General features: G+C 33.3%; 13 protein-coding genes and 2 pseudogenes across 16 annotated transcripts; 7 read left to right on the forward strand and 8 right to left on the reverse strand.

Moving 5' to 3' along the window:
- Nucleotides 1-9,289: 9,289 nt before the first annotated feature.
- LOC142545858 (oxysterol-binding protein-related protein 1C) lies at nucleotides 9,290-20,629 on the reverse strand. The gene is made up of 10 exons (XM_075653270.1): nucleotides 19,938-20,629; nucleotides 19,026-19,382; nucleotides 18,756-18,837; nucleotides 11,546-11,991; nucleotides 11,101-11,256; nucleotides 10,736-10,903; nucleotides 10,523-10,663; nucleotides 10,086-10,316; nucleotides 9,687-9,800; nucleotides 9,290-9,613 (listed from the first exon to the last, which is right to left on the reverse strand). The coding sequence occupies exons 1-10, from the start codon at nucleotides 20,346-20,348 to the stop codon at nucleotides 9,443-9,445; spliced, it is 2,277 nt and encodes a 758-aa protein (XP_075509385.1). The 5' UTR covers nucleotides 20,349-20,629; the 3' UTR covers nucleotides 9,290-9,442.
- A 2,928-nt stretch (nucleotides 20,630-23,557) lies between these two features.
- On the forward strand, nucleotides 23,558-28,368 carry LOC142545859 (histone-lysine N-methyltransferase ASHR1). The gene is given in 15 exon segments (XM_075653271.1): nucleotides 23,558-23,742; nucleotides 23,828-23,979; nucleotides 24,166-24,246; nucleotides 24,248-24,301; nucleotides 25,053-25,107; nucleotides 25,204-25,328; nucleotides 25,784-25,872; nucleotides 25,942-26,023; nucleotides 26,119-26,223; nucleotides 26,331-26,421; nucleotides 26,524-26,643; nucleotides 26,892-26,998; nucleotides 27,084-27,153; nucleotides 27,712-27,775; nucleotides 28,030-28,368. Coding segments are annotated over 15 exon segments (1,461 nt in total). The 5' UTR covers nucleotides 23,558-23,642; the 3' UTR covers nucleotides 28,196-28,368.
- A 1,323-nt stretch (nucleotides 28,369-29,691) lies between these two features.
- On the reverse strand, nucleotides 29,692-30,165 carry LOC142547699 (protein SRC2-like). Its single transcript, XM_075656094.1, has one exon. The coding sequence runs from the start codon at nucleotides 30,163-30,165 to the stop codon at nucleotides 29,692-29,694; it is 474 nt and encodes a 157-aa protein (XP_075512209.1).
- A 1,938-nt stretch (nucleotides 30,166-32,103) lies between these two features.
- On the reverse strand, nucleotides 32,104-34,054 carry LOC142545860 (ubiquitin-fold modifier 1). Its single transcript, XM_075653272.1, has 4 exons — nucleotides 33,894-34,054; nucleotides 33,724-33,821; nucleotides 33,323-33,355; nucleotides 32,104-32,387 (listed from the first exon to the last, which is right to left on the reverse strand). Exons 1-4 carry the CDS (start codon nucleotides 33,974-33,976, stop codon nucleotides 32,305-32,307), a joined length of 297 nt encoding a protein of 98 aa, XP_075509387.1. The 5' UTR covers nucleotides 33,977-34,054; the 3' UTR covers nucleotides 32,104-32,304.
- A 420-nt stretch (nucleotides 34,055-34,474) lies between these two features.
- On the reverse strand, nucleotides 34,475-51,137 carry LOC142545862 (protein PIR). Of its 2 annotated transcripts, XM_075653273.1 has the most exons (31): nucleotides 51,049-51,137; nucleotides 50,904-50,964; nucleotides 50,758-50,830; nucleotides 49,811-49,875; nucleotides 49,636-49,713; nucleotides 49,258-49,377; nucleotides 49,103-49,173; nucleotides 48,424-48,516; nucleotides 46,341-46,410; nucleotides 46,133-46,197; nucleotides 45,673-45,868; nucleotides 45,396-45,547; nucleotides 45,116-45,209; nucleotides 44,005-44,220; nucleotides 43,572-43,783; nucleotides 43,071-43,218; nucleotides 42,240-42,408; nucleotides 41,539-41,615; nucleotides 40,898-41,068; nucleotides 40,658-40,734; nucleotides 40,457-40,559; nucleotides 39,773-39,892; nucleotides 39,553-39,696; nucleotides 38,831-38,980; nucleotides 38,077-38,220; nucleotides 36,852-36,939; nucleotides 36,152-36,282; nucleotides 35,675-35,882; nucleotides 35,349-35,521; nucleotides 35,008-35,214; nucleotides 34,475-34,874 (listed from the first exon to the last, which is right to left on the reverse strand). In XM_075653273.1, exons 2-31 carry the CDS (start codon nucleotides 50,955-50,957, stop codon nucleotides 34,680-34,682), a joined length of 3,864 nt encoding a protein of 1,287 aa, XP_075509388.1. In that variant the 5' UTR covers nucleotides 50,958-50,964; nucleotides 51,049-51,137; the 3' UTR covers nucleotides 34,475-34,679. The 2 variants fall into 2 exon arrangements, with proteins under 2 accessions (XP_075509388.1, XP_075509389.1); XM_075653274.1 differs by lacking the exons at nucleotides 50,758-50,830; nucleotides 50,904-50,964; nucleotides 51,049-51,137 and having other exon boundaries at nucleotides 49,258-49,370; nucleotides 49,811-49,881.
- A 1,146-nt stretch (nucleotides 51,138-52,283) lies between these two features.
- LOC142545863 (chaperone protein dnaJ A6, chloroplastic-like) lies at nucleotides 52,284-58,112 on the forward strand (annotated as a pseudogene).
- Nucleotides 58,113-58,127: 15 nt separating this feature from the next.
- Nucleotides 58,128-59,613, reverse strand: LOC142545864 (pathogenesis-related thaumatin-like protein 3.5). Its single transcript, XM_075653276.1, is given in 4 exon segments — nucleotides 58,128-58,343; nucleotides 58,443-58,681; nucleotides 58,683-59,107; nucleotides 59,460-59,613. Coding segments are annotated over 4 exon segments (861 nt in total). The 5' UTR covers nucleotides 59,524-59,613; the 3' UTR covers nucleotides 58,128-58,210.
- A 1,490-nt stretch (nucleotides 59,614-61,103) lies between these two features.
- On the forward strand, nucleotides 61,104-63,636 carry LOC142544644 (auxin transporter-like protein 3; annotated as a pseudogene).
- A 3,642-nt stretch (nucleotides 63,637-67,278) lies between these two features.
- Nucleotides 67,279-69,573, reverse strand: LOC142545865 (flavonol synthase/flavanone 3-hydroxylase-like). The gene is given in 4 exon segments (XM_075653277.1): nucleotides 67,279-67,534; nucleotides 67,680-68,007; nucleotides 68,968-69,374; nucleotides 69,376-69,573. Coding segments are annotated over 4 exon segments (1,014 nt in total). The 5' UTR covers nucleotides 69,445-69,573; the 3' UTR covers nucleotides 67,279-67,324.
- Nucleotides 69,574-74,154: 4,581 nt separating this feature from the next.
- LOC142545866 (uncharacterized) lies at nucleotides 74,155-76,554 on the reverse strand. Its single transcript, XM_075653278.1, has 4 exons — nucleotides 76,437-76,554; nucleotides 74,894-74,997; nucleotides 74,512-74,659; nucleotides 74,155-74,412 (listed from the first exon to the last, which is right to left on the reverse strand). The coding sequence occupies exons 1-4, from the start codon at nucleotides 76,453-76,455 to the stop codon at nucleotides 74,375-74,377; spliced, it is 309 nt and encodes a 102-aa protein (XP_075509393.1). The 5' UTR covers nucleotides 76,456-76,554; the 3' UTR covers nucleotides 74,155-74,374.
- A 226-nt stretch (nucleotides 76,555-76,780) lies between these two features.
- Nucleotides 76,781-79,705, forward strand: LOC142545867 (uncharacterized). 3 transcript variants are annotated; one of them, XM_075653281.1, is made up of 7 exons: nucleotides 76,781-76,967; nucleotides 77,077-77,218; nucleotides 77,723-77,824; nucleotides 78,179-78,268; nucleotides 78,752-79,049; nucleotides 79,132-79,225; nucleotides 79,315-79,705. In XM_075653281.1, the coding sequence occupies exons 2-7, from the start codon at nucleotides 77,176-77,178 to the stop codon at nucleotides 79,648-79,650; spliced, it is 963 nt and encodes a 320-aa protein (XP_075509396.1). In that variant the 5' UTR covers nucleotides 76,781-76,967; nucleotides 77,077-77,175; the 3' UTR covers nucleotides 79,651-79,705. The 3 variants fall into 3 exon arrangements, with proteins under 3 accessions (XP_075509396.1, XP_075509394.1, XP_075509395.1); XM_075653279.1 differs by having other exon boundaries at nucleotides 76,782-76,967; nucleotides 78,146-78,268; XM_075653280.1 differs by having other exon boundaries at nucleotides 76,782-76,967; nucleotides 78,146-78,268; nucleotides 79,141-79,225.
- Nucleotides 79,706-88,982: 9,277 nt separating this feature from the next.
- Nucleotides 88,983-90,495, forward strand: LOC142544646 (protein NODULATION SIGNALING PATHWAY 2-like). The gene has a single exon (XM_075651676.1). The coding sequence runs from the start codon at nucleotides 88,996-88,998 to the stop codon at nucleotides 90,448-90,450; it is 1,455 nt and encodes a 484-aa protein (XP_075507791.1). The 5' UTR covers nucleotides 88,983-88,995; the 3' UTR covers nucleotides 90,451-90,495.
- A 2,023-nt stretch (nucleotides 90,496-92,518) lies between these two features.
- On the forward strand, nucleotides 92,519-95,376 carry LOC142545868 (uncharacterized). The gene is made up of 2 exons (XM_075653282.1): nucleotides 92,519-92,808; nucleotides 94,019-95,376. The coding sequence occupies exons 1-2, from the start codon at nucleotides 92,647-92,649 to the stop codon at nucleotides 95,174-95,176; spliced, it is 1,320 nt and encodes a 439-aa protein (XP_075509397.1). The 5' UTR covers nucleotides 92,519-92,646; the 3' UTR covers nucleotides 95,177-95,376.
- A 2,033-nt stretch (nucleotides 95,377-97,409) lies between these two features.
- On the reverse strand, nucleotides 97,410-98,562 carry LOC142545869 (ethylene-responsive transcription factor ERF014-like). The gene has a single exon (XM_075653283.1). It carries the CDS (start codon nucleotides 98,383-98,385, stop codon nucleotides 97,708-97,710), a length of 678 nt encoding a protein of 225 aa, XP_075509398.1. The 5' UTR covers nucleotides 98,386-98,562; the 3' UTR covers nucleotides 97,410-97,707.
- Nucleotides 98,563-105,881: 7,319 nt separating this feature from the next.
- Nucleotides 105,882-107,676, forward strand: LOC142545871 (transmembrane emp24 domain-containing protein p24delta5-like). The gene is made up of 4 exons (XM_075653284.1): nucleotides 105,882-106,183; nucleotides 106,806-107,018; nucleotides 107,158-107,234; nucleotides 107,351-107,676. The coding sequence occupies exons 1-4, from the start codon at nucleotides 105,974-105,976 to the stop codon at nucleotides 107,493-107,495; spliced, it is 645 nt and encodes a 214-aa protein (XP_075509399.1). The 5' UTR covers nucleotides 105,882-105,973; the 3' UTR covers nucleotides 107,496-107,676.
- The last annotated feature ends 7,908 nt before the right edge of the window (nucleotides 107,677-115,584 follow it).

Genomic DNA, 115,584 nt, shown 5'->3' on the forward strand with positions numbered 1-115,584 from the left:
ACAGGTGGGATATAATTAGGGTCAAGAAGAGAACGAGGCTGGACTAGATAGCGTGGAGATCCGGGCTTCGAAGCAACTTAGGATTCAGCACTGATATATAGTTGAACCTAGTTGAATTCTTGTAGATAATACAAGATTTGTATAATTATGTTTAATATGTAATCTGAATTGAATTACATTACGTTTCCGCTTTGTATTTAAAAAAAAAAATTTAGACCCTGTTTATTATAATTGGTTGAATCATTCCTGAAGACGATTAAGGAATGAATTAGCGTCCGGGTCCCCACAACAGGTGGTATCAGAGCATTAGGTTCCAAAACAGTAGGCTCTAGAACTGTAGGTTCTTGAGATTGAGATAGAAGAGAGTGAGCGGGGTAGACTGAGGTTTTCTTTCCTGCTTTTGATTGCTAGCATGTGATTACTTATAATGTGGAATTACATTGTGTATGCTAGCATGATAGTATGTTTACTGCTTTTGAATACATGTTACCTGAATACCTGAGTTGATTTGGTAATGTATCTGATTTGAAAATAAATCAGAACCAATTCTTGATCAGAAGGTAAGCTGATCAGGAAGGGACTGAGATTGATTTATCTCATGTGGTACTAACATCTGTGATTATCAGATATTCCTCCTAGAAGAGTTCCAGAACGAGGTAGTACTTCGACTGATCTGATAGATGTGTCAGAAACTCAGATGGAAATAAAGTTGAAGGAGTTTCAGTTATTTCAGCCGCCGATTCTGAGTGGTATCGAAACGTCTGAAGATTGTGAGAACTGGTTTGATGACATAGAAATACTGTTTGATTTACTTGATTGTACAGATGAACAGAGAGTTAAAATGGTGCCTAACCAGTTACGAGAAGCCGCCAGGAGTTGGTGGATTACAAGTAAAAGAATGTTAGAACAGAGAGGTCCAGTGATTTCGTGGGAAACATTCAGAACAGAATTTTATCGAATATTTTTCTCAGTTTCGTACCGAGAGGACAAGAGAGCAGAGTTTGAGAATTTGAGACAGGGCCAACTGAATATTGAAGAATATGTTGCTAAATTCTCTACCTTACTGCGTTTTGTTCCTCAGATAGCTGGGAATGATAAAGCTGTAGCGGATCAGTTCATCAGAGGATTGAACTCAGAGATAGTTGCATTGATGAATATGCAGCGACCTTACCATTTTGCTGATGCCTTGAGTAGAGCGAAGAGAGCGGAGGCGAGTCTGATTAGACAATTAGGAAGGGTGTGTGCGATGCAACCACAGACACAACAATCCCCTCTCCGATTTGATCGCGGCAGCACGAGTGGAAAGCAAGATTTGCTGAAAGCTCGAAAGAAGCAGTTCAAGAAGTTAGGGAGCGGTTCATCTAGCTCCAGTGGTTCTAGCCCGAGTTATACTGGAGTTTATTGCAGGACTTGCGGAGGGAGACATCCCATGGAGCAGTGCCAGAGAGTGACTGGTAGGTGCAATATCTGTAAACAGCAGGGACACTTTGCTAGAGTCTGTCCACAGAGAGGTTCCCGAAGATTTCAGGGATCAGAATCATCTGGTGGTAGTGATCGAGGAACAGACCCAGGACACACGTGATGATATAGTGGCAGATAATAATCTTTTATGATTATGTTGCATATGTATTGATATATACTAATGCATTCCCTACGATTATCTTTGACGGAGTTGTATTGATATATATTGTACATGCTGGGTCTGTATTACTGTAGTATTGATCCTTGTACCTTTTGGGGAAAGGAATTGATATCAGTGAATTCTGTGATATATTGTGTACTGCAGTAAAAAGAGAATGAGATTGGATTAGATGGTATTGTACTTGTGTTATCTGATTCTGATTATATTATTGATATTAATATGCTAACAAGTACAGAACTATTATAGATTCTTGCCAGGAGATGGTAAGATTCGGACCTGAAATGGCCGATGAACGAATGAGATACGGTAAGGATTCTCGATTTTGAATTCCTTGATATCCGTATTATGTATGATTCGATGATTATCGAAAAGAATGGAATAATTCCTTATGTATTCAGTTGATTACTGAAGTTGAGCCTGTCTGGGAATGATTTGTCAGTAGCAGGAGAGTTGCTATAGTCGTTCCATATGAAATTCCGGATTTGTCTTATATCAGGGAGAGTGACTTCAGCCTTGATTTGATATCAGGTATGGATTTCATTTTAGACTTCTATACAGAATGATATTGATTAAATTGAAAGAACTGAAATGTCAGTTAGAAGATTTACTGCCTAAGAGTTAGAGTTACATCTGATTATGTGTTTCTCTGAGAAATACTTCAGTTCTGTATATGGGTTGATAAATCCTGCGTTCCGAACTGTTCTGATGACCTTATGCTCGTTTTATCTATGATATTTTGATATATTCGCAGCGTATAATTGATTGAATCGAACAGTTGAAATTTGTATTGAATATTCTGGAAACTAAGATTGTTGTATACAGAATTATTCGACTATGAATCTAGATTGCAACAGATTGTATTCAGAGTCTGTGATATCTGAAGATAGTATACTGATTGATTGTAGCACAGTTGAGACAGTGATTAGATTGTTCAAAACTTGATCTCGATAGTCAGAATAGTATGTCAATCAGAATACCAGGTAGGTAATACGTTATTTTATATAATTAGCTGATTTGTTTGTGCCAGATATTTCGAATTTGAAATGACAGGTATTGTCAGAGGCACACAGTAGTAGATTCCGTATTATTCTAGTAAAAAGAAATGTGTGATAATACGAACGGATAGTTTTGATGTAAATAACCGAGATCGGTTATGTCAGAGTTTGTATTGAAATGTCTAATTCGATGACAGATGAAGACAAGAAGATAGAAACCAGAAGATTGTTTATACAGATTATCGATTCCTGAATAGAAATAGGAGTACAATTCTATGGATCTGGTGATAGATTTACCGAAATCGTGCCAAGAATGTACCAGAATGTGGTTATGATTGAACGATTGTTCAAATTGGCATATGTATATCGTACTGGATGACGTACAGATATGACAAGACGACTGAGAGGTATGTCAGAAAAGGGGTCAGATGGTATTGAATGCCAGAGTTAATTATATCATACCGTGATTTTTGGTTGATTTAGTACTGTTGACAGAATGTATAGTATGATTTATATCTATGGTTTATAGATGGACGGATAGTTGGAGTGAACTATCTAGATACTGGAGGATATCCAGGAACTATAATGCTGGATTTTCGCACTAGTGACCTGATGTCTTGTCACTTTATGAATTATTGTACGATAATAGCTATTAGATGAGTATCGAGATAGCTCTAGTCGAGGTATTGTACAGTGAGTACTGCGAATTTTTCCTGAATGGGAATGATATTACGATGATATCTGAGATTGCATTTGATAACAGCTGATGATATTGATTTGGTATGAGCTGTTGATTGATATATACTAGTGTTGTATAGCCAGTATTTGCACTTAATTTTATCAGAATGGTTTGATAGAATGAATTTTCTGAAGTAACCTTGAGTATACATTCCTTCCTTATCTGAATTGATTGTCTGTGATTTCGAGGACGAAATCATATCTTAGAGGGGGAGAAATGTAAGGCCCGAGAATTTGATTACCGTAATCGGAAATGATTTGGGTATATTTACTGTAATCTGATATTAATATGAGATGATTTCTTGATTAATTGAAATGATTATAGACGGAACGTATTAGACCGAAAAAGGTGAGAAAAGACGCGAAATATATGTGTAAGGAGGTGTGCTCGCGCACATGCGCGACGTAATGCGCGAGCCATGCGCGAAGTGGACAGAAGACCCCGCGCATATGCGCGGCGTGAGGACGCGGATATGCGCGAGGTGTCCAGTAGCCTAATGGAGTGCTCGGCGCATATGCGCGACGTGAACGGCGCATATGCGCGAGCAGGGCAGAAAGGTTGGCGCACATGCGCGGCAGAAGGCGCGCATATGCACGAGTAAGGGGAGGCACGAGACAGTAGGTCTCGCGCATATGCGCGACTTATGTGCGCGCATATGCGCGAGTAGTCCAGTGGTTGGATAAGGCTTCCGGCGCATATGCGCGGACTTTGAGCGCGCATATGCGCGAGTCATATATGATGTTCTTGACATGTTAGACATCATAGAATCGAAGTCAGATTAAGAAATGGACTGATTTTGTGATTGTTATGATTTTTGGAATTGATTAATTGAGATTCGATATCAGATTTGTATTGTTATTGAAATTATGAGTTGCACCGATATCGATTATGAGTTCTGGTATTATATCTGTGATGTTGGGACTGACGGGGTTATCGAGACTGTATTGTTATGCCGTCAAAAGATCAGTTGATTGATATTGATCAGATTCGATATTGATTGAGATGGTATTGTGATATCATATGTCGATGGGCATTGATCAGATTATGTTTTGATTTGAGTATTAATCAGAACAGGTTTTGAACTGAGTTATGTACTGATATTGTATCTATTCGATTGTCATTATCAGATTGGGTATGGACAGAGTTGACTTCAATACTTCGTCTTCGTCGGACCGAGAAGATAAATGTATAAATTAATGTTGAGTTGAGATTGCACAACTCGAGTGAGGTTTGGCTCGAGTTTCCCTAAATCACATACTTTACCTTATTGTATTGATTTGATTGATGTACTTGTTCTCTTGATTTATAGACAGCAGGTATTAGACGAGTAATCTTGTGACAGAAGTGCCTGATAGTGGTGGGATCGCCACGGGCACATTGCACGATGTCACAAGATAATGTATTGGCGATTGTGCCAAAGTCTGTCACCGGATGTTTGGCTATCGATGTGGATAGAATCATAACTTCTTCTATTACTGATGATCGATATTATATCGATGTGGATAGAATTGGAACTTCTTCTTCTATTACTGGTGATCGGTACCGTATCGATGTGGATAGAATCATAACTTCTTCTATTACTGGTGATCGATATTATATCGATGTGGATAGAATTGGAGTTCTTTCTATTACTGGTGATCGATACTATACCGATGTGGATAGAATATGAGCTTCTTCTATTACTGGTGATCGATACCATATCGATGTGGATAGAATTGATATTTCTTCTATTACTGGTGATCGATACCCTATCGACGTGGATAGAACTGGAGTCTTTTCTATTACTGTTGGTCGATATGGGAATGCTGACTTCTGCAAACCGGGGATCCCTAGACTAGGATTGAGTATAGTCTTAAATGTGACATCATGAGTCTAATTGATAGTGTATATTGAGTTATGTTGATTATGTTCCTGAATATGGTACATGATGAGTATGTTCCTGATGATGGTACATGTTTAGAATATGATTTATTCTTGACATGGATTTATATTCTGATTTGAATACATGTTAGACATATCTGTTATATGCTTTTATATTGTTTTTATGATTGCATGTATACATGATTTATACAGAGAATGTAATTCTCACCGGAGTTATCCGGCTGTTGTCTTGTTTGTATGTGTGCATGACAACAGGTGGGATAGAATCAGGGTCAAGAAGAGAACGAGGCTGAACTAGATAGCGTGGAGATCCGGGTTTCGAAGCAACTTAGGATTCAGCACTGATATATAGTTGAACCTAGTTGAATTCTTGTAGATAATACAATATTTGTATAATTATGTTTAATATGTAATCTGAATTGAATTACATTACGTTTCCGCTTTGTATTTTAAAAAAAAAATTTAGACCCTGTTTATTATAATTGGTTGAATCATTCCTGATGACGATTAAGAAATGAATTAGCGTACGGGTCCCCACAACTATCATTCATATGGCTCCATCCATGTTTCATTACAAAAGTTGTTGGAATTGGCGTTTCCAAAACCGGGCTGGATCGATGGGTTCGACCGAAAACCGATAATATGTTTGGTTCTGACATTGACCAAAAAAACAATCTTACTGGTCAAATCGATTAAGAAAGGGACGGACAGCAGGTATTAATCGATCAAAGCTAGTAAAGAATCAATTGAATCAGTACACAATTTTATTTTTTTTAAATTTAATTTTTGATTATATATATGATTATTTGTATTTTGAACTTTGTTAAAAATATAATTATTGTAGTATTGGAGTTTATTTTAATTTTTAAACTTTGAAAATATATTTTTTATTATTTATATACACATTTAAGATGTTTTGAATTTAAAATATAATTTTTATTATATTGTATTATTATTTTATATGATATAATAGCATTATTATCTAACAGTATGATCAAAACTGCTATTTTGAAGTGATCGGATTGTTCACGAGATCGATGATCATGAAAACAATGAGTGGAATTATTTGACCCATTTTAAGTAATTTCGGTCGACAGATATGTCCAATTTCATATTACCCAATTTAATGACTCACATGCTATTGTATAATGTTTATTACATAACAACTAAATCATTAAAATTCATTTGAATGTCAACTTTCAACATCTAAAATTAGATTAAAGGGATGAATTTTTAAAACCTCTCTAACAAACAACAACAAAAATCCAAAATTGCCTTAGATTGCATTTGGATGAGAGAATATGATTCCAAATAAGAGATTTTGATGATGTATTTGAAATATACACAAGATGAGAGTCATTACAAATTCATTATAACTAACATTGCATCTATATGAAAAGATGAAATTCATCCAAACAATCAAATGAAGAGTAGGTCTCCTGTAAGATGGTCTCACGAATCTTTATCTGTGAGACGGCTTAACCCTATCGATATTCACAATAAAACGTAATACTCTTAGCATAAAAAGTAATATTTTTTCATAGATGACACAAATAAGATATCTGTCTCACAAAATACTTGTGTGAGACCGTCTGCCAATTTGATTGACTTCACTTAAGATGATTAGTCCCGTGTACATATTGTCGCAACTTACAAAGGATCGACTTCGACGTATGCATGCATGCATGCATGTATTTGCAGGATATAATACATCTGTATACATATGCATGCATGTATTTGTAGGATAATACATCTTTATATATATATATTTATAGATGGCTGAGATGTTTCTTATAATTAAATCTGGAACGAGTTTTAATTTGAAGTCTTGATGCCAGATATGTTATTTTTTATTTTATTTGCTCAAGGAACGAAAGGTTGATATGAAAAAATAATATACAAAAACTCATTTGAGACAATCTCACAGATCAATTTTATCGATGAATATTCGACCGAACCGATCCATAAAATTATTAGTTTTTATATTCACAGATTTTTTTTATTGCGAAAAAAAAATTACTTTTTTTGTTAGTTATGGTATGAAGATATATTAAGTAATATACGCTGATTTGAGATAAAATTATTATTTTTGTAAGTCAGATGTATATTATGTAATATATGATTATTTGAGTGAATAATAATTTTTTATGTCAAAAGTAGAATAAGATCAACTCGTCTCATATATATAGATTTGCGAGACCATCGCACATCAGATCTCTATGATTCATTTGTTTCGCAAAAAAAAAAAATCTAACTACCTTTGAAATTTTCGAATTTTTTAATAATGTTTTCGTAATATATTTAAAATTAAATGCCTCTACAACTTTCAAGACAAGATCCCCACATTTTCTATTTACTTAAAATGAGTTGCATAAATCTAAATTTATATTGAGGACATCATAATTATGAAAATTGGTGGAGGAAAATTTCCCAGGATTTAAATAACATAAGAACCATCAGACGACCTTGTACAGATTTGTCATATTAAATTTAAATTTAAATTTCATGGAAGAGGTGTGTGGATCATAAATTATAATTAAATCCCGCACAACCCCCTGTTCTATTCATTAATTCTAAATGGCCCCCATATTTATTAATAGGGGTCACACTTTTTTAATGTCCATAATAATGCAAGCCACGAGACATAATCATGTATTTCCAACCACACGAGTTTAGCACACAATATTATATGTGATCACGCATTATTTCAAGATCAAATAAATATGGCAAATAGTGACAATAATAATTCCTATTTAAAATTAAAGCCTCGACTGCGTAAATTTAATGTCCTCTCCTATTTTTATTCTGTTAACAACAAAACATTCTTAAATTAATTTTATGTATTATTTTGTTAAGAAAAATGGTTTAATTTTTACGACTGACGGCTGAGGGAGTCGGGATTGGACTGAATAGTGATTTTCACGATCTTTATGAAGTACTACTATACTCTGTGTGCCAAAGATATATATGAAAAATCTTTTGATCACGTGCTGCTATGTGTGTATATGTCAAATCCGAAGCGTTCTTACGTCCATCAGCTTGTACAAAAAAAGGGCAAAAATACAAGGCATGAAATCGATCGAGCTGCATGGGACGGACAATTGACCTATATATTAATCTCATTTGTTTAAATTAAATATTTTAACTGTAGGATAGATTAAATAAATAAATAAAGTAGTATTTTTAAAGGTTTATATATGGTGATTAACTTTTTTATACAAGTAAGAAATCTCTTGATTCAGACGAGTAAATAAATTGAAAAATATATACAAATAAGTAGAGATCGGAGAGAGAAGACAATAAACATCGACCGTCAAAATATATCTTAAAAAAAAATTTGTGTTTTTTATATCAGCAATTGGATGATCTATTATCTAGTAATAACATAAAACCATATATTAAGCTGAAGGATGATTCTCGGCATTGGATCCCAGCGAGTATGTTAGTTAGTATAGTCTCATATACTGTTTAAGTTTCATTTGCGGACAGTCAAAATTCTTTGTTGGAAGGAAATATGTCTATGAGAAGATTGCAAATTCCGTCATGTGTGTTTTTTTATTTGTGATTTTAATATTTCATATTTTCAAATTTCAATATCATCTTTTAATTTTTGTTAATTTTAATATGTTTCCATGAATGCTAACATAATACTGCATACATTAATATCATGTTGGTGTCATATCTATTCAGACATAGGAGCGCAATTCCCGAAATAAAAAAATTTCTCAAAATAAATCATATTATTTTTAAATTTTTTTAACCATTTTAAATTATTGATTATTTATTATAAGTAAAATGATTTTTCTAGTTTATTTAAAAAATTATTTTTTCCGTTCAATTTTTTTAAAGCAAACCCAAAAGTTATATTTTCTGATTACTGAATTTTGGCTTTTACTTTCCTTACTGGAAAAAAAAAAACATTTTTGATGGAAAATTTTCTATTAAAAAATATATTAATTGTGCATTTGAATTTGCTTCTCATTTCTCAAATACCTGATAGACGCAAAAGACATCTGTAAAACAATCAACAAATGGATCCGAAAAAAGATCTATTTATTTCATTGACAAACTAAACTACTACACCCAATCATTCATGTTAGTTAGTGTACATATTTGCAGCAGCTTCAATTGCCATTGACTCAATAAGAGAATCGAAACTAAATAAAACTCCTATTTTGTTGTTAATCAATCCTCTGAGATGTGATCACTTTGAATCTGGCTAAAGATATCAGGGCAAGATTCCCAGTTGCCTACATCCTTAGCTTCCCAGTAACCACCAAGATAATGGTAGGAACCGGTTTCTCTGTCTTTGGCAAACCATCGTGGCTTCCATCCGCTTTCTTGCATCTTCCGAGCCTGGTTTTTTATATAAACGGAAGATTTACAATAAGTATGAACGAAACAACGATTATGCAGTAAAAGTAGTAACCTGTCGCTGTCGCTGCTCTAGCCGTAATTTTTCAGCATCTGCCATTTCATACTCTCCATTTTCCAAGCACCTTTGATCAGGCCTCAGTCTCGAATCTGTTGGGGGGAACTTTTCCTGCAAAAGGACATACGTTCATACATTTAGTTTACCCAATCTAACATTCCAGGGCATAGCACAAAAATGGCAAAAATCTTGGCATGTAACATGATACTCCATCTATGAATGGCAAACTTGAAATATCCAGGAAGAGTTGAAAGCACATCAACATATTTACTACTACTTGGACAGATCATGTAAAAGGGGAAAATCCGCTTTTAAACTTGCTAGAGAAAACAATTTTGTGTACGTGCAGCATTTGTTCAAACACACAAAAGTACTGAGCCCCGATAAAAGTCACACCTTCATCCCTGGCATAATCTCATTCAGTGTGATGGCAAAGCGTGTCAAGTTATAACGCGTAGGAAATTTCAGAGGTCTGCTATGCTTCCAAAGCAAGTGAGATTCTGACATAGATTCGAGACCTTTTCCGCTGGAGGAACAGTCTCCATGGACATAATACATGCTCTCATCCCATTTTCCAAACAAGGATGCTACTATCTTTCCACTTTTGTCTTGGACTGTTCCCTGCACCTACAAAGGCAAACTCTCCGATGGTAAAGTCCAACACCAATGAACTGCAACCTTTTTAAGGATAACGTATGTCCATTTTCTTCTATCAGCCTAATTCTCTGTCTAAATCTTAGAAGATGAGCAAAAAGTCGTGATTCATAAAAACAAAAACAACAAAATTCATCTGGATCAGAGAGGCCTGAGTGATAAAACTGGACGGGAAGTACCTTATGAGGATTTCTATCTATTATAGACTGCTCTTTGAACTTCAGTTTACAAGAGTAATTGCGGTTTCCATGTATATGCATGGTACCATAGTGATCACAGTATAGTTTCCCCAAAATAAGATTGTGTATGGATGTCGTCACCTGTCATAAGGAATTGTGGGTTTTTAATAAAAGCGACCTAGAATAAAGCTCCGCAATATTATAAGAGAATACCTTACTCCATTGAAAGACTTCTCCATCATCAAATTCAATAGTCAAAATACCAACTGGATCAAGCTGAATCGAGCGACCCCAAAATTTACTTTTCAAGTTGCTATCACCGTAAAACCTCCAGCCTGTTCCCTCACAATGACATGCTACAGTCATGGGGTGGTGACTCACCTGAACAAAAAGAATCAGGAGCTTTCAATGTTTTGTTTTATCAGATGTATACAGAGAACGAACAATCCTTTTTCACTGGCCTTCATATGATAAAAATGGGTGGATAATCTTGGTTTGCTCAAAGCAACCAGTGTAGGGCATGAATAAGACATGTGGAGGAAAACAAAAAACGGCGGCTCAAGCTAAAGTATTTAAACCTTCTCAGAGAAGAACCTGAGGCCTTTATCTGGATAGTCAGCCTCATAAGTCTCCCCTAATAAAGGATTAAATGGTTTGCAATTTCTTCCCTCCGTAGAAGCATATCCAGACACAGCGAATGCAGCTAAATTGAGAATCCTCATAAGGTCATTACCCTATAAAATTATAATTCACTAATCAAACACCAAGATGGAAACAAATAATAAGAATCACGCATCCTAGAGCATTATCAAGTCAAAGTTCTCGTGATTGCTTTGCTCTATCTTTGCCCCACTTAAAAACACAAATATTTCATAAAATAAGAGTCGAATTATTCTATAGATAATGGTTTGTTGCGAGAAGTATAAGGTGGCCAAGTATTTATTTATTTATTTTGAAACAGGTCAAGTATTCATCAGCCAAGTACAATGAGAAGTTCAAGTGACATTTCGAACATGAACTTACCTTCTTTCCCCATTCATAAGCCCGATCAATAAGAAACGAATATTCCAAATCCTCAAAACATTTCTGCAGAGAAGAGAGAGGCTCATTGAAGTAGACTGGAAGGCATACTTTTGTAAGATCCTTCCCGATGTTATCTTTAATCATCGACCATAAACTCACTCCTTTTTCTTTCTCGACAGGGTCTGGCAGTTTCTTACGCCTCTTAACATGAGGAAAGTTTGTTCCGGCTGATTGAATGACAGAGTCAATATTGTCCAAAGCTTCAAAAGCAGAAGGTTCTTCTTCACCCGACGAAAATGACAATGACCTAAAGTCAGAACCATTGCTTTTAAACGAGCTAGATGAAAGAAAATCCGTAGTGTCGAAGAAAGTATCATCTTCATCATCAGTATCATCCCCTGCAGCATCTACTTTTTCATTTTCATCCTCAGACTCAGTTGTGCTTTCTAGTAGAAGAATCAAAGACAATAATGAGATGCGGCTGCAATCATATAAAGTACAAACAAGCTGTAAAAACTAGAGACATCCGCATTATCAGCATCTAATCATTCAACAAAATGATGGAAATAAAATATTTAAGTCAACAGAAAAACTTCAGTAAGTAGTATTGAAAATATTTATTGACGGCAAACTAAACAATCTTCCATAACCACGTTGTTTCGTATAACTAACTACTGTTGGATCAATTTATTTATATGGGCTTATATGTGAATAATTATGTACTGTGGGTTGTCTATTAAGTTAAGCCCAAAATAAAGTGATCAATTAATGTTTCGGGTTATTGGGCTTTAATGTATCTAATGGGTTGTGGGCATTTAATGTGCAGAGACATAAGTGTAATTTCTGTTTTTATGATGGACTAAAACAGAAATATCAGAAGATATTGATAAACATTATCTATAAATATGGGTTATGGTCCCCAGATCTCGCGTTATCACTTTCACTATTCTCTCCCCCATTAAGAAAATAATTCTGAAGAGAAACTAAAGGATTCTTTCAAGAAAAGAACGCGTAGATCTGGAAGATCAAGACACGTTTTAAAGAATTCAGGATTATGGCTTCAGGTACGCTTCCGCTTAAGATTTCAGTCAAATTCTTGATGATTTATCATGATGGATTCTGCGGTTTATGGGTTTTCCCCAACAAGTGGTATCAGAGCCATTCATGTTTGAATCATTGAGATTTGTTTAAAGTTTTTGGATACTATTTGGATCCAGATCTGAAAAATTAAATTTTGTTTAAATTTTTTTTTTGATATGGCTTCAGATCTGGAAAATATATTGATATGTTTTCAGATTTGAAAATATTTTGACACGGTTTCAGATCTGAAAATTATTTTGGTTTAGATCTGAAAATTTTTGATATGGTTTCAAATCTGAAAAATATTTTGGTTGAAGACCAAATCTTTTAAAGTTTCAGTTTTGGTAAAAAGATTTAGTTGTAAAATTTTAAAGATTTGGTATAAGATTTCGATTTTCCTTCCGGTTTTTGTTCATCAAAATATTTTAGAGGAAAATCGAAAAAATCGGATTCGGGTCGGGTCGTACGGACCTGGGTTGACCCGAACCGTACGGATCCGGGTCGGGTCGTACGGATCCGGGCCGACCCGACCCGTACGGAATTTCCGAAATTTTTTTTAAGAAAAAAAAATTTCAGTTCAGGTTTATTCGGTTGAGGTTAAATTTTCATTAATTCAAATAATGACAAGGTTGTATGTATTTTTAAAATTGATTAATTGAAATAAAATGTCGCCAAAGTGACCTCTTTTATGGAAATTAATTTTATTTTGAAATACAAAAGGATTTTGGGTATATGTGATTTATATGAATATTGATCGGCCCAAAGGAATGTTAATATTTAATATAATTACATATGCACTTGTGGTGGTAAACATGTGATAGTTGTTCGGTTTCATGTGTATAATAAATCGGCCCAAAGGAAGGTTGTTATTTGACATGATAGTTACTATCAGTGTTTGACTGCTGCGCCAGGATATCACTTACAAGTTAATCTTTTGTCCAAAGATGAAACATTAATGGAGTGCTCGATATTCTGTTTATGGGGGTTTACATTATTTGAATTTATTGATTATTTTATTTGGATATTTGGTTGAGCATGTATATTTGGTTTTTTGTTCTCTATTCAGATTTGACTCCTGCAAATATTCACTCCAACATAAATTCTATTCCTATGTTAAATGGCTCGAATTTTAAATCGTGGCAAGAGAATTTGTTGATAGTTCTTGAAGTCATGGATTTAGACCTTGCGATAAGGATTGACTCTCATCCCGCCATTACGGATAAGAGTACCTCTGATGAAAAGAGGGAGTTTGAAAGGTGGGAGAGATCGAATCGCATGTGTATGATGATCATGAAGAGGGCCATTCCAGAAACATTCAGGGGCACAATGTCTAACGACATTGCTACGGCTAAGGCTTTCCTTCAAGACCTCGAAAAGAGGTTTGCTAAAAGTGAAAAGTCTGAAATTGGTACACTTTTGGCAAGCCTCGTTTCAATGAGGTACATGGGTAAGGGCAACATCAGGGAGTACATTATGGAAATGTCTCATCTTGCTTCAAGGTTGAAAGCACTGAAGCTTGACCTCTCTGAGGACTTGCTGGTGCATCTGGTTTTGATATCTCTTCCTCCTTAGTTTAACCAGTTCAAGGTGAGCTATAACTGTCAGAAAGAGACTTGGTCTCTGAATGAGCTCATCTCGCACTGTGTCCAGGAAGAGGAAAGGTTGAAGCAAGACAAGACAGAAAGTGCTCATTATGCCTCTACCTCGAAGGATAAAGGAAAGAAACGAAAGTATAAGGAAGCTGCGGATACACAGCCTCCGAAGAAACAACAGAAGAATCCTAGCGATTCTCAAAGTTCTGGTTGTTTTTCTGTGGCAGTGATGGGCATATGAAGAAGCAATGCAGTAATTATCACGCTTGGCGTGCTAAGAAAGGTATGCTTCTGAATATGGTTTGTTCTGAGGTTAATTTAACTTCAGTGCCTAGACACACGTGGTGGATAGATTCTAGTGCAACAACTCACATCAGTGTGTCTATGTAGGGTTGCCTGGATTGCCGAAAACCAAGTGATGCTGAAAGATTCATCTATGTTGGTGACGGCAACAAAGTTGAAGTTGAGGCAATAGGAAAATTTAGATTATTGTTCAAGACTGGAATATATTTGGATCTTTATGAAACATTTGTTGTGCCGTCTTTTAGACGGAATTTGATTTCCATTTCTGCATTGGACAAATTTGGTTATTCTTGTTCTTTTGGAAATGGAATATTCAGTTTATTTCTCGATTCAAAATTGGTTGGTTCTGGTTCTTTATCAGGATATGATAATCTCTATTCTTTGGATGTTATTGCTTCATTTAATGAATCCCTGCAAACAAGTAGAGACACTAAAAGAAAATTAACCAGTGAGAATTCAGCTGCGTTATGGCACAAAAGATTGGGTCATATCTCTGGAAAGAGAATAAGGAGACTCGTGTCAGACGAAATTCTCGAACCTTTAGATTACACAGATTTTAATAATTGTGTTAATTGTATAAAGGGAAAACAAACCAACAAAAGGAGATTTGAAGCCAACAGGTGTTCAGGCGTCTTAGAACTTATACATACTGATATTTGTGGGCCATTCCCTTCGGCTTCTTGGAATGGTCAACAGTATTTTATAACGTTTACAGACGATTTTTCAAGATATTGCTTCATTTATCTCATTCATGAAAAGGCACAGCCATTGGATGTGTTCAATAAACTATAAAGCTGAAGTTGAAAATCAACTTGGCTTAAAGATTAAAAGCGTTAGATCTGACCGTGGTGGTGAATACTATGGTAGATATGACGGTTCAGGTGAACAACGTCCAGGACCTTTTGCTAGATTCCTGGAGGAATGCGGTATCGTCCCACAGTACACTATGCCGGATTCGCCCACTATGAATGGTGTTGCTGAAAGACGAAACAGAACGCTTAAGGACATGGTGAGGAGTATGATCAGTCATTCTACCTTACCAGAATCACTCTGGGGAGAAGCACTAAAGACCGCAGCATATATCCTTAACAGGGTTCCAACTAAGGCAGCGACCAAAACCCCTTATGAACTTTGGACGGGTAAAAAGCCCAGTCTTAAGCATCTGCACGTTTGGGGATGTCCAGCTGAGGCAAGGCCTTACAAGCCTAATGAAAAGAAACTGGACTCAAGGACGGTTAGTTGTTATTTTATTGGATACTCTGAAAGATCCAGAGGGTACAAGTTTTATGATCCCACGAGTAAGTCGATTTTTGAGTCAGGAAATGCCAGGTTCTTTGAGGATGTTGAGTTTGCGGGGGGAGATAAAGTAAGGGATATTGTCTTTGAAGAGGAATATGTAAATATTCCCACAGGTGTCTTGGACATTGGTCAGGATCATATTCCTCACTTTGACCAAGACACAATACAGGAAGACAATATTAGAGATCCTCTCATTCCAAATAAACAAACTCAAGCACCTCCTGAACATATGCCATTAAGGAGATCCACTAGAGAGCGGAGAAATGCAGTGCCAGATGATTACATTGTATTTCTTCAAGAACATGAGGCAGACATTGGATTGATGGAGGATGATCCTATTAACTTCCGTCAAGCCATGGAAAGTTCTAACTCTCAAAAGTTGAATGATGCCATGAATGAGGAGATAAAGTCCATGAAGGACAATGACGTATGGGATCTTGTCCCATTGCCTAAAGGTACGAAGCCCATTGGTTGCAAATGGATATTTAAAACCAAGAGGGATTCGAAAGGCGATGTGGAAAGATATAAGGCTCGTCTTGTCGCTAAAGGCTTTACACAGAAAGAAGGCATTGATTATAAAGAGACTTTCTCTCCGGTTTCTTCGAAAGACTCTTTAAGGATTATAATGGCTTTGGTGGCGCATTTCGATCTCGAGCTTCATCAGATGGATGTAAAGACTGCGTTTCTAAATGGTGACATTGATGAAATGATTTATATGGTGCAGCCAGAAAATTTTGTGTCCAAAGACACAAATAATATGGTTTGCAAATTAAAGAAATCCATCTATGGGCTCAAGCAAGCATCTCGACAATGGTATTTCAAATTTCATCAAGTGATCATCTCGTTTGGTTTTGAGATGAATTTGGTCGATGATTGTGTGTACCATAAGTTCAGTGGGAGTAAGCATATTTTTCTGGTTTTATATGTTGATGACATTCTGCTCGCTAGCAACGATATAGAGTTGTTGCATGAAACCAAGAGATTTCTAGCTAAGAATTTTGAGATGAAGGATCTTGGTGATGCATCTTTTGTACTGGGTATTCAGATACATCGGGATCGTTCTCGGGGTATTCTTGGATTATCTCAGAAAGGCTATATCGAGAAAGTTCTCAAGCGATACGGGATGCAAGATTGTAAACCAACAGATACCCATGTGGCTAAGGGAGACAAATTTAGTCTCAAACAATGCCCAAAGAATGATTTTGAGGAAAAAAGGAATGCAGAAGGTTCCCTATGCATCTGCAGTGGGGAGTCTGATGTATGCTCAGGTTTGTACACGTCCAGATATTGCGTACGTGACAGGAATGTTGGGACGATATTTAAGTAATCCAGGAGTGGAACATTGGAAAGCAGTCAAAAGAGTTTTACGGTACCTACAGAGAACAAAAGATTACATGCTCATATATCGGAGGTTGGATCAGCTTGAGATCATTGGGTATACTGACTCCGATTTTGCTGGATGCCAAGATAGTATGAAATCTACGTCGGGCTACATCTATCTCCTTGCTAGAGGTGCCATTTCCTGGAAGAGTGCTAAACAGTCTCTTATAGCTTCTTCCACCATGGCAGCTGAATTTGTAGCGTGTTATGAGGCATCCAATCATGGAATATGGCTGCAAAATTTTGTCACGGGACTGCGCATTGTTGATGGCATTGAAAGGTCACTAAGATTACATTGTGACAATAAATCAGCAGTTATGTATTCAAATAACAACAGGAGCTCGACGAAGTCAAAACACATTGACATCAAGTTTCTGGTTGTTAAAGAAAGAATTCAGAGTGGAAAGTTGTCTATTGAGCATATCGGTACAAACTCCATGGTTGCGGATCCGCTTACTAAGGGACTACCACCCAAACAGTTTCATGAGCATACTGCTAGTATGGGTGTTATGTCAATTGAGGAAAATCCAGTTTTAGTGGGAGTTTGTTATTTTAAATGCTTTTCAATTGTAGACATTTTTAGTTACAGTTATGTAAATTTATTTTCTGCAGAAATAAATTTCAAGTTAAGTCACACTCTAATTATGATTTAAAGTTTGATCTCGACAAGGTTAAAGGGAGGACCAGTTGGAAATAGGCATGTTACGGTCACATTGCATGAAATTTCCATGCTACACATCCACTTCATGATCCATGTCATTCAGTTGTGTTGGCATATGTGACCATTGATGGGTCTAGTTACCTTGAGTGTAGCGAAGACTGCTTTGATCCTATGTTGATGTGATTGATGGACCGGATTGGTTATAGATACATTTCGGAATGACAACAATTTTGAGCTCATAAGGTTATTTTCACAAACATAATTATAAAGTTGCACATATAGCCCAAGTGGGAGATTGTTGGATCAATTTATTTATATGGGCTTATATGTGAATAATTATGTATTGTGGGTTGTCTATTAAGTTAAGCCCAAAATAAAGTGATCAATTAATGTTTCGGGTTATTGGGCTTTAATGTATCTAATGGGTTGTGGGCCTTTAATGTCTAGAGACATAAGTGTAATTTCTGTTTTTATGATGGGCTAAAACAGAAATATCAGAATATATAGATAAACATTATCTATAAATATGGGTCATGGTCCCCAGATCTCGCGTTATCACTTTCACTATTCTCTCCCCCTATTAAGAAAATAGTTCTGAAGAGAAACTAAAGGATTCTCTCAAGAAAAGAGCGCGTAGATCTGAAAGATCAAGACACGTTTTAAAGAATTCAAGATTATGGCTTCAGGTACGCTTCCGCTTAAGATTTCAGTCAAATTCTTGATGATTTATCATGATGGATTCTGCGGTTTATGGGTTTTCCCCAACAACTACTACCCTAAAAAGATAACAACAAACATACAACTGGAAAACCTAAATAACTGAGATTAACCACCATAGACTCATTTACTCGCTCATGTAAGCAAAAAATTACTAAAGTTTGCTGGCGAAGCATACTTGATCTCGAGGATGCTCCAACTTCCTTTATCTGTCTTTGGCTCTCATCAACAACCGTGTTCTCCAGATCCACCTTTTCAGTCTACAGTGCAACCCAATTTCAACCAAGAAAGTAGAGAGTATCATTAAGAATAAAATAACAGATTAAAAGTCCCTGTCCCATTTATTCATTATGTACTCATGATGTCGTGAATTCTTAGCTTATATATTCTTTGGAGAAGATTTCTAAGCTGTCTCTGTAAGAGTTTTTCTTATAATCTTTTAATGTACCTCTAACTGCCGCAGTGTGTCCATGAGGAGCCAATGCTTCTGCTTCAATATCGTCAATTGATTCTGTAGCACCGCAAATTCGTTCTTTATTATCTGCTCGCTATCCTGAATAGCAGTCTCACTCACATTTGCCTTCAATAATCTCTGCCTTAATTTTTCTGTTAAGATAATTACATTGTCCGCAGGAGCCATTAACTCACCATTGGACATCCTTGGAAACATATCCTTCACAGCATGCAACGCCTCCATCCACACAATTCGGTCCTCTCTGCTCTCAGACCTCAAATGAAGCCTCTTTGTACCAGTAAAAATCGAGAATCTCTCGTCATCGGATCGGCTCTCTCTGACAGAGGAGACCTACAGAGAAAAATCTATTGTAAACACCATATAATAGAATTCTCAAATGTATCACAAAACATAGCCTAAATATCTGAATCATGCCAGTAGATATAGCTAGAAAGAAAAAACAAAACCACAGCAACCACAGATAACACAAACCATATTCTTCATAAACAAAAAAATGTCAAAGGAAATACCGAAAACTTTCAGAAAATACTTAAACAATAATGGAGACGAATTTGAACTGATGTTCGCAGACAAAATATAAAACATTTTCATTCTGATTTTAACTCGAAGTAGAATTTGAAACGTATTAAACAAGAACATAAAAGCTCAGGAAGCATATATAACGGCTCTATACCATAAATGAAGCCAAAGGTCAAGAATGGAACCCAAACATCGCTTATAAAGCAACATGCAAAGAATTCTTCACAAAGAAGGAGCAAATCATTATCTTACCATGAATCCTCGTCTAACCAGACTAATTTCCAATTTCAAATTATCACCATAGACAATGAAACGCGTTACATTTAGTATTCCGTAGTGCCAACACAATTTAGTTAAAGATGAAACCTTTAGATGAACTTCACCAACAGGTTTTCGTCCTTTAGTGGATGAACAACCGGTCACGTTCTTATTGTGAACATGATGATTATCCTGGCGCGAAATTCTCCTTAATGAATCTTCCCCAATTACTTTGGACCCTTTCTCGGTCTCGGGATTAAGCACAATCTTATCCGGCCCATGGATCTTATAGTAACTCAGCACTCCATCTTGCAAAACAAACCATCGAGGCCTCCACCCTTTCCCATAATTAACCCATTTATACAAAATCCCTGAAATCCCATTCCCAACTATGTCATTCATCTTCACTTCACGGATATTCTGACTCTGAATGTGATTGTGATTGTCTATGTTATTCAAAGCAGCACCACCGAACTTGGGACCCTGATCGGACCCAGAGATGATAGAAATCTGACTCATGGTCCGCGGATCGCACGGCGGAAACGGAGCCGGTGATACGTCGGCGGAGTTGCTTAATGACACTGGTGAGATGCAGCAAAATGGATGTGCATTTTAAGATTATTGGAACCGCATCAAATAATTCCAAAGCCTTGAGACAGAGGCAATGGTAAAATATATATACATGAACGAGTGTGGGTGCATAGATTGGAACGCAGGAATTCGTATGAATAAACAGAGAATATCTCGGGGACGGGTGGGAGAAGCAGTTGGAGAAACGTGGCAGCTTGATACGCATTTACACTTTACATGCCGTAACGAAAATTAATAATTTATTGCCATTGCAATCAATTAGTAATTTCAAAAAGAATATATAAAACCGAATTTATTTTGGATTAAAAATTTATAATCATTATTCAAAGATAAAAATAATAAGACAAAAATTTATGTGAGACGATCTCACGGATCGCATTTTGTGAGACGAATCTCTTATTTGGGTCATCCATGAAAAAATATTACTTTTTATGCTAATAGTATTACTTTTTATTGTGAATATCGGTAGGGTTGACCCGTCTCACAGATAAAGATTAATGAGACCGTCTCAAATGAGACCGTCTCACAAGAGACGACCTACTCAAATAATAATTCTTTTTATTAATAATTTCCTTCTTTATAAATTGTATTTGTAATTTTTTAGGGCCGACCATTCTATCAATAAATTTTTTTAGTTGAGAGATGAATTTGAATTATAATTTTATTGTTTACAATGAAATAACAAATGAAATCTTAAATTCATGTATTATTTATTTACGCATTAGTTACACAAAGTATAAAATATTTCAAATGTCTCTAACATTAGGGTAAACTAACATGAAACACTATATAATAAATATAAAAGTGCTGAATTTGAACTTTATGATATTGCTTATCTGAAAAATGCAAAAATATATTAGAAATTCATAAATTCAAATGCAACCAATATTTCATATAAGCTATAAATTATATTCAATAGATACTATTTATGCTTACTATTATATTGAATATAAACCAGCATTGACTAATTATTAGTACAAATTTTTTTTAATGTGAAAATCTCTATGATTAAAGTAAATTCTACCTCTCTATTATAAATAAAGAACATAACAATAAATTAGATGTATAATTTTTATATAACTTTTGTAACAAATTATCGGGCAACCTTTTTCATATTTGGTAAATGATACAAAATGGACTTCTTTTCCAAAAATTAGGCCATCCTGCATCGATTAGCATTTCGACACAGGCAACGTAAATTTAGAGAGGGACAATTCTCGTTCCATGGAACCGACCCCTATAATAATTTCAATCATGCCTAATTACATTTACCTCTATATGCAGTATTTCTTTCCAAGACCTATATGGAACAAAAGAGAGAGACAATTGCGGAAGAACAATCAGTCAAATCAATTATTACTGTAAAAATAAACCGAAAAATATTTATATATGGTTTACTTGAGGGAGAATTAATTAAAGGGGCTTAGAATCTATAGTTACATTTTTTTTTTTGGTCAAAGGGTCTCAATTTAAGAGTGATTTCAATAAAATATATGCGACGAACGACTGATGAAGCAGATCATATTCTCGCACGAAAATACATGTTTTCAAATTTCATTTTAGATTGCTCTAGTATCGATATTTTACCTCGTCGGTTGTTTGAGATTGTAGCTCATTATAATTTTACCACTAATATATGAATGTTCGCTGTTTAAGTTAAAAACAAATGTTGAGACCTATTTTTTAAGAAACAACTCAAGCGGGGAGCTACTTTCGCAATCAGCAGATAGTCTACCGAGTATCTACTCGAAGTAAATAGACGGTCTACTGAATGTCCACTGAAGATCAGACGACCGTCTATTGACCTATAGTAGATTTCTAGTGCAGATAATTCGATCGTCTACTTACCTTCAGGTTTATATACCCAAGGTTTGGTAATATTTTATCGTGGTAAACATAAGAAAAATACATTTCATCTATCTATGTAAAATAACGCAAGATTTTAAACACCGATGAAAAGTGGATGGAAATGGAAGGAAGCACACAAGAAACACTGGTTTTCTCTAACTCTCAAACCAAAAATCATATCATTTCTTTTCTCTCCCTTTCACATTTTTTTTGCCTTTTCCCTTCATTTTCCTTTAAACTTCCAAATGAAGCCTTATGCATGAAAAAAGTAAGACGGATAAGTTTTAACATGGGGAAGACGCTGGATTCGTGTTTATTAAGAAGCTTGTTGAAGCCCCCGAGATATAAAAACAATACTGTAGCCACATGGAGTAAATCAAATCACGTCAATCCAACCCAACCACTTTCATATGAAATGCAACATTCAATAAAAAAAACATAAATGCCGCCGTATCTACTTCAGGCAGAGGGACACATGAATTATTGCATGAGTTGGTCCTCTTGCGGTGGTAATCTGTCCATTCCTTAAATTCATACACAAGAAAGGAAATTTAAAAAGGGCACTAATCCAATCTACTTTTCTTTCTTTTTCTTTTTTAGAGTAAAATGGAAAGAGGAAGCTGTTTGTAGTCACTAAAGTAAAAGGGCACACAATCAAATACAGTAAGATAGGCCATGTAGCCATAGATTTTGTCGATGAACTCAAGCCCAAAGTGGAGCCATGCTTGTGCATTTTCTTAAATTATTTTATATGCGTATGTAAATGAAAAATCGGTAGAAATATAAAGATTACCAAATATACACTTCATTTCTATCCTACACTTTTAATTCGTCGAATTCTTTCTCATTGATATATAAAGATTTCGAAGTGTTAAAAATCAGCTCTTTTGAATGGTGCAACCATGTCAGTATGGCTCTAGAATCTAGTGCTCGAAAACCAGAGTGTCGAGCAACAAATAAGATCCCAAGTTAAAGAAATCAATGAAAATATTTCCCAAATAAACAACATTTAGCATAAATTATTGAAAAAAGAAGGGGACATCATGCGTGGAACCTAACGTGGGGGCCGGGTAAATGAGCAGCTTTTGAGAGAAGAAATCGTTTACGATTTTATCGGAGAACCACTGTAACTCCAATTCTGCACCAAAAAATATGGTATCTTCACATGGGGAGAGGACTGGACTGATACAGAAATGGCGTTAGGGGGCAAAGGGATGCGAGACAACCATGTTCTATTGGGCCGAACGACAGAAACTGGGCCGAGAATCAGCCCATTAATGTAATCCATTTCCAAGCGGGATATCGATCACCTACCCAGGAGAAAACACGGTGAAACTAGCGAGAAAGAAAACCAGAACTCTGAGTTCTGCATCAATGGAGGAATTACAGAAAGCATTGAATGATAAGAACTTATCGGTTTCAACAAATCCTGAAAAGGGTCGCTGCCTTTTCACCACTCGGGAGTTTGCACCAGGTTTTCGAGAAAATATTACCGCTATGTTTTTAAGAGCTTCTTGATTTTTTTAGTTCTTAAGAAATTGTGCTTTTGTGGATTGAAGGGGAAGTTATCATAAGCGAGAACCCATATGTTTGTGTCCCTAGCAAGAACAAGGAATCGGCTGGCTCGAAATGTGAATGGTGTTTTTCATCCAAAAACCTCAAGAAATGTTCTTCTTGCCATGTTGTTTGGTATTGTGGCAGCTCCTGCCAGGTAATTATGTTGCACTAAATTAACTGAAATACACTAGCAGAGTGATTCTGAACATGTAGATCGTATACCAAGTGATTATCTTGACTATCGAATTGGAGTTTAACTGCAGTGATTGAATAGCATTCAGTGGTGTTTTGGTTCATTATTCATGTTTAATGAAATTACAATACTTCTGATTGATTTCAGAGATTAGATTGGAAGATTCATCGCGTGGAATGCCAACACTTGCGTAAAATTGACGAGGAAAGAGTAAAATATCTCACACCAGTCCATACGTTTAATGGTGAAATTATATTTACGAAGACAACTGGAATACGAGAAGGTGAGAACCTTTTAAAAAAAATGACCATACTATCTGTATATTGCTCGTTGATATTTATTTTATAGGAAAAAAGAATTGCTTTTTGTTGTTGATCAGCGAAGAAACATTTTTCCGAGCCATACTAGTGGATAGAGGTGATGAATCAAATAGCTTTATGTATACGCTTAACTAACTTGCAAAAAAAGAAAATATGGGTGGATCACGTTTTGCTTGGATTTTCTTGGCTAATCATAATTCGGTCTCGAGATGTAGAGAATTACTTACTATATTTACATGTCGTTTTGTTTGACATGCTCAACTAAACTGAGTGAAGAGTTTATAAGTGGCTTTAACAAGATACAGGTTCAAGTTGTGCACATAGGAGTTTAAGCGAGACCATGTTATGCTCAAATCACGTATCAAAATGAAACACCTATTCCAAGGCGTTCTCAAAGAGCGTGAATGAGTGGTGGGAATATAACATATGTGCGTATTTCAGTACTAGAATAAACATATGTTATCAACCATGGACAGGAACTGGAGCAAGTACTTTCATCTTGAGCTAAGTTAGGATTTTGAAACAGGTTGATTGGTTCAAAGTTTCCTTGTTATTCTCATCATTAAATGATTGTACACAAAGGTTCTGCAGTTCACTTTTATTTTTCTCTGCCGAATTTCCACTTATTTTCTGTTGGTGGAATCTTATGTGCTTGTGCAGCTCTCGAAGCTAATGTTATCTACCTATAATGACGATGCTATTTATTGCTGCTAGATTCTCCTCACCAGTGCCGCAAACAATTACCAGCTGGTGGAGTCCTTGGTATCTCGTATCCTTTAGTATTACTTTGGGCTAGACTCTGTGCTTTCTTTGATATGATGAAACACGTTAAACTGTATTTCTTTTTACTAATTTATTCACTAAGATATGGCTGATGTCGACGAGAAACAATTGGTGTTGTACGCCCAGATGGCTAACCTTGTCAATTTGATACTCAAATGGCCAGATTCTGAGATCAATATCAAAGAGATTGCAGAAAATTTTTCCAAGGTATCACACCAAACTCGGGCCCTTTTTTCCTTATACATTCGTGCATGATAAAAACTTCATTGATGTTTCCCACTTTTAATATAAAGCTAGGCATAAATGTAGCATCGCTCACCACTAAACTATGCATTTTTTCATAATAATTTTCTTTGATGCGATTGATTTGACAGCCATTACTGCTCCCAAACATGAGTGTAACTTGGATGCTTCATTGTTCAATCTTCTACAGGGAAATGGAAGTGGATGATTAATTGTCCACATCAGTTTCTGGAGAAGAATTGAATGTTATTGAATTTGATGCATGTGTTTCTCTGTGTATGTGCTTGTTCTGGTTCATTTGTTACTTGTTAGTGAAGCATAATGACAGTATTGCCATGTTTGATGAATATTAATCTGCTGATACCATTTGATGGCTTTTGTTTTAATGATAGTCTGTGTTTCTTCTCAATGACCCTCAGCTAGCATGCAATGCACATAGCATTTGTGACAGTGAACTGATACCTCTGGGGACAGGACTTTACCCAGTAATTTCTATCATAAACCACAGGTAATAGTTATAGATACTTGTCATCCTTGCCCCCCAACATTGTAACTTATTATCGGTTTGGTGTTTTAGCTGTTTACCCAATTCTGTTCTAGTATTTGAGGGAAGACTGGCAGTGGTACGAGCTGTGCAGCACATACCAAAAGGCACCGAGGTAACATCTTTAAAATCTTTTCATTTGGTGTCTTCAAAATTTCCATCAAAATTTCATTTACTTAGGTGTTGACGGATAATTGACACTGTTGTTAGGTGTTGATCAGTTACGTAGAAACAGCTGGAAGCACCGTGACTCGGCAAAAGGCGCTTAAAGAACAATACTTTTTCTCTTGTACTTGTTCTCGCTGCGTAAAATTGGTACCATCAATGTCTTTCCCCACTTTTTTGGCGATATTTTCTTACGTTGTTGAAATTGCTCCATCTGTTTATTCTGCTTCTAAGCAAGGCGACTTATATGTTTTAAGGGTCAATTTGATGATATCCAAGAAAGTGCTATTCTGGAAGGTTATAGTTGCAAGAATGGTGATTGTAGTGGTTTTCTTCTGCGTAACTGTGGTACAATTTTTCTTTCCTTAATTGACGATATCTTCATCCTCCTTGAATTTTTCAATGTGCTTAGCTTCAAAGTCATTTAATTCATTCTCTTTGTACATGCAGATGGCACAGGATTCATATGCCAACAGTGTGGACTTCTTAGGGACAAAGATGAAATAAGAAACATCACTAATGAAGTCAAATTAATGTTGGAAAAGGCTTCCATGTCCCTTTCCTCAGGCCGTATCCTTTTAGATTTTGGATTTACAGAAAAATGCATCTGCAGAACTATGATAAAGTTGCTGTGATCATGATATGTAATTTTTAATGAACAACACTTATCTACGGAAAATCATATCCTGCAGTTGCATTTATTTAATACCTTTTCTGGATGGGCACCGAATTTCAATTGAGTCGAGAAGGTGAAAATTGTGTGCTAAAAAGTACGGAGTTTACTTGTGAAGAATATGATCATTCTTGACAAAATTCAGGTAATGCCGAGGCAAGTGCTGCTCATATGATGATCGAGAAACTCCAAATGAAGTTAGACCATCCATTTTCAATCAATCTTATGAGGACTAGAGAGACTCTTCTAAAGGCACATGCTTGGTTCTTTTGTTCCTCTCAAAGTTTACTCACTCGGATCGTTAAATACGGATACTAATGAAACTTTACCTGTTTAGGTATTCATGGAACTTCAAGATTGGAAAAAAGCATTATCATATTGCAGATTAACCATTCCAATATACGAGAGTACGCATTTATGGGCTTCACACTTCTCCACAAGATCGGGAAATTGCATACACTAACCCAATGAAATTCCGATATTGTTGAAAACACCCCATGACTATTAACTCTTTGTGTTTTCAAATCTTGAGCACACATATCTCTGAAAGCATGTACGTACAATGGTATTTGTGCTCAAAATTTAAAAACACGGGGAGTTAATAAATCATTTTTCACAAGAGTAGCATATGCATTTATCCCCCACAAGATAACTTGATATATATGATGGTCCATGGCTATACCGTAAACCAAATATTTGCTCACGTGCTGAAATTCCAGTTTTATGATCAATGTAGTGGACAAAAACTGGCTATATCGAAGAAAGATAGGCCAATCTTGTGTCCACTTACTAGCACCCAATTCATTCCTTTACATAGCCATTTGACATGTGCCATCGATATATTCTGCTTATTGGCTTATTTCTTAGTCGTTAAGAACTAAATATCTGTGGTTCTTGAATATACTGTTCGCTAGGTGTGTCATTTCTTTCCTTGTTTTGAATGCTGAATTCCTGCTTTAACACAGGTGTGTATCCAAGATTCCATCCATTGCTTGGATTGCAATATTATACATGTGGAAAACTTGAATGGTAAGAATGTTTGTTTCCTCTTTTCTTCTACTCGTGCAACTAGCTTTGTTAATGTTCTTTTCTTAGCTGTCTATACTGAAATCTGCTAAAGCCGATTCATTCATTACTAAAGGTGTTGTACTTGTCTGTAACAATCTTATTTTCTATTAATTTATTTAATTCCCACGCAATTCATTTTTCTTACAATTTTCTAGTTCCATTTCATTTGTTAACGCCCAGGACCTGCAGCATTGCTGATGCTATTGATTTTACAGGTTGCTTGGCGAGACAGAACAAGCAGTTAAGTCGCTTATTAGAGCTTGGGACGTATTGCGAATCACTCATGGAACAAAGACACCTTTCATGATGGAACTTGCGAGTAAGTTGGAAGAAGCTCGTGCAGAGGCTTCGTACAAGCTTCGGCCTTGGAACGACTACTGAGTATAAATGTTGGAATCTCTCATCACCTTTTGTCACCAATTCCTTGTTTCACTTAAATACTCTTTTAGTTTATTCGCATAAAACTATTTAAATTTATACTTTTAACAAATTAAATTCTATTCTTGTAAATTCAAGTATTTTTGGTCAGTTTCATGAGTACAAATTTGTACTAAGTATTAAATTAAATTTATATGGAACATCATACTTATGAGAAAAATATTATATACGGAATTTTTTTAAAAAATAAGCAGAGACAATAATAAATGGTTGCATAGTAATTGTTAATTACGTGTTAAATTAGTAAAAAATTAAAATATGTTGGGTCACGAAATTTTGATAAGTAAAAATTTTAGGTTTTGTTTATATTCGTCCTCATATTAAAATTAGTTATCCTACTTATTTCGTAGAAAATTTAAGTTAATTTTCTTCAATTTTATTTTTGGAAAAAATTATTAAAGCATCCACACTTTTTAAATGTACAACAATTTATCATTGTATTGATTCTTAAAAAAAAAGAATTATTTAACCTTTTTCTCATAAATGTGGTGGTTCATATAATTTTAATTTAATAACTATACAAGTTTGTAACCTTATAAAATTGATTAAAAAAAAAATACACGAGTCTGCAATAATAAATTTCATTTTATGAGACCAATAGAATTATAGAACACATGGTAATGTCACCTCAAAATGAATAATCTATTTTAGCTTCGAAATTATTATTATTTTTAGATAAATAGCTTCGATTTTAAACAGAGTATAATTTCATTTTTATATCATTTACTTCAAAATTTATCAACATAATTCTTTTATTTCATCAAATATTTATTTATAAAATTTTGATATATTTACATATTATTTTATGTTTAATCAATTTTATAATAATCCAAAATTCATAAATCATTATTTATTATATTATTTCATTAAAAAAAATATCGTAACCATTTTTTTTAATCATATGACAGAAAATATTTTAATTTCATATTAATATCAGATTATAATCGAAATAATTCAAATATAATAGAAATATTATATAATTTAATGTGGAAGTTTGTGAAGTCAACTGGCTCATCATCGATAGATGAAATCTAATGTAAAGCTTTTATCCAATTAATTGGATAAAAGAAATATTGATTGCAACATTTCCCAACTTATATTGTGTATTTTAGATATAGAGTTTACATCTGTCTTGCTCGACTTACAAGCTATGACTTGCATCGAGAACGATTTTCTTTGAATAATTCTGCCTTCATGACACAGGAACAAGAAATTGAACTCAATCATGAATTCCCGACTTCATGCCATATCCACATATATCTGAATTTATTCATATGTTTTCAACTCGCTGGCTTCAATATTAATTTGTGATGCACAGAAGCAAAAAATCCAACATGATCGTAATATATTTACAGGTTCCCACAAATTAATATATCTCTTGGGCGCGCGCACCATGTACTTCAGAATCTGACAAACGGAATGCAAAAACGAAGCTAAATTCATCCAAGACTCATACTCGCAGCAAGACTTTCAGCCAACAGCAACTCATCGAGAATCACTTTCTCTCCAAACCTGCAAGATAACCTAATCACACCCTGAGAATTCACGCAGCCCTTCTGCACAGGGAAGCTCAGGATACAGCTTCCACCCAAAGGCTTGGCGAATTCGAACAGCTCTTTCATGGGAGTATGCATTTCTCCAATGTATCTGTCTCCCAGCTTCCTCTTGCAATACAGCTTGATCACCAGCATGGTGTTGTAGTGCTGTATCATGGATTCACTTATGGTGTATTTCATGGTGAAGTTCCAGGCCGGGTTCGTCTCCCCATGCCGGTCCGTCTGGGTTCGTTTCTCCGCCTCCGGGTTGCCCGAACCGATCGAAACCCGGGCGTAGACCTTCATCTTGCCCAGTCTGCGCACGTTTTTCAGGTCCTGGGCTGATATTAAGGTTATCTCGAATTTCCTGCACTCCATGGGATTAATTAATGATCGACCAGAGTGACCTGTAAGATGTCTGTATATAGTTGGCAAGCGGAGAAGAAGAAGAAAGAAGAAGACTCAAAGGCGAGGGTGGTTTGTGAAGTATCAAATTTCATAGAAGCTGCCATAAACATTTAATTTGTAAAATTCAAGTTGCGTGACTTTTCCATGTAACATTCGTACATAATTCAGATTTTTAATTCTCTACATTATATGACTCATTAACTGGTTGTTAACAAATTTTTATGAATATGTAATTTAATATCATTCGAAAAATTTAAACTGAGATTTTAAAAATGAGTGAGTGGGAGAAAAAAACTAAAATAAACATTTCGATTGAAAGAAAGTGGCATGATATACCATTTAAATATGCTCTTCATCAAGTATGTTTATCTTTGTATCTATCGCTGAAATGATATCACCTATTAGATGTGATGAAGCATATCAAAATTGTATTTTAATTAGGTGAATGTCACCAAAATGATAAACATAACGATACATATGATTGATGAACAACATAACAAAACTGAGTAACGAGAGCAATAATGAAAGTTTGGTTTCCAACTTTTAATGAAATCATATGGTCCCAGTTTTATTTATTTAATGTTCATAAAATTTGCAATTAGTGTACCTCTTCATTAACGATAATTATGACAGTTTCTATGATGCAGTAATCTTAGACATATATGATGTTATGCAAACTACTTTGCTAATTTATTTTTTATTTAATCGTTGGTCAAAATTGGATCCCTATCTCGACCCCGATTGCTCCTGGCCATATCTGTAAACATAATTAATTATCTGGCCCTAGTCAATTTTAATTTTTAATAGACGACTTGACCATAAAATTAAATCATATAAAAAAAAATTTAACATATTTTTTCACCTCAAAGAAAGTGATATCATGCCTCTCTCTACTTACAAATCATAAGATGATGCGGTGCATATAATCTCTTGGGTTATGTTTGGTTGATTGGATGGAATTTTTTATTTTAATAATTAGATTTTATCAAATGTTTAATTTTATTGTAATTTTATGTATTGATTTCACATCGATTATATCATTAATTATTTATCTTAAATCAAATAATTTAATACGAAATTACAATATTATCATTAATATCTTTATTTTTTTTTATTGAAAATGATAAAAATATAATTTTACCATCTTATCCATGCTATTATTTATTGAATAATATGCTACATCATACACATATTTTAATAATCGAAATATTATTAATTTTTATTTATACAATCTCAGCAACTCAACCAAACAATCATAATACCAACTATTGCTATGTTTTTTGTATGAAATTTATTTCATATTGTTGCATCGTATTAAATCTATTCTATTTTATTAAAGTTGATGACATGATAAAAACTGTCAAAAACATCAATACATGTATATCTATTTTTGCCCCTCTATTATGAACAAAATTTACCAAAATTGTTTTATATCAAAATTGCAGTATATTTCCTCACTTTTTCTTATAATTACATTTTGATTCTCATTTAAATATAAATCAAATTAATTATAAAAATATTTTATAAACATACATCGCGTGCATCGATATACTAGTATTAATTATATCAGCTTAGCACAATCACTTGTCAAAGAAAACATGAGCACTCATGCAAGTGACCAATATATTATTCAGATTTCAATTTCATTCATGCAAGTGACCAATATATCATTCACATTTCAATTTTTCGTTTGTGTTTTTTATACAACATACTCTCCTAGACACATTGCATGTAATCTCTAACGTGCATTATACAATTTTTTTTTTTATATATAAAATGTAAATATGTTGGTAGAATTTTTTTAAATATTATTTTTGAAAGTGCGGTAAAACAATGACTTTTAGATAAACCTAATGAATGATCAAATTAGAAACAAAGGTTTGATAATCATAAAACAAAAAACGACGATGAAGTATGAAACCTGACAGAAATTTCTCTTCATTGAATCAAAATATATTTAACATTATTCTTGAAAAAAAGCCGCTCTCCCATGGTCTACAATTATTAATTTCAGCATAGGTACAAAAGTAAGATGGAACATAACTATCCAACATCATCCAAGGATTACATGGAAAATGTAAACGGAAGTCGACCATATGAAACTGGAGATTAATTAGCTGACAAAAAAGGAGCGCCAACCCTGTCGCGAGGAATCAAGCGCAATTCCGAGCCATGTTTCAGAAATACATTTCCTGGAAAATCGATCGAAATTATGTGAATTCCAGTGGAGCAAAATCTTCGGGATATATACACACAAATGCAGCATTCCTACTTCAAGAAGCAGCCAAATAGGAAAATACTAAATAAAATGACAAACCAGCATATCCGAAAAAAATTCTCAACACGGTTTTCATATGGTTAGTTTTGCAAGGAAGTGGAGTACGACCCCAATCTCAATTAGTTCTATTCATATCCAAAATCAGACAAACCGAGTTGAAGGAAGCCAGCTGGCAGAGATTAAGGTACAATTGCAGCTGTTAATTACGTCAAAAATCTGCTAACAGAGTAAGAGTTTGGACATTCTGTGTCCTAAGGAAGTTAAACCAGAGGTGAAGATGATCTCGCTAAGATACAGAACATAACAAGGTGAAGATAGCAACTCTGCTATTTGCATTTACTTCAATAAAAGCTACAAAAGGTTGTCAAAGTTATAGGCTATTCATTCTTTTTTTGTTAACCTATTCATTCTTAAATACTCATAATCCACAAAATCTTGTCCAAAATGAATTTTAAAAGTTTGAACATTTCAAGAGAGGACCACACAAATAACTTCTCCATTAGCCACAGTTATCATACAAACAAATCATGATGTCTTCAATCAATATGGGAAAAGGAGAGAAAGAGAACATGTCATAAAATTACAGGTTGTAACATCTATAATATACAAGCGAGCACCATGACCTCATCAACCAAGCCCAATATGTGGAGCAAACAAAAAAAGAAACCCCAGAAATTGTTTATCACCAACCATAAACTGACGCAGAAATCAATTGAAATTAAACCACAAATGTAAATATATAAGCAAGCAGCAGAGCATATCAAGTTTTTTTATCAATCCAATGCAGCTGCTCAATCTCAAAATAAAAGAATATTCAAATAAAATATAATTAAAACCTCAGATATATACCTGCACTTTGCTGAGGATTGATTCCCACTCCATCTGCAACACGCCCCAAAAAAAATCATGAAACACACACAAACAGATGAGTTTAGACTTTACGCACATTTGATTGATGGTAAGCAAAAAACACAAAAAGAGGCGAAATTTGACACTTAAATTCCTCATTTCCTCCAATGAGTAACCTTCGAAACAAACTAAAATCAAGATAAGTCCGAATCACTTTAAAAAGCTAAAATGCATAAAAAAACAACACGAAGATTCAAACTTCAAATCCACAACAAAAAACAGTGATACCAAAAGTAACCCATTTGCAATTTAACTCCAGAATTCATAAACATCGAAATCAAAACAATAAAAAAAAGGACAGACCAATAAAACTATATGTCTGCATAATTGAAGAACAATACCGTTCGTGATGATGGCACTTGTTTGAGGAGGCACCTTGAATTCCTCAGCAGCAAATTTCAGAACGGCGGTGAATGGGGCTGCCTCCGGTACGCTAAATCTATAATCAATTTTTTAAAAAAAATTAAAAATAAAAAGCATGAAATTACACGCACATAAAAACAGCACTTACACTTTGAAAGGAAGTTTGGGATCGGAAGTAAGAGTGACTTTGAACGAGACCTTTCCGCCGCCAATGGCGCCTCCGCTCGCCATGTTTTCCGATTTGTTTTTCTCTTATTATTTACTTTGTATTTTAAAAGGAAAAAATAAAATACAAGAAGCCATTCGTTCCATTCAATTGCTTAACACGTACGCGGAATTTGTTGTCAACCAATTAAAAACAACCACGTGGCATTGCTGACTCGTTTAGGACGGTAAATAATTTCTGCAAATTATTTTGAAGGTGGTGAATAATCAATAATTCATGGCGGGTGAAGATATTTTTCATCTTAAAATGATTCAATCTTTAAAATATTTTATATTTATTTTTAAGTTTAAGAACATAATATGTTTTACCAAAATATATAATAAATAGTAAAATTATTTTTTAATATTGATGAATAATTATAATATTGGAAAATGATGACATATAAATTATATATTATTTAATGTATAAGTAAATATAAATATAAATGCTATATAGCCAGAAACATACGAGACTCTTCCTTCACCAAATCAAGATTGGGTATATTTCGCCAAAAAAAAAAAAAAAAAAAAACGAGCCCATATATTAAATATTTTTAAACCATTTGTGAATGCAACATCAAGCCTTGAATTCGTACATAAAAAATGACTAATTTCTGTATTACATTTTCAAGGATTTTCATAGTACTGCTGCATCATATGAAAAAATGATAAGACATTGAGAAGAAAATAAATACATGGGACGAGGAACTAAAAATCCACAGAAACTATGTCAGGCACCCTTCTGTGGCAGTGTTTCGAATGCAGAAACTGTATTCTCAAACTTGATTCTGTGCAGAATGGCACCACTCTGTTTGATTGCACAAGCCTGCTTGTCCTCTAACGGGCATCGCGCTTTCAACATCGAAAATACGTGGTTATTCAACCTCCTCGCTCTCTTCATGTCTTCAATCAACATCTCCAAACCCTTCATCAATAAATATACATTACCCCGAAAGCAGACAAGAAGCAGATACACACACAAACATATATATAGTGCGCTCAGACAGAAGGGCTGAAATCTTTTGAATTCACCACCCAAAATACATTAATATTTATACCTGGACAAATTGAGGACTCTTCTGCGCCAATGTGCTTGATCCAGCCTCAACCTCGGCAATGTTGAGGACTTGATGCGAAAAGTCGAACAGTTCGAAATGCAACTGTTGCCCAAGCAAGTATATGATAGTGCAGCCACCCCAGGCAACTGAATCACCCAACATTCCATGATTGCTTGTTTGTGCTTGAACAGCTTCCTCCAGGTACTCCTGAACATTCGGAGAAGAAGACTTCATCAGATACCCGAAATAGACCGTGTCGTGGCCTTTAGAGACCAAGTTATGATTACTAGATTAGGAGTTCAGAGTAAAGAGAGAGGAACAAATCAAGAACTGTCTCGTACAATTTGGAGTCCACTGTATATGCGATAAAAGTCCTTTGAAGTCGTAATGTCAACAAACCCAGTCCTAGGAACTATGCTCCATTTACTACAGTATTTATCTAAAGCTGCACTTGTAAAAGCAAGTGCATATTCCAGCACACTTCCGGCATTATTGTTGGACTTATACAGCAGATCTGAAACAAAATTACACAGATAATTTGCAATGTCAGAGCAAAAATAAGTTTTGCAGGAATTTTCACGGGATTGAACTCTAAGAATATCAAGCCTTCAAGATCATTCTATCAATGCTCGCGAATAAGATGATTATATAGACTACAAATCCATACCAGCAGCTTCCGCCTGTCTAGCCAGGAGTCGGAAAGAAGATGGATTTGAGAAGCTAGGGTTAGAAACACTTGCTGCCGCTACAGATTTGAAGAGACTTATAATGGGACTATCTTCACCATCATGGGATTGCACGATTTGTCCATTTGGACCAGGAATCAGACCCAGCCAAGGAGCGGTTAGCATGAATTGGCTAGTGTCCACTTCTCTCTTTTGGTGAGGGAAAAGAAAAGAATAAGAAGCTATCAGCACAATACACACCATCAAATTAATGTTCGTACTTTATCCTTATCAAACACAAAACGGTATTAGAAAAATAGTGAATTTGAACAGGAACTTAATCCGCATTTACAGGCTCATAAATGAAAGGACAAAATAGAATGCCTTGTTGAGAGTTACATTTATATATCCACATAAACCGCAGCCGTTAATATTCCTTTAAGAATTTCACAATAAAGCAATGATAATAAGAAACGCACCAAAACAATATCAAGCAGACTTATCCAGTACAAGACACTTCCAATTTCCTTTATCCCGCGAATAGTCTCAATCTTGAGTTCTGGTTTCGACTGCCAGCAATTAAGATGCTCATGAACGTTCCTCATGCAACCTAAACAAAAGATCGGCATATTTAAAAACTAAGGAACATGAACTGACCAAAAATTCCAAATAGTGTGATAAGTTAAATCTTGTTTGGGAAAAATGTGAGTGAAAAAGTGCTGCGCAGGTAGAAAGTGCAAATTGTGAAATTCTACCACAACACAACTCCCTGTACCACAGGATGAGGAAAATCATTCAAGCTAAGGTACATAAATATTAAAATGAAGTGCTTTTTTTTCCTGTCCATTCCAGTATCTTTTTAGTAGTTTCTACTGCGTGAAGGAACACTTGACATCAAAACTATTATAACAAATCTGAAGCAAGTTTGAACATTGCTAAAGTTACAAGAAACGTCAAACAAACTCTTAATGTTTAAAAATATCAATTATGAAGTTAAAGAATGCAAGTTTAAACAGTGAACAAACTTTATATTTATATATACACACATAAAACACAATGCATAAAAATCATTGGTACAAAAACCAATAACAAAGATTGAGCAAACTCTCTCCCAGAATACTAAAGAGGAAACTCACATTTGTTAAGCATAACCAAAACAACACAAAAGACATTGCTTACCTGCTACACCGCCATCAAAAGGAAGTAATCCAATTGATTTAGGCAAAGCCTCTTGCAATCCAGTGATCACTGGTTCAAGGGTCGTTATCTGAAACAGTTATTGCAAAGGAGAATTAGTTTTCAAATCATAGCAGAAAAGCATGAAATCAGTAAAAAAAATATCACACAGAAAAGCCTACTAACTTGGGTTTGAGGTTACTAGCAGGTTGGGCCAAGAAAATGAAATACAAGACAACCCAAAGCCTTCTATATTGAAGGTTTACACTAGAAGGGCCCGGAAAGGGGAGAGAGAATAGGGAATAAGAGTAGTAGAAGGGAAAGGAATGAAAAGGCAGAGTCAGTTAATGTGGAGGCCTTGAGAATTTTAGGATAAAAAGCCGCTAGCATTGCTAGGGAAGGGGAGAGAATGCTTCTATTGGGAATTAACTTATTAATCTTGGGGCCATTTTCCTCTGAAGGAACTGGGTCATTTATTTTGTACAAGCATTTCTATTGTATTGGATTGGAATTCGTTGATTATTTTCCTCGTTGATTATTTTCCAGTGATATCATTTTGTTACTCTTCTTATTGTACTAAATGAAATGATATCCGTATCAAAAAGCCTTTCACACATTTCACATAGTTAAACAACTTTAAGAGAACACAATTTGTAATGAAACAAAGTAGTTAACAAGTTCTGATTTTTGAGCCATAGATATAATATACAAAAAATGTTGTTAGTTCCAGAAATATCGCTACCGGCATTTAAATTCACAGCTTTTTGTAATCAACTGCTGTACCCATCACTTGACATTCATTATACATACCCAAACTTAAGCTGCCACTAAAGTCCATTACAGCAAACACAAGGAAATGAAGGAAAAAGGACAAAAGACTTTCAAGAAGATATTTATTGTCAGTCAAATCTCTCACACTAGTACTGCTGCTATTGAACAACAAGCCATGCACATCATACAACCAAGCTCATCACCACCAGAAAACCCAACATTAGAAAGAAAAAAGGTTTCCACCATCACTACAGATGTTTCAAAAGGCAACCAATTTATAATCCTAGTTGATAGCTGTAAGCAGCATTTGCATTGTACTCATTCAGCAGACATACATTGAAATCAACAAGCAAACAATGAAAGATGACACGGCAACAGTGGTAAACTCATCAAGTAATAAATAAAAGTTTTACGAAACATGTCCATTGCGAATTCATGAAGGATCAGATAACAATACCTTATTTGACACATGGTCTAACAATGCACGGATGAGCCATGGTAATGATCTTGATCCCAGAAGTCTCACTATAGAATACATATGAGGCATTCCAAAAAAGGCACTATGTAATCTGGCAAAGCTTTGATATGCAGAATTCAGATCCTACCATCAACAGGAGGGAAAGTGAAAGGTCATGAATAAATAAACAAATCATAATATATATCGGTACTAAATGCATTCATTTTGAAAGCATAGATCACGTTGATAATATTCCAATCTCTCGAACCAATTCAGCACACACTCATAAAAAGTAAAACTAGCATCTTTATTTTGAGGGTATCCACATACATAACTTAATTCTCCCGGTATGTTTAGGGAAATTTAGGCTCAGGATGTTAGCTATTAAATGAATACTCCATTTTTCAAGAGGACTCTAATTTCCTTATGTTATTCTTAAAATTGCAAGCTTCATCCTGTTCTACAATTGACCAAGGCCACTGAGCTTAATAGATCAATCTTGTTTTCCCATGTTTAAATTACATTCTCCGGTTACTAATAAAGCAAATTGTAAACCCCTAATTTATCAGTACATGCCAATTGATTGTGGAGCATTAATTTGAACCAAACACATAAAAGGAATGAATTTGATGCCATGTATTTCTCAAAGGTCGTAATTCAGTATGTAGACTTCTTCAAATAAAGAAAAGGTAGTAGATACAAGTTTATGGGGTAACTAGAGAAAGCAGTACCATCAAATTCATATTTTTCTTACTTGATTACCACAGTAAAAAATTGGCTTTGCATAGGGTACTGATGGCTTCTGAGCAGGAACTGATGGCATTCTCGATGATCGGACAAAGCGCTGAGTAGTATTACATAATATGAAGTTCGGTAAAAAGTCATTTTGCATCTCCAACCAAATCTGAAAATTTTACAGATCATTCAAGCAACTGTCAGTAACAGAAACTCCTCTATGAACATTACAATGAGAAGAGTTTTATTTTGTTTTTAATATATTAGTTGTTTTTTTATTTATCTTCATATTGAAAGACTCGGACCGTGTTTGAAAATGAATAATCCCTTCCGAAAATAGATAAGCAAGAATGATGATCAAAATCCTTGCAATGCCGCATAAAAACAAGGTATCACAACCATATTTCCTAAGGTAAATAAAAACAAAGAATCCAAAGGGCTAGCACAAGGCAAACACAAGCAGTGGGACCATCAAAGAGCGACAGACAATTCCGTTTTGTGTTTTATTTTGAGCAAGGAACAAAAACGAAAGTAAAGGATATCTTCAAGCCTGGGAAAATGTTTGAACTTACAGTGTTCTCAATTAACGTGTAAAATTCTTGTTATGTTCTGTATTTAAATGCCAAAATCTCTTCGAACAAGTAAGATAGAAAGGACTGGCCACCATAAATGTGTCAGCGAGTACTTTGGCTATCCTTCTCTGAAAAATACCATGTCCAAGAGCACACAAAGTTTACATACCTGAGAAGCAAGTCTGCTAGAATATGAAACAAGGGATAAATTTTCTTGCATCTCGTTCAACATGAGACCAAATGAATCAAGAGTAAGATCTTTTGATAGTAATTCGTGAGCTAGTCTCAAGATGCAAATGAGCTTTTCTAGTTCCTGAAATTCAAGTGTTTATTGAGAAAATCCAACATAAAGATTTGAGAGAAGTCAAATTGTCAACATTATCACTCACCACAATTGCACATAGATCCTGAGACTCAAATCGATCGAACAAAAATTCAATGTTGTCCCTGCATATTTTGTTCATCCTCTCAGAGATCAAACTTCTCAAGTTAATAGTCCGTCCCAGCAACTATAAACCATAAGAATCTGTTTTAGTAAAATTTAGAGACAAAAGGAGGTGATTTAAAAATCAACAAGTAACACGGAAAGGGATATAAACCCATTATACAAGAATTATGTATCAAGTTATGTCATAATGATATTCATTCTTAACCTTTCCCTTGGTTTGCTAACCTACATCATCTCATCATTGCCATATCAGCAAAGCTTAGTTTACAATTTATTACAAGAAACTAAGCCACAACGAGGATTTTACATGCACACAGAGTAAAAGTGTAAAACATGCCAAAGGTTGAGAAATATCTGTGAAGGACTACATCAGCAGTGCACCGGTACTGTGGAACATAATAATTTTAACATTAAATTTTGGGTTGTAAACACAAAGAAAGAAATGGAATCTATATACAATTTATCCTATATTATTATTTACAATGCTTGATGACCATACAATGTACTTATTTGAAGCGAAAAAATGATGTCTTTAAGATAATTGGAATGGCAAGAACGAAAGAGCTGCCTTACAGCATTGATGTAAAGCGCCAGGCTACATTGAGAAAATAAAATATAAATGTACCTTCACTCTTGTCATCTTTAATATTGCAGTGAATCTCATTGGATGGATCGAAAACTTCTCACCAACATCTATTGCAAATAGGAATGACGGATCAAGCAGTTCACTGTGAGTTCAGAAACCAGAGCAGTGCAAAAGATTTAGTTTAACTGAATATTTTAAAAAGATATCGGTAGTGTATATAAAATAGGTCAACGCAGATACCTAGCTGCCCAACTCTTGTAGTATGTGAACACAGAGTCACATAATTTTGCTATAAATATGTCAAAGCAATTATCCACCTGAAAAGAAAAACAAAAACCCAAAGATCAGTTCATTAAAAAATATCATTAAAAAATTAGAAGAAATGATGGCAGAATCAAAGAGTTTGTGAAGTTCTGTCTCTGAACAGCTTGTTGCGCAAATTTAGAATCTAACTCTTCATAATGGTCTATGATTAGTCACCTCAGCTTCAATTTCATCATAAAGGAATCTTTGCTTGAGTACCACCAGTGCATGTTGAGCAGCATCATTATAGATGTCAAAGGGCATCAACACACTCTCTAGCAGACCAGCATCTTGAGACTCGATTACATGATCCACCAGCATCCAAGGAAGGGAACATTCAATGGGAAACTGCAGGAAAAGAAGGAGAATTTTTATTACATATAAGAGGATCAAAAGATGAAAGTGTAGTCAATTCATTTATGTTTCCGGAATAATTGACATATGAGGCAGCTTGAGACATAACAACCTAATTACCATACACTAAATATTTTGAAACTCAAAATATAAAAACATTGTCAGGAAAGATTAAAAACAATAGGCATAAACTAGAAAAGGAAGTTTCAAATGGCAGGTGCCAGAAAATGTGCAAGCAAAAACTGTCTATTAGGTCAGATATGCAGTTTAGAGGAGCATGGTCAAATATGGAGGAATGCAACAGATAAATTTGAGTGTCAGCAAGCATCCATTGATATGCTTTACACAATTCACGCTTCACAAGTTCAGCATCATGCAATTATCTGTTAGCACAAAATGCTAATTTGAAGCTCCAAACACTATTAGAAGTCATAATTAAAAGTTGTAAGATAAAACTCTTATACCTGGATAACTCGAGAAGATTCCAAATAAAATTCCCTGAACCATAGGAAACCAACATCTATCAGATCTGAAACCGAAGCTGCATAAAAGCATAACAGTGTCAGTTCACTTCCAACAAAGAAAGCTTCTCGATATTTCTGAAACAAAAAAGACAAATATAATTAGAAGAAAGCCGAAAATAATAGCAAAGATTGATTGGTCAGACACTTGTATTTCCATTACAATTTTATTTGTCTGCAGGTTCATCTGAATTCAGCATTTTCTAAATCCATGTAAAAACATTCCATGTGACAGGTCTATAATTTTATAATTTCGATGACCACTGTAAGAAAGGAAATAATTTCTACCCATAATGTCTCGAATAATCTGAAGTTGCTGAATTTTTCGGAAATATACAAGCAGCATATTCATATTTTCCTTGTCCTAGAGCAGAAAAAGAGCAGGGTTTCCAAAAGCCTAACAACATTCATAAGCTGTAGGAGCGTTTACATAATGACTCAACAACAAACCTCATTTCACTGAAAAACAGTCGAATGTGAAAAATATGATGGACATAATATTTCATAATTACTTACAATAAATAGAAGGAAGATGCCTCACTGCTAAATAAGCATGGATATAAAGCATCTATGATATAGCTAAACAATTTGATGGCCAAATTTGGAAACGACCATGAATAACTAACAGGATTTATTTCACAAACCTGTGTAGTCTAATACGTGCAAGAAAAACCCAAGCTTGTAGAAGAAGGTCTCCAGCTGTTTTAAATCATTGACCGGAATCTCAGAACCAGTATTACCAAAAAGGCCACCAGGTTTCCTCATGTTCCCTCCTGATACTACCTCGTATATCAAGAACTGCAAGCAATGGATCTGAAGAGATTGCATGTATGTGTACGAGAGAGAGGAAGGGATAGAGGGAGGAAGGAAAGAAGAGAGTTAGTTCAAAATTATAATACATCTGAAAAGCAAAATAAGCATGTACGTTCCTTATGTAATACAATTTACTTGAACATGTGAAAGGTTACCAATAAATTGTCAGTTTTCTTGTTTGGTCCCAATGTTTCAAAAATCAAAATAATATTAAAATATATATAAAAGCAATTTTCTTGGTCCAGCACATGGCAGGAAATCATCCCATGCCCATGATTGTTAATGTCAAGTGTCCAAACCATCCATGCTCACAAATTAAGCAATGGATGCAGCAATGGAGTAAAATTAAGGATATGAGAAACTCAATTGCTAAGAAGACAGACTTCAAAGAAAAAGAACAAAAAACCTTGACTCAAATACACTCCTGCATAAAATGTGATGTGACAAGCTAAGGGGAGTGAATACATATTAACTAAAACAAAAACAAAAACAAAAACAAAAAGATAGAACTAGAAGAAACAGTGAAACACGGAAGATAATGTTGCACTCATATCTTTTCCATAACTCAGAACTTTGTGCATGCTGTCAAGAAGACGCCATTAAAAGAAAATAGAAATATGCATCTCCTAACTAATACAGTAAGATCAATTTACTAGACCAACCTGTGCAGAAGTGGGTGCCACTGGTCTTGGATAAAAGAAGCTCACTCTACTTTCTTCTCCTCCGTGCTGGAATGTTTGCATATCAGGCTCAGGTCTGCTTGTATTTGCCATCCAATCGGCAGAAAGTGTGCGCATATCAGAAAGAATCCTATAAATGGAAAATCAGAAGCACATACAAGAGAAAGAAGTTACAGCTTTTCAATAAATATTTTACGACAGAGCATGGAAATGTCGTCCATCAACATTACATATAAGTGCATGCTCAGATTGGTCGTGTAAGCAGCAGGAATTTACTGGTAACATCTTACATGCAAGATGAGGTCAAGAAAACAGCAAGTAAAATGAATCTAGGTATTATAGACTTTAGTTAAAATTGCCATAATAAGACAATTCTCCAGAAAGAAAATTGTTTAAATTCAGATTCAAGATCAAGTATGCATAAAAATCTAATCGTGCTAGTTTAACATAATACATATTCAAAATAAATAACAATATTCCTACCTGGAAAGGTCTTTCTTCTTACGAAAAGTAGTTCGCAGCATCATGGCCAATGTATTTTGCACAAAATCTTGGACCTCTCCATGGATAGTTTCCCACAGGGCATCGGCAACCAATGTATCTGCCTTCTGCAACAATAACCCTATTCCCTTGATGTAGCTCACGAGTTCAACCATAGCTTTTCTTTCCTCAGCACTATAATTATATCGTACCACCTAGGAGCATTTAAAAAGGTTTAACATTATGTGATCGGAAGAATCCAACAGCCCAAATAGGATGTCGACAATAAAAATTAAATAGTTACCTAACCCTGCACCTCAAAATGATTCATTTATACATGTTGTGAGTTATGACTTGGATGGATGACAACGGACATTGACTAAATGTACAGAGTCCAGATAAAATGCAAAGATGAGATTTGAAATTTAATTTAGACCTTCTCATAGTCTGAATAAGATGATGCTATCTCATGTGAATCTGAAGAAATGGGATCTTTGCAAGGGCGTGAAAATTTCCATGCACACTGCTCCCATACACGCCCAGTCCATCTACTTAAGAGCTGAAAACCTTCAACAACCATATCATAGACGTTCCCTTTTACTTCCTTTGCCCACTCCAAGTCGGCACCATCCATTGACCTCAATAAAACAAGCTGCAAAATAGTAATAACATCTGTCACAACCAAAAACAAAACCATAAGAAGAGTTTACACACTGATGCAGTGGAGAAAAAACTGAGATTTCTGAAAGAAATCGGTTAAGGCATAGCCACTAAGTTGTTTCTATAATGCCAAAAATAAGCTAAGTAGCTAACATTATAAAAATCTTGGAGAATAATACATACCTGATTCCGTATGACTGTAGCTACGGTATCTTTTATTTTTATTTTTACCTTTAAGTTAATAGTATGAAAGTGTAGTTTATAATTTTGGGACATGGGTTATTAATTTAGAATATAATTAATGATTTAGATTATTTCATATATTTATAAAGTACTGAAAAATTGAATGTTTTATTTATTTAAAATAATTATATTTATATTTTAATTATTTAAATGATAAAATAAATATATTTGTTATTATCTCACGTAAAAATTGCTACAAATAAAAACATGAAATGAGCTAATTTACTTTCAAATAAATTTAGTATATATATAGTTTATAACAAAGAAAATTATTTAAACTATTTTTAAATTTTGGAATGAATTATTTAAAAAAATTATATAAATTTAATTTATATTATTTATTAAATTAAATAAATTGATTATCTAAATTAAATAATTAATTACACCAAAGTTTTATACACTAATATAATATATTTGTAAGGGTATTTTTTTTGTGAAAACAATATTTGAGGCTTATGAAAAAAAGGGAATATTTATTTTAGGTTTAGAGTAAAATTTGAAGTAGATGGGTTGGTTATGAGTTTTGTAAATTGCATAATTTTGGTGTAAAACTTCCACTAAAACAGTGCAACCTAAATCAACAAAGACAACAAAAACATAGAGACAAAGGAATGAGGGAGAGATTTTCAGTTAAGCAAGAATACCTGATTCAAAGAAGAAGCAAAGCGTACAGAGAAATCATCATGTTCAGCACGTATAGCCCCAACATGGTTGATGATCAAATAATGGCGCTGATAAGTTAGGTAAGTCAAGGAAACAAGAATTCATATATTTCAAAGATCTCTGTCACTTTCTCCGTATTGGGTAGAGAATAATTTTCATATTGATAGACAATAAATTTCATAGACAACCAGAAGATAATTACCAGTACAGAGATACTAAAATAAGACCATATAGGCTTGACTGTAAGTAATTAAAGGATATTCTTGTGCCTCCCGAGGTGGCAGCTCATGGGGCGAATGAAGAGTAAGCAGACGGGTTTGGGAAGAAAACTTTGGAAAGTATGTGGACAATTCCTTTAGTATCGATGTAGGAGAAAGATGAAGATCTGGAAATGCAGGGATGACTGGATCGTTCTACATAGCAAGAGAGTTACTTAAGACCATTGCTCGAATTATAAAAGAACAAGGTATAATGGGGGCAGGGAAAATCCATAAACTAGAACACTAGAAGACTCATTCAACACATTGAAGTTATGTACCTTAAATATATTGATCAGTCTGTTGACTTTCACTCTTTTGTACAGGGACTCACTATCTTTCTCTGATGACGATGCCAAGACAACAAGAACAGGCAAAACACGAAGTAGAATGTGGCGCTCCGGAAAGAGAAGCGCAAAATTTAACTCTAGAGACTCAACAGCGAACACTATGAGAACTTGGAGGATATCATCAACACTATTGCAAGTAAAGGAGTGCATATACCAAATCGGAGATAACCAGTAGCAAGAAAAAGACAGTTTATAAAAACTTGAAATTCTTAAATGAAAATTTCTTGGAACCTTTTGAGAACAATAAATTTCTGAAAGAGGTCCTCAATGGAAAACTCTAACGAGAGTTTTATCCTCTACAGAGATTAAAAAAATGAACAACGCTGAATTAATCTTTGTAATATTTTCAAGCTTGCAGCTTAAAAATACAAACAATTCACACAAAGGATACTTGTTGACCCGGAACATCTCAACATGCAAGTTCAACAGAATTGCCCACCTCGTGCTCAAAAAGATCTGCCAAAATGCATATTTATCATGGTCTCAGATGATAAAGTAACAAAGTTATCAAACACAATTCACAGGTACAAACACAAACACAAACACAAACACAAACACAAACCCGTATTTGTTTTTTAGAAAGATAAAAAAACTCTTACCTGTAAATCATCTAGTTCTTCCCTCACTGAATCAGTATCTTGCCACTGCACACTTACTTGAGTAAATGTCCTAATATATTGAAAACAATACATTTTGATCAGAAAAAAATTCAAGTAGAAAATTCACATGTGACCCCGAGAAAATGTATAAAAATGAAAGTCAATTTGAAGATAATAAAAAAGTTACGATGCTAAAACTGCACCGGAGCACACATGTAATGATGTGATAGACACTCTTCTATGGGGAGGACATGTACATAATCTTTCAAATTTAAAAGATCCCAAAGATCAAATAAGCAAGTGCATATTTATCTGACCACAACAGTAATGCTAAAAAACTCTAGGTGAAAATCAGTAGGGAAAATTCCAGGAAAATGCCTAAGGCATGAGGAATCAGGAATTTGAGCAGTAAAGATATATTACGCCCTGAAATTTCAAGTGTCAAAGCTGGGAAGAGGAGTGGGGGATTCGATATATGCATGGAATCTGGAATTTAGCGAAGGAGTCAGGTAGGGATGGCAATGGGCCGGGGCGGGGGCGGGTTTGCCATTACCATCCCCATCCCCGAATTCCATCCCCACCCCGATCCCCTCCCCGATCCCCGCTTTTTCGGGTTCGGGGATCAACTTCCCATCCCCGTCGCCATCCCCGTTTCAAAAATATTAATATGGCAAGACGATGACGAATTCGGAGATTTTCTCAAGCCAAAAAGTTATCATTATCTATTATTATTTGAGATAATATTAATATTAATATCAATATTAATATTAATAATAATAAGATTATTAATATTTTAAAAAATAATATTATTATTATATTATTAATGTTAATAATACTATTATTTTATTATTGATATTATTTTCGGGGCGGGTTCGGGGATGGGGATAGTAATCCCATACCCGTCCCGAAATACATCGGGGATTTAAAAAAAAATCCCTATCCCCGAACCCAAACCCGAAAAAATCGGGGATCCCCATCCCCGTTTCGGGTTTTCCCCGCGGGGCCCCAAACCCGTGGGGAAAGTTGCCATTCCTAGAGTCAGGAGGCCAATAATACTGAAGAAGTCTGAAAATCAACCATAATTGAGCAGACGGGACTCTAATATCTGTAAGTAATCGGGAGTAGAGGTACAAGCGAGTCAAGCTACTCGTGAGCGGCTCGGCACTTGAGTCGTGTTCGAGTAGCTCGACCCGTCACTCGAGTCGGGTTCAAGTTTTAATGGTTTTGACTCGATTAGCTCGCGAGCTACTCGAGTAGCTATATATTCTTTTATTATAATTATTTCTAGTTTAAGAGTATTTTTTTCTTATATAAAATTTAAACCCTGAAATTATGCTTCAAACACTATCGAGTTCGAGTAACACGATATTCACTAGTCAAGCTCGAATATCAAGGGCTCGAGTGGTGTGATACTCGAGCTCGACTCTCGCCTCATTTGCACCCCTATTCGGGAGCTTAACAAATTATGAGCAATCGGGAGATCGAGCCATCCAATGTATTATAAACTTTTCTATTTATTATCCAAAATACAGGAATCCCCTGCCATGGTTCTGTTGCCTATGTTGAGACCCAGCCACTTCTAAAAAAGTCCTTTCACCACAAAAATTGGTTTTTGAATAGTTTTGTATAAAAAAATATTTAAGAATCACAAGGAAACTATGGCTTACGTGTCTCTGTTTCAGCTCGTCTTTTAAAATAAGAAGCAGCTGCATTTTACTTTTCTATTAAAAAAATAAGACTACTACTACTTTTTCGGGAAAGAAGAAGAAGAATAAGAATGGTTTTTGAATAGTTTTGTATAAAAAAACATTTACAAAATCACAAGAAACTACGGCAAATGAGTCTCTGTTTCAGTTTGTCTTTTACAATAAGAAGCAGCTCTATTTAACTTTTCTATTAAAAAAATAAGATTGCTACTGCTTTTTGGGGGAAGAAGAAGAAGAGTTTCAGCTTGTCTTTTAAAATAAGAAGCAGCACTATTTTACTTTTCTAAAAAATAAGACTACTACTGCTTTTTGGGGGAAGGAGCAGGAACAAAATCAGTATTACAATGAAAGTAATCCACGTAAACAATCTAGCATACCTTTTGTACCAAGAGAAGTCATTGGGTATGCTAGCCTTCGCATTCTTTAAATGATCAAGTTGAACCAAAACATCAAGCAACTTAAGCATAGACCTGCAATGAATAACAAAATTACCTAAATAATTTTTTTCAAATTAAGGCAACACTAAAAAGCCTTGGAAGAAACAAGTTGTCCACAGTTGTAAAGGAAAAAGCAAGAGAAATCCAAGTGCACAATGGTAGATCACAGATGAACACCCTTTCCTAAATTGAGGTAACAGCACAGTGGTTGGCCTTTTATTTACTGGGTAGTTGGATTACTTTTAGGCTGGCAGATCACCACTCACCACCAATCTTTTAAGTTGAAACAATCATTTCAAATTCTTTGACGCGTGAATACCTATATTTAAGCACTACATGAACATATGAGATCATGCTGAATTTTATCATAGAACAATGTTATTTTAAGTTCTCATAGAGCAAGCACTCTTGGCTGGGGAAAAAAATCAAGACCAGAAAAGTGGGCATTGCGAAAAACAGATAAACCCGGAAAATGCAAGTTTTACAAGCATATATATTCAACACGTTAACTGAACCACCAATAACTTTATATGTATATGGAAAGTTACTTTTTAATTATGATTTGCATTAAATATCAGTGAACTTTATGATGCTGGATAAACTAGTGTGAACAACACACCAAAGATGAGTTATGGTGGGACCATTGATGCGTCGCTCAGGCCTTGAAAAACGTTGCATGTCAGCTGCTAGCTGTGTCATAAAAAGCATAAGCAGCTTAGCATATAGTTGAAAAACTGCACTAAAAATTGGAAACAAAAGGATAAGAAATCGGACTTTTGAAGCAGCTGATGCTTGCCAACGCTGAATTTCACGTAGCCGGCTCATCTCCAGGTCTAAAACTTGGTAAGTTTCTAGATACAAGTCAGCCTGATTTTGTTTCATAGAATCTGGTAGCTGCCAAATAATATGCATATGTTATGTATGTTATATGAGCAAAAACAATATTGAAGTATCACGTAGGAGAGGAGAGGTATGCATCAGGTTTTTAAATATCAGACCCAATGACCCATATGAGTTCATCGTAAAAAGGTTTCTATTTCCCCTACAGAAAATTTAGAGCTGGCTCAACTTAATTCAACTTGAGCTTCTTCTGCTCAGCCAGTGGTAGTATAAAATATGCTTAATCTGCCTATAAACACAAGAATGAAGCACCTGAGGAAGCGCTTTTACACAATTCCGATAAGTATAAAGCACCGAACTCATTTCCTTTCCCTCTCGTATCAGCAAATTCTGTAACCATTTCAATTTTTATAATCAGAAAAAAATTTACAACAGATATCCAATTGAAATCAATTCGAGAATTGAAGTAACTGAGGTTAGATCATACCAGCTGATTGATCGCTTTTGTGTCCTCGGATAATGATAATCGATAGGCAGAAACATCACTGTAATCTGTGAAGAAAAAAAACTTTCTAAGATTATGAGCACATCTTCACAGTTAAGCTTATATTGCGAGAAAAAAAGTGTGTGTGTGTGTGTGTGTGTGTGTGTATAAATATATATAACAGAGTACCAGCTCAGCAAAAGGTACCAAATCTCTACATGAAAGCAAAAAGCCTCAAGACCATCCAAAAAAGTGGCATTTGCATCATTGGTATGAATAAGTTCTACTAATACCATTTTATAGCAAAAGAGAATTTTAGAAGCCTTAAACCATCCAAGAAAGCTCGATTTGTATTTTCTAATCTCTATCAAAGAGAATGATTTTTGATTATTTTCATATATTCAAAGACCAGAATTAATTATCTAAAGAAGGCCATAATCATGATAGGAGAGAATCCAAATCAAACAGGAATTTTTTTTGAATCTAATTATAGTTACTGAACTAAATACTTGCATGAACTTTCATTGCATCATACATCAGATAAAGACAGTTTATAACAACAATAATCTTCAATTCTGGGTAATGGTTAAATCTAATAGATTCATCAAATAAAAATATAACTTTCCCTGGCACAACCAGAGAGAATATGCTCTCGTTTAAGCACAAAGAACCATAATCATGTACCAGTATTAAAATTTTATTGAGTCCGAAAACTACTTTGATGTGGTGAAAGGAAGTTAATATGACACTCATGTCTATACTTTCCAGGGCCACGTTGAACACAACTTACTACTATCCTTAGTTTTCCATGACAAATATTGACAATATCGACCATCAACTTTGGAACTTCAAACAATAGTAGAAACCCATGAAATAGCAAAGAACCCACAAAAAAAAAATCAAGAAACAGTAGAAAAAATAACAATCAAACAAAGCGACAAAAAACATACCAATGGGACTAGTAGTTGCACCTCTCTCAGTTGACACCCAAAACCCAGGTCCCTGAATTTCTGGTTGATCATCCTAAAACAATTTTACTAAAACTAATTAATGACAGAATGCAGAGATCGCACTAAATTTAGAAATGCACACTTACCTCCAGCGAGAAAGTGGACAGTGCCGCCATGGCTTCCTCTATTGGCACAGCCATGAGAGATCTGAAGAGGTAAAATGACCAAGAACTTTACAGGAGTCGGCCAGAGAGCACTGAAGTTCAACGGAAGAATGTGCTTAGAATTCACCTGATTTTGCCACTTTCTCCTACTTGAAAAATACAAAAATTCCTCTGAAAAAACACAGAAACCGAAATTTTCTGTGCGATGTACGGGTGAGAGGCAGCTACAAACAAGAGGCTATGAAGTCGCATTTGCCGTTGATAAAGTTGTTATGATTACGGTACGACTATTACGTTTCTTGTCTTTAATTCAAAGATACAATTATTTTAACAAAAAAATCAAAGAATTAATCAATATATTTTAGAAACATCTTTTTAGATCAGTGGAACTCCATCCGTTGTTATTTTTTTAATTTAAAATTGTATACATAAAATCAGATTATTTTTTTCATATTTAAATTGAATAATAATAATATATATAATGTATACTAAATGAAATAAAACTTTTATTTTAATAGTGTTTAAACATGCAACTACTATATTTCGATATATATTGAGTAAAATCTCGAGCTAACACAATAACTTGTAAATCATAATTGACAGATAACGTTCAATGTTCAAACGCTCCACAAATCGAACATCCCTAAAGCCATAAAAAAAACATTTAATATAATTGCTAATGATTATTATGATACCATTTAAAATATGATTTTAGTGATCCTTAAGATTATAAGTTCGATTGTGAGGCCCGGGACCGAAGAGAGCGGGGGGTGATCGTCGGTGCCATGAGGTTGCACGGACAATGAGCGGCTCCTGGCAGGGTTCTAAGTGGAGGGAACATGAATGAACCGATCCCACACCGGAATGAGAGGGATTCCGAGACTGTTCAATGTATTGGACTGTACAGTTGAAAAGGGCTTAAAAGATTTGATTTTTATTCGGTAGCTCATCACACAAGAACTTCAAAGTTAAACGTGCTTGACTTGGGACAATTTTGGGATGGGTGACCTTCTCGGAAGTTTCCTAAGGTGCGTGTGTGTGGGGACATAAACACGCTGAAAAGACTCGTGTGTATACAATGAGGACAGTCATCAAATCTGAAGCGTTACATCGATTCTGTGAATTATAAAGTATGCTGATAAGAACAGGTTTTATTGCACATAATAACAGTTTATGTTTTACAAATAGGAATAAACATATATGATAATAGTTTATATATATTTTCATAATTCATAATAGTAGAGCTTTATTTTATAATAAATAATAAAAAAATATAAGTTTTTTATTTATTAACTTTGGTATATAATATAAAGCAAAGGCGAAAGCGACTTTAACCCCTGGATTACCCAGTACCTCTTGGAAAAGTGAAACGAAAAAATTGCTTAAATTATGTGTATTTTTAAGACGAGTACAAGTTTTGTTAGGCATGTTAGTTTTTAGTTCATTTAGTGTGTTGTTCTGGAGTCTACTGGAAAGGGAGAAAGAAATTCAGGCAAAGTTTGAATCTTTTTCTGAAATAATTTGTTAGCTTCTCGTATGGTTTATCAGTATTTTGTTTGGTCTTCTAGTGATTGGTTTCTGAAGAGTCAAAAAGGAAATAGTGGAGGTGATTAAATGTTAAACCTTTTCCCCAGAAGAGTATTCTACTGTATTTGAAGTTGTATTTTAGTTGACGATTCTCTATTCTTGATTGGAACAATATGGCCTTTTTATTTCAGTTAGCTAGAGTGACTTGAGTTTTCTATAGCTACAGCTAATAAGTCTTAAATCATCTATTTTTGGGAATAGGATTATGTCTTCTATGTTAATGTGATTGGACCCTTTGTTAATTTGGCTAAGTTGTGCATTCCCGACCTTACTGTTTCGAATTTGCTTGTCGAGATGGCTATCATACCTTGCGGAAGCACACATGTGAACTGGTGGGGAGTTCAGTCTCAAGCGGTTCTAAGAAACTCGGTGACAAATAAATTATCGATGCCTTAAGATGTGTATGCTTTTTTCCTTTCAGTTTTCCTTACATCGACTTACTTGGTACCATCGACAGCTTTATCTGGTGCTGCATCTAAGAAGAATGTTATTCTATGTTGTGCTCCTGCATCTACAATTATCCTTATTTTGGTCAATGTGTAATGTGGCACAAAGTGATGGTCCGCTGTCTCACCATCCTCTTGTCACTCACTACTGATGTTGTTTTGTGCACATCAATTTTCTGGGATTGTCACTCACTACTGATGTTGTTTTGTGCACATGAATTTTCTGGGATTGTGATGGTCCTTTTTTAGATGTCAAATTTCCAAACGTTGGAAATGTATGGATTTATGCAATACAATTTCACTTGATTCACTAAGACTCTTCAAGATGCTATTTACATCTTAAGATACTAACTAGGGACACTCAATGTGATATTTTAATTATTTATATCAATACATGCAAAGTCTTCTAAATACTTGTGTATTTTTGCATTTCATGTTTCATGTATCTGTTGGATTTCTTTTTTCCGTTTTTCATATATGGGTTGGAGTAGGGTGGGTAGGCTTCTTTCCCATTGTTGCATTAACATTATCCGCTCTTTGTTTGTGATTCTTGTTTGATTTGGAAAAATCAATTATACGTAAGGCTCAGATTTACCTCTTATTGCTTAAAGGTTCTTTAATAGATTGCATACTCGTACATTTATGGTATTGCATTCTTATGTGCAGGAGGCTGGCATCTCAGATCTCCACATTATTTTCTCAAAAATCATTGAATACTCTTTTTGGTTCTGTGTCGTACAACAGTTCAGCTTTGAAAAGAGGAGCCCGTCTCATTGTGAGAGCTGATAAAGTAAGATATACGAACAATATTTTTTTGATTGTCGTTGATAACCTTGTTTCATATTTTCTGATAATTTAGTTACACAGTACACACATGACATGTGTGCTATAAACTGCTTGGTTTGAAAAATTATATGTTGTCAATCCGATCAAGATGTTCAAGATTGGGAAAATTTTCTCAATAAAATCAAATGAAATTTAGTATATATTAAATTCTAACTTCGTTTAAATAATGGACAGAGTTATTCTAATAATCCAAATGGTGATATATGCAAGAGATCAAAAGTCCCTTGTTGGTGACACAAAAAGAAAACCAAAAAACCCGATATGGGGGCTCTTGCTTGATATATGATGATATGAATATTTTAGTGTTAACATCGGATTGATAATTGAGAGTTTAGCATAGGACCATCCTGGAAGAGATTTTTATTGTGTGACTAGTGCAGCTAACCTTCTATGATAACTTCGCTCTATGATTTATTTTTGTTAAGAAGAGAATGGAGAACAACATTTTTTCCTTCCTTTTGTCCTTTTTTTGCATGCAGAAATGTTTATTTAAATAACATTATACACACAGGATTACTATTCGGTGCTTGGTGTGTCTAAAAACGCTAGCAAGTCAGAGATAAAAAATGGTGAGTGTTACTTTCACTCTTTTTTGTTATCATTTATCAACTAGTTCATGTCCCTGCTGGAGTGGCAAATCTTGTGAATTTCCTTTCTGCGACCCTTCACTTGAATATTTCACTTGTACATCAAATGTCTTTATCTAAATTTGTCAAGAGATTGCAGTACTTTGTCAACATATATGTAAGGAAAAGGGAGGATGGGTTCCTTTCTTGGCAATAAATATGATTTTTCCAGTGCGTTAAAATACCCTTGAACTGGAAGATGTGAAAGTATAGCCATGGCATTTGACCTCTATCTTGCTATTTACATCACGCATTGTTCAGTTTTCACTTTGATAATCGATTTTGAAATCTTTTCATTGACCAAATTTTTTATGCCATCTCCCTGATTACTCATTTTCGTTTTACTTTGATTTGTGCTACTTTATTTTTTAGTGCTATTTCGAAACAACCTCTAGAAAATCTGGGTTTAGAATCGTCAGTTTTGTGATTTTATTCCATGAAGGCTGCTTGTAAATTTTTAATGAGTTCCATGGACCATATCTGTTTTCCTGTTTACATTTGGATTATGTCCCTTCATGTGCTCGATAGTTCATTGGAATTGGGGACCTCTTTGGGTTTTTAAATATGTTCTGTTAGTTTCTTACTCTGTTGAAGGAAAATTTAGAATTAGGTTTGATTAGTTATTCTTTTCCTTGTCAGTGTATAGAAAGCTTGCAAGGAGCTATCATCCAGATGTGACCAAGTAAGCTGTTCTACTGTGATGTTTTATGGGTGTGCAACTATGATATTGGTATGTTCTTGTTACTTTGGTTCTTGGTAAACAGTTAAATGAATATTTAACATGAATTTGTAATAAAATTTCAGAAGAAGATTGTTAGGAATCGAGTTGTTCGACAGATACTTAATTAATAACAATATCAGAATAGTTTGTAAAATAGTAAATTTGTGTTTAATCAGAATTAGGTGTTGTGTCAAATGTTACAACATTTAAGACAACATGCAGCGAAATATTAAATTTTGTAGCACAAATTCACTTTAAATAAATAGATGGACGAGATTAAATATGCACAAGTATTAATACTTGTGCGATGCCTCAGGGCAAAAATTAATCACTAGAAAAACAAATCGTTTACAAAAACCAATCACTAGTGATTCTCACTAAAATCAATTTCCTCAACACGTTGAGAAAATAAATGATTTCTAAAACAAATAACCAGAATAAAACCAAAACAAGAAAACAAAACGTGTTGCTAAAAGGAGATCCACGAGAAACAGTTTTCGGCCAATTTCTTCACAGATGTTGTCCGCAGATGTTCTCAACATTCACGACAACACCCTATCACAACTCTTCAAAACACACCACGTCTCTTGAATAAGGTTTTCTCCGAAATTCTGAACGTGCACACGTGAGGTAATATCGACCAGGGGAAAAGAGAGTATCAATGATGTCCTTGGTCTCTTATTTATAGATGTAGAGTTTTACCTTCATAAGGAAACCTATAGCACAATGGAAAATAAGAGTTTTATTAGGAATAAACTCTTTTTAAACACCAATATCATATCTCATCAATAGATAACATATCTTTAAATATATTTGAATGATTATCTTATTATCTAAGAAAGGTAAAATCTTATTAAATATTAAACTCAATTAGATCAACAACGAAACATAATATTAGGGAAATAATTTAAATCAATAAGATATATCAATTAAAATCGGAAATAATATTTCCCTTCAAAGATGACTCGAAAGTCGTTTCTTTACGGTTTGAGACTTGTACCTTGTGTAATCATAAGGCCAAAATAATCAATCACCTTTCTCGTCGAGACCATCATATTTAATGAAACTATGGTTAAACCATTATAATTTTTTATCTCATAACCCTGCAATCTTAGCATATGCTAGGGAGTATCACAGAACATTAGAAGCAGGTGTTTGTAGTCCTTAAACAAGTTGTCATGTCGACGGAAGAAGCTTGCCCTCAGATATTGTTGCATACAATTTTGTGGACCCTGTCAATATCAATGCACAGAACTTATCATTTGGGACGATAAGTGTATTGGTTTCTACATTAGCTTCATCATCATTCTGTTGTTCCCCTTGTGATAATTGTCTTTGATTGATACGAGAGAGGTACAATTTTGTTTATTAAAATGTTGTATTCAACTGCAGAGAGCCGGGAGCTGAACAGAAATTCAAGGAGATTAGTAATGCCTACGAGGTAGCATAATCCATCCTCGTTGTTCGTATTTGACAGTTGTGATATACGCTATGCTATGGTGACTTGTAGAATCTGAAAAAAATATTGGGTAAATTTGTTTTACAGGTTTTATCAGATGACGAGAAACGTTCCATTTATGACAGATATGGGGAAGCTGGGCTTAAAGGCCCTGGCACAGGAATGGGTGTAAGTCTTTTGTTCGTTTGTTTTTTGCCGGATAGGAAAGTGAAAATCATAGAATAGGAGCCAAAAATTGCTTGTTTAAATGGCTAAATACCTTGAGTTCAATTCAACGAGAAGAATAGCTCCTAAATATAATTTTGTTCTGTATATAAATACTTCAATGTATATTCCTTTTAATCAGGGGCGGAGCTACGTGGGCTTCTGCCCGGGCTTTAGCCCGGGTGGCCCAAATTTTTGAAAAAATTTATAGGTAATTTTGTATAATTTTAAAATAATATGATATTAGCCCGGGTATATCAATTTAAAATATTAAAAAATTCTAGCCCGGACGGAGCCATATTTCTGGCTCCGCCCCTGCTTTTAATGACAGGATTTCAGCAACCCGTTTGATCTATTCGAGTCACTATTTGGAGGAATGGGGGGCATGGGAATGGGAGGAAGAGGTTCTCGGAACCGAGCAACAGAAGGTGAAGACCAGATATATAATCTGGTTTTGAATTTCAAAGAAGCTGTATTTGGTGTGGAGAAAGAGATTGACATTACGCGTCTCGATAGCTGCAGCACCTGTGATGGATCAGGGGCCAAACCGGGAACGAAGGCAACCAAGTGCACCACATGTGGTGGCCAAGGCCAAGTCATATCATCAGCAAGGACCCCGCTGGGCGTCTTCCAACAAGTCATGACTTGTTCGGCATGTGGTGGAACCGGAGAAATCACTACTCCATGCAACACATGCAATGGTGATGGTCGAGTGAGGAAGTCGAAGCGTATCAGCTTGAAAGTTCCAGCAGGGGTGGATTCTGGAAGTCGTTTGAGGGTTCGCTCAGAAGGAAATGCCGGACAGAGCCTCCCGGAGATCTTTTCGTGATCATAGATGTTCTTGCTGACCCAGTTCTGAAACGGGAAGATATCAACATCCTTTACACTTGCAAGGTTTCATATGTCGATGCCATTTTAGGAACAGTAGTGAAGGTACCTACGGTAGATGGGATGGTTGACCTTAAAATTCCATCTGGTACTCAACCGGGAACGACACTTGTTATGGCAAAGAAAGGCGTACCCCTTCTCAACAGAAATAATACGAGGGGTGACCAGTTGGTGAAAGTTCAAGTTGAGATTCCGAAACGTGTAAGCGGTGAAGAAAGGAAGCTAATCGAAGAACTTGCTGAGTTGAGCAAGGCCAAGGCTCCAAACTGTAGGAGATAAGTTGCGGTTTTCTCTACACATTCTTAACCCATAGTCGGGGCTAGTAATTTAGTTAATGAAGGCAGATGAGCAAATCTACTCGATATACTTGTAAGAACTTCAGGATTCTTACTCAGACGTACACTCTCGGTCGCACCTACGAATTCATAATCGACAAGTCACTATAAATCAAAAACTCAGCCACAAGGTGAATACATCAAATTAAGTTCCAAAAACTTAATGTAATTAAGTAATCAGAACATATGCCAAATTGCACTTGTGATTATTGATGCAAGAATTGTGACCCCCCATCTATATCGGGGACTCGATCCCACTGATCCACTGCATACCAATCTCTGGTTGTGGTATGTGCACAGAGTTTGTCCCCTGCAAAAATTACCCCCATAACCACGGAAATTCAGGGTGAAGTTCGATTTCAAAAGACAAATGGATGTGGCGACACATAAATTGTGGCTAAATATGTACCTTGATGAGCAGAATGCAACAACGTAGTCGGTCCGAGAACAAGTAAAAATACTGGTCGGGTCATCATAAGCATAACTATATGCCTTTGGGCAAGCTTGTTTAAATATCCTCGAATAATACGTGGGCTGGCATGTAACCGGATTCCCATATACCCCTCGGCAGCAATACTCATCTGTGTTGAGCACGTCACAGGCACTTCTGCAAGCCACAGTCCTTCCGCCCCCTTTCACGGCCAGTTCAAGCCGGGCAATTCAGCCTCAAGTCTGAAAAGCAGCCTGCAACGCTGCAGTTCTTCCCCCCATTTATCGGTGTCACAGTCATAGGCAGGTTGAAGCCGTCGACAAGACTAACATCGTAGAAATCTGTGCCAGCCAGCGTGAATTCTGCTAATGTGGCTGGCGGTTTTCCTGATGCGGTGCATTTCAGAGAAGTGCCGCAGCTACCAGTTTGGCAGGGGCCGTTTCCGTTCCTGTCGAAGTTGCAGCCAGTTCGGCCCCATATGCGGCCTGACCAACCTACCGGGGCGACAAGTACTTCTGTCTGGCCAGGCTTGAGGGAGAATCCACCACCCCCAAAGTTCCCGCCGGGTGTGATGGCTGGCCAGATTGTTTCCTTGCAGTAGTTTACTATGGTGAAGATTCTCGCGCATTCCGAAAATGGTAGTCCTGTTCGTGCATGCATGTACAAGTCAATCCACAATTTATAATTGCTAATATTAAACATTATTGATCAATCTTGCAACAAGTCACCATTAAATTATAACAACTCCTCAACAAATTTTATTTAAAAATGGTTCTGACAAGATTCATTGATCTCTATGAATACAGAACATTTAGAAAAACCCGAAGATTGAAAGTAAGCAAAAATATAAACACCATTTATGATTGTTACAACCCTGTCCCAAAAATTTCGTTAAGTTTTATATTTTGTGCCAACTATTCATGCAGAATAGAGGGAAAAAAATAAATAATAAAAACACACAATAGCGAAAGAGAGTAAATTATAAGTACGTATTACCCGTTATCAGAAATAGTAAAGCGGAGAGAACTGTTGGTGCATGAAAAAATATAGAGGCCGCCATAATTTCTGATCTGGAGCTCTAAAATTAAACTGGAAATCAATAGTGATAGCAGAAGACATATACAGCATTAAATGGCAACTAAATATTGCATATATGCATGGACATAGGAATGATATGGAGATCAAGAATACGTGCATATTTAAATAAAAGGTGATGGTTTATTCTTTTCGTTAACTTTTCCCGCAAGTTAGAAGTGGATTCTATATTCCATTTCGTCTTCATGGATAATTTTTTGAAAAATGCAGGTTTTATTACACACAGTCTGTCTAAATTCTGTGTCCATCATATATTTCACAAAAATTAATATGTACGACCGCAAAATAGTTTACGTATCCAATGTGGAGCCAATAACTCTGACCGAACTAGAATTTTAAACTCTAAAATCCTTTAATATTTTAAATTGATATATCCGAATTAATATTAAATTAATCCAAAAATTATACAAAATTCATATAAATTTTTTTTAAAAAAATTAAGTCACCTGGCCTAAAACGTGGCTATGTCCGTGTAGATTGAACGTTACCTGTCAAGACTAAATTAAACTAAAATGGCTAATGGTGTATTTGGATTCATCCCATTGAACTCATGAATACATGAATTTGAAGTGTTATCTTATCTGTCTTTACGTTTTTAACTTGTTTACTAATAACTCATTACTTATGCAAAGGATTTAAAATTTCTACAAAATGAACAACTCTCATATTCGATGGACTCAATCGTGAGAGAATAATGTTTATTAAAAACTTGGTATCGAAAGCACCAATTTTTAACAAAAGAAAAATTTTTTCAATGAAAGATCGAATGAAAGTAATTGTTAAAAAAAAGGTAATGCAAATTATTTCAGGATAGGTACCTCTTTTGGGAACCCAGTGGCACACGTGTGGAATTAATGATGTTTAGCACTTGGGTCATGCTCTCCATATTCCATTAATTTGATTTTTTCTCCCCAAATTTAAAAATAATATTAGTTGACAATTTTTTTTTCCCTTTTTTTTCCCTCATAGATACTAGTGCATCCAGTTTAAAATTGAAAAATCAAATATCAAGCATTGAAGCTCAACTATTTAATAACTTCAACATTTATTTTTTTTTAAAAAAAGAAAATATTTAGATTCCCATCATATCAGGAGGGTTCACTCATTTTCTCACTCTATCGTAAAATTAAATATTTGGTTACACGGCTTACATATTTTTCGTTTTTTTTATCATGTCGTCGGATAATCTATGATTTTATGCAATTTTTTTTTAATTTTAATCATTTTTTTTACTAGATTGTTGATATGTGATATCAGAAAGTGATGATTTAGTATCGAAAATTGTTGACGTAGTGCCGGACATTGTTGACTTGTATGATACTAAGTTAATAACTAAGTGAAAATAATTAAAATTTAAAAAATTAATAGACTAAATTGTGAATTGTTCAAAACATAGCCAAAAATAGATAACGTATAGGTACATGACCAAAATAGGAGCGAAAAAATGCCAAGACACGACAATATCATCACACAAAGAAGTATAGAAAAGAAGAAATACTTCACTAATCATCTCCTATCACACAAAGTGACCATAGTTCAACAGCCATGACTTCGGAGAAAGTGGAAATTTAGTTGCCGGAAACTACGTCGAAATGGAGAAGGAAGAATGAAACCAAATCCAGCTCTACGAAGAGCAAGTTATCGAAGCTGTTTTGGCATGGTGGTTCAGTTTATGATGCATGGTTCAGTTGCGCTTCTAATCAGGCACATTTTAAGCTTAGTTTTGCAGCCGTTTATGTAGATTTATTACTGTACTTTGGATACTGGTTTCTTGCAACAATTGTATGAAATTAATGAGTTTGATATTTGATGATGATAATTTAAGTATTTACTTGTGCAGGTTGCACAAGTACTGCTGACGTTGCAACTTGCCTTACTCATTTTCACAACTTGGGATGGTTTCTGGGATTATTTTCCAACTGTTCTATCATCTATGGTTTAATGGGAAGCTAGACAGCGTACCTTATCAGTGTTCTCTATGTAGAATACAGAACTAGGAAGGAGAGGGAGAAGGTTGATTTTAGAAACCATGTATTTCAGGTATTAATCAAATTAGTCATTAATTATATATGTATATATTTTACAATTTTGACCTTTTAGCTTCTCCCTTTTTTCCCCGAGATCTGATGCGATTTTAGTGTCTTGAAATTGATGAAAATGTGATTGGCGACTTTGCAGTGGTTTGAAGTTCTGGATGGGTTACTTGGAAAGCATTGGAGAAACATAGGCCTCTTTTTCAACTGCACTTTTCTTCTATTCGGATCTGTCATTCAGCTCATAGCATGTGCAAGGTACTTTAATTTCACGCATGGATCGATCGAGTTATACATACACATCTTTTGTATAAATTCCAATCTTAAATATTTTGGGTCTACACCTGCTGCTCTGAGAGATTATTTAAACTGGTATCAACACACCATATATAATTCATAAAGGATCATCTCATGTGTTTCTTTATCTGTTGTGAATGGTTGTGATATATAATTCAATGTTGATATTCTTGATTTTATTTTTGGATTTGCAGTAACATATATTACATAAATGACAATCTTGATAAGTGAACTTGGACATACGTGTTTGGAGCATGTTGTGCCACCACTGTTTTTATCCCTTCATTCCACAATGACAGAATTTGGTCATTTTTAGGCCTAATCATGACAACTTACACTGCCGGGTACCTGACTATAGCTTCCCTTCTCCACGGACAGGTGAATTTTATTTTTTCTGATCAATATTTGTCAATCAGATTATTGTATGTATATATATATATTTATAAGTTAAATTTGGATTGATCAATTTGATTCTGTTTAAATTGATCGACATGTACATCAGTATGAATATTTTTTGTGAATGAAGTTCAGCACTCAGGACCGGCCAAGATGGTTCTGTAGTTTACTGGGGCTACAAATATTCTTTATACATTTGGAGGCCATGCTGTGACAGCTTAAGTTCCCTGCCAAGTTTTTATATACAATATTTTGTATAATATACTATGATTCTGATGGTTATAAATTCATCTATTGATCATAAAGCTTGATAAGTAGTATCAGAGCGGGTTTCTATTATAGCAAAAAGATTGACGAACTATCTATAATTTTAGAAGTCCTTGCTAGAGATTGTGTATAAAAGCTGAACTTTGGAACTTATTGTTTCTTTTTAACTATTAATATGGGGAAATAATGCATGCAATGTGGAAGCCACAGAGGTTCAAGCTGGTATACTTGATTGCAACAATTTATGTCTCGACTCTAACCCTGCCATCAACCAGTGCTGTTTACTGGGCTTTCGGAGATATGCTCCTCAACCGATCCAATGCCTTTGCTTTGCTACCAAGAACTCGATTTCGAGACACCGCTGTCATCCTTATGCTCATTCATCAGGCAAAATTCGAGCATAATCAAGAGTAGATCTTGCGGAACAAACATGATTTCTCCACACCTTCGAATATATATAGACACACACACACACACACACAGGTGACATCTATGCTCGTATCATTTGGGCAAATATTAAATTTAATAATGTCGTAACTGAATAAGATTTTATATATATATTTTGTGCAGTTTGTTACGTTTGGATTCGCTTGCACCCCTCTGTACTTCGTGTGGGAGAAGTTCATTGGTGTACACGAAACGAAAAGCTTGTTGAAGCGTGCCATAGCGAGATTACCAGTGGTTATTCCGATATGGTTTATAGCCATTATATTTCCATTTTCGGACCAATTAACTCAACTGTTGGATCTTTGCTTGTTAGCTTCACTGTGTACATAATCTCTGCGTTGGCTGATCACTTTTGCTTTTGCTTCTGCCTTCTGCCTCTGCCCCTGCCTCTGCCAGAGAGGTATGTCTATGTTTAACTTTTTATCCAAGACATTGAGAAAGTATCGATTTTTGTATAAAAATCTTGCAACTTCTTGATTTAGCTTTATCATCAGTTTGTGATTAATGCTAGGCAGATAATCAAATAGACGAACACATTTCCTCCACCCCCATAAACAAACAAAAAGTCGAGGAAAAGATAAAAGAAAGTTGGGTTTGAAAACACTTTCAAGAAATTCCTTCTATATATAGTACTTAAAGTCCACATCTGGTGCGGCCCTTGATTCCCTTCTATATATAGTACTTAAAGCTTGAATATTGCTGTTAAGATTAGTATAATATAATATGATCAAGAAATAATGGTATTAGATATAATTAAGACCAAAATCTTTATACATGTGAGATTTATAAGTGTAGAAGACTGTCATTTGTAGCATCTGTTTTCTTCCTCACTCTTTCTTGTAATGATTTCCTTTAAAGTGCATGTGTGTTCATTTATGCGGTGTTGTGTAATTCTCTTTGTTTTTTTGTAAGAGTATAGAAAAATAAATAAATAAATAAATAAATGAATATATATATATATATATATATATATATATATTGTATACATAATCCTAACCAGACACTTGCTCGATTATGCTCCTGCGGAAGTATCTGCTCGTTACGAAGTCATAGAATTTTTCAATTTTGATACAAGTTGTAACGTCCCAAATTCGACGACTGTACTCACTGTACCAAGACAAGTCTTTCCAGCGTGCTTATATCATCACTCACACGCACCCTAGGAAACTTCCCAGAGTGTCACCCACGTTTAACTTTGGAGTTCTTATGTGATGAGCTACCGAAAAGAGGATGCAACTTTTTGATATGAGTAGTACAAATGAAATCTTTTAAGACATCTTCAACTATACAGTCCGATATCTGAAATGTATCGGAATCCCTCTCCTTCCGGTATAAGATCAGTTCATTCATACTTCCTCCGTCTAGAAGCTTGTCAGGAGCCGCTCATTGTCCGTGCAACCTCATAACACCGGCGATCACACCTCGTCTTCTTCGGTCCCGGGCCTCACACAAGTACTGTAAAAGTATGATAAAAACGTAAAGAACGTACGTGCGTATCGAAATTCAATGCCTCTATTGTTTAATTAAATGGATTGCTTTACTTTGAATCAAAGTTTGAAGTATTTCGTTCATAATTATTAAGTAGTTTGACCTGTTATGTATGTTAATGTGGATAGCATATATAATATAATAATTTAGCGAGAGAATTTATGGGATACCGTATAATATATATAAATTTGGTGAGAATGGGATCTTGCAACAATTGATTTTTTTTCTTTTTAAAGAAAAGATCTTTTGAGTAGGGGCTGTCAAAATGTTTACTTAGAGGCCAGAACCCCACGTGTGATGTCGAGTCAATGCGAAATGAATTCTTTCCTAATATTTCAAATCTTTGTTAGGCGATTTCTTCGGTGGGATCTGTCCATTGACAACGATCAGTTGCTACTATCACTTTTTTGAAAGATTTAAATAAATATAGACAATAATTATTAAAGTGGAACCAAATCAGTCAAGCACCATTAAGAATGAACCCCAAGTTAAATAATTGAAACTGAAGCGAATTAACACATCAATCTTTTTTTTAAAAAAAATTATTCTGGTAATAAAAATAGAAAAAGAATTGGTATTGCGTTGTTGAAAATTGATTATCATTAAGTATCATCATAGATAAATAATCGGACACACAATAAATTGAGAAGTGCTTAGATACGAGTTCTCGCTGGCCTAATTCTAATATTTTTATACACTCCTTTTGCAATTATAATGCTTATTTTTCTCCTAAACCCTTAATTTTATAATGTCTCTAAAATAATTTCAAAGAAGGAAAATAATATTTTTAATATATATAAAAGAAACGAACGGAATCTCAGTCGTATATACTATATGTTAAGGGTTGAAAAAACTCTCGTGAGATTGTTTAAAGGGACATATATCTTATCCAACCGACTCATGAAAAAAATTTTAATTTTTTACGTAAAAATATTAATTTTTACTGTAAATATGGATCGAATCGATCTAATCACTGATATAAATTCGTGAGACTGTTTCGTATTGAGACATAATTTTCTATATTTTTAAGATTTTCAAAATATCTCCTATATATGTTTTTTAGCATGATTTTTTTTAAAAAAAAACCTTATTAATAATCAGAAGTATCTCTATCTCCATCTATATTAAAGTTGTGCCACCATTGATACGGGCCACGGCGATATGGCTTTTTTGTTTTATTTTATTTTTTTCCACTTTATTATCATATTCATAACTGCCACCTTTTCAATTTACAAAATTTATTATATTACCTCAATTTATTGACAAAAACTTGTGTGAGACGGTTCACAAGTCGTATTTTGTAAGACAGATCTCTTTTTTGGGTCATCCATAAAAAAAATATTACTTTTTATGCTAAAATTATTATTTTTTATTGTGAATATCGGTAGGGATTGATCCGTCTCACAGATAAAGTTTCGTGAGACCGTCTCACAAGAGACCTACTCCAATTTATTATACAGATCAATCTAATAATTACAAAAACACAACTCCGACATCGAACACTAAGCATATATATATTAAGGTATTGACAAGTGATGGATTAAAGCAACCCTGGTTTTCAAAAGAAATGATTCAATCAATTATCCAATCAAAGTTTATACACTAAATTCGCTAAACTCAACCAAATAAAGAAATGAAAATGACCCACCTCCCACACACACACGAGTCCCTATCCAAATTTTGGCAAGGCATACATAACAAGAACAAACAAGCTAATCGAACCTGGTTGCCATAAATAAATTAGCCAAATTCCTAAAATCCATTGGATTTACAGACATTTAAACCAAAATCTTTTATCATCAATTCAGGCCTGCAAAACACTCAGCGAGGATAAGGGCACATGGCATTGGGCCCTCGCCACGTCTTTTTATTTTGCACTTTTGAATACATCAAAGTCGACTCACAAATCTTTCTAGTGATCGTGTTTAATGATCAAGATGAAGAAAAACTAGCTCTCATACTTACATAATCGGTATTGCATATGTTGGGATGGTTTGGACATGCACAAATTGCGCATATACACGTATAATAGTTGTGATTTTGACTGGATTTCCAATCTCCTATTGTTGCCGGACGCCAAGCTTTTCGGTATTCCATCTAATATTTTCAAATGACTATATGTCCTTTATGTCTGAATCAAGATTACTTTAAAAAGTTTGTGTTTACTTGGTGCCCTTGATTTTATTTTTCTGGTTGAAAAATCTGATTTTTTAATATATAAATATGAGCCCCGCTTATTTTAATATCGTGTTAAATAAGAGTAATTATCGGAGAAAGAGTAATGTTGCTAGCTTATTTCTTTATTCGGTAAACTACCTAACTATTTAAAGAAAAACTATCTAACTATTTCATGCTCGATTTAAAGATATTGATTTTGCATCATAAAGAAACTACACCACATGTCTAGTCAATTATGCTGAGAAAATTATGCTCAATTCCTATTATTGATTGCAAGTTCGAAGCATGTCTTGTCCTTTTATATATGGTGGCAGCTGTTGCTTGAATGATGGTTTTATCAGGGTTTTTTTTTTTTAATACATAATTATACATTTTTATATTAAAAAAAAAACTAACTTTTTTCTCATTTATGAGTCTTTTCTGTAAGATGTGGTGATATATGGTCTTACACAGAAATACATGTCAGTTAGTATCATTTTTGTACTATTCAATTAGTTTGATGGAAGGATTCATAAAATAAACTAATTAAAATGTTCATGGAAGAAATTTGATAATTGGAGAGAATGTTTAATAGGACAAATAACGTTCGAGACAACATAAATAGCTTTCAAAAAAATTAATTTATTTTAAACTGTTATTAAAGAGTACATAATAATTGGTTCACTGAGGGATCTTGTTAAGCTTACAATAAACGTAGTCTTTATATTTCTTGGTCTTATATTTTGATGGCTCATCGCCAGAAAGCTTAGTGATAGGCTCAACTTCGAAATCTGCAGGCGGCTCTATGAAAACAGGCCAAGACATCCTGGTTTGGTCCTTGTTCACAGTGGACCTGTGGAGCACTGCCTTGTATTTTCCATTGCTCAATATCTGTCCATCCAAATATACAAACTAACATCATTACGAGGTTTCCAGAGCACTTTAAATATTTATTTTTACGTACCTCTAGTTTTATTTCTTGACTATTGTCCCACTTTGGGGAAAATGTCCATTCAAACATGTTATGCACACATACCTCAATTTGGTCCCCAATATGTATGATGAGAGCGTTGGGAATGTAGTTGACATCGTACCAATGCCCGTCTCTAAAGACTTGTAGTCCTTGCACTTCATTAGGCACGAGAATGGTGATAGCGCTCATGTCGGTGTGCGCCACCACTCCCAAGGCCAGGTCCGGCCTCGGGCACGGCGGGTAGTAATTTATTTTCATTAAAAAAATGGCATCGTCCCCGCCTATGCCGGCCTTCAGTTCATGCCCTTCCAACCCTAAGCCTAGTGATAGCCAATTTAACAACTTGTCCGTGACCTCCCGCAGTCTCTCTCCATACTCCTCGTTTGCTTCTCTGCCACAAAAAGAATTTGTTCAAACAATTAAATGCATGGCCTTCATACCATAACGCACGTACTTTGTTTGTCAATTCTCACTTATCCAAATTCATTTATTGGTGTGAAAGCTTCTTATAACTGATATATTATGAACGTTAAATATTATAATATAAATTGTATTTTGTTAGGCACGACGCAACAAGTGTGTGGGAAAAATCAAAATTGATATTTCAAGTACGTTAGATAATAAACTAATTAACATATGAGCTGTAAATAAATTAAATTAAAATCCATCAAAAGAGATTGAAAAAAATAATTAAAAAAACATATTGATATTAGGTACACCGTACACCAAACCCTATGTACTCTTGTTATATCTAAAGTTCGAGAGAATTCTTGTGGATGTTAGTTATTTGAAATTATTGCTAGTAGCTAGACTTTAATTAAATAACGAGGCGAAAATTTTGAATAAATTTTCCAATATTTTTTATTTTTTTAAAAAATAAAATCTTGTAACCTTCATGTAATAAAACCTAAAAAAAGGATCTTGTTCATATTATCTGTGGGCAAAATATGCATTCTAATATAAATTACAACATATTTCAAAATATCAACCCATATATATTCCACGGAGTTACTCAAAAAATTATCTTGAGTGACAAATTAATACATATAATTTTTTGTTTATCTTGAGTGACAAATTATATACATATATATTTTTAAAATTTATTTTGTTACAAAATGTGTCATTTGAATTATTGAAAGAAATTTTATATATTCTTAGCATGGGATTCAATTTTTTTTAGTCAGAAGATTTTGTACATTTTGAATAATAAAAATTCTCTTTGAAATTTTATTTTTATACAAGATAAAATTTTCAGAAACATTTTTCACCTCCTTGAAATCATTGTATTAATTTACATAGGTTTTGACAAATATGTTTCAAAAAAAAAATAATAATAATAATAAAATCTTACCTGTACTCCGGCGGATTCTTGGGCCAAAACTTATAGTTAACCTCCGGCGGAGGCCATATCTTATGAAACAAGTGATCCACCCATCCCTTCTTCCCCTCGATCTCCTTCTGCAAACTTGACCCATACCCTTCAATCCCAGATTCACCGGTCTTCGCGACCAACTCCTTTTCTTCTTTCGGAAGCTCGAAAAATTCCCGGCCGACCCTCTGCAATTTGGCGATGACTTCATCCGGGATTCCATGATTCACCACTTGGAAAATTCCCCATTCTTTGCTGGCTTCAGCCACGAGTTTGATATGGTTTTCTTCATCGTTCGAATGATATTTCTGATCAAGATCGATGACCGGGACCTGCAGCACCACCCCGCGCAGGGTGGTGGCTGCCGGCTGCTCGTTCTCCGATCGGACTGAACTCCGGTGGAATGGTGTTCATGTGGTTGGAGAATGAAGCTATGGATTGCACTCTTTCCGCCTCCATATTTCGGTGAAGTTAGGTGCTGCTTGATTCACGAACTTCTTGTTCCCCCTTTCACAGGTATGCATGTGTGCATATATAGATCCTATGAAACCGAGTAGTTGGGGAGTTTTGCGTGACATCTTGTGAGTAACTGCACATTGTATTATAGGGAGGGAAAATACGTTACGTAGTCAAGTGCCTATGCACGAATATTTTTTTATATTTTATTGGATAATATGTTCAATATTGTCAAATTTTAAATACATACTTGGATAAAAATAAAATTCGATGCGTACTTCAAAAGATAAATATGGGCTATTTTAATAAATAGCACGCTCTCATTAATAACGAAAACACAAGTTGAACTAAGCATGCACTGTTGGCAAATGTCATCTAATAATGGGGTTGACAAATTAGAAAAATCGGGTAGACTTGTAAATAGAAGTAAATAAATAGAACTCACTCTCTCCATCATGAAATCTATCATTTTTTCGAGTTTTCTCTCATCTTATAGCATTTAAGTGCTTAGTTCTATGATTTTCGTGAGATGTAATGTTTTGATGTATTAAGAAAGTGTGTGTTCTCTTTAGAAACACAGTGAGTGACTTGTACACCATAAAATATTATAGTAGAATTCTTTTCATTTTGCTCATAGTTTTTACACTAACAATTTTTTAAGATTTTTCATGTAAATCTCGATGTCCAATTTATTCTTTATTTTCATATTTATTAACCGAAATTGTCACACCTAAGACCCACGTGCACGACATATGAACATATAAGCTCTCAAGTTGTTAACGCTATTAAAAAAAAAAAAAAAGAAAAGAAAAAAAGTTGTTAACGCTATAATGTATATGTGGTTGACTAGTTGACAAGCAAAAGAGGGATACAAGATTTTTGATGGGCAAGTTTATGGGTTCATCGTCAAAGACAAAAAGAATCCGATTGATCTCTCACGTGATATGTAACACCACATGCCTCTTCTTGGACTCGTGGACTATTCATGTCCACCCGTTTCTTCGTATTGGTTATTACAATGTTACAAATATAAATAAATATAAGTTGTGTTTTCGTTAATAACGATAAGTTTTGTTTTAGTGATAAACGCTAGACTCTAATAATACGATGCCTGTTTACTGTGGTCCATGACTGTACGTTGAATTATAACTTAATTTTGTTGAAAATAAAAATTAAAAATTCTTAATATATATACCTAAATGTTTCATTTGACTGCAATATATAACATGAATTAACAAAAAGAATATAGCGTCCCTCGCCTAACCACAGATAAAGAATATTACTTATTTGGTTAAAAATTATTACTTTTTATGCTAATATTATTATTTTTTATTGTGAATATTGGTAGGGTTGACCCATCTAACAGATAAATATTCGTGAGACCATCTCATAAAAGATTTACTCAAAATTTAAATAGCTTCTTAAAATATACATTTCAACTAAATCGTAGCAAGTTGAATTTAATGTATATTTACGGGAGAAAAACTTAATATCTTTAAAAAATAATTTCCCTTCAGAAGATTCATGATTCGATTCAGCTTGCAGAATATATAAATATTGCTATTTTTTCTAGTAGCTAATTAATTGGCTATCTATTTTTTTAAAAGGGAAAATCCAATAAAAAAAATAAATATATTCTGTAAAAATACGATAGACATACAGGAGTCACAAAACTAAAACTCAAAAAATAATAAACGAGACGGACACACTCTAAAAACATTGTATCACATGTGCTACCATAAATAAAACAAAAATTAAAGAACCTCTTCGTATTTGAAAACATAGTGGAGTGAAGATCATTGATTTTCTTTACTATTTCTTGTATTGGTATTTTTACTGACAAAAACTTGTGTGAAACGATTCTACGGGTCGTATTTTATGAGACATGTCTCTTATTTGGGTCATCCATGAAAAATTATTACTTTTTATACTAAAAGTATTACTTTTTATTGTGAATATCTGTAGGGTTAACCCGTCTCACAAATAAAGATTCGTAAGATCGTCTCACAAGCGACTTCCTCTTTTTATGTTTGGTTAGAAGCATAGGTGGCTGCCGTTAATTAATAAGCGGCTCCTTTTTTATTTTTATTTCACTCACTTCTTCTCAAAAGCATGCAGAAATTTAAATATAATTAAAATAATATGAAAAGCATAATCAATATTAATAATGTTGGTCGATCTTGAATATCATCCCTTTAACGATAGTGGTAAAACTCTTTATATAAGCAAAAGAAGTTTCTTGACTCAAATGAAAAAATAAATCGAATGATGTGTACAAGTAAATAGTGATACAAGCGAGAAGACAACAAACACCGACTCTCAGAACATATCTCATAATATTTAAATAAATATATGTTTCACACAATAATCAATCATGCGACGTCGGAGAATGTCAATTCATGTCATCTTAAGCAGTATCAACTCGTCTATAATTAGTCGAGGATCACCATGAGGCCAAGGGGGCACGGTCCCCCAATTTTTTTTTTTTTTTTAACTCTATATATACTATTTTAGAAAAAAAATAATATAACTAAATGGCCCGCCAAATAAATGAAAAGAACATGTATCTTAGTAATAGACATGACTCTAAGGATTTGTTATATCCGAGTTCGAATATCATTATCCCCAAAAAATTTCCCCTTCAACTTTTTTTTTTAATATCAAATTTATCCTATAAAATCGAAATGACAAATAAATAAAAAAATAAAAAATAAAATGAAAGTTGACTTGATTCTTGGTCAATTGCAATTCATCGTGAACTCTTTCTCTTTCAAAAAGCATATTAAGCAAATAAATAAATAAATAAAAATCGAGTTAGCATACTCCTTTAAATTTTACTCATAACATTTATTAAGTTATTTTTTGGTCGTTCGTTTCAGACTTATTTTTATTAGAAATATTTGACTGTGTTGCAATTTTTTGGAATAAACTTTGGCTTTTGAATGTCTTGTTTGTTTGATCTAATGAAATGAATAAGATATCTCGGATACTCAGATTAATTGTATTAATAAATCACTTCTACTTTACAGATGTATCATGTTATGCAATTTGCATCTGGATTTATTTATCATGTAGCATGATGAATATTGTTATTTATCACAAATTTTTGTTTGTGCTTACTCTTCCAATTTCAACAGCTAGGACAAGGTACAAAACAATCATTCTCAGCTATGAATATCGTCAAAAGTAGACTATAAAGTAAAATGTGTTACGGTTTTCTCTCTGGTGCATTAACAATTTTTACTGAAAAAAGAAATTATTAAAGATATTTGTATTGATGATATCATTGAAGACTTTGAAAATTTTAAGAAACGTCGAATTTTTTTTAAAAAAAACATACATATGATGCTTGGTTGAATAAAACCGATGAAACATTTGTTTTTTTTTTCTTATAATAGTTTGCCTGTCTTTTCTATTCGGCCTCTCATAACCTAAATCTTACATATGCCCCTGCCCATACTGCATATTAGATGTCAAATATATATGCAGTATAGGCAGGGGCGTATATGTGTGTGTTTATATATATATATATATATATATATATATATATATATATAGGCACACATACTCATGATCAATTTCCTGATAGAAGTCTAGGAGTTCATATCATTTATTTAATTTAACGAACTAAGGGAGCGAAGGCTATGAGGAGAAATCTATAAAAAAAAAAAATTAGAGGTTGTAAACGCTCTCTAAACTACATTCAAGATGTAAAGAAAAACATGAGGCAACAATCGAGGTTTGTAAAATTGCGATTGTACCCTTTAAAAGTTAATCGCATTTTAAAAAAAATGTAAATAACATGTTTTTTATGGTAATCTAGTTTAACTCAACAAGTGTCGATGTAATTTATCCAATACAGTGTCGATATTATAATTAAACTAGAGAGTCCGAGATCCAGCTGCTTTGAAAAATACGCGTCTACTCTAGAAAATAAAATAAAATAAAATTAATGGCATTCAATTTTGCTCAGCTGTGTCACCACCACGTGCCGATGCACTAACTAGCGCGCTTATCATAGGATGGACCTCAAGTTTAATTTAAATTATTTAGTAAATTATTAATAGTTTGTAAAATTATAATCATAATTTATATAATTTTTTAAATATTTGATTTTATGTTAATGTGATGTCATAATACAATTTAAGAAAGATAATATTATAAATAAGTTGCAATGACAATTTTAAGAAAAAATGTTGTTGTAAATTTTGTTAATTTTATTAAATGCTTAATTTCATGTTTAATTTACTGCTACATAATTTACATAATAAAAACCGACTCGGCTAAACCGGCGTGGTTGAACTGGTACCGGCCAATTCAGGCCACATTTGAGATTGCTTGTTCACAATGTCATAGTAATCATGCTCTTGTATCTTCGGTTGTTCAATACCTACCATCAAAATTTGCTTTTATCAAGTATAATTATGTCTTTACAGATGCATTCATGAGCCACCAAACTACTCATTCAATCAATCGTGGATATTAAAATGCATGGATCAAATCAATGTATCAATTCATCATGAATTATTGACGATACAAGTTGGATCAATTTGCATGCGACTGATTTATGGCAAAATTAATAGATATACTTATTTAAGAAGATGGATGATTGGTTCTGGATTCTGATTTGGCAATGTTATAACACCCAAATATAACATATAATTTATGCTGAGTTAGCTATGCCTGATCGAAGCATTAATGCCAAAACTAAGATCTCTCAAGTAGACTTGACAATTTCAATCACAAATGCAAAATATCCCAATAACGAGTAAACGTTTTAAACAAATAAAGTTGGTACGTATTTCAACCGAGATATGAAGTTCTAAACATAGTTGATTCCAAGATAACAAGTCTATTCAACAATCCACGAAGTTTGTGGTTACAGAAATGCACCCGAGGAGACGGTGATATGTCTAGATCTTTGTAGGCTGCTTCAACCTCCGCAGCAAGAACCACATGCAGGAAGGGAGCCTGGGGATTGGAACAATAGTTGGAGAAGTCAGAATTTGAAAACAAGAGGTATAGGGAAGATAATTTCAAAGGAGGAACAGTTAAGATGAAAAAACTTGCTGTGATCAATCCCTCGAACATTATCCATCCCACGAGGTGGACCGCGTGGGCCACCACCATATGGACCACTTCCAGGCCCACCAGGACCACCACCATCCCATTTCTTGCTAGCACCAGATCCTTTTCTATAAGCATCAGATTTTTCCATCTGCAGAAAAAGTACGGAAAATGATGAAATTAAATAATTAAGACACTGTTTGGTGTGAACGATGAAACATCCGATAATTTGTTAAATTCAATGTTTAACTCAAGTTTTACGAAGGATTTTCTATACATAATAATTTATCATCTCTATATCGTACATCATGTATCATTTCATCTTACGAGTTAAACGGTACCTAACAAGGAATATTAGAGTTGGAGACTTGGAGCTAGAGATTACCGAAAGCATCGTCGTGAAAAACACCCCAATGAAATTAATAATAGACCAAAAGAAATCTGTTATTGTTTTTAATCGCCAGAAAGATCTCTTAGATTTAACAACACCTGAAAAACAAAATTCATTTAGCCAGAAAAACTTGTTAACAATATGGATAGATGAATGGATTACATGGATATAATGGATATCTTTGAAATCAAATTGATTGAATATATGGTCACTCCAGTGAATGAAATTGTATTTCACTGCTATTATTGACAGATACCTAAATTCCAATCTCTATTTTCCCCCATGTTTCAGGAGTTACCAGCGTTATAATAACTGATATACGATCTTTACACTTGCTAAGACTCCAATCCAATCTAAAATCCAATTCAAAGTAAGTAAATATGGATGACCACTGAATTATACCCACATAGTAAATAATCTGTTTTCATTTCCTATGGCCAACCGAAATTATAAAACCAATCAAAAGCAACCATTTTTTCAAATTTCTCACCCTTCATTGCTAACAATAAAGAATAAAAATTTAGGCATTAACACCCTACAAAACACACAAAAGAATTTGTTCAAGCAAAGTCAGGGTCAGAGAAATTAGCAAACAAGGACATGAAGCCATCAAACCCTTGTCCTAAAATTCAAATAATCACATAAAAGTGAATATTACCAACAAATGTGCGAATTCAAGCAAGAAATGAGGAACTTCAGAGACAGATGATATGCGTGATAACAGACAAGCACCTAATTATACGCAAGAAAAAACACAAGAACAGTCTTAGGAGATCATGGTTCGCCAAAAGTTTCCTGAGTTGATTAAATTAGCCTTCAAAATTGAAACTTTCCATCTAAAAAGAGCTAAATCCTTCAAAGATTACATCCTTTTGCCGGACAAAAAACAAACAATTTGAGTTCTATATTTAAGTGACATAGCATTGAATTATTTAAAATTCAAGATACTTTATGAATAATTGAAACATTTTACCAGTTTAAAAATATAAGCTGAATCTTGAAAATACTACTGGTACAGAACATATTAGACCTTTTCTTATAACTACCGCACTCTCCATCCCATAGATTCAATGTCCTCCAATTAAAATCTAGCTGGACTCTTCACTGGTTAGCAAAATTTACAAACTATTACACATAACCAACAGAAATAAAACTTGGGATGCCATAGTTTTGGTCTTACAGCCAGTAACCCCCACGTCCAAAAAAGCCCCTAAGACAAATAATTCCAAAATTGAAACAAACACGCAACAAAGCACGAGCAATTGAAATCATTGAGTCATCAATTATTTATTCAGTTGATTATCAACAAATTAAGCCGACAAAAATACATATTCACACACTACAGAGCCTATGATCGTGATACGATGAGTATTTGGGAGAATTACAATCAACGAACAGATAAATAAAGAGAAAAAGTTCGTGATACTAACAAATATAGGAACCTAAATTGCTAAAAAAAATAATGAAATTAACTAAATGATCGGAAGATTACAAATGAAAATAACATAAATTAATTGATAATACGAGAAAAAATTACCTCTCTCGACGTAAGCCATTGTAGCGACGACTCCCTTGCAGCGACTCTCCCTTGGTTTTATCTGTTTCAAAACAAAAAAATAAAATAAAACTGCGGGAATAATTGTGTGCGGGGTAGTACAAATATGGTTATTCGTGCTCCTTCCAATTACTAGTCGCCACGTGGTACACCAGGTTCGGGTTTCTAACCTAACCTGGTGTGATTTCTGTTGAACAATATAAATATAAGTATTCATTTATAAAGCTAGATCTTTTTTACAAATCTTTCTTAAATGGGAAAAAAAAAATCTCATCGCAAAATAAGTTTTATTAAGTCTCTTATCTTATATTTTTTAATAAAGCTCGCGATTCCCGATTTTTTTTATATGGACGCGAAAAGACAAAAGTTCATTCTAAGTTGGGAGCAGAAACAGAAAAATGGCTGCGACAATCGGATGGTACGGACCATTGATTGATCTACGCAAAGCTTCATCTCACAGTAGGAGATTACGTACAACTCCTGGTCTTCATTCACAAATCCACTCCTATCCAGGTTGTTGGCCGATTTCTTCTGTTTATTTTTCGCGATATTAGTGATAACAGATTCTAAATTTACTGTATAATTTATTAATGTTGCATCTGTTTGTACGTTTATTGGGCAGTACAAAATTTCCAGAAATGGAGGAGAGGTGGTGAGGCTGGATATTTTGGTGGGGGATGAAACAAGGACGTATTTTCCTGTAACCATCTGGCAACAACAAATGGCGTCCAAAGTTGTTGCTGGAAATGTTTGTTTACTTCAAAGTACGCTGTCTGTTGTTTAAATCATTTTGATTAATTTTGTTGCGGGTGTGTTCTGTTCTCATGTCTGTTGTAACAATATTGGTCTAAGAAATAGTCCGATGATCTTCTCATTGCATTTCAGACTTGGGGTAGTTCTATTTGATCTTCTCATCCAGCTGCCCATTTCGACTGTTGAACGAACAATTGAAACATTTTCCACGAGGGATTCCTTAGGTTCTTGAGCCATGGCAAAAAAAATTCAAAACTTGATTGCTTATTTCACACAATTTTTCTAAAGCAACAATTTTCTCCCACCAATATAGGCCTCCTTCACTCTTATTTGGTACTGTTACCAAATCTTGCCCGACATGATTTGGTGGATATGTTGGGATTGGATTACTTTGTATGGACCATTTCTTTCCTTCAGTTCCTTTCTCTGCTGGCTTTCTTACAAATTTTAGGTTGTCCACATTTTAGAGTTCGTTGATTCCAAATTTTATAAGTAATGTCTTCAATTGTTAACAGATGTCAAAATCACCAAATATGGAGATTCTTTGGAGGCCAGAACCCTCCATTGTTCATCTTTGCAGTGTCTTATCCATTCGGAAGATTTCCTTGCACCAAAAGGTACTTCCCACATACCTTCTGTGTATATTACTCCAGATTGTGTACTCGTTCTTCAGGTTTTGAGAGTTTTGGTTATTTCTGAGATTTGCAAGAATTTGGCTTGGGAGTATGGCGTTTGTTATTATTTCTTTTGGAACTTCTAAAAATGCATCTTAATTTGATGTGGTATTTGCCAGGCAAGAAAAATAATTGAGTTCACGGATATAAAGCTGAATTTAAGTCAGTGGACGCTGCTTGTTACAAATTACCTACATATTGGTTTTGCTTGTTTGAAAATTTCCCATACCTATGACACTTCGTTAATCAATTATGCACAAACAGGCGTCATCGAGTTGATAGGGGAATGTCGTGTAGGGATAACAGCAAGAGACAAACTTAAGAAAGTTGTTGGTTGGCTACAGCAAGTCAGGCTTGCTCGTTGTGGGAGTGAAATAAACTACTATGAAGTAAGCCTTTCAATATTGAACTAATTTTCGTTGACTTTTCTCAGACATTGGCTTTGGGGAAAACTATTGGCATTGTTTTGAATAATTTATGGCTTAATACTATTCTCAACAACCAAGGTTAATGTAAATTATCACCATGCTCTCACATGAATTATGCCTTTTATTTTGTAAGCTATCACGACCATTTTTAGGTATCTTCCAAGTATACTCAGCTCTGTCAGCCATCATCTTTTTGTTATCCAGTTTTTGTTCTTACTTTGGTTTAGTTCGAGTGTTTTGATGTAGTTTTTTCACTGATTGCATATGTTTTTGTGTTGATCAACTATGCTTGGACATGCCGTGTTTTCTCTGTGCAGGATAGCTATCAAAGCGAGGAAGACGTCATAATTATATTTATATGATTCATTACCCAGTCTAGATAGTTTTCCTATTCCTTATTGATGGTTTTTATTCTCGAAAAATAATATACTTTATGATTTCCAACACCAGAGGCAGGTAAAAGTAAATTGGAAAGTGCAGGAAGAGACACTATCTAAGAATTGTTTATCCCTCTCAGAGTTGAGTGATTTAAACAAGTACTATAAGGCAACTTTTAATGCATGTGTTGGTGAGATATTTCTTCCAATTACCTGGATCAATCTTCGTGAGACTAATGCTGAAAGGATGTTTATAAGTACAAGACTACATGCGCTAGCTGATGATGGATTGGTTGATGATCTCGTCACTACTGGCTGCCACCTATGTGGCACTCCTCTGAATACCGGACTTGGATATGAAAAGTGATCAAATATATTTTGTTGTTGCGCTTTATGTAACACATGATTGAAAAACTCGTTTTCTGACACACAATTTCTGTTTCAGCGGGGCGAGCATGCAGCAAAACAGGTTGCCTTTATATTGTCAGAGAAGTTCGGACCGTAATCATGCTGTAGGCACCATATACAGACCTTTCTGGGTACTGTTTGTTTCTTTTCACATCATCTGTTTTCTTCACCTTGCTCTCTAATTTGCCAAGGAAATTTAGATTCAACTGATTATTTGCAGTTATATGTTTGGGACGACTCTAAACATGCCCCGATTCTTGTCACGAACAAGGCTGCTGAGCTTCTATTCGGGAACATCCAGGCTGAGAAAGTTGAATCTTGCTATAAAATCCATATGAAAAAACAACTCCATCATAAAAAAGGTACTGAATGCAATATCAGGATCGAAAAGAAACCGAATTTGTACATGATTTGGTTGATTTTATTGAAAATGTTGCTTCAACGAGGAAATAATAGTCCACTGAAATTTAAGGTAACAGTCGATGTAAATAAAGACTGGGAAAGTGGGAGGCTTGAGATGGAATCTGTTTCAATCCCAGCTTTAGTGAGGTTATGATATTGTTGCTACTCATTTAGATTTTGCAATGGTATCAATATTGAAATTAATATAACGAGGATAAAAAAATATATAATGATTTAGTCTAATTTAGTTGTAAGGTGGTCATGCCTCATTTGGAACATAGCTCTATAACCAATTTTCAATTGTGGTCCTAATTCTAATAATTGTAATTAGCATAACCGATTATTTATTTATTTTGGAAAATGACTAATTTGTTAGAGACATAAAAACCAAATATAAAAAGTCTAGGAGATGTTGATACTGTAAAAAACGATGGCAACATGTATTTCTAATATATGATTTCTACTCATAAACATTAATTAGTCTACAATCAAGTAAAATATTCACTCGCTTTCTGTCAAATGTTAATTGCTATTTTTTTTTCAAATTATAATATCCCATGCATTAATTCATTATGAAACTCCAAATTTAAAATCAATTATTCAAATTAGAACAAACCGAACAAAACTGAAATTATAGTTTGAGTATAAAAATTTCATGATTTGGTTTTATTTGAAAATTTGTAAAATCAATAAAATATGGTTTAATTTGAATTTTTATTTAAAACTAAACCACAATTGCCAAAATACTTTCCAAAAGGAACGATTTGCCCAGTTCGGAATCTTGACATCACCAGTGCTTTCAATATATAATTAAATTAATCGTCGTCGTTTAGGAATTTAAATAATTGTTACATGTGAAATCAGTCCATTGAAAAAAACAAGGCCACTAAGAGTTCCCAATATCTTAACTTTTCCTTAACAAGAAATCCTTCACCAAAAACAAACTTAAACAAAATTTTCTTCGTTTCATCTATTATTAAATATATTTTAAAAATTCATTTATTTAAAAAAAAGTTTAAGTTTTTCTCGAAAAATTCATTCTCTTGTGTATGAAAAACAAATTCGAACACAAAACCGGAGCGAAAATATGGGCTGTTGATTGTGCAAATGTCTAATGGCTGTTCAATTTGGTGCCGAAGACTTTTCAAAAATTTGATCTTATTATGGGGAAAGCTCTGAAGGTATGAGAATGTGAAGCTATGAGACGGGGCTTCTCAATCAGCTGCGGTCACAGTTTCTTTACCTAAAGAGTTCCTGGCACAGTGGACTACTGCTCCCTGGGTGCCTACGAATCTGACTGCTAATCATGTCCAACATCATTACTACCAGCACCAGCAACGGCCACCCATGTCTGCTCTAAAGTGCAATATAGATGCGTCGATCTTTGCCAGCAATAATGCCACGGGATCTGTGTTGTCATTCGGGTATCACTGTGCGACCTGAGATTTGTTAGCAGTCAAGAGGCCGAGGCATTGGCATTACTGGAGTCACTGATTTGGACTACTGATCTTGAGATAAAAGATGTGATTTTTGAGACAGATTCAAAGCTCGTGGTGGATACATATCTTACTGAATTTGGGGTTTTACTATGACATCGTCGTGTCCTCTTGACGGTAGAATCATCATTTAAAATTTGTTTTCTTTGCGAACAAGCGATTATGGCGTAATATAGAATATAGAATATCAGCAGTACATTTGTATCTCTACCTACTGGCGTGCTAGCTGACTGCTTCACTCCTACAAATCACGACGGTCGTTAAAATTTTAAATATTTTATAAATAAATCAATTATAAAATCGGGCACGTAATTTTCAATAATTTATTGTCAACTGCTTTGACGGCGCCAAAAAGCCTACCTCTTATTTTAACCCCACAAACATTGAAAATTCATCTTATAAAAATGTGTTTTAACATTTAAAGGACGACGATTAACTAAGTAAAAATTAATATTAATTTACAATTTATTCAATTCTACATGTTTCTACGCTCATTCGAAACTCGAGTTCAAGTAGTATGATATTTGAACTCGATTAAACTCATTTGCATCCCTACACATACATACGGAGGGTCAATTATATTTGAACAGCTTGCTCGGTAACTTATTTAATTAGCTAAAATATATTCTTGATTTCGGGAGGTAATTTAATTTATATCTAATTATGGCAAAAAAATTTGAAAGATAACGTATTCTACCAAGTAATTTCTTTCATACAGCTTCTGTCCATGTGTTGTAATAGGCTAAAATTTTATGGTTGACTACTAATTAACGAGTTAAACGTTGGTAATTAGTCAAATGCACAATCTCCTGCATTGATTTTTGATTTTTGTTTTCGGTTTTAAAGAAAAGAGTAAATTAGAGATTTTTAATTTGTTAGTGAATCAAGTTCACAATTACATTGTGTGCATGTAATATAATTCTTAAACGTGGTTAAACTATATAGTGGGTAAAAATAAAATTTATAGAAAATTTACTCAAATGTATTTATGTATTCCATTAACGTCTTTTCTTTTTTTGTGGGAATTGAGTTTAATGACGATGATAACATGCATATATATATACTAGAAATAATGTACGTGTGTTGCACGTGGGAAACATATGTTGAAGTAATTAGAATTTGAAATAAAATTATTTAACTCAACAAAAAATAATAATAATAGTATTGTAAATTTTGACAATTCGTGTTAATTAGCATATGTAACTAATTACGAAAAAAACATATATTTTTAATTTTAAAAAAATATTTGGACTACTAAAATTTTTCTCATATATTTTTTGTCATATTTTTTTTCTGTTATTTGTCATATTCTCTCAATAATACATATATTTTATTACAATATTCAATTATTACAATCTTTTTTGACAATCAATTATATGCAATTTTTTATTTACAATTATTTGATCATTATTCTCTTTCATGTAAATTGACAACAATTTCTACCGGATGCTTTTACTTTCCTAGTTACCTTTAATTTATTAGACACTTATACTTGATAACATATAAACTACACATTATTATAACAATCTATCATCACAAAAAAAGTACTGATCGACTGATTTAAAAAATATTGATTAAATATTGTCATTTATTTGTAATTTATAATAATAATATTTTTGACAATAAATCATCTTTTTATTGACTCTTATTATACTTATTTTAATATTTCATATTAACTCATAAGTATAATTAGCACAATTAAATTACTAATGTCATATTGGTATTACCTCTAGAAAAATAATATATTTAATTTTTCTAATTGTTTAAATATCTTCACGATATCATTTTCGTACTCTTATCTTGATAAAAATTCATTGCATTTATAAAGTTTGAATAGTAAATATAACTTTATAGTATACATTTAACGTGGAAAATGAATTCATTGTATGACAGACACTTCTTTCATTTCTATTTTTTGTGTAACCCAAAAGAGTTAAAAAAAATTTCTCTTTTATCTTCTCCAACTCACTGTAAAAAGTTATTAAAAAAATATTTATATCTAGAAAAGTATTTATATTTATTGTTTTTCTTTTCTATATATTTTGTTATATGTGAACATCTATTATACTTCATTGTCTTAATTACCATATATATTTACTATATAATTTGTGTACATTGAAGATGAATAAGTTCATTTTGTAGTTTTTTATTATCTGGACTTATGTTGATATATTAATATGTGATATACATAAATATAAGAATTTTCAAATTCAATTTATTCACAATGATTTTTCATAACAAAGGACCAACTCAAAATAATAAAAATTAAGATTCATTATTATTTTAAATATGATATAAAAATAATATGTGGAAATTTTTTTTGATATTTTAGTTGCAAAATACAGTGATAAATGCATGTAGATGCACTATTTCATTGTGTCAATTATAACTTTCTTTAAATATTTTATTTCTCACTCAAGGATCAATTATAATTCAATCTATAATAATATTTGAAAACTGTAGAATGCTTATAAATTTAAAAATCGAGTAGCATGTAAGGGACCGATTCAAAACTAAAAGTTGATGCAACATGTTTCTTCTAGCTTTACAATCGAATAATGTAGGATCGAGCGTGTGTCGCTTTACCAAAAGCTATAACTGATACTAACGATGCAAGTCAAATCTTTAAATCGTATAACAGCTCAAGCGCCTATCCATCGTGGACAATTATTGTACCCAACAATCTATCTTCTAATAATTGCACCAATTGTAATAAATGAAAATCAAAGTCGCGATCTTGGCTCTCATATCAATTGTAGGCTCAAGTGTTTACTGTTTTATCAAAATCTATAGATTATGGTAACAGTGCAAATCAAATAATTTAAATAGTACAACAGCTCAAGCACAACATTTCAATTACTCTACCCAACATGATCAATTATTGTACCCAACAAATAAGTTTATGCAAATAACATTTTACTAAATCATATGAATTTATAAGACATTTGAGTAGAATATATACTTGATATTCTACATAAGTAATAGAGAAAAAAAAATCATTTTTCATCTATTTGAAAATTTATATTTTAAAATAAAAGAAAAATCAGGGAAAAAAAAAACATGTTGACAAAATTCTGAAACCCAAATTGAAAGTTGAATTAATTCATTCATATTCATCATTAAATTCTACTATTGAATTTTAATAAATTTAACATGTTTATCCACTAAAAATAACGAAATAATTGTTTATACAATTTAATTTAAAAGTCAAAGTACATCAGTTTCTGATTCCGAATAACGACCACATTATGATTACGTTACAATGATAAATAAATTATTATTTTTATTTTATCATCATAGTCTTTACCTCAATAAACACATTTTCGAATGTATGATGTTAAATTTAATATTGATATTAGATAATTATAGTATTAATTCTAACATTTTTTTTTTATTTTTCTCAATACATTACTTTTTCTATCTTCAAATATATTAATCTATTTATCATTGTATACAAAGTATAATAATTATTTGTTTAATTGATCACATTTAAGATTAGATGTTTAGAAAAAATTCTAATATATCATTAAAGATCAATGGATGATGAAATTAAATTTGAAATCAAGAGAAAAATTAAGAAAATGTAGAACACTACAGTGCATGAAATTTCTCTTTGTACAGTGACAAAACATAAGGCGAGACCAAGTGGGATACTTATATATATGAGCATCATTCAACTTAGCCCGTTATAATATTTTTATTAACACATTTTGTCCTTCGTTTTTACTTCACTAACTTTGCAGTATGACTCATTCAAGCATTAGTTTTTTTATTTTTTTAGTACATAATGGCCTCCACTCTCACCGACTTCAATCTTTAGAAGTCGGTATTAGTAGTTTATATTAGTTTTTAATTTCTATCTTTTGATTAATTGTGTAATTTTTTATGTTTTACATAATTCATTTTTAGAATTTTTATTGAAATTTTATAATCATGATTAGAAGTGTTGCACACATACAATAAAATTAATATATTTTAAATGTTAATATTGAAGTGTCGAATAACTTTATTAAATCATTATTTAAGAACTTTTAGAAAAACTATATACATCATAATTCAGATTTAAAGATTAACATACAAATAAATAATTATGATGAATATCTTATGAAATAAATTATGTTAGTCCAAAAGGATTAAATATGATTATTATAAATGAATTTTTCTTAATTAATTATAAAATTTTCAGCACATGCGCTGAATTAATTAGAATATTTTCAATATAGTATGTAGATAAATGTTTTTCCATATGAGTTAGTGGTTGAGTCCTTATGAACATTTAAAAAAAATGTGTCTTTATATAGTAACGGTGTCTTATAATTTAAAATATTAAATGAAACAAATTATCAAGATAAAAAATTAATTTGGAAATTCAAGAATATATGGTTACTCAATTAGTTTAATTGACACGCTCTTTAGTTTGCTGATTTAATATATGTTAGATCCACAATCACTGAGTTTGACAAGAATTATTGTATAATAAAATACAATTATAATAAATTAATTGATTGTATATGTAATGAAATTTTGTATATTTCATATATGTTTGATTTATTTCATTTATAAGGTTGAAAATTTATATATTATGATATAAGATTTGTTATTAATTGTAACATCGATAAATTCACAAAAAATTTATATATTAGTTCCTGCTACCATATAATTCTGGTTTCGCCCCAGATTTTTGTGTATTCTTTTGCTTGAATTTATTGTTCCTCATTTTACCAAGACCCATAACATGTCAAACATGAAAGTGAATATTAATTTAAAGAGATGATAATATTTATATATTGTAATAAACAAATTTACCCATCACGATACTGATAAAACTAACTTAAAAATAATATTTTGACGAACATATTGTCAGGAATCCAAAAATACAACTCAAATGTCAACTTTGGCACTCAATTTTGAGTGACTGCCAAAATATCTGAACAACCCTTAATTTTTGGACAAGACAGTAACATCACAATTTTAAAATCAAAATGATATTTTCCATTTTATATCAATATTCATGATTGAAAATAGATAATATTAGATATATAGATATTAATATAAACTCGTGCGAGCTCATTTAGGCTCACCTTTAAATGAGTCAACAAAATTTCAATCCAACTCATTTAAACTGTTTGGCGGTGCAGGTCAAACCGACAGACCCAACCCAAATCGACGGCTCAAATCACAACGATCTTTTACCGTGTTTTATTTAAATAATTTATAAATGTAAACCGCAAAAAAATTTCGGTTGCAAAAAACTTTAATTTAAACACATAAATTCTAGCAAACGGTCACAAGTAAATAGATTTAAAATTTTAAAATATTTTTGTAAAAAAATTATATCACAATAAATTTTTTGATCATATTTTATTAAAGTATTTTTTAATATAAACCTTTGCAAAAAATATTTTTTTAAACGCATGAGTTATATATAGTACACGTCACAAAGACAAATTAACGAGGACATGCAAAAAAAATTAATAAGACACTAAAAAAAATTCACAATTCGATAATGGGTTATTTCTAAACTTTAATTAATTTAATTTACATAATGAAAAGATAAATAAAAAATCTAAATCATTGGATTAAAAATAACATATTATAATGTGGGTAGACACAAAAAAACCAAATACTAATTTACATAATGAAAAGATAACATTGGATAAAAAATAACATATTATAATGTGTGTAGACATAAAAAATTAAATACTAATAATCACACATATTTAAAATATGAATAAATAGGAAAAAAAGACACATTTAAATAAAAAATTAATTAATGTAAAACAAGTAATTAATAAGGAGATAAAAAAGACACATTTAATTAAAAAAAGACACATTTAAATTAATGTAAAACAAGTAATTAATAAGGAGATAAAAAAATACACATTTAATTTAAAAAATACACATTTAAATTAAGAAATTAATGTAAAACAAGTAATTAATAAGGAGATAAAAAAATACACATTTAATTAAAAAAAGACACATTTAAATCAAGAAAATTAATGTAAAACAAATAATTAATAAGGACATAAATGTAAATTCACATTTAAAGTCACATATTTATATATATAATATTTAATGTAAAACAAGTAATTAGTAAGGAGATAAAAAAAATACACATTTAATTAAAAAAAGACACATTTAAATCAAGAAATTAATGTAAAACAAATAATTAATAAGGACATAAGTGGACATTCACATTTAAAGTCACATATTTATATTTATATATATATATATATATATATATATATTTGCTAAATACTAGTTACTTTATTTTTTAGTTTATAAAAAAAATTTATTTATATTTAACCAACATTATAAATTGGTGATTGATTGAATGGAACCAGATAAAAAAAGACAAAAACTTGTGTGAGACGGTCTCACGAGTCGTATTTTGTGAGACGGTCTCACGGACCGTATTTTGTGAGATCGTCTCACAGATAAAGATTCGTGAGACCGTCTCACAAGAGATCTTCTCAAAAAAAAATTGAAATGACCGCTTTTTATTATAGAAACATGTTTGACTAATAATGGAGTCTTTGAATAATTTTTCTCCAATCAACTTTAATTATTTTGACTTGTCACATTTCCCTTTCAATTCAATAATATCAATTCATGACACCGTTTCTATTATTTTTCAACAGGTTCTTGTTGGTTTTCCAAAGGCATTTCCTTCATTGGTACCCAAGATGTTATTGGATTTTCCATTAATCACCTTGGATTTGCCATTAATCACACCTCAAATAAAATTATTTCCTGTCCACGGCCGGAGGACAAATCCGGTCTTTTGACGGAAAATTCAATACTTGGGCATCCATCGTCAGTGTTTTGCCGCATCCACATCGGCCTGATCAGCCACGCATAGCGACACATGGGCTTTCGGAAGTAGCAATGCTGGCATGCATGAACGGATATACAGGAGATTAGGCATGTCATCACATTTATGCTAATTCCACAATTTCGTATGGACACCCGGTCTGTATTTGTCTATATACTTCAAACATAACAAACATTATCTGTATACACATGCAAGTACATATATGTTTTACCTTCTGCCTGCCATCAAGGTAAGAACTAAAACTAAAGTAAACCGATGTGTTCACTTGTTCTTTCTAGAATTTAGCCCCGAATTATTTTTGTCATCTTTACGACCCATTTTTCAGATTAGTGATGCACACAACGAAGTGATTTGTCAACAAGTAAGTTCTTCTTAAAATACCAACCCTTATTTTAAAGTTATTCTGCTTGTGAACTTAATTAGAAGTGCTTGTTTATTACTTTTCTCAAAACATGGGAACAAGAGTTTTAATTTTTCGCTATCACCTGAAATCGAAGTTAAACTTCATTTCTATAACTAAGAGGGATTTTTGCCACCCCAACATATGTGGGGTGACAGAAATACTTGTTTATCAATTGATAGCGTTCGTAGCACAATCAAATATATAACCTGAAAAATCTCAATATCTAGTGGCACTAATTGATATATATATACATGTATGTCTAGTTGAGCCGGATTTATGAGCCGGCATGGCTGATGCTACATAACTAGTTAGTCAAAGTATGTATACAAAATTGTTAAAGTAACTGGTTCGTTAAGGACATCAGGGTTGCCGATCAAATATATTATCTATATCAAGTAACCAAGCCTAGTAGTTTTCACTTTGATGATTACTAAGTTAATAGGATCCCAGCCATTTTTTACATATTTAACTTGGTGTTTTGAACTTTATGTGCAATTTCGGCGTTTTATGTTTTAGAAGGTAATTAATTTTTTTTGTAACTTACGTTGTGATTCTTGGATGAAACAATGATGTTACGGCTTCAGAAGTTAAATAAAACTATTAAAATATAAGTAGTATTGACATTATTGGATTAACCAATGATTAGACAAATTATTATTTAAATCAAAGTAGTAGTGCTAATCCATCTCTTTATATTAATTCCTCCGTTGTAATCATTCCATCTCCCAGTTCAATTCAGTAAACAGCCAAGCACTTCTCTTAGCCATGGCAATGGTTATGGATCTTGATTTTCCAAATTATAGTCATTATATTGACATGGCCACCACGAACACCGCCGGTGAGGGTGGCTATTGGAACGACTGGTCACCGGTGGTCGACTGGGAGGAATTTTCCGGCGGAAAGGACGACTTCCACAACCTCATTGACTCCATGATGGATGATCAAAATATTGTGATACATCACGATCAATCAATTAGTCCTGACATGAGTGAAGAGTATTATAATACTTTATCATCTCCGGAGTGCCACACACTGATGAGCACAGATGAAGAATCTTGCGGTGGCGGCACGGAGGATTTCAAGGGGTTGAGGCTCGTCCACCTCCTCATGGCGGCGGCTGAGGCCCTGGCGGGGGCTAACAAATGCTGCGAGTTGGCTAGGGTGATATTGATTCGGCTCAAGGAGTTGGTGTCGCCAAATGCGGGCACCAACATGGAGAGGCTGGCATCCTATTTCACCGACGCCTTACGAGGTCTGCTCGACGGCGGGAAGGGCGGCGGCCACCAGTACAAGGACGAGCACCGCCAGACGGATGTTTTGGCAGCGTTTCATTTGTTGCAAGACATGTCGCCTTATTTGAAATTCGGACATTTCACCGCAAATCAGGCTATTTTTGAAGCTGTGACTCGTGATAGAAGGGTTCATATTGTTGACTATGATATAATGGAAGGTATCCAATGGGCCTCACTGATGCAGGCCTTGGTGTCTAGAAAAGATGGGACCCCGCCTCCCCATCTTCGGATCACAGCCATATCCAGGGGAGGTGGGGGGCGGCGTTCGTTCGGCACCGTCCAAGAAACCGGCCGACGCCTAACATCGTTTGCGGCGTCCATAGGTCAACCATTCTCATTCCACCAATGTAGGCTGGATGCGGCCGAGACATTCAAACCGTCGTCCTTAAAGTTGGTGAGGGGAGAAGCTCTAATAATAAACTGCATGTTACAGCTACCACATTTTAATCATCGATCCCCAGATTCAATCGCTTCATTCTTATCCGGGTCCAAGACCCTAAACCCACGACTAATCACTCTGGTAGAAGAAGAAATGGGGCCCACTGGAGACGAAGGGTTCGTGGGCCAGTTCATGGACTCATTGCAACATTACTCGGCTATCTGTGACTCACTGGAGGCCGGGTTTCCAATGCAGGGCCGATCACGTGAGTTGGTGGAGCGGGTTTTCTTGGGGCCCCGGATAGCGGGGTCGTTGGATCGTGCCCATGGGGGTGGCGACTGGTGTTCCTGGGGGCAGTGGCTGGCCGGGATCGGGTCATACCCGATGAACATTAGTTTTTGGAATCATTGTCAAGCTAAGTTGCTGATAGGATTATACAATGATGGGTATCGGGTTGAGGAATTGGCAACCAATAAACTAGTTCTAGGATGGAAGTCACGACGCCTACTTTCGGCTTCTATTTGGTGCTTTCAAGATAATGATATGTAATTGGTAATCTCGTCTTTTATCTTTCAATCTTGCGCTGAATTTTCTAACTTTTGATCCGTACTTATTTGTTGTGATGTAAGTCCATATTGTGGCATTTCTACTTCATTAATTGTGTCAAAGCCAGTCCTTTAATTTGATCTTCTTGTCCGTTTTACTTATAAATATTTCTAACATATTTCCTCTCTTTTGCCCAAAACAATGTTTTATTTCTCAGACGAGAGTATGCGGTAAAAAATTAACTCACAACTATCAAAAGGAACCACAAATTTTTATACAATTCCAACTTCTAAGAGATATATCTAATTAATGGTCATTTACTACAAATTTACATGATTTAGATCATCTGCAGTGGTTGAAAACACAACATTATGCAATTTTTACACGAGATGATCATCTCATGGACCTCACATAGTATCAGATAAATTTGACAAATTGTCGGACGTAACGAGATGATCTCGTGTAAAAAGAGAACAGCACAGACTCAGCCAAAGTAGAGGATACAAATCCAAATTTCCACCGCAAGAGGTGAAGTAACGTTTTTACCCTTGGACCCCATGGGGTAGCTGCTGAAATATCCATCTCTCACGCGTGGTTAACAAAATTAATAACATTATTTTGAAAAGGGTATCACTGGAACAGGGGAAGATTCCTGGGAATGTTCCCTCATGTAACATACATATCCCAATTTTGATGACATCAACCATCTAAATTAACAACATAAATATCGCACATTAAATAATCCTCTGACCTCACACAAATTAAAATATATATTGGCCGCAGCTTTCTTAATAATTTTATATATCTTTATTGGCAAATAATAATCTGTCCAAAGCATTTCCAATCATCTTTTAAACCCTTCTTACCTATTCTTATTTTTCTAGGTAACAACTTTAATTGTTAATTCGTTCAATACTTTTAAATACAGATGTTATTTATGTTTAGAAATTTAGCACTGATTGGCTCGTGAATCGGAATAAGATGATGAGATATGCGTTGATATATATATATATATATCATAATAATTCATAACTTTAACCAAATATATATAAATCAATTAATATCTTATCGTTTTGAAACTATCAATGTAAAATTTGATAATTAAAAGATGGATACGAAATCAATCAGATTTTTTTCGATCAAAAGTGTTATGCTAAATAAAACAATACATTTTGAAACTAAATACTTGCGTGTAATCAAATGAATCGGTTAGACTTATCGATCATAATTAAATAGAAGATTAGTAAAATTAAGTGGACCGAGAGAACTTGGTCCTGTGAGTAGCTTACTTATATACATAATTAGACGATTTTTTTTTTATTTTCGAAATGTTTCATTGAAAAAAGAACGATATGTTTATACTTATTTAGTTTGATAATATTAATGTCTACCAAATACCAAATGAGACAGTAAGGGCATCAACTTTTTGCCTTAGGTCACGGCCATCAATTTGCATTATGATATAGCAAATTTTATGAATTGTTAATTCAGATAATAATTAAATGTTCTGATGATTTTATTATTGTTGTTGTTTACATGCTTCCATTCTATATTTTTTTCTTGACTTAAAATTCATGGAGGGCTCCATTTTCTTTAAAATTTTATCGCACGTGACATCATGATAAGTGCACAATAATTACATTTTGTATTATAAATTTCACTAAATCGCAAAAAAACTATTCATTTGCCTCACACACAGAAAATTGAGACGTAAGTGTGATAATTGGGTAGAATCAAATACTCATGGGCCTTAATGGGCCTGTAGTTGTTCTTGATTACTTCATCCAACTCATTTGAACGGCCCAAGATATGTTCGATTAAGTTTATTCAAATTAGTCCACGGATATTTATATCCATAGGTTTCTAATAGCACGATATTACTTTTAAAGATTAAATATTTTCATTTAAATGGCGCTTTTAAAGTTTAAACTAGGACGAGGAGGAAACTTTAAGACATTGTGATTGTATTTGCTCTTTGCTTTCCCAATAAATTTATTATTATTATTATTATTATTATTATTATTATTATTATATATATATATATATATATATATATATATAAAGAATGATCGACTCAAATTTCAAACGAAAAAGTGAATCAAGATTCCTTCCACAACAGGTTCGATCCTGTAAGGATAGCTTCACCCCTGCTCTGTACATCGTGGTTCAATTCATTGTACCTGGACATCGTCCCACCAAATGCTTATACTCTACACCCTCAAGCCCTTCAAAATCTCTAGCATTGGCTGCAGCACAGGGCTTCCGGCTTTTATGGCTTCCACAGTATCCACTTGCGTTCCGACTGAGCAAGAACCCGTTACAACTCTGGATGGATCAATACAGAAACCACCTCCTCTCCAGGTTATGCCCATTTATTGGTTTACTTTTTCTTTGCTTTGTTGGATGGGCATCTTTTGATATGGGTTTTTGGTGGACCCTTTTGATTGGTTTTGTGCAAGATTCAATTTCGCGTTGATTGTTGTTTCTGAACCCTAATTGTTGGCATGTTGAGTTTGATTTGATTGTTGGGAGTTAAATTTATGGTGGGAGATTGTACGGAGTTCGATTTGGGGAAACGTGTGGTAATTGGAATATGTGACTTTTAGTTGGAATTTGGAAGTCTCTTGATTATCATCAAAGTCTCCCAATAGTTTTCAGCATCCTGAGTTTTGCAGTGGAACAGAATTGCATGGAAAACGGGAAAATGGGAGGCCAAGACCTATAAGGAGGAAAGTTTGTAAGCAAGCATTCCTTCTTTAATGAGAAAACGAGATTAATTTCTTCGTTCTCGGCTCTCATTACCCGATTCCTGGAGAAACTTGTCCATGATTTGAATTCTATAAATAAGAGATTTGCCGTCTGATTTTTTTTTTTTTTTTGTTTTTGTTCACACCAGTTATTGATTATGTTGTGGTGCCAAAATCTTCAATTATATGGCCTTGTGCATTTTAAATTTGGCCATCAGTAAACTCACATTTCTAGTACTTTTTGATTGTCGTGTTGGCATGATTACAAAAAATATCCATTTTATTGGAGATGTTGAACATTCGAATTAAAAAAAGGTTCTGTTTCAATGTTGGAGACTTGGAGTGATGAATTATCATAAGTCTCTTGCTTTCAGGTCGGATCACTTGTTTGTTTCAACATTTACTACACATTATTTTCCTCATTTTAAAGTTTTTGTTTTCTACTTTGGCCTCATTCTCCATGGTTGAAAGAGTCGTCTTTTACTCGAGGAGGATGGTCCCATCATTATCTTTGTAGCATTCCTGTAAATGCGTGATTGTTTTCATCAATTTGCAGGAACCATATTTTTATTTTCTTCAATTTGTAGACTATTGATGGTGGAAGCATGTTGTTTTACTTTCTAATTTTAGCTGGCTTTTTATGTGTTGTGATCTTCACTACATGCTCAGAAGTTTCAGTTTCCTGTCTGTATTGGGCTATAGTGACTTCTATCGCCACAAAATACTGCTGCAGCCTGTGAATTAATTGATCATAAAACGATTTTCTGCTAATTAACCTCGATGATATTGGATTGTGTATTTCATATGGCTACCACCCTTTTCAGGTTGCCAAGCGCTTGGAGAAGTTCAAAACCACAATTTTCACACAAATGAGCAGTCTTGCCATCAAGCATGGAGCTATCAACCTTGGACAAGGCTTTCCCAATTTCGATGGTCCAGAGTTCGTCAAAGAAGCAGCTATTCAAGCCATTAGGGATGGTAAAAATCAATATGCTCGTGGATATGGAGTTCCCAATCTGAATTCAGCTGTGGCCGAGCGTTTCAAGAAAGATACCGGCCTTGTGGTTGATCCTGAAAAGGAGGTCACTGTCACATCCGGATGCACAGAAGCAATTGCTGCAACAATTTTAGGTTTAATAAATCCCGGTGACGAAGTTATCCTCTTTGCTCCGTTCTACGATTCCTATGAAGCTACATTATCCATGGCAGGTGCTAAAATGAAGTGCGTCACATTACGCCCCCCAGAATTTTCTGTCCCAATTGACGAACTCAGAAAAATTATTTCGAAAGACACACGAGCCATCCTGATGAACACTCCACATAACCCCACGGGGAAAATGTTCACTAGAGAAGAGCTTGATGCTATTGCCTCCCTTTGTATCGAGCATGACGTACTGATATTCTCTGACGAAGTTTATGACAAGTTAGCTTTCGAAATGGACCACATTTCCATTGCATCGCTTCCGGGTATGTACAACCGGACCATAACCTTAAATTCTTTGGGGAAGACATTCTCACTGACGGGCTGGAAAATTGGTTGGGCCATAGCTCCCCCACACTTGACCTGGGGAGTGAGGCAGGCACATTCTTTCCTCACTTTCGCAACGTCCACCCCAATGCAAAATGCCGCTGCAACGGCTCTTAGGGCTCCAGAATCTTACTACGAAGAGCTGAGAAGGGATTACATTGTGAAGAAAACTATCCTGGTAGAGGGTTTAAAGTCGGTGGGCTTCACAGTTTTTCCATCAAGTGGAACCTACTTCGTGGTGGTGGATCACACCCCTTTTGGCCTTGAGAACGACATTGCCTTTTGCGAGTATCTGATCAAGGAAGTTGGGGTGGTTGCGATCCCGACGAGTGTGTTTTATCTGAATCCGGAAGATGGAAAGAATCTTGTGAGGTTTACTTTCTGCAAAGATGAAGGGACTCTGAAAAGCGCCGTGGAGAGGATGAAGGAAAAACTGGTGAAGAAGAAACCATGATTGTGATTCAAAGACCGAATTCTAAGTTATTTGTTTGGCGAATGAAATTTTATAATAGTCGACATAAACTATAAGCCATATCATCAACTTCATAGACATATTGTGTTTGTTGAATACTTCTGTCAGGATCGACATATCCATATGGATTATGGAACGGAGATGAAAGGATATCACTTGAATATTAGATATATTTTTGCTCACTAGCAACTTTAAGCAAATGTCAATGTTGAGTTTCGTCGGAGGCCTGCAAAAAATAAATAGATATGGGGTTTTTTTAAAAAAAAAATAGAAATGGTTAGTAAACTTAGTTCCAACACGAATGCTCGAATAATATTTTATATAAATTTTTTAAAAGTTTTGTTATCTCCAAATTTATTAACTTACTAGATAGAACGTTACTTACAAATTTTAACACAAGAAATCAGCTCAAACGAGAAGTCCATAAACTAACTTCATGTGTGTGTAGTTTCTTGGCAAAATTTCAATCTGATCCAGTTATACAACTTGAGTGTCACTACCAATTTTAGTCTTCTATATATATTTTATCATATTTTGGGTCATTTTCATCAAAATACTTGGTATTTTCGCCTATAGTTATCGATTCAGATATGTAAATAAGAATAATTAGAATTGATTCCCGTGTGATATAACTTAAAGCTATCTTAAATTGAAAAATTTTTGTGGCAAAGTCAATAATTTCTAGTAGACAATATAATTGATTGCTGAATAATTGTTATAGTATCACTCAAACTAATAATTATCTATTAATTGATTAGAAACATCGCGTTACAAAGGCGTGAGACTAAAAACGTATTGTTTCCAATAATCTAAAACCAAATTTCAATCATCAATTAAAATTGTGGATACTAACTCACTTCTAATTACTTTGGTGAAGTCTTAATTAAAAATAAATTTATGCCTACTTTTTTAACTTTATCGATGAAACTTTTTTTATTTTCATAAAATATCCTCGATCTCTTTTTAAGTCTTCAACCATAATTTTTTTATCTATATTTTAAAATCAAATCCTATCTTTTTTTATATTTTAAAAATTTTAAATCATTACATCACTACAGATAAAAAAAAATAGAAAAATAATTAATTTTAAAAGTAATAAAAATTATCATGTTTAAAGAATTATTTAATTTGTAATCAATCCTATTTTATAAAATTATCGTGTGAAAATCTTGATTTTAGACACCAGTACATCAGATGTTTTTCACGTGATGCCCAGAAGCCAAGTCCACAAAATCGCGACACCAAAGAAATAAGAGTTTTTTTTTTTTTTTTTTGATTGATTGACGGTTTAAGACCACATGATATGCTAATAAAATAAACTTTGAAATTAATATCAAATGGTGGCGTGTCATATGTTCAATGCATATTTATGTAGGTCATAAGATTAAATAATTCACTGGAAAAGACCAAGTACAATGTAAGAAAAACATACAGAAATGGGACTCTGCGAATCTAACAAAAGAAGAACAACTCCATGTTGAAAATTGGATAAAAATCAAAAATTTTCAATTACTAGTTTCAAAATTTGCCCCTTTCAATTTAATTTGTTTTATCACGAATAAATATTTTGTGCTTTGTTCTTGTTTTTACTTTTTTAAATAAAGAAGGAGTTGAGCTTGAATTTTTATTGTCCAAAGCACATGAAAACGCGTTCGGCAACACAAATTTATGCGTACAGTACTTTCAATTGGATGTAAATGTATAAATATAATGTTTTATTTCATAATCTAATCAAATTGATTCATAAATAAAATTTCAGACTTAGTATTATTTTTCTGAATTAACGGATTTGTCTCAAACTCGAAACTTTAATGACAGATGAAGTATAAGTTGTTGGCAATTTCATGACTTCTTAGAATGACAGTGCTAATATTTATTTATTTTTACAGAATGATAATTTTCTTGAAGGGAATGAATTAAAAAGAAGTTTGGATTGGATCATTAAAAAATTATTGTTAAGTGAATTAATTGAGGAAAAATATTGGCAAAATTTATTTTTTAAAAATGACAATATCTAAATGTATTTGAGTGTTTTTAAATATACATTGAGAATATCATTTTTTTAAATGTTTGACCAATATTATTTTAATAACTATTCATCATTAATGTATCATAGTAATTAATTTAAATTTAAAAAATCAAATTACACTTAAAATTAATGGAAGTTAAAAAATTATATGCTTTAATTTCAAGATACTTCAACATAAAAAATGACGTATACTGTAAAATAAAAAACATACTCCTATTCCAGATAATTGGCGTGTCTAATTAATACATAATACACAGGAATTCACATGGGGGAGGCAATGAATATGTCCCTCCTGTGAAATCCTTTAAACTTAATCAATGAACACTAAAAATAAAATAAAATACAGAGTGCGTAATATATGAAAATTTTCCTTTCCTGTCAATGTCAGTACAAGATTAATGCCTTCAAGAAATAAACAGAAGATCATCAAATAAATAAATAAATAATATAAACTCCAGTTCTTGATAATATATATTTATGATCATCAGCAGAAGCTCCATAATCTGATATCGTTATCTTCGTACGAATCCTCCACCATCAATGGATCAAAGGACACCCCATTGAATATGTCATTGTACTTGGGAGAATCGAAGTTGTACCAGCTGGAAGCCATAGCCATGTAATCGTGATGTTCAGATGCAGATGATGCAGCTAAGGAGATGGGGTCATATTCAATTTGCAGAATATTGGAATCGTAGTTATTCGAAGAAGATGAAGAAAGTGACGGCGAGGAATTCGAAGCATTAGTTGTCGACGATGAATATGAAGCGCCGGGGTAAAAAGAAGAAGAAAACGGAGATTGTGGGTTCGGGTTTTGCGAGTTTTCAAGAAACGTGGTGTTGGCCGCTGCCGCCGCGACTCGTTGGATGGACTTAGGAGACATGTCTGCATTTTCAGGGTTAAGCTTTTGCTGCAAAGCTTTTGAAAGTGGGAAATTTAGGTTTGCAGAAGAGCCTTTGAGGCACAAAAGTGCAGCATCGTAAGCCCTCGCCGCAGCTTCTGGTGTGGAATAAGAGCCCAACCAGATTCTTGTCTTCTGATTTGGTGCCCTTATTTCCGAAACAAATGATCCCCAACTCCTCATTCTCACTCCCTTGTACTTCTTTTTCGTCTGAGCTTTCGAGTTCTTCGTTAATGGGATATTGCTTTCTGCCTTCAACATTCTTGAAAAAGATTGCAACTTAGAAAATAAGCAATGAAATGCTTTTTATCAACTTATTGTTTTCGATTTTATTGCAGCAGCTGTTTCAATTCTTTGGTGTGTTTTGAGAAGGGGAAATGCAAATGGTAAGTGATTGTGAAGGGGGAGGGCTGAGTTGATATTTATAGCTGCAGAGTTTTGGAAAATAGAAAGATCCCTTCGGTCAAAGAATAGTATAATGCATAAATTATATAATATAATATGTACACTTTATTAAAAAAATATAAATGTACAATAAATATTTATACTACAATATTGGCTGACAGATAGTATCCAGTAATGGGCTGATGAAAGAATCGGATTTCACTTGGTTCACATGAAAACAACTGCTCTAGCTAACCGCGTTGATAATTAATTAAGAACTTTTCAGTTTCAGTCCAACGTTTAAGTTTTATATTTTTCTGATGATCTTTCTGATATCCCGCTCAAAAATGAACAAAATTTCAAAATTGTATATGTATAAGATTGTAAAATTGACGATGACTTAAAAGGATTTGATATGTATCAATCATATTATCAAGTTGTATCAGAAGCTCATCACTTAAAAACTCTAGGCATAGTTTGGTACAAATGATAGGATAAACATGTGATATATAATATAAAATAACTTAAAGATAAATAAGATCTATGATATTATATTTAATGTTTGGTATGATTTTAATAAGAGTGATTAAATTTATATATTAGATTGTAATGACAAAATTAACCTTATCATAATAAATTTATAATTTCAAAGTTGTTGCTATAATATGATAATTGAGCCCTTGATTTTGTGAGTCAAGTCAAATATAAATTTTTAAAGTTACTCGAATGATACTAATAATTTTATTGATATTTATAAAAATTATTTATATAATTATCTCGAATTCATTTATATAATTATCATATTATATAATATATAAAAATAAATAAAAATATTTATTTGATTTTAATTTCTACCTACTAGCATAGATTTATAAATTGAGAACAATTAAGTCATTTGTAGTGTATTTTATCATTAAATTAAAATTATCACACCTAATAGAAGAGACATTTTATCCTTCTAAAAAATTATTTATCAAGGATCATGGGCTTTTTAAAAAGGTACCAAACATGGGATAAGGATGATTATTTATCAATCCTTCCCTTATCCCATGTACCAAACTATGCCTAAAGTTAAAGATTTTTTAATTAACTTAGGTTAATTATGAGATTGGTAACCCTTTGAGAAGTTTCTCAAGGTGCGTATGAGTGAAGATCTAAGAACACGAAAAAAACATGTGTTTGTACAGCGGGGACAATAGTCGAATTTGGGCGTGACATAGTGGTATTAGAGACGGTCGTTGGTCGGAATACCGGGAAATAAGTGCTATGCTGCGAAAAGTGCTACGTGACATGGAAGATATCTCTTGAACATGCGTTACAAGTGTCACGTACGGGATCCACCTCTTGAACTCGTTGGAACCACTTCTAAATTCCCAATGTTGGTAGATCGATGAGATAGCCGCGACGAAGACGTCATGTTCTGAAGAAAGAGTGATTGTGATACACGTCCAAGAATGAACGAGATTCCAAAACTGTGTAAGTATGAGACATAATGAGAACTAAAAAAGATTTGATATGTATTACTCATATCATCAATGTGCATATTCTTTCGGGAGCTCATCACTTAAAAAATCCAAAGTTAAGCTTACTTGACTTAGGGTAATTTTGGTATGAGTGACTCATTTGAAGTTTCTGCGTGTGAGTGATAATATAAGCACGTTGGAAAAATATGTGTTGGTACAGTGGGGTTGGAACATTTGTTCAGTAAAATTTCATTATTATGAATAAATAATTCTAGTCTACCTCTTGAATTACCTATCCTTATATTTCCTTATAGATTTCAATCAAATTCATTTCCTTAGGAAAAAGTAAATAGACACGACCCATTGAATTATGAATATATATACTATTCTGATATTCAAATTCGAGGGACAACTTGTCAAATATGGGCATGACAATGTTGATATCCTTAATAATATTTATAGTGCTTGAAAAAAAAATATAGTTTTTTCTTCATAAATAATATATACAACTTTTTATATAACACTTTTAACATAATGTGAGATGTACATTATAAACAACAATGGAACCAATTATCATTATATACAAAAGACATGTCTTTAATCAATTTGGTTCGTTAGATCCTCACAAAGCATATCCTTAACAAGACCGAAATCATTGTTGGCATTGATTCAATATATAATCACTCACGTATATATTGCCCTAATTGTAGCTTACGTTGTTTTTTATTTTTGGAATATCGACATTATAATTGACAAACTTTATTTTCACACAAATCCATTACTGAATATAAATATTAATCTCGAGGTTGATATAATTTTAAAATGCGATCTTGAACCAGTACAAATTTTTGAAATATATTATTTGTAAATATAGTCTCTAACTTTAGTTTATAGTCAATAGACAGTCTAAAAAGATGGATATCGACTTATCCTTGTAGTTGCCAGTATTCAAATTTCTTGTTATTGTGCTTAGTCGATACTAATAGATATCTCCACATGAATAGGTATAAATTTGCTTTTATTCTTAATCTTTGAGTAGTTCTTGTTAGTCGATCGATTAGATAATTTGAGTCATGCACGGTTATGCATTAAGTCTCATAATCTTAAATTTCAGTGTATTTCTAATGAGTATTGAATTATGATTTGTTCTTTGATTTGACGAGGGTGATCATCATAATTTGGATTGTTGTAATTAGTTTACATGAAAACAATTTTTAGTGCTATTTCGCCGAAATGTTGTCGTGACACAAGAAAATTTCGGCCTGGTTCTAAAAATGTTGATATGATATCAGAAATTGTTGATACAATAACAAAAAATGCTGATATGTTCAGCGCGAGACGCTAGCAATCGGAAAAAAAATAATCAAAATTAATAGAGTTTGGGGAAGTGGAAAACTCGATCGAAACAATGATACAAATTCAATTTGCTTCCTCTAAAGATGATGTATTAATTAATAATGCGGAAATTGGACTGAGTCTTCCTCAGAAAATGGGAAAATAATTGACCAAATTTAAATGAGAAAATCTCATAAATATTTAATTCCCTCCGTTTGGCGAGTAACATGCTGTGTATATGTGCATATGAGAGATGCCAATTTTTCAAAAGGCCAACAAAATATTCCTCGTAGAATTAAAAGGGAAGACTTGTAAATTTTAGTTGTCAGTCTGGAATCCATATTTTACCATCAATAAACACAAATTTAAGTATAAAATAATCCACATTTCTTGTAGCCATGCACAAGTTATCCCCGAAAATGACTTGACAAGGAAACAATCAAAATAAATTTCTGAATTTAATTACACCTAGCTCGTAGTAACAAGTCATTTGGCCACATGGGGTGCCTTAATATTATTAATTAATATATACAAATCAATATATATATATATATATATATATCTTGGACTAAAACTTAAAAAAAAAAATTGATGTCCTATTACAATAGGGGAGTACTGCTGCTAGAATGATAAAATAGGATTCCGTAATTAGCAGCTTCCTCGAGTGTTCTTTGTGTTTGAAAATTTGATTAAAAAAAGAGAGTGTGTATGTGTGCACGCGCGTATATACTCGTACGAATACAATCGAGGCTCGAAGGTTATTTATGTAAAACAATTCAATTTCACTAATTTTTCAAAATAAATTAAAATTTTAAACTCCATTTATTTGTGTTTGATATAAAAATAAAATACTTGTTAAGAAACAAACTATATAAATGACCTACCATGCACCAAGATCGACGCTGAAGTCTATAAAAATTGATTAAAGAATGAAACCTGGTATATAATAGAAATTTTAAATGAATTTATGAATAATCGATGTCCACGTAACTATATTATATATATATAAATTTAAGCATAACGTAGTGGGATTCAAGAATTGAACTATTAACCCTTTGGATAAGAAAACAGCTCGTGCTTCTCTGTCATGCATGACAAAACAAAAAAACGCGTTTCCGGGTCCTTATCTTTCTTTATTAATTATCTGAATCTCTCTCTTTTTTCTTTTTATTTATTATTATTCGTTCTCAGAAATCAAGGTGCAGTGGAAAATGAGATCAATTAATAATTCATATAATAATGATGGATTTCTGAGTAAAAATGTAACTGTATGATGGGCCAATAAGTTTACGTATGCATGGATTGACTTTTTGGGTTTCAAAGTTGTCACTTTTTATTTTTATATGTAGGATTTGGATTCGCGATTCTCTCTTGTGGTATGCACTATGCACGGTTCAACCACTTAAAAAGAAAAGACGTCTTTTGCTTTGAAAATGCGATTACACGCGTTATAACGTGGTGATGATAAAATAGCCTTTAAAATTCCATGTCCACATTTAAGGAATTAGGTCGAGAAAGAAGTTACCAACTGACGGATAGTTTAATGACATTCTGAATGAATGAGATGTAAGTATAATTTTCACCGTAAATCTGACGATTATAATTATGTATTAAATAAATTTTTGGTAAAAACTTGCGTGAGACGGTCTTACGAGTCGTGTTTTGTGAGACGAAAAATAACTTATTTGGGTCATCCATGAAAAAATATTACTTTTTAGGCTGAAATTATTACTTTTTATCGTGAATATCGGTAGGGTTGACCCGTCTCACAGATAAAGATTCGTGAGACCGTCTCACAAGAGACATACTCTAAATTTTTTAATGTAATGGTGACAGTTTAATTTAATATCATCAATGTAGGCAGTGGTGGAGCAACATGAAGCCCGGGTGGTCCAATTTTTTTTAAAAAAAATTATATGTAAATTTTGTATGATTTTGGAATAATATGATATTAGCCCGGGTATATCAATTTAAATTATTAAAAGATTCTAGAGTTTAAAATTCTAGCTCGGGCAGAGCCATATTTCTGGCTCCGCCACTGAATATAGGTTAAACTAAATCGGATTGTGAAGATATGAATGATGTATAAATTATTATAATCATATTCTATACTTATTTTGTTTTTTTAATATAGGCTATGTTTGTTTTGTTATATTTTTCAATTTTAGTTTTGATGTCGCCTTGACGAGTAAAGCCAGCATGGTGTTCATGTGTATGGTGATACATTAGTTCCCTATGGAAAATTGAGTAAAATTGAAAAATACAAAGCTAAAACCGAAATTCGATGATATTGACAACCGAAACATAAAAACGAATATAAAACACAAAAATTACAATTTTGTCTGTCAATGTTGTTATCTTACATTTTAAAAGACATGGTCATGATGGAAGACAATCAAATGTAAGAAGAAAAAGAGATTTTATAATCTTGTCACGCTCGTGTATGTATCTGTGTGTGTATACACATATATACAACATCCTTATCGTCCTAGTTATGTATCCTAGGTAATTATTTAACATTGCCATCTCCGTTCTTAGTTATGTCATATATATCCATATTCTTTGTAAAGTGGATAACTGCCATGAAATTACGACGAATCTGTCACATATATTATTCACATTTATGTATGTATGTATGTATGTATAAAATGTTAGTTGTACCACGTCGGTTGGATAAGATACTTTAAAGTTGTGTATATGGTCTTGTACAATCCTCCCCCTTGAACTAGCTTTTGGGATTTAATTAGATCCAAGTTTCAATCTTTAACATAAACATTAAATATTTGAGATACACCAATTAATGACATTATGGCCTATAAGAAATTACAAACTTCACTATTTGAAGCCGCGTTGATTGAAAATTTTCAAACAAGTTGTCTGAAATTAATGTATGCCTTTCTTCTCTTAACAAAACATCGGGTCGAATCTATCTGAGTCGATCAAATGAAAGATATATGCAGTCTCTATCTAGGGTCGGGTAACTTTGAATTTTGGTAAATTATAGGTCCACTGGGCGCTTCAAGATTTTGTATCCTTACCTAAATAATTATTGGACGAGTAAAAAAAATTACTATATTATTCGAATCATAATATTTTCGAGCAATCGAACTCATGAAGGTTTGATGAGAATCCAGATTTAATTAATTTGAGTGTTTAATTAGTTTCCGAATCGATTTTCATATACGTGTGTAGAGTATCTCTATATTGAAAGAGAGCAATATTTTTGAAATCGGAATGAAGCCTTTAAATATGTACTCCTCAAAACCAACTTCTAGCATCAGTTGAGAGCATAATGATGTCTTTGAACTATCTATCATATTTATGAATGTCACCTATTGTTAATATGTCGTTTGGATAGATTTTTTGAAAGTTGTATATATAAATTTGAGCAATCATCTCTTCTTAAGCTAACTTTTGAGATTGAGTTATGTCAAAATCTTAACAAACATTTACTTGAAAATAAAGATACAAAGAAGCATTTAAACATACCGTTTGTCTATATGTAATAGAAAAGATTACGAATTTCTTGAAGTTGTAACGAGTATATAAAAAAACAAAAAAGGCTTTGGTGAATTCGTGCGGAAGGACGCTCCGTACGTACTCTCAATCAAATTCAGACCAATGAAAAGACACATCAATAATATAGAGTAGCGCTAACTAAAATTCATTGAATGTAATGAATGAGGGGCAAGATCCAGCTAATGCCAGAACCATTTTGTTGTTTTTAGGTAACAATTTTGAATACAAAATATTTTGATTATGATTTTAATTTGCAGATGAAAAAAAAAATCTTCGTCTTAAAAAAGTGTTGACATAGAAATTGTGTGAATAGTTTATTCTTCCATCGGTTGAAATGAACGAATCTATGCTATTAATTAAAGTTAAAATCTTTTGAGTAACTAATTTTTGATATGTTGACGAATTTTTTTTTTATCATTTTAAAAATACCTTTTACCCTCTAACTTTATAATCCACATTTCTTTTTTCATCGTATATTCTTTCTGGACATTTTAATTTCAAAAATTGATAAATATTATTTTAATTCTTTTTTTTAAAAAAAAAACACTTCTCTTTTTTTCTACGGGTGTCTCATGTCCCGCTAATATTAATTAATTATGCCATTATTCCATTTCTAATACGGCCAAAAATATATTATTCTCAATTTCCATAAAATGCCGTGGGTAGAGGACGTGAGCTTATTCTCTCCAGTTTTTGGGTTTTCATGGTTACGGGGCACGGGCTTGGCAGTTACCATCATAAAAACTGGGACGGGCCAAAGGTGGCCCATTTAGAATTTGAAAAATCAGCCCTTCGGCAATATTTCGGGGTCCATAATTCCTGGTCTAGCTAATGTATAATAAATCTTAGAGCCCAAAGAAAAATGACGCGCGTGGGTAGACTCTGTCTTCGCTGGATCTTTGTCCGAACTGGAGAACCTAGTCAAACAAAAGGCGCAATTTCATTGGTTGAAATGAAACTTGAACTGCGTGGCGCCAACACTTTGATTCCTCTAACCCACTCGCAAATTCACGCGCGTTGGCTCACTTCCACCGCAAAACCTCATCTAGTCCCTCTCTCCTCTCTCACAAACATATACGGGTAGCCGTACTACACACATATATACACCCAACTAAAAGTGTTTTCTTTCAGCGGAAGTGTTTATTGAAATGAAGTTGGTGGAGGCAGCGGCGGTGCTACTGGTGGCGTGTGTGGTGGCGCCGGCAGTGAGAGGGTTGTGGGTGGACCTTCCGAGTACGGGGACGAAGTGCGTGTCGGAGGAATTACACAACAACGTTGTCGTTTTGGGCGATTACCACTCCTTCTTCGGCCAAAACGATGATGTGAATCATACCGTCTCACCCTCTATCTCTGTTAAGGTTAAGCATCACTCTTTCCCTTTTACACAATGCCTGTTCTCTGTCTGTGTGCAGCAAAACGGAGAATTGAGTGATGTAATTTGGGCGTCGATTTGATCTTCGATTACCTTCAATATAAATTTTCAATCAGACTTCATTTTGCCCTTTTAATTTTTCAGTAATCCTTAGATAAACAGGTGTTTGGTACTTGCATTTCTTGGATAAAAGATTTTTTTTTTTGATGAAATTGACAAAATTTTACGCATGGCCCAGCAAAATGGCATGATGATTGTAATCAATGAAGACGGATATGAATTCTAGTTTCAGATTGGGTGTATGGGTGTCTCAAGAGTAGTTTTATCCATCCAATATTTGGCATAACAAAGTAGGTACTCTAGACATCTTGCTTGATATAATAGTATACATAAACAAAGAAAAATATAGTTTCTTTGACACCTTGGTGTGTGTATTACGAGTTTCAGAGTATTTAAGACTGGAAGATGGAAATTTAATGAATTTGGGTTCAGCTTACAAAATCTAGCTCATGCTCTTGGGGCACGACACCGTTGCAATAGCCTTAGGATTTACAAACTCGTTTTAATTTGTTTTTGTCCTAACGCTTTACTTGTTTTATGCATCTTAGGTTACTTCACCGTATGGAAACAATCTCTATCACCAAGAGAAGGTCTCTTACGGTCAGTTTTATTTTACTACAACTGAGACTGGTAGCTACACGGCGTGCTTCTCCGTTGATGGAGAGCAACATCGAGGTAAAACCGTGACCGTGGGCATTGACTGGAAAACTGGAATTTCTGCAAAAGATTGGGATTCGGTAGCGAAAAAAGAAAAAATCGAGGCTAGTTTATTTAATTCCTATCTGTCATTATATGGTTGTCTGGATTGAGGATAGCTGATATTCGAGACCTTCTTGTAATCTCTGTCACTCTTAAGTCTCCGTTGCATTCTCATGGATCGTATATTATATTTGTTTGTAGGGTCTCGAACTTGAGTTAAAAAAGCTGGAAGGAATTGTTCAAGCAATTCGTGAAAATATGAATTATATGATGTCTAGGTAAAATTTCCATGGGTATTTTGCTTTTTCCTTACCTGTTATTTGGCTGAGTGGGGTGTAATGTTCCGGGTGGGGAAAGCTTACATTTTTTAAATATGTTTGGTTTTCTTGTGCAGGGAAATGGATATGAGGGAGGTGAGCGAGACGGCGAATAGCAGAGTGGCTCGGTTTAGCATTATGTCTCTTGGCATCTGCATTGTGACCTCAATTTCACAATCGTTATATTTGAGGCGGTATTTTCGGAAGAAAAAACTAATCTAGAGTCGAAGAGGAAGTATCTTTTCTCGCTTTATAGAATTTGCAATTACGTAAAATTTGAGAGGAATTTATTTGTTCAGTGATGATTTGGGGAAAGTGATTTATGGGCAGGCTGAAATAGGAAAATGTAGCCAAGAAATTTGAAGCTCTTCTTTAATTTGTGCCATTGGATGCCTTGCTTTTTAAGTTGCCAATAGTGTGAGGGCGAAACAATAGCTAGTAATAAGTTCAATCGATTTTCAAAAACCAAACTTGATTGTGAAACTGCCAAATCCATGCAACTTTTTTTTATGTAAAAATTCGACTCGCATAAAATCAATTAATCTAACGGAAATAATCAAAATAATTGCTATTAATAATATTTTTAAAAAAAAACAGTTGTATTAATAGTATTATATTAAACTAGATAAATGCACGTGCGTTGCACGTTGAGAAATAGAGATAATTTGTCTATGATATTTAAATGTGTTTAAATTATTTTTGAAATAAGAATAACTTTTAATAGATAAATAATTAATTATTTAGTTGCAAATGAAATCATCACATTTTCTTGTCTTTGATTTGAAGACCCCTTGAAATCTTTTTGTGTCCATCGGTTTTTATCTTCTTATCTTTTTTTTTTGTACTCGGCAATTGTTTCTTCATCTCGAATCTCTATTTCATCTTCGTCTTCATGGATCTTCATGTTTTTGTTGATATTTATTTCATTTGATTTTTCTACCTTTGGTGGTACACAGCTTTGTTTAGTTGGCTTGATAATCTTTCGAGATCTCCATTTCTTGATATTGACATTTGTTGTTGGATAATTGACATGTATCTCAATAGCTTATGCCACAATTTTTAACACTTCATCACGTTTTTCCAATGAATTATCTAACTTGAACAAGAATGTGTAGAGCTTGGAGCTTGGTTGATTTAGCGAATCTTTATATGGGTTATTTGGTAAATTGTAGAGCTTGAAGCTTGGTTGATTTAGCGAATCTTTATATGGGTTATTTGGTAAATTCTGCATTGAAAATTTTTATTGTTAGATGCAATATTTATGTAGATATAAAATCATTTGTTTGTTTTATCTTATACCTGGTCATGAATTTGAATAAAATCTTCAATAGAACATCCAACAAAAGACGCTGCAACTTTTCCAAATAATGTTATTATTGTCATCTCATTCTCATCTTCAGTTGTGATTGTTATTATATACTTGTAACATAAAGAAGTAAAGTAATGATCACCTTTTTTTAGTGTGATCTAAAACTTGGGTTGGGTATTGGTAATTAGTTTTACATAAAAACGATTTGATTTCATTTTTATTCCTCTTTTTCTATCCATTTGATGTATATAAGAGTAATTATTACACATAAAATTAATTTAAATTCATTTTGATTTTTTTGACTATGGTACCAAACAATTATTTGTGTTTGTCATGCATAGGGTTTTACAATTTGGAAAATTGACAGTCACGTCAATGCAATCCTCATTATATTCACCATTTGCATAGTATAGGGCTTTGCATTGTAAATCACAATTATAAGAAATAAATAATGCGTCGTAGGTAACAAATATAAATTTTGACATAAAGACTAAGCAACATTCGAACTAAAACATAAATCTTTCACTATCATTCAGTTTTGCTAGGTTAAACATGCAAGAGTGAAGGTAGTATTGGGATGAGTGAACTCCTATGAAGTTTTAGTGAATTAAGCTGCTGACATTGTGTCGTTTATTTTAAATTTCATTAAATATATATATATATATTATAATATATATATATATATATATATATATATATTTAAAAAAGCTGTAAATTTCATTCCAAAAATGAAATTTTATTTTTTTCAATTATTATAAAATTCATTAATACCTGAAAACGAACAAAAAAAGACATGTATTTATTAATATTATTTAACGAAAATAAGGAAATATATGTAAATTCACACAATTTTATTAGAGTTTTCAAGTTTATTAATCGTGTATTATTTACGTTATTTATGGATGTTAATTTACTCAAGTTTAAAATAAAAATTTCATAAAAACTCCTACGAGGCTATTTCACGAGAACATGTCTCATGTCCTACACTAATCATGAAAAATCATTGTTTTTCACTCTGAAAATTGACTGGTTGGCCATCTGAAGGATATATTCATGAGATCGGCTCACATAAGTCCAATTCAAAAATTGGAGAACTATAAAAATTCATTAAAAAAAAGAGAAGTTAAACAAAAAGAATTATTTTTAAAATAAGGATATAATTTATTCTGTGAAAATATATTGTAAATTTTATTATTCTTCTATTCATTTTAAATTATATTACATATATATTTTTTAAAACAAATAAAGTATAAATTCCATTTAAAAAAATGATGGCTAAAGTTCATTTTGCTCAATTTTATTTAGAATTAATTGATAGTTGGGAAAAAAACAAACAATAGAATATGTATTTATTATTATTATTTTAAATTTTATTAAAGATATTTTTTTTTAAAATGATGTGTAAATTTCATTCCAAAAAATGAATGTTTAATTTAAATTTCATTCTAAAAATTGGTGGTTAAATTTTATTTTTCTTCAATTTATTTTAAAATATATTAAATAATAGATGGAAAAAAACAAACAAGCGAAGAGAAGTATATTAATTATTATTATTTATGTTATTCATAGATGTTAATTTATTTAAGTTAAAATAAAATTGACACAAAAACTCCTATGAGGTTGTTTCACGAGTGAATTTTGTGAAATATGTCTCATATCTGACTTGAATCGTGAAAAAAAATTATTTTTCACCCCTGAAATAACTGGGTCAGCCCCTCTCAGGACTATATAACAATGAAACTGTTTCACATAAAACCTAATAAAAATTGAAGAATTATAAAATTTTGAACAATAATGTAAACTTCATTTTTATTCGATTTATTTTAAAATTTCTTAATTAATAAAAAATAGAAATCAAACAAAAATGCAAATTTCATTATTCTTTTATTTATTTTAAATTTCATTAAAGATATATATATATATTTTAAAAAATAGATCGTAAATTTTATTTCAAAAAATGAAAGATAAAGTTAATTTTATTTCAAAAAATGGTGGTTAAATTTCATTTTTCTTCAATTTATTTTAGAAATCATTAATAGCTGATAGAAAATAAACAAAAAAATATTTATTGATATTATCGTTTTGAATTTCAATAAAGATATGTTTATTTTAAGTGGAGTACAAATTTCATCACAAAAAATGGAGATTCAAAAAATGAAAGATAAATTTAAATTTTATTCCAAAAAAGGTTGTTAAATTTCATTTTTCTTTAATTTATTTTAGAAGTAATTAATAGTTGATAGAAAATAAACAAAAAAATATTTATTAATATTATCGTTTCGAATTTCATTAAAGATATGTTTTTTTTTAAATGGAGTACAAATTTCATCACAAAAAATGAAAACTAAAATTCATTTCTCTTCAATTTATTTTAAATTCCATTAATTAATAGATGAAAAACAAGAAAAACAAAAAAAAAAATTAAAAATGGAGTGAAAATTTTTACTGAAGAATGAATGCTGATGCTAAATTTTATTTTTCTTCAATTTTGTTTAGATTCCATTAATTAATAGATGAAAACAAAACAAACAAAGCGATATATATTAATGAATATTATTTAATGAAGATAAAGACATATATGTAAATTCACAATTCAAACTCATATATTTATAGTAGTAATAAATATTATTTAATGAAGATAAGGACATATATGTAAATTCACAATTCAAACTCATATAATAATAATAATAATAATAATAATAATAATAATAATAATAGATAGATAATAGATTGAATTTCATTATAGATATAATTTTTTTTAAAAAAAATGGATTGCAAATTCCAGCTCCGACTACTTAGTCTTCGGCACCTTCGATATACTGATCAATATGCTCACATCCAGCTCCGACTACTTAGTCTTCGGCACCTTCGATATACTGATCAATATGCTCACATGCATCAATCACACATAGTGAGTCTAAAGACTCAACACCTGTAACTTAATAACAAATACATATATATAACATGCAACAATGAAAATTAATGTATTCAACATACATTTCATGATCTTAGCATAAGGGTAAACATGTCGTAAAATAGCATAACATGTCAAAACATCACATCATAACATCATATACTTGTTCATTTTCTTTAATCAAATTCAACTCGTTAGTTGTGACTTTCGTATTAGTTATATCGTATCAGTTATATCGTGAAATTTAAAAAATAGAGGGCAAATTTCATTATAACAAAAAATAAGGCTAAATTCCATTCATCTTCAGTTTATTTTAAATTTCATTAATTAATAGATTGGAAAAGACTAAAATTCATTTCTTTTCAATTTATTTTAAATTTCATTAATTAATAGATGAAAAACATGGAAAACAAAAAAAAAATTAAAAATGGATTGTGTAAATTCACAAAAAAAAAAAAAAAAATTCAAACATGTATTAATGATTATTATTAAATGAAGGTAAAGACATTTATGTGAATATATTGGAAAAGACTAAAATTCATTTCTCTTCAATTTATTTTAAATTTCATTAATTAATAGATTAAAAACATGGAAAACAAAAAAAAATTAAAATGGAGTGTGTAAATTCACCAAAAAAAATAAACATGTATTAATTATTATTATTAAATGAAGGCCATGACATTTATGTAAATTCACAATTCACATTCATATATAGATATAGATATATATATAGATTTTCTTTAATCGAATTCAACTCGTTAGTCTTGACTTTCGTATTAGCTATATTGTATCAGTTCTATCGTAAAATTTAAAAATAGAGTGCGAATTTCATTACAACAAAAAATAAGGCTAAATTTCATTCATCTTCAGTTTATTTTAAATTTCATTAATTAATAGATTGAAAAATACTAAAATTCATTTCTATTCAATTTATTTTAAATTTCATTAATTAATAGATGAAAAACATAGAAAACAAAAAAATAATAATTAAAAATGGAGTGTGTAAATTCACATTAATTAATAGATTGGAAAAGACTAAAATTCATTTCTCTTCAATTTATTTTAAATTTCATTAATTAATAGATGAAAAACATGGAAAACCAAAAAATAAAAATAAAAAATGGAGTGTGTAAATTCACAAAAAAAAAAAAACATGTATTATTTATTATTATTAAATGAAGGTAAGTACATTTATGTAAATTCACATTCATATATAGATATAGATATAGATATAGATTTTCTTTAATCAAATTTAACTTGATAGTTGTGACTTTCGTATTAGCTATATCGTATCAGTTATATCGTAAAATTTAAAAAATAGAGTGCAAATTTCATTACAACAAAAAATAATGCTAAATTTCATTCATCTTCAGTTTATTTTAAATTTCATTAATTAATAAAATGAAAAATACTAAAATTCATTTCTCGTCAATTTATTTTAAATTTCATTAATTAATTAATAGATGAAAAACATGGAAAACAAAATAAAAATAAAAATGGAGTGTGTAAATTCACATTAATTAATAGATTGGAAAAGACTAAAATTCATTTCTCTTCAATTTATTTTAAATTTCATTAATTAATATATGAAAAACATGGAAACCAAAAAAAAAATGGAGTGTGTAAATTTACAAAAAAATAAAAAATAGAGAGCGTAAATTCACATGAAGGATGACCGTGAACTAACATTGGGGCAGACAACCGTAACCAAGGTGTGGAGCGTGAGAAGGCCCATGATCGTGGGTATTCCTAGGAGCAGGGGAAAAAAGTGTTGCAAACAGCAGAAAAACCGTGGAGACAAAAATAGAGGGTGCAAAATTTAATTGGTCAATAGAATGAGGACAATTAATTAGGACAATTAATTAATGAAGATAATAGAGTAAAATTAATAAGGATAATATAGTAAAATCACAATTCAATATGTATATTTATATAGATATAGATTAATTGAAATGTGTATAAGGAAATAGATCGTTGAATTTTCAAATCAAATAGACTCAGTTGGTTATTTTGTTTGATTTTAAATCTGTTCACCCTTGACCAAGGTGACTTGAAATTCTGAAATCTTTCAAGTGAGAAAAATCACAGTTTATCCTCGTCCCATTGATGTTTTGGTCGAGAAATAAAAATCTGACCTTGTGTATGTGCGCAACATCCAGTATACGCAGCACAGAAACATGCTTTGAGCCCCATTTTTCATACACAAAAAAAATGTCCAGGCCGGAGAATATTGAGTATTTTCTTGAACTAAACTCTGGTAAATCTGATAAAAAATTGTTGGGCATTTCTACATTCAAGATTCAGACTTTCTCGTTAATCAATGGAATGAACTCTATTTTAGCCCGAGGGGTACCTGGTGCCTGCTGCGAGAGCATGTGCCTTATATATCTGTTGAAGGTGCACCCGAGGAGAGTTACAGCACATCCAAAGATATTCATTTGAGAGATCGAGTTTTGAAATATGAGCCACGAACATGTAACAAACGCAACCTGCTATCATGGACCAGAAATCAGATTTCACGGACAAGTTGAAGATTAAGAGACTGGGGGACGGTTTTTCGAGAGATGCTCATCTAAAGATTTCGGTTGTGTTTTCAATGACATAAAAGATAGAAAAGTTGAGGCAGAAGGCTAAAACTCCAGACCCAAAAATGATGACCAGGGATGAGAAAAGTGAGGGGCCAAATAAACTATATATATTCCGAACTTTCGGACATTTTGAATTTTCGAATTTTCATTGTCAAACATCAGTATCTGAAATATAATTTAAATAGATCGTGAATAGGTTCTAAGATTTAGAGCTGAACTCGAACTCGAGCAAAAAAATTTGAAAATTTTGAGTTTTGAATCAAGCTCGAACTCAAGTATACTTAATTCGAGCCGAATTTGAACCTTAATTTTTACTAAAATTCAGATTCATTTCATTTACACCCTTATGTTAGAATGGATGTCAAGGCTAAAGACAAGGACGTGAGCAACCTAATCACCCAGTAAGTAATGTATGGGTATATATACCTATATGCGCATACATGAATCATGAACTGATGATCAGATATCAACACTGAGAACTTATTATCAGACAAGAGGTACCCTGTGTGTAGCATGTTGATTCATAGAATCAGTTTGTGGCTCCCACAATCCAGTCAAGATCTTGGACGTGCAATGTCCTCGATCATCGTAGCACGCTGGTCGGTAAAATAATTGGGTGGTTCTCGGTACTAGATCGTCAAAGAAATAAGACCAAGCGAACTTTACTAGATCAAGACTTATCTCAGAAAGGATGAAATGCTCAACATGACATGCAAATACCACATTTATAAATGACAGTGTAAACATTCATCATATGACAAGTAATATACCACATATAAGAATGCAAACTGAGGTGAATATCGCAGACAATACTTATGTATCTTTAACAGTCTTGAAAATATTGGATGTCTGCTAAACACCAAACATGACAACATTACTAACTTTCCAAATTTACATGTTCTTTCGAGCTAATTTGCCCATATATTTTATAAACATGTTGTATACTTAATCCCCAAGCTATTTCTAAGGCTCTCGAGTCATACATTCTTCCTTCATTAGTCCTTTGGGGATGCTTGCTTCTTCGACCGATCCTCACACTCTCGAATACTTCGGAAGCGCTTAATAACTCGTACGGCCTTCATGGATAGAAATGCCTATAATATGATCAAAAAAATATTATAGAAAGCTTGAGAGGTTCACTTATGAATGAATCTCGCAAGACCTATTTATAGGTAGAGTTCGGAAGCTCGGAATTGGCTTTAGACATAAGTGTCATGCTCTCTTTGACACCTCTTCGGACGAAGAAGATCGGAAGCTCCAATCCAGAGTCCAGAAGGTCTAGACTGTTACATATCGATGCTCATTGGACACATTTCCACCTTGTTGGTTGAGTGGGTTCGGAAGGTCCAAACTCACCTTCGGAAGATCAGAACCGGCCTTCAGTCTTTCCGGATCGATAAATCGTTTGAATTTGCTTAATTAATGACAATGTATTCATGTATAAATAATAATTTATTAATAGCTGCACTTGAGTCATACACAATTAAAAAATTTCAATCC

This window comes from Primulina tabacum, chromosome 5 (genome assembly GCF_025594145.1).
Source record: "Primulina tabacum isolate GXHZ01 chromosome 5, ASM2559414v2, whole genome shotgun sequence".
Lineage (NCBI taxonomy): Eukaryota > Viridiplantae > Streptophyta > Magnoliopsida > Lamiales > Gesneriaceae > Primulina > Primulina tabacum.

What these genes read in the sequence shown, in the direction of transcription:
- LOC142547699 (XM_075656094.1), bottom strand. Translation starts at nt 30,165, where the DNA reads ATGGAGTGCAGGAAATTCGAGATAACCTTAATATCAGCCCAGGACCTG.
- LOC142544646 (XM_075651676.1), top strand. Translation starts at nt 88,996, where the DNA reads ATGGCAATGGTTATGGATCTTGATTTTCCAAATTATAGTCATTATATT.
- LOC142545869 (XM_075653283.1), bottom strand. Translation starts at nt 98,385, where the DNA reads ATGTTGAAGGCAGAAAGCAATATCCCATTAACGAAGAACTCGAAAGCT.
- LOC142545862 (XM_075653273.1), bottom strand. Translation starts at nt 50,957, where the DNA reads ATGGCTGTGCCAATAGAGGAAGCCATGGCGGCACTGTCCACTTTCTCG. An exon ending in GTGTAAAAGCGCTTCCTCAG is followed by an intron (nt 49,378 to 49,635) that starts GTGCTTCATTCT and finishes ATTATTTGGCAG; the next exon opens with CTACCAGATTCTATGAAACA. An exon ending in CCCACCATAACTCATCTTTG is followed by an intron (nt 48,517 to 49,102) that starts GTGTGTTGTTCA and finishes TATTCATTGCAG; the next exon opens with GTCTATGCTTAAGTTGCTTG.
- LOC142545868 (XM_075653282.1), top strand. Translation starts at nt 92,647, where the DNA reads ATGCTTATACTCTACACCCTCAAGCCCTTCAAAATCTCTAGCATTGGC. An exon ending in AGAAACCACCTCCTCTCCAG is followed by an intron (nt 92,809 to 94,018) that starts GTTATGCCCATT and finishes CACCCTTTTCAG; the next exon opens with GTTGCCAAGCGCTTGGAGAA.
- LOC142545871 (XM_075653284.1), top strand. Translation starts at nt 105,974, where the DNA reads ATGAAGTTGGTGGAGGCAGCGGCGGTGCTACTGGTGGCGTGTGTGGTG. An exon ending in CGAAAAAAGAAAAAATCGAG is followed by an intron (nt 107,019 to 107,157) that starts GCTAGTTTATTT and finishes ATTTGTTTGTAG; the next exon opens with GGTCTCGAACTTGAGTTAAA. An exon ending in ATGAATTATATGATGTCTAG is followed by an intron (nt 107,235 to 107,350) that starts GTAAAATTTCCA and finishes TTTCTTGTGCAG; the next exon opens with GGAAATGGATATGAGGGAGG.
- LOC142545858 (XM_075653270.1), bottom strand. Translation starts at nt 20,348, where the DNA reads ATGAGTCAGATTTCTATCATCTCTGGGTCCGATCAGGGTCCCAAGTTC. An exon ending in TTGGTGAAGTTCATCTAAAG is followed by an intron (nt 19,383 to 19,937) that starts GTTTCATCTTTA and finishes TTTTCTCTGTAG; the next exon opens with GTCTCCTCTGTCAGAGAGAG. An exon ending in TAGATAGAAATCCTCATAAG is followed by an intron (nt 10,317 to 10,522) that starts GTACTTCCCGTC and finishes TTGCCTTTGTAG; the next exon opens with GTGCAGGGAACAGTCCAAGA.
- LOC142545860 (XM_075653272.1), bottom strand. Translation starts at nt 33,976, where the DNA reads ATGGCGAGCGGAGGCGCCATTGGCGGCGGAAAGGTCTCGTTCAAAGTC. An exon ending in CCCAAACTTCCTTTCAAAGT is followed by an intron (nt 33,822 to 33,893) that starts GTAAGTGCTGTT and finishes AATTGATTATAG; the next exon opens with ATTTAGCGTACCGGAGGCAG. An exon ending in AAGTGCCATCATCACGAACG is followed by an intron (nt 33,356 to 33,723) that starts GTATTGTTCTTC and finishes GGCGTGTTGCAG; the next exon opens with ATGGAGTGGGAATCAATCCT.
- LOC142545867 (XM_075653279.1), top strand. Translation starts at nt 77,176, where the DNA reads ATGGCGTCCAAAGTTGTTGCTGGAAATGTTTGTTTACTTCAAA. An exon ending in AAATGTTTGTTTACTTCAAA is followed by an intron (nt 77,219 to 77,722) that starts GTACGCTGTCTG and finishes AATTGTTAACAG; the next exon opens with ATGTCAAAATCACCAAATAT. An exon ending in ACCGGACTTGGATATGAAAA is followed by an intron (nt 79,050 to 79,131) that starts GTGATCAAATAT and finishes TTTCTGTTTCAG; the next exon opens with CGGGGCGAGCATGCAGCAAA.
- LOC142545866 (XM_075653278.1), bottom strand. An exon ending in TTTTCACGACGATGCTTTCG is followed by an intron (nt 74,660 to 74,893) that starts GTAATCTCTAGC and finishes CTTTTTCTGCAG; the next exon opens with ATGGAAAAATCTGATGCTTA. An exon ending in TGTTCGAGGGATTGATCACA is followed by an intron (nt 74,413 to 74,511) that starts GCAAGTTTTTTC and finishes TCCAATCCCCAG; the next exon opens with GCTCCCTTCCTGCATGTGGT.